The sequence below is a fragment of the Rattus norvegicus genome, chromosome 1 (assembly GCF_036323735.1).
Source record: "Rattus norvegicus strain BN/NHsdMcwi chromosome 1, GRCr8, whole genome shotgun sequence".
NCBI classification, from domain to species: Eukaryota; Metazoa; Chordata; class Mammalia; order Rodentia; family Muridae; genus Rattus; species Rattus norvegicus.
The window spans coordinates 156,318,284-156,462,462 of NC_086019.1; the positions used below are offsets into that span (position 1 = coordinate 156,318,284).

General features: G+C 40.7%; 2 protein-coding genes and 1 pseudogene across 2 annotated transcripts; 1 reads left to right on the plus strand and 2 right to left on the minus strand.

Moving 5' to 3' along the window:
- Positions 1–275: 275 nt before the first annotated feature.
- Positions 276–24,586, minus strand: Ddias (DNA damage-induced apoptosis suppressor). Its single transcript, NM_001126294.1, has 6 exons — positions 24,515–24,586; positions 23,372–23,455; positions 15,552–15,680; positions 5,183–5,344; positions 4,205–4,322; positions 276–3,050 (listed from the first exon to the last, which is right to left on the minus strand). Exons 3-6 carry the CDS (start codon positions 15,662–15,664, stop codon positions 792–794), a joined length of 2,652 nt encoding a protein of 883 aa, NP_001119766.1. The 5' UTR covers positions 15,665–15,680; positions 23,372–23,455; positions 24,515–24,586; the 3' UTR covers positions 276–791.
- LOC120100343 (small nucleolar RNA SNORA70) lies at positions 12,274–12,383 on the minus strand (annotated as a pseudogene).
- A 1,024-nt stretch (positions 24,587–25,610) lies between the features above and the next one.
- Positions 25,611–78,012, plus strand: Prcp (prolylcarboxypeptidase). The gene is given in 9 exon segments (NM_001106281.3): positions 25,611–25,831; positions 58,131–58,271; positions 60,613–60,714; positions 64,316–64,497; positions 65,170–65,327; positions 66,542–66,711; positions 71,359–71,523; positions 72,219–72,406; positions 76,970–78,012. Coding segments are annotated over 9 exon segments (1,482 nt in total). The 5' UTR covers positions 25,611–25,672; the 3' UTR covers positions 77,187–78,012.
- Positions 78,013–144,179: the final 66,167 nt, after the last annotated feature.

Sequence of the window (144,179 nt, forward strand, 5' to 3'; positions counted from 1 at the left end):
ACAACTGAGGGCTTCTGACAGGGGTGTGAGTGGGGAAAACTACGATTTCTTTACATGAAAGACGACTGGGAGTGTCAACATGTTTCAGTGAATATACAGGGAACACAAAATCGACTAGTATTTTTTTTTCTTTTTTTATGGGGGGGTGGGGCAGAGGTGGCAGGATAGGTCACAAAGGTAGCAGGCAGACCTGGAAGGACTGGAAAGTAAGTGTGATCTAGGTGAATGGTGTGAAATTTCCAAATAATCCATACAAACTTACGACAAAAAAGATATTTTAATTTGTAAAGACTTTATTTCTGTATGTCTATATTTTAACAAATACTTTTAAATATACAAAACCAACATATTAATACAGTCAATGTAAGGAAAAGTGCTCAGTTATCTAAATTACAGTATTCTGGAGGAAAAAAAAAGCCATGGTGAAAATCTTGAAAGATCCAACAGCACACAGTACAGTCCATTTTCTATTAATGACTTTCTGTAAGTGTTCAAAATATAGACTGCTCTCTGTATCAGTGAAAGCAAAAATTTCCAAATAGATTTGCCATTGCTTAAAATTTCTGGGAACTGGATTCCTATGACTTTATATGGAAATACTTTGAGTAAACCAAGTACTTTTTTTATCAGACACTGAAGTATTATGAAAAGGGAAGATGACTTCCACTTGACTCCTGAAAGGCCATCCCCAAATGGACTTTTCCTACTTTCAGCCTGATCATTTACAATCACACTTAAGACACTTTTGGTTTTGTAATTATTGGTACAAAATATAGTCTTTAACTTCTTAATTATTTGTTGGTTTTATGTGTGACTTTTATCAGTTTCTTCCTTGGTAACTCTTTTTGGTCAGGGGAATAATGGACAGCAAGGCATTTTCTTAAACACGTGACTCTCAATCCACAAACATCTGAAATAAATACTTTTTTAGTAGTAGGGGGGACCCATTCATCCATATCATTTTCAAGGCACTCAGCAGCAGGGCAGTGGTTGAGCTTCTGCGTAGATGTTTTTACATTCTTTGGGCAGGTTGGGGTGGCTTGACATTTGCCAGTTAGAGGAGAAATGTTTGTGTTTTTATAATTAGCATTAAGATGTGAATAGAAGGAAGGCAGTATTTTGGAAGCACCATTTAAGCCATGAATTCTTTGGTGGAAGCCTGCAACTGGAGTTGACTGTGAACATGGAACAAAGTCTTCTTGGCTTTCTTCAAAATCACATTCTGAGTCTGACTGAGAGCTTGGTCTTTGATACTCTGAGGGTGATATGCTTTGCAAGGAGAGTTTTTGTGAAGGATGGTTGCAGTTCTCATTTATAGGATAATTTTCTGTGCAAGATGCTTCCAGTGGTAACAAAATATCTTGCGGTAGTTTGGTAATTTCTGTTTCAGTGTCCTTATCTTTAGCAAAATCATCAAAAAGATCAGCAGAAGCATTGTAGCTGCCTTCATGATCAGCAGAAGAACTTTGTGTTAAGTTATTATTGCTAGGCCTATAAGGCTTTTCTTTTGATATGCTTTTTGGGCTCCCGCGAAAGGTCTCTAAAGGATATGTGAGTTTCCGGCTAATTGTGAAATTGTCATCTTGCTTTTCCGGCCATCTATAACTCCGCTTATTTTCTAATTTGTGAAGATCAGAAACATCATTGTATTTTTTAGAACAGTTTTGTATTGCCAATTTTTCTTTTGTTCCTGAATGCGATTTTTCTTCACATCCAGTAAAACAGCTGTTACTGAGATCAGAACAGTCACTTATTGAGGTTCTGAGCCTGCACGAAATTTCATTCCTTTGTTGCAGGACCCCACTAGTCCTCTTTTGGCTAATGGAGGCTTCCATGTCATCTGAAGATGTAAACAGAGCTGATGAACAAGTATCTGGTAGAAAATCCTTGGAGATATCGCTCCTATTACTGCCTATAGAGACAGCCGCTGCTGCCTTGTCTGGATGTGATTCTCTTTGGATTTGAGAACTTGAACTAGACTTACTGTTATAAAAGAAGGCCTCTCTCCTTGAGTTTTCTCTCATTGCTTGTGATGACCTTAAGCCGAAAGGCGGCGTATTTAAGGCTCTAGTATCTCTCAGAGGAGTCAATGATAATCTGCTGTAGTTTTTGTGGCATTTATCAGTGCTGTTATCTGTACCCTGCTTTCTATTCTGAGTATCTATCTCAGCTACAGCAATCTCACTTTCAACAACTGCTAGAAACTTGTTCAGGCTTTCAGAGAATGGTATATCATCCCAAATCAAGGAGTCAGACTTCTGGGAAGCACTCGCTGTTTCTTCGGGTTTCAGTGATGACAATGAAAATGCAGAAGATCCCTGTTGAAGAATGGTGGTATTTACTTCACGATGCTGGTAACATGGGATATCATACTGGGAGTAATCATTTTTTTCTGCTTTACTATAGCATTCTAAATTATGTTCCTTAAAGGGTTTTTGCATTTGTGAAGGGAAAAAATTAGAGTCAGTCAGTCTACTTTCATGACAACTGCTGCAAATTGGACTCAGTAAACCTAATTCTTCACCCAACTTTCCTGTTGTATTATTCTTGTCCATACAAGAAACAAAGCTCCATAAACTCTGGAGGGAATCGTGGCAGTTGTTAGAACTAGTGACCTCAGAGAAGGAGACGCAGTGTCCGTTTTGGGTAGGAGTACCACTGGCCACGAGCTGTTCTGAAGGTGGGAAGTCATCATTAGATGTTATGTGTGAATCAGTAGACGTCAGCTCAAGAGATGGCTGCCAGAATCTGAAAAAGTCCTCTCTGCTAGACTCCAAAACCCAGGATGTATTCCCAGAGCCCTGTATGCTGTTGAACTCGCTGTCTGAGTGATCTGAAGTGAGTGACTGGCTGCTATGGTCCTGAGAGTCACAGTGATGTTTCCTGTGTAAAAGCGGATGTAAATAGTCAATGACAGTGAAGCCTGTAACACGCGGGTCAGGCAGGACGATCTGGGAGGCTACGAGTGTCCTGACTTCTCCTCTGTGCTTACAGCAAGGCTGCTGGAAGTTACTGCAATTGGAATGGTGTCCACATACATCTCCAAAGTTCTGTGAAAGAAGTAAATGAATTTAAATGAGAACAAAATAACTTTCTCTTGGTTCAAGGAGGAAACAGGGAGCAGGAATTTAAAGGTTAAAGGAAATAAAATGCTAACTCTAACTCCTTTACTGTTACTGAAAGACTAGCACACATCGAAGACTGTGAACATAGACAGAGACTTATCTTCCAGTCCTGTTTCAGCAGTTACTAGGGATGCTGGGGTCCCAGATATGCTTCCTAACTCCTCTCATTTATGAAACAAAGATTATTTGATTAACAATAATACAATCACACAATACTTAGCAAACAGTATTCTGTTATAAATGATGGTACTATTGTATTTGTGAAAGAAAGAACAGAAAAAGGAAACTAAATTATATAATATTTTAACCAAGTAAAGTTCCTTAGCTCTTGGTTTATCTGTTTTGGGGTTTAGTACCCATTTGGTAGTGCTATATTCTCTCCACTATACCCCATTTAGAGTACAATCAAATTTCCACTAATACTTTTAGTCTAGATCAGTTTGTTACTACTCCTTCAGAGTTGGTACATTTTAAAACTTTTCTACTGTTAAGTATTTAAGAACATACTTCTAAATTTATTCTTTATGAGACCCTGGCTGGCCTGGAACTTGCTATGTGGATCAGGCTGTCCTTGAACTCAGATCTAACTAGCCCTGTCTCTTGAGTGCTAGGAGTAAAGGTGTACATCATCACAACAGGCTTTATCGTTCCAATTTTAGTATATGTGCTGCCGAAGCGAGCACCACAACAGGCTTTAATCTACTCTTAATGTTTTTAATCAATATTCAGATATTTACCTTTAGGGTTGTTTCTCTCCTTTTATAGAAGACATAGATATTTATTATGTAATCGGTACAGAATTTAGAGTAAAATAAAAAGTCTTCTAAAACCAAATATCTAATACATTTTCTAATTCATAATAAATTCTTCCTTTTAAAGCTCTGAAAACATTGAATTGAACTTCTATGGCTTTTGAAATAGGGAGTTGTAACCTATAATATTTAAGCAGATCACATGTAAACTAGTTTTAGTTTTAAGTGCTTCTACAGGCTTTACTATCTATGCACTGTTAAAAACAGTGTGGGAAATTACAATCGTTTCAGTACAGAGGACATTTAAAAGAAAGATGCTCCAATTACCGTTACTCCAAACACAAAGCTTTGTCCAACAAAACACTTTTCTACTGCTGTGGTCAACAGGCTCTGAGTTCTACCACTGTCCAGGGTTTCTGGGATTTTACTAGAATCCTTAAGGTACCTTTGAAAGAAAAAGAAGTGGTAAGCTTTGAAATTTTATGTTGCAGTAAAATCAGAAGACACAATATTTTCAAATATGTCATGAACCCTGTCAGTTCCATACAGAGGAAAAAGAAGTCTGACCATGACAATTTGTCCCTATTGTCTGTTCCTGCTCACAGAAGGAGAGAGATAGATAGTTAAAGCTCCCTCCCAAACCCACTATCAGATGTGAACAAATGCCTGCAAGGTCTGGGAAGGAAGCTTAGTGGACTAGCACAGGTAAGTCTGCGCTTGGTTCAACCTGTAGCTGTGTGTGTATATGTGTGTGTGTGTGTGTGTGTGTGTGTGTGTGTGTGTGTGTGTGTGTGTGTGTGTGTTGGGGGTGAGGTGGGGGGTATGGATGCTCACTTAATCTTCAGAGCCTGCAATTATACTAAGTAAAAGCAAGCGTGGTAGGAACGGTCTTTGAGGTCCTTCTAGTGTCCCTCGCCTTCACTTTGCCTTGAAGTACAATGATGTGAGCACATTTCTCCTGAAAAATGACTAGGTGAAGAGAGAAGAAGGTTGAAAATGAGAAAATATTTCACTTGTATGGATTCTTAAAGTCTCAAGGCTGTGTCTTTTAGGTCAAGCTCAAGGGATGAATCTGTAAAGTGTCTAACCTAGATTAGAGTTTTATAATATTTTAGTTGCAGAATAGTTACTCTGAACTTAAAACACAATTATGTATTTTTGAGAAAATTTCCTTTCTCAGTTGATATCTTGCCTGAGATAAAGGGCTTTTTAGTAAACGACAAATACCCTCAAGACACGTATTTCTAAATACTATTAGCAAGATGAACAAGCAGTCAGGTAAAAAAATGCCTTAAAGATTCTTACCTGTGTAAACCAGTAGCAGTGAGTCCAAAATAAGTATCTAAGCAGCTCCCAAACACAGTAATGACAAATAACGTGTTGGACTCTGCCACTTTCAAGGACAGTCTATATCTGTAGTTGGCACTCTCAGCATCACCGGTACAGCCACACTTGGGACAAGTAAACCTAGAAAAGTGGGAGAGAAAGCATAGAGTTGTCCAAATTTAGAACAGTTTGTATACAAATATTCCTAATAAATTCAATTCTTCAATTCTTTCTGGCTAACAACCTTTCTTTCTCCCTCCTGAAACAGGGTGTTGGGTGAGAGAACTGGCCCCATTGTTATACAGCTAGGGTCACCTGGGAACTCTTGACATCCTTTACCTGTCCCTCCGGGAGGACGGCAGTACATTCATGTACTACTACACCTAGGTCAATAAACTTCTTTATAGATTTTAGTAGTACCAAACTGGAAGACACATATACCAGACTGCTCAGAAACTGATGGAAAACAGTATAACAAAAGAATAACCTTGAATAGTTATACACCAAGAATTTATTTGTATTTTTCTTAAAATCCTGAAAATTAATATATTAGCTTTTAAAAGATTTATTTTTCACTATGTATATGGGTCTGTACCTGTATTAGGCATGTGAATACAGGTGCGCTTGGAAAGCAGAGGTATTGAATGTCCTGGGCCAGAGTTATGACCTCTCTACTCCTCAAAATTACTTTAATCATGATATGTTAAGAATATTAGATTATAAAAATTACACATAAAAGGATACAATGAAACGTTTTCAAGATAATATGCAACTGTAGCCAAAGGATAGTAAAAATATGCACCAAGTGTAAATTTCATGTTCTATACTGCTTGGTCTTGGGACCATTAGTTTAAAATCTTGAGGGCCCTGGGTATAAAATCGAATGCAGAGGAAAGATAAAACTAGACAAGTTAAGTGAACACTATGGTACAGATTTTTATCAAACTAATGTGTTAGTCTCGCTACTATTGCTGTAATTATTATAACTTCTCTTTATTTGTATGCTAGGCAAATTCTTCACCACTGAGCTATAGGCCTAGGTGCTTTTTTCCTACTTTTGTTTGTAATATCTTATAATTGTTATCTTTACTTTTCATGTTCTGGAATACTGATCCTTTAAACACATGGTAATTGGAGCTACGAGGGGTCCCCTGAGCCCCATTATCTGGCCCACAGCTCTGACTACCTTCCTGAGGACTGTCAGGCTGTACTATAGAGCAATAGTAATGAAAACTATATGATATTAGCATAAAAAGACAGATTATCAATGAAATAGAATTGAAGACCCAAAAATAAACCCATATGCCTACTGACACTTGATTTTTGACAATGAAGGGAAAAAACCCATAGAATAGAAAAAAGAAAGCATCTTTAACAAATGGTGCTGGTCTAACTGGATATCTGCATATAGAAAAATGCAAATAGATCCATATTTATTACTTTGCACAAACCTCAAATCCACGTGGATCAAAGACCTCAACATAAAGCCAGACACACAGAAGAGAAAGTGGGGAATAGCCTTGAATGCATTGGTACAGGACATAACTTCCTGAACAGAACACAGGCAGCTCAGGCACTACGATCAACAATTATTTAATGGGACCTCATGAAACTGAATAGCTTCTGTAAGGTAAAGGACACAATCAGTAGGACAAAGTGGCAGCCTACAGAATAGGAAAGATCTTCACCAACTGTACATCTGACAGAGAACTAATATCTAAATTATATAAAGACCTTAAGAAAGTAGACATGAACAAACCCAATAACCCAAGTAAAAAGTGGGCTAAACAGAGAATTCTCATCAGAGGTATCTTTCATGGCTGAGAAGCTCAATATCCTTAGTCATTAGAGAAATGCAAATCAAAACAATTCTGAGATTCCTTCTTACAACCATAAGCATGGCTAAAACCCTTCCGGTCTCCATCTGCACCCAGAGCGAAGGTTGTCCCCACAGCCCTCCTGACCCAAAACCTGCCTGGAGAGAGCTGGTCGCCCAGGAGTGCTCCCACTCCTAAGCCCACAGGTGAGACCCGACTTTTGCTTCACTGACAGCCCAAAGAGGGACCAGAATCATACAGGGCACAGGAACCATGGAGCAGCCTGGGACAGCATCCTTCTGGTCTCCACCTGTGCCCAGGGCTACGGCTGTCCCACAGCCCTCTAGACCCAAAGCCTGGCTGGAGAGAGCAGGTCTCCCAGGAGTGCTCCCACTCCTACGATCACAGGCTCACAGGCGCACAGGAGGGACAAGTTCCAGTCAAAGACAGCAAGACCAACAAACATCAGAGATAACCAGATGGCGAGAGGCAAGCACAAGAAGTTAAGCAACAGAAACCAAGACTACTTGGCATCATCAGAAACCAATTTTCCTACCACAGCAGATACTGAATATCCCAACACATTGGAAATGCAAGATTTGAATTTAAAATCACATCTCATGATGATGATAGAGGACTTTAAGGACATAAATAACTCCCTTAAAGAAATACAGGACAACACAGGTAAACAAGTAGAAGCCATTAAAGAAGAAACACAAAAATCCCTTAAAAAGTTACAGGAAAATACAACTGAACAGGTGAAGGAATTGAACAGAACTGTACAGAATCTAAAAATGGAACTAGAAACAATAAGGAAATCACAAAGAGAGAAAACCCTGGAGATAGAAAACTAGGAAAGAGATCAGGAGTCATAGAGGCAAGCATCACCAACAAAATATAAGAGATTGAAGAGAGAATCTCAGGGGCAGAAGATATCATAGAAAACATTGACACAACAATCAAAAACAAAACACAAAAAGCTCCTAACCTCAAACATCCAGGAAATCCAGGACACAATGAGAAGACCAAACCTAAGGATAATAAATAGGTATAGAAGAGAGCAAAGATTCCCAACTTAAAGGACCAGTAAATATCTTCAACAAAATTATTGTAGAAAACTTCCTAACCTAAAGAGAGGCCCATGAACATAAAAGAAGTCTACAGAACTCCAAATAGATTGAACCAGAAAAGAAATTCTTCCTGTCACATAATAGTCAAAACACCAAATGCACAAAATAAAGAAAGAAGGGAAAAGGTCAAGTAACATATAAAGGCAGAACTACCAGAATTACACCAGACCACCAGATCTCTCACCAGAGACTATGAAAGCTGGAGAAGATCCCGGGTAGATGTCATATAGACACTAAGAGAACACAAGTGCCAGCTCAGGCTACTATACCCAGCCAAACTCACAATTAACATAGATGGAGAAACCAAGATATTCCATGACAAAACCAAATGTACACAATATCTTTACACAAATCTAGCTCTAAAAAGAATAGCAGATGGAAAACTCTAACACAAGGAAGGGAATTACACCCTAGAAAAAAGCAAGAAAGTAATCTTCTTTCAACAAACCCAAAAGAAGATGGCCACACAAACATTATTCCACCTTTAACAACAAAAATAACAGGAAACAACAATCACTATTCCTTAATATCTCTTAATATCAATGGACTCAATTCTCCAATAAAAAGACCTAGACTAACAGACTGGATACGTAACAGGACCCAGCACTTTGCTGCATATGGGAAACATACCTCAGTGACAAAGACAGATACTACCTCAGAGTAAAAGGCTGGAAAAAAATTCCCAAGCAAATGGTCCCAAGAAACAAACTGAAGTAGCCATTCTAATATTGAATAAAATCAAGTTTTAATCAAAAGTTATCAAAAAAAATGATACTTAATACTCATCAAAGGAAAAATCTACCAAGATGAACTCTCAATTCTGAACATCTATGCTTCAAATGCAAGGGCACCCACATTCATAAAAGAAACCTTACTATAAAGCTCAAAGCATACATTGCACCACACACAATAACAGTAGGAGATTTCAATACCCTACTCTTATCAATGGACAGATCATAGAAACAGAAACTAAACAGAGATACAGTAAAACTAACAGAAGTTATGAATCAAATGGATTTAACAGATATCTATAAAACATTTCATCCTAAAACAAAAGGATATACCTTCTTCTCAGCACCTCATGGTATCTTCTCCAAAACTGACCATATAATTGGTCACAAAACAGACCTCAACAGATACAGGAAGATAGAAATAATCCCATGCATCCTATCAGATCACCATGGACTAAGGTTGGTCTTCAAAAACAACAGAAAGCCCATATACAAATGGAAGCCGAACAAGGCTCTACTCAATAACAACTTGGCCAAGGAAGAAATAAAGAAATTAAAGACTTCTTAGAATTTAATGAAAATGAAGGTACAGCATACCCAAACTTATGGGACACAATGAAAGCTGTGCTAAGAGGAAAACTCATAGCTCTGAATGCCTCCAAAAGGAAACAGGAGAGAGCATATACTAACAGTCTGACAATACACCTGAAAGTTCTAGAACAAAAAGAAGCAAATACACCTGAGAGGGGTAGATGGCAGGAAATAATCAAACTCAGAGCAGGAATCAACCAGGCAGAAAGAAAAAGGATTATACAATGAATCAACAAAACTAAGAGCTGATTCTTTGAGAAAATCAACAAGATAAACTCTTAGCCTGACTAACCAGAGGGCACAGAGAATGTATCCAAATTAACAAAATCAGAACTGAAAAGGGAGTCTTGACAACAGAATCTGAGGAAATTAAAAAAATTATCAGATTCTACGACAAATGCCTATACTCAACAAAACTGGAAATTCTGGAGAAATGGACAATTTTCTAGGCAGATACCAGGTACCAAAGTTAAATCAAGATCAGATAAACCATCTAAACAGTCCCAAAACCCATAAAGAAATAGAAGCAGTCATTAAAAAAGTCTTCCAACCAAAAAAAAGTCCAGGAGCAGATGGGTTTGGTGCAGAATTCTATCATACTTTCAAAGAAAACCTAACACCAAAACTCTTCAAAGTAATCCACAAAATAGAAACAGAAGGAACACTACCTAATTTGTTCTTTGAAGTCATAATTACACTTACACCTAAACCTCACAAAGACCCTACAATGAAAGAGAAATTCAGATTAATTTCCCTCATGAATATCGATGCAAAAATACTCAATAAAATTCTCGCAAATGGAATCCAAGAACACATCAAAACGATCATTCAGCATGATCAAGGAGGCTTTATACCAGGGATGCAAGGATGGTTCAATATATGGAAATCCATCAATGTGATCCACTATATAAACAAACTTAAAGAAAAAAGCCGCATGATCATCTCATTAGATGTTGAGAGAGCATTTGACAAAATTCAATAGCCCTTCATGGAAAGTCCTTGCAAAGATCAGGAATTCAAGGCCATACCTAAATATAGTAAAAGCCATATACAGCAAATCAGTATCCAACTTCAAACTAAATCTCCATTCAGAAACTTGAAGCAATCCCACTAAAATCAGGGACTAGACAAGACTGCCCACTCTTTCCCTTCCTATTCAATATAGTACTCGAAGCCCTAGTCCTGGCAATTAGATAACAAAAGGACATACAAGGGACAGACATTGGAAAGGAAGAAGTCAAAATATCAATATCTGCAGATGATATGATAGTATACTTAAATGACCCCAAATTCCACCAGAGAACTCCTAGAACTGATAAACAACTTCAGCAAAATGGCTAGATATAAAATTAACTTGAACAAACCAGTAGCCTTCCTCTACTCAAAGGATAAACAGGCTGAGAAAGATAATAGGGAAACAACACCCTTCACAATTGCCACAAATAATATAAAATACCTTGGTGTGACTTTAACCAAGCAAGTGGAAGATCTATATGACAAGAAGGAAAGATCTCCCATGTTCATGGATTGGCAGAATTAATACAGTAAAAATGGCCACCTTGTCAAAAGCAATCTACAGATTCAATGCAATCCCCATCAAAATTCCAACTCAATTCTTCATAGATTTAGAAAGAGCAATTTGCAAATTCATTTGGAATAACAAAAAAACCCAGGATATCGAAAACTGTTTTGAACAATAATAGAACTTCTGGGGGAATCACCATTTCTGACCTCAAGCAGTATTACAGAGCAATTGTGATTTAAAAAAAAAAAATGCATGGAATTGGTACAGAGAAAGGCAGGTATTTCAGCAGAATAAAATTGAAGACTCAGAAATAAACCCACACAACTGATCTTTGACAAAGCAGCTAAAACCATCCAATGGAAAAAAGAAAGCATTTTCAACAAATGGTGCTGGTTCAACTGGAGGTCAGCATGTAGAAGAATGCAAATTGATCCATTCTTATTGCCCTGTACACAGCTTAAGTCCAAGTGGATCAAGGGCCTTCACATAAAACCAGATACACTGAAACTAATAGAAGAGAAAGTGGGGAAGACCTCAAACACATAGGCACAGGGAATAAGTTCTTAAACAGAACACCAATGGCTTATGCTCTAAGATCAAGAATCGACAAATGAGACCTCATAAAATTGCAAAGCTTCTGTATACCAAAGGACACTGTCAACAGGACAAAATGGCAGCCAACAGATTGGAAAAAGGTCTTTACCAATGTTACATCCCTTAGAAGGCTATTATCTAATATAAACAAAGACCTCAAGTTAGATTCCAGAGAACCAAATAATCCGATTAATGTTTAATATAATTATGTGGAGGCCCTTGATCTACTTGTACTTAAGCTTTGTACAGGGCAATAAGAATGGATCAAATCACAACGACCCTGAGATTCCACCTCACACCAGTCAGAATGGCTAAGATCAAAAACTAAGGTGACAGCAGATGCTGGTGAGGATGTGGAGAAATAGGAACCCTACTTCATTGTTGGTGGGAAGATATGTTTGACCCCACAGCCACCAGGATGAGCTTCTTTTCAGCCTTCAAATTCATCTGCATTAAATTTGGTATATCCCCTCCTTTGTGAAATGTGACTCTTTTGGTAGCCAGGGAATTTGATCTTGAGTCCATGCAGGGCCTCAATCACATGTTCCTTATTCTCCAGCTTGGTGTGGATATACATGAAGACCCAGGCAGTGTGAACCCTAGCCACTGTGCCCCAGGGCTTCCTAAACATACCTGTCAAAAAGCTAGGCTGGGACAGCACTGAGATAAGAAATGTGACTATCAGTGTCTTCAAGGTCCCTTAGGCAAACCCATATAGGCTGCATATACTCCCAAGGTTGCTTCTGTTTACGGTCACACAGCGTTTAAGAGGAACACCTTATTTTGCTTTGAGATAAGACCTTTCACTGAATCTGGAACTAACTGATCAGCAATACTACTTGTCAGCAAGCTACAAGGCATCTTGTCTCTGCTTCCTTGGACTGATACTAAAGGTACACAACTGCTTTTTACAAAGCATGGTGTGGGGTTCTGAACTCTGAACTCTATTCCGATGCTTGTATAACAAATACTTCACTGAGTTGTCTCCTTAGCCTTTAGGATGTACTTGAAATGTCTCTACTCTTTGATCTAGGAGATTAAAAAAGTTGTCTCCACAAAATAACAAAACCCTTATTATGGCTGTCATTGCTAAGGATTTGGGGTTGAAATAGGATCTACAGAGGCTATGGTTGGGGAACTCATCACAAACTTGGTGGCTAATGTAGTGGCATAAATGAAAGCGAAGAATTTCTGTATTCTGTGTTGGCTGATTTCTACTAAGGAAAAGGGAAAGCAGAAGTGAAAATAGAAAAGGTTAAGCATCATACTTGAGTTTTGTGGTATTATCATTGTAAAATAAATAGGCACACGTTACTTTCCAGTGAATTGATTTTCCACAGGTAATGACCAGGTGCAATGGGGTTTAATGCATCTAAGCAGTCCAGTTGGAGCTCCTTTCCTAGGGTTTTTAAGTGGGAATTTGAGTATAAACTGCACTGTTCAGAGGTAATATGGTGAGTATGAACATAGACCATAATCACATTGTTTAGCCTTGAATGTTTCTGTACCTAACTAGACGAGTGTGTGATTTGGGGCAAGCCACTTTTCTAAGCTTCAGTTTTCTACAAATGTGGCTATCAACAATAGCATCCATTTCATAAAAACCTCTTGTATTAAAGAGATGAATGTCTGCCAAGTGTTTGGCATCATGCCTAGCACACAGCAAACAGAAACTTATAAATTGGTAGTGAAAGAATAAAAAATGCAGCTAAGAAGTCAGAAGTTTAAAAATGCTATCTCACCTCCAAGAAGCCCTAAATACCTCAAATTCCAGACCCTGTCCTCTACCTGTAAGTAAGTAAAAGGTCACATTTCTTGAGCCTGCTCTCCCCACAGGAACTAGATAAAAGGATTTAAGATAAGGTTCTTAGATATGCGATTCCAGACCTAGTAAAGATAACAGAAAGCTTCTTCCAGAAACTAGCTGACCATAAAGTTAAGCAATCTTGAGAGACAGGAAGCTTTTCCTTGTGATTTTCCAATGACGCCATCCCTGTCCCCTTGGGTTGTAGCTTCTTCCTTTAAATACCCTTTCTCCCAGCCTCTCGGGGTCGAACTCCTATGCCCCTTCGTGGGATATGAGTCTCGACCCCAGTGCACTGGTTCCTATCGATAAACCTCATGTGATTACAGCAAGGATGGTCTTGTGTGAGTTCTTGGGGGTTGCATCATCCTGAGACTTGAGTGAAGGTCTCCCCGCTCTGGGGGTCTTTCAGTAGCACTAATCCTACAGAGCTAACAATGATACTCCACCCAAGTTTCTGTGAAGGATTATCTTTAAGATCCTACATCCTACAGTGATGTAGGCTTGTGATCCTAGTAATTGGAAAGCAGAAGCAAGAGGACCACAAGTTCAATGCAAGCTGGGCTATATAGTGATATTCTAGTTCACTTGGAAAAGACCACAAAGTTTAAAGAATAGTTTACATCTGTATATTACATCTATGTTACTGATCTATACAAATGTTCTGTGTATGTTATATATATTAACCTACCTGATCCAAATAAAAATTCCAAGAGGTAGATTTTTTTTGTCCAGTTTTAGGCCCAACACTACATAGCTATGATGGAGATGGTTGTGGCTATGATGTCTAATGTTTATATTCTCCCTTCTTGGGATGCTTAGCTAGAAGGACTGCCACAAGTTTGAAGTTAGCTTGGGATGATATACAGTGAGTTTCAGGCCAACCTAGGTCCCACCATTCAAACAAAAGGGGGCAGGGGTAATATCAAACTCAAGCATTCTGGCTCCACAGAATAATGTTAACCGCCATGACTTACTGCAATAGGGAAAGTATACTTGTAAAAGATCTTCAGCAAAAATAAGTGCCGTTTTAGAAGTCCTCGTATTGTGTACTAGATTTCTGTGTTATTTTTATATAGTTATTCCATACTGTAGATATTATTCAATCTTACAAATATATATGTACACTCACAGAATCTACATCTCCTGCCTGGTTTTGTACCATTAGTAGATGTTAGCAACCTATCTGCAATCTTATGCAAAATGAACTTGAAAAATTCCATTGTGTTTTTAAGAAAGGTTCTTGATTTCCCCCCATACCCCATTAATTCTAACTTGACAAGTGACTAGTGAAAATTATTAGTTCATTACTTTTATTTAAATATTACTAGGCATTACTACCATCAAAATCTTATATTTAATATCTAGACATAAAGCTATCAACTTTTTACTTCTACTCTACAAAGATAGGTGGTGTGTGTATATATATACATATATATATATATACACACATACGTTGTATGTATGTATGTATGTATGTATATATTTTGGGCTCTCAACAATATTTGGCTACAATGATTCTGTCATGGTACTCAGATGTAGCCAAACAACATTGTAGTTGTTGAACAATAGATTACTAGAATTTGAACATATCTGACCTGAAATTCTGAACTTGAGAGTACTTGCAAAAGTTTCAGAGCACTGACATGACTTGAGAAGTTGTAGACTTTGAAACCAGGGTTACCATATCAGAGCTGTGAATTCCAGAATAGCCTGAGCTGCAGAGAACTACTCACTAACAAACAAACACATTCATTTTGAAGCATTTGTATTTCAAGTTTAGATCAGGCATACTCCAACAAAGCCTATGCAAATATTCTTATATCTCCAAAGTTCTAGAATCTGAAACAGATCTGTCTCCAAGCATTTTATATATGTATTAGTAAGCATGGTGCCAACTACCAAGTTTATATATATATATATTTTTAAAAATAACCTGAGGACCATTAAAAAAAAAAAAAAACCACAAATACTCTTTAAAGCTTTCCTCTAGAAATTGGATTACTACTCAAATCTATTCTAAAACTAACAGAGGAACCAACTCTGAAATTTTCCATGAGAGTCCGATGTTCTGGTAGGGAAAATCCAGTATGCATTTGCCATGAGTCACAGAAAGTGTCTTCTTGTATTTCCCCTTATACAGTTTTTACTTTTACCTTTTGGACTCAAGGAATATCCTGGAGAAGCACCTTTGACATGATGGATATATAAAACTCGAATTCTGGAGAGCAAGTACTGAGGCAAAAAGGAATTTCCGTCTTCTATTCATGTGCCTCTATCTTGTCCTACAAAAGAAAACAAGCATGAGGTCCAATGCAAATGTTAAATCACACAGGAATACCATTCTCCCGCGCCCCACGGTGGACATCTTCACTGTTTAACAGATCATTGACTTCTCCAAACCTACAGTTGGAATTTCATATTTCTGAATATAATTCTTATCAAAACCAGTCAGTTGATATTATCTTTTGTTTCATTAGAAGTGAAAGCAGTGCCAATATTCTTGTACTGGGGGATTAAATCTGGGGGCGCATACATGGTAATCAAGTACTGAACTATATTCTGAGGCCTGTGATGATATACTGAAAAACTAATTTCTTTTTTGCTTTTTAATTATTAAAAGAATTAAAAGAAACATTGAATGACTACTTCTGAGCAACTAGTCTCCTCTAGTAATTTATTTGAGAAATCACTTAGCCTACTCATATCTATAAAAGATATAGAAGTTGTGGTTACAATTTTAATGGGAAGGATTTTCCACGAACCAACTTCTTTCTTCCTCCTCCCTGTGCTTTTGGGAGTTCTCCCTATTTTGTCCAGGCTGGTCTTGAACTCATGGGCTAAAGTGATTTTGAGAAGCTTATTATTTGGGCCAGTAGCTGAAATGTCTTTAGATTTCCTTGAGTGGAATTTTACAGTTTGAAGAAAAAGGAGGTATTTAGCAATTAAGAATGGTACTGGTCTAAGAGGTCAGGGTGCTCATGTTTGTTTTACAGTCCTTGTTTATACAAGCATGTCAAAGACAGAAAAACACTGCTCTCTTCTTTTATAATTTCATTTTAAATTCTTTAAATTGTACATTGACTTACCATTTCCCCTCTATGATTGACTTATACACGGCATAAAATAAATGCTTTCAATAAAGAAGCCTAGGTTTTTTTTTCAGAGATATATCAATTTGTGTCATGTTTTTGGGTCTGAAATCAGTAAATTCTGACAAAGTAAAATTCAGTTAGACATAGCTTTTCAAGGATCATTAACAGAAATGTGTTAACTGTAAAATATGTCTACAAATCCTGAGTCAAGACATAATGTTTCCATGAGAAGAAGATTTTCTCGCTGCTTTCACAATGATTTCTCACTGGGTATATAAGCTCTATGAAGGGTAGATCTGGGTATATAAGCTCTATGAAGGGTAGATCTGGGTATATAAGCTCTATGAAGGGTAGATCTGGGTATATAAGCTCTATGAAGGGTAGATCTGGGTATATAAGCTCTATGAAGGATAGATCTGGGTATATAGGCTCTATGAAGGGTAGATCCCACATACAGCAGGAGATGGCTAACATAACACGAACTCAAAGACTTTCGTCTCATTTGCTTTGTTTGGGCATTTTTTTCTTCCTGATCTTTTGCTTGTTTGTATATCGTGGTTTCTGAATTTTTATGGTGTTTGTGTGTGTGCGCACAAGTGTGTGCTTTTCTTGTGCATTTTTTTTTAAATTCTTTTTATTTGCTTGTTTCTTTTTTCCAACATTTCCAACTTCTAGTGAAGATAAAGTTTCCTCACATGATGTAATCTTGACTGCAGTTTGCTCCCCTCTGCCCCTCCCAGTTCCTCCCGCCCGCGCCTTCCATCTCGTTTCACTCCCTTTCTGTCTCTCCTTAGAAAACAACACAGGATTCTAATAATAAAATAAAATACAGAAGCTAACACAATGGAATTGAACAAAAAAAAAAAAAGGGAAAAGAGCTGGAGAGAAGGCTCACGAAAGAGAAATCCACTCACTTACACACTCAGGAATCCCATGAAAGCCCTACACTAGAAGCTATAACATATAAACAAAGGGCCTCTGTATCTCCTGTACATGTCTTAGCCTCTGTGACTTCACATGATTGTGTCGATAAGTCCTTCTTCCTCTCTGGCCTCCATTCTTTCTGCTTCCCCTTCCACAGGGTTCCAGAGCCCTGAGGGGAGGGATTTGATGCACACATCCAGATAGGGCTGAGTGTTCCAAGGTTTCACATTCTCTGCATATCTATATATCTATATCTATATCATATCCCAACAGATACAGGAGGAAGCTTCTCTGTGGATAGCTGACCAAGCACTGATAAGATAGTAGCAGAACGTCATTAGGTCATTTCATTGCTAGCTGTTGTATTTAAAACAGTAGTAGTACTTGGTTATCCTAGGCCTCTAGGCTTGTTTGTTTTCTAGAGAGAGAAAGGTGTGGCGTCTGATGGGTTGGAGGAAGAGGGAAAGATCCGAGATGGAGGAGAGGAAACCATGATCAGAATAAATTCTAAGAAAAAAAGTTGTTTTCAATTAAAATAAAATTTCCCATCAAAGCTAAAAAATGAAAATTTGTAGATACAAGTTAAACATATAGACCCACCTATCTATATTCAGAAAGGTAGTGTAGAAACCCTAATCCTTTAACCCTTAGGTATACATGATTAGGTTACAAAGTTTTGTCAAACACATCCAGGTACTCCTAGATTTGCTTGCCACCTTGGAAATCTTTAAAAATGAAGCAGTTTACAATATAATTTACAGGGAAAAACAGAAAGGGGTCCACCAAAAACCCACCATTAGTGCTAACAGCTCAGGTTCCAGTCTTGTTCGGATAGCCATGTTGATGAGACTTCATGGGTGAAACCTGTGATATTTCAGCCATGTGGGTGCTAGGAATTGAACATATGTCCTCAGGAAAAGCAGTCAATGTTCTTAACCATTGAGCTATTTCTCCAGACTCCTTTTCTTATTTTATTTCATTTCCTTGGTATTTATGTTCTAATAATTTCTTAAAGGAACGAAGAAAGGTGTTGTTTCTTGCCTTCTGCCCACTAAGCGGTTCACATTCTTTTGCAACTTTCCGTTCATCCCATACTTCCACTGTGCAGTGCAGACTGTCATCCCAGCACCGCTTTCTGTTCATCCCAGACTCCCACTGTGCAGTGCAGACTGTCATCCCAGCACCGCTTTCTGTTCATCCCAGACTCCCACTGTGCAGTGCAGACTGTCATCCCAGCACCGCTTTCTGTTCATCCCAGACTCCCACTGTATAGTGCAGACTGTCAATCCCAGCATTAGGGCTGCATGCATGCATGCAGTTAGATTTTATATGGGTACTGCGGATCTGCACTGAGGTCCTCAAGCCTGTACAACAAGCAGTGATACCCACTGAGCTATCTCTAGCCCTCTAGGTTTAAACGTTTGATTATGTTGTGGGCCAATCTTTAGGAGATCCAATACAGAATTCCCTATTTTATGTGGACATTCAAAAATATTCTTTATGCACTGTGGGTTATATCATTCCTTGGCAGGTAGGCCTCTGCTGTTTAAGAAAAGTAGCTGAGGGGCTGGAGAGATGGCTCAGTGGTTAAGAGCACTGTCTGCTCTTCCAAAGGTCCTGAGTTCAAATCCCAGCAACCACATGGTGGCTCACAACCATCTGTAATGAGATCTGATCCCCTCTTCTGGCTTATATATAATAAATAAATAAATCTTTAAAAAAAAAAAAAAAAGAAAAGTAGCTGAGTGCCAGGCAGTGGTGGCACACGCCTTTAATCCCAGCGCTTGGGAATCAGAGGCAGGTGGATCTCTTTGAGTTCATCACCAGCCTGGTCTACAGAACAAATTCTATGAAAACAAGGGCTACATAGAGAAATCTCCAAACCAGAGTAAAAAAACACAAAAACACACACACCAAAATAAGGAAAAGAGCAGTATATGAGTCTGAGAGCCAAACAGTAAGCAGAGCTCCTCCATGGACTATGTTTCAGTTCCTGCTTCTAGGTTCCTGCCTTAGCCTCCCTCTGTGATGGACAAGCCAAATAAATCCTTTCCTCCCCTCATCAAAAGATTATTTATAAATTTTATTACACAGGTACTTTAGACGGGTTGACTTATAATTTAACTAAGACACTGTGCTGTATTGTGGGTATACATGTTTTCCCTCAAGTGTAGGGATTGAACCCTGGGCCTCATTCATACTAGGCAAGTATTTTACCACTGATCTACATTTACAAACTCTTTTTGGGACATCTTATAAGTTTCCCAAGGCTGGGCTGGAATTCGTGATCCTCCTGACTTAGCTTCCAAGTAGGTGGGATTACAGATCTATGCCACCAGGCCTGTCTAGATAATACAACTCATCAACACGGGAAAAACTTAATATAAGTATGGCATTTTGGAACTGATTTTCAAATTATGCAATAATGAATTGCTATATTTTAAGGTTGGCTGTTGCCTTTTATTTAAGGATTTATTGCCCTCTAGTGGATCAAATTCGTATGTTAAAAAACAAAACCCTGTAACTCATAGGTAAACTTAAGAATTGAAACGAAAGAGGTCAGTTTATTATTTTTAATTGGTGTTTTACCTGGTAAACCTACATTGTAAAAAGACACTTCATTCACTGAATGAAGGACACAGAAATCATTCTTCTCTGTCCAATCATAATGTTTCCTTCATGTAAATGCAATCTATAATAATGAATAATGAATATATGATAAACAAATATATATTCATATTCTTTTAGCTCTATCAGTTAAAACATGTACCAACTTAATAAGCTCACTATATGTACATATTTGTAATAAACTGTACGGTTGCTAAATGCCAATTGTTGCAGTATGTAAGTCAGAGACAGAAAGACACAGTTCTTTCCTAGTCACTAGATTTATGTTCTAGTATAAGCGTTCATAGAACGTGATGTAACCGATAATTATATAAGTGAAATGTACATGATACCATGAGAAAAATCCAAGAGGAAGACTAATCAGAGTTTTGCTTGGAGGTGGGGTGGGGTGAGGAGAGAGACTGGGTTAGAATAATATAACTTTCATTTATAAAAAAGTATTTTCTGTCAAAACAGCATTAACAATGTTATATATCTGTTGTGGTAAAAATAAAAAACCTTTTATCCCACGCTAAAGCCGGCACACAGGGCCTCTGGGGGATATTTTCATCTCAGCAAAGTGTCTCACCTGCTAAGCTCCATCCCATTTCACACTTCTGACGGCTACTCTCTGAGCCCAGAAGTAATCTCTCCACCCATGTAGTTCCCAAGGCAGGTCGCTGTCACGCAGGTTTCATACAGAGACTGCCTATCTTGTGGATCTCTTACTGCGGACTCAAGTTGCCACATGAAAGAACACACCTAACCTCTGATCAGATTGATAAAGATATAATTTGCTTACCTAGACAGTACAAAATCCCGTACACACTCATCCCCTAAAAACAGTCATAACAACCTGTACCAATGCGTAGAATAGAATCTTAACATCTGCTGCCATGTTCTCCTAGCTCCTCCTCTCTTGCTTCTAAAACTTCATTCCTGTCCATCCTTTCTCATCCAATGACAGGCCTTGTTCTATCCTGTACCTGCCTTCACCTGCATAATGACATCAACCTACATATATCTAAAATATTTGTATTTTTATTTATTTATATGTATGTTTGTCTCTGTGCATATACTCCTTTGTGCAGGAGCCCATGTCCAGGTGCTGTCCTGGAGCTGGTGTTACACTAGGTAACACTAGTGGATGTGGGTACTGAAAATTGAGCCAGGTCCTCTTTAAGAGCAGCTAGATCTCTTAACAGCTAAGCCATTTCTCCCCTAAATGTATAGCTTTTATAATAAGAAAAAGGCAATGAAAGCAGTAGGTAGGAAACTTAGCAATAACATACAAGGGAAAGTTCAGCTCCTCCTAATCTCATACACATAAAAGTAGAAATGAGACTGGGGGGAGAGTGGGAGAAAAGTCTAAGTGTCATGGCACAGAAAGGAGAGCTAATTTTTTTTCGAGATTGCTTAAGTCAGTGTCCAAGAAGCCTCTGATAGGCTTAGGCTTAAAGCTCTATGGGGGAACTACACCAAAGATGCTTCTAATTTATCATCAAACAGAACTGTATATCAGCCTCTCTCCCCCCACCCTGTATGTGAGAGTGATAACTGAATGTTAAGATAAACTGGAAAGAGAAAGGTACTTAATGAAGGGACATAGGGTGGATCAGTGAATAGGGACATGAGAAGGGAAAAAAGCCCCTCACCTTGGAATCTAGTTTGCCTTATTTTTTTTTTTTTTTACAATGAATCCAGAAACTCCAAAGCAACTGAAGCCAAAGCTGAGTATGTAGATGTATATTCTGAAGACTTTTCAAATAGGTATTAACTTACTCTAGCTAGGAGTTTTGAGTTTTAACAGGATCACACCTTTTTTTTTCACCCCTAAATCTAAGCAGTGCACCTTATAAGACCATCTTACTATTGGAATTATGAAAGCCTCATAAATTACTTCCTTGGGTTAATGAATCAGCCACAGGATCATATATAGAGCAAGACACTGTAAACACATTCTAGCATCTCGTGAAGCACACTGTGTCTTGGAATTGTAGTTCTATCCTTTTCCTAAATGACTCTATCTAAATATTTAATAAACTCATCAACTCTGCTCAGTCTTTTCTGAGGCATAGTCAATGATCAGGTTTACCTGATGGAAATCCCCAAGGAAGAAGGGAACTTCTCAGGCTGAGGATGGATATGCACGGAAGGCAGAGACAAAATTTACAGCAGAAGGTGAAATGATGTTGAAAACTACTGTTGAAACATTAACCAGGAAAGCCTTGATGCATACAACACAGCTTTTCTGTTTAGTATCATTTCTGAGGTATTTTTAACAGAAACTAAGAAGGGAGCATTTGAGGTAGAACAAAACCAAACAAACCAGGACATTGTGTTCAAGAACAGGAATTTGGTTGTGGATCAGGCTAATAATGCGTTCTATTCATCAATGTGTATCAATGCAACCATGCAAAGACTTCCATAATGCCATTCTTACAGGAGAGCCAAGTGTATTTAGGAGTCTCACAAATTCAAAGTTAATAAGTAACAAAAATCGAATTTTGTTAAGTCTTTCTTGTCACAAAATCCTCTCAATTTTAGTAAGTAATACTATTTCTAACTAACCATATGGCCAAATACTTAAGACTCTCTGTCTCTCCCCCAACATGCAATGTCATATCCAACATTTTTAGCTCACCCTCCCCCCCCTTTTTGAGACATCGTCTTTCTATACAGTTCTGACTCTCTTGGAACTCAATGCATAGACCAGGTTGGTCTTGAACTCAAGAGATCCACCTGCCTCTGCTTCCCGCCCGCCCAGCTTATTCCTTTTTAATATTTATTCTTTTAGAATTTCATACGCTATGTCTTATATTTCTCCACCCCCCCCCACCTTCCTACCCACCCAACTTCAGATTCTATCTCAAAAAACAAAGTTGGAAATGGTGGTAAAAGTCTTTAATCCCACACTCAGGAGGCAGAGGCAGGGTGATCTCTGTGGGTCTGAGGCCAGCCAAGGATACAGAGAGACCTGGTCTCAAAAACAAAACAAAACAAAACAAAACAAAACAACAACAACAACAACAAAACCACCAAGCCCATTGTGATTAGAATACTGGGACTCCTCCCTCCCTTCTCCCTTCCCTTTCCAAGCCATGCCATATTCACCCATTTAAAATCAATTCTTTAGAGGGGACTTTCCAGATCCATGGTTATTTCTAGACCCATTTTTTTTAAAACATAAGATTTTCCTCCATAGCCCTTAAGTCTCTTTGTATCTCAGGCTGGCTTCAAACTAGAGATTCTCATGACTCCAGAGTGCTAAGGTTATCAATATAGGTCTCCATACTCAATTTTGCTATTCTGTTTAATTCTATCCAAAAAGGGGGCAGAGGGGTACTTACCCTAGGACAGCAGTCTCTATTGGTAATTGAAGTCATCCAAAACCTGGCCCTTCTTGGCATAATGGGAGGCACTTAAAATTTTATCTGAGGAATGAATAAAAAAAATGACAGAGTGCTCTGTGATCCAGTTTTAAAAGGTCAAAAAATGCTTTAAATTTAAGATGCTTTTAAAAATGCTTTCAAAGTCAGCCTTGGTGGAACGTAACTATAAATCTAGCACTTGGAAGATAGAGGCTGGATGATCAGAAGTTCAAAATCCTGTTCTCTTAACTCACACACATAAAACAAACCAAACCAAACCAGAAAGGCTTTGCAAACTAAGAAATCACTAATGAGTCAGGATAAAAAGAAGTTTTGGAGGTTGAGAGGATGGTGCCTTTGAGGAATATACAAGATAACCTGGGGTTGGGGATAATTCAGTATGTCATGAACAGTGTGTGTGATATCCTGGGTTTTATCTCCTACCCCGAGAGGGTGTGTAAGTGCAGGTTGGAGAGGCAAGCAAGGCCAAAGAGCTTTTTAACCTACCTTAAGGAATTTGGACTTAAAACATCGGGAAAATAGAAGCATCTAAAACAAGATAAATGGTGAGTATCTTGGTCAAAAATTTTCACCTATCTGCCTGGTCTTATGGAGAATGGATAAACAGGGGAAACAGCTGAAGGCTACTGTCACAGCATACAACAGTCACAGGTTAGATTATGGTAGTGGCAGTGTTCAGTGGGGCTTGAATTTTCATCTTAGATGTGGATTCGAGAGATCAAGGAAAATAGAAAAGCTTCAGTTTCTGGATTGCGTGCATTATTCGGTAAAATACTTTTTCTGGGCAATCAGAGTAATCTGAAAAAGCAAAACAAAGCATCTTTGCCAGCAACTGGCAATATTCCGCACAGTAGTCTGATGACATATTTTTATGTCCCAGTTTAAAGTCGAGCCTTTTCCTTTCTGGGGCTCTGCAGCAACCGTAAAGTGTAAACATTCACTAAAGAACGTGAAAAGGATTGACTCTCTCGTTTAACGTCGTATCCGGCTTTTACGGCCAAGAGTCTTGAAATAAATCCAAATGGAGCTCAAGGTTACAGTGCCTCGTCAGCAGTCTCTCTACCTAGAGCCCCCCAAGAATTCCTTTCTTCAGCTTCTCACCTGAAGCAAAGGACCCAGGCAAGCCCGGGCAACCATGAAGGAACTCCGGCCTCCCGGACAGCCGCTCTCCAAACGCTCGCAATCGAATCTCCCGCGTCCTCTTCCGCCGGAAATGTCGTCTTGACGGTCTTTAAGGAGAGCCAATCAGAAAATGCTCCGCAGGGCGTGTCGCTTATAACCCCGGCAAGCGACCCTCCTTGTCAAGCCAGGGGTAGCTGTGGGTTTTGAGAGACGTTCTTCTTCGACTGGTGGAGCGGTAGTTCTCTCAACGAAGTGCGGGGGAAGCCGGGAAGGCTCGAGGCGTGGGAAGGGGTGGCTGCACCCCTCAGACGAACGCCGAGGGCGTTGGAGCCGTGAAAGTTGGCGCCGCGGGCTGGACAGGAGGGGGCGCTGTTGACTACAACAGGGAGTCGCCATCGCGGAGCCTGGATGGATTATCCGGGTTGAGGGAATGTTTGGTCTGCACGAAAGACTCAGCGGCCACAGAAAGGACGGGTCGTGCGAGCAATGCGGCGGATGGGGTGACCCGAGAACTGAATAACATGGGGCTGGTTAGGCGGGAGCAGCGGAGTGGAAGAGCCCGAACAGCCTACAAGGGAACAGGGCGCTCTGTGACCCTCGCTCCATTTCCTGCTACTTGAGGGACCTAGGATCGAGTCCCTCTACTTGTTTCCTCATCTAAGTAGAGAGGCAAACACTGAAAGGTTGCTGTTTTGGTTGAGGGAGGGTCACGTGTGTGCCGTCATGCCTGGTGACAATAGACTCTCTCTTCCTCCCTCCTCCTCCCGCCCGGTGTTGTTACCGTGGGACTGAGGTTGCGGGGACAGTGTGATGGTGACAATAAAGGCAGAGATATGACATAACCTAGAGAGGCGATAGGGCTTGGGGAGCCATAGATAAGGATGAGGCAAAAAACCCTGCGTAGTAAAGGCCGACGTAGAGTGTGACCTCAGTGGAGGTGGGCGGGGAGAAGGAGGATGGCAAGTGGCAAGGGTGGAGGCAACGCCTTTGAGACCAGGGGCCGCCTGGTTTTAGGTTTCCCGAGGGAGGAGCTGGTCTGCAGCGGGCGGAGCTACGAGCTGGGCCTGGCTTAGTAGTGCTTTTCTGCGGGTGGCTCTCTTTCTTTAGCCGCCCACACTGTGGCTGCTGTCCTGAGCCATGGGCTGCTGGGCTCTCCTGCTCCTGCCTTTTCTATCACTCGGGGCCGCCACAACCATCCGGCCTAGGCTAAAGACCCTCGGCAGCCCGCACTTGTCAACTAACACACCCGACCCTGCTGTACCCAGTAGCTACTCAGTTCATTACTTCCAACAGAAGGTAAGCGGAGGCTGGGGAGTAAGGGTTCTAGGTCTCTGGTCCCAATCGCTCGCCGGTACCTTGCTTGGCTGTTACAGCTTGATGAAGCACCGCTGCCCACTCCAAAATTCAAACTCTGATACTTAGGACTTGATTTAGTTTTAGTTCACCTTTTCTGGAGGGTAGCTTTAAGCCTTAGTTATTCGAGTGTTCCCCATCAGAGACCGCGAGAAATCTATTCCTCCAGTTCTGGACGTCCAGGATACATATTTTTACCACTTCATCTCAGAAAATGCCTCAATTTGAACTTTTTTTTTTTTTTTACCTTGGCTAAAACCAAATTATGGAGACTAACCTTTGACCCCATCTCTCTCAACTCAAATTCTAATGTATGGAGGCTAACCTTGACCTTTAAGTCTCTCAACACGAATTCTAGTGTACCCATTACCTAATATAACAGGGTAAAGCGCTAGCCTATTCGCTTCACTAAACAGCTTCTCTCAGCTGAAATACTACCTTTAGAGGCTGAAGGTCTGTATCCTGATCTGAGGTGAGTGCAAGGATCAGGTCTTTTCTGGTCTGTGAACTTGAGTTCACAGTTTTAAGACAGACTTCTCCAATGCCTTTGTATTTTGCTGCAGCATGAGACATTACTCTATAGGTCTGAATGGAAAAGTACCTGTGTCCTCTGAAGTGACAGGATATATAATTCTATAGTTCTAGGAGTCTCTGAGGCCTGAATGGACAAGGCACTGGGATTAGCAAGTGTACAGTAGTCTGATCTTGGCTTTAGAAATCATACCAGGATTCCGGCCTTACCCTGTAATCTTAGAGAGGTTTCAGGGTAGTTTCTGAGCCAAGTTTCTTGGTTTGCTGAAGAGGGTTGCAGTGGTGACTAACTGAAGCTGGCACCTAGCAGAGTAGCTGCCTCAGTGGACAGTTATTGATGCATGGTTACTGATAGGAAGTTTGACTAGGAATTAAGAGGGAAGACATGGGGTTGTAGAACAATTTCATTTTGAAGTTAAAAAAGACCTAGAAACTTGTGTTTGGGTTTCTAAAAAACAGAAAGGAAAAGAAAAGCGTTTTAATTTTAGCTGAGGTAGCAGAAGTCTCTCTGGGACAGCCCCTTGAATCTCTACAGTTTCTTCATTTGTAAGTTGAGAAGTTGGAGTCAGGACCATGGAGTTTTCTGCTTTCCCTAGGAAAACCTTTCTGTGAAGCCAGCTGCTATGGCTGTCTAGCTGAAGTGAAGGTTGCATTTAGAAGGAGGACTTCCTCCTTCCTGAACCTCTGCTCTCCACCCACACTTACTGTAAAACAAAGTTGAACTCGGACTTTTCCCTACGGAACTACCCTTAATCCTTGTACTGAAACTTTTGAATTTTTTTTTACACATATAATTCTTGACAGCATCCAGTTATTAACAATAAAGTTAGAGGGAGAAGCTTTGGAATATCTGATCTCTAAAAATCTCTCTTTGAAAATGCTTTAGGAGAATGCAAAAGTAAAGGGATGGAATGATGCTAATCTCTCTCTTTCTTTCTCTTTCTCTCGTGTGTGTGTGTGTGTGTGTGTGTGTGTGTGTGTGTGTGTGTGTGCGCGCGCGCGGATGTGCACGTGTTGGACAGGAGGCTGATGTGAGTGCCCTATGCTATCACTCTCTGCCTTATTCTCTTGAATGAGAGAATGTTTTCTCATTGAACCTGGAAACCTGGCAGGCAGGCAGTTAGACCCAGTAATCCCCCTGTCATGACATTGGGGTTATAGGCAAGTGTGGAGCCATGGCTGACTTTATGTGGTTGCTAAGGTCTGAACTCAGGTTCTTAAGTTTGCAGGACAGGTGCTCTTACTGAGCCGTCTCCCCATTCCCCTCCCCTCCATTGTTTTTACAAATACAATTTAAGACTTTTTTTTTTTAACATTTCACATTTCAGCAGTTAGCAAGTGTGTCTTAGCTGGGGTTTTATTGCAACTTTTTTTTTTTTTAATTTTTCAAGACAGGGTTTCTCTGTGTAACCCTAGCTGTCCTGGGACTCCCTTTCCAGACCAGGCTGGCCTTGAACTCATAGAGATCCACTTGTTTTTGTCTGCCAAGTGCTGGGATTAAAGGCTTGTGCCACCATGCTCAACTATCAGCGAAACATTTAAAGGAAAACATTTAAATGGGGCTGGCTTACAGTTTCAGAGGTTTAGTCCATTATCATCATGTCAGGGAGCATGGCAGCCTGCAGGAGGTGGTGTTGGAGGAACCAGGGGTTCTACATCTTGATCCAAAGGCAGCAGAAGGCGACTGTGAGTAGTTGGAGCATGTATAACCTCAAAGCCCACCTCCACGGTGACACATTTTTTGGAACAAGGCCACACCTACTCCGACAAGGCCATATCTTCTAGTGTCAGACTCCCTGTGGGCCAAGCATTTGTACGCATGAACCTATGGGGGCCATACCTGTTCAAATCATCACAGCTACTTGATTTTTTATTTTACTCAGCAAAACCTTATACTCTAGCCTTGTACAGAGGTTATCCTTTTAGACACCTTTACTGCATGTCTTATTAATGTGGTGCTGGGGATTAAACCCAGAGCTTTGTGCATTATAGGCAAGCACCAACTGTTATATTGCCATCCCATTTTTACTTTGTGTGTGTGTGTGTATTTATGTGGTATGTGTATATGTTTGTGTGGGTATCTGCGTGTGTATAATTCCAAATGCATATATGTGCATTTGGATGTTTGCAGACAGTTTCTTCCTTAATTGCTTCCCGTCTAACTTTATGAAATAGGATTTCTCACTGAATTCAGGCTAGCTGGCCAATGAGCTCTAGAGATCTTCCTGTCTCTGTGGCTCAGGTCTAGCATTATAGGCAAAAGCCATGCCGAGTTCTTCAGAGAGTGTGTGTATGAGGGAGATTCAGGCCTCAGGCTCTCTACTGACTATCTTCTTAGCCCCACTTATACATTCTTAGTCCGTCTTGCTGCCCAGACCTTGGGCTACATCTCCATTGGTGTGATTATGCCTCTTGGAAACTGCTGGTCATTTGCACCCAGCTATTCCTCTTAGCTTCTGCTCAGTATGTCTGTTAGTCTTTGTCTTGTTCCAGTGTGAGTCTCATGGCTGTCAGTTCCTGCAGGCCTTCCTACACTGCCTCCGTTAGTTGTGGTACAAGCACATCAGTGACCTGGGTATTTTGATATATGTAGATCCCAGTTCTGCTTTCTCTTCCTGTTTGGCGTTCCCCTTCTTAACTTTTGCCCCAGTGACCTATTGTCCACTAAAATGCAGCTGTAAGAAGCTTCTTGGAAGAAGAGACTGATAACACAATCTTTCCCCTCCTCCTTGTTCTCTTCTTTCTCTTCCTCACTGGCTTCTGCTGATGACCTGTCCCTTAGGCCCCAAGTAGGACTAACGTTGTGTGAGTTGTTAACTATTGCTGTGTTTGATGATAGAAAAGCTTCTGGAAGGAGTCTTGGAGATCGTGGAACTGGCCCCTTAGATGTGATGGGCTGACTTTGATCTACGTTATGGAGGGTGGGTGATAATTAAGAACAGAGGTTCTCGAGAGATAAACCGCTTTGAGAATGAACTTTGGTTTTGCACCATCTGAGTAAACGGATGGCTTACTTGGAGGTAGCCCCTATTACAGTTAGCGAAACTGGTAATTAGACTGCACATCTCACAGGCTTGTTAGGAAGTGTGGTGATGTGTTCAGAGTATTTATCTAGCACCGTACATGTCACTGCGCAGCCAGGAAATGCTAAGCAATAATTATTTTTATCTTCCTGTTGCTTAATGCTTTACTTTACTTCTTTTTATTCAGAATAATACATTTAATGATTGCTTATAGCTAAAATTGTTATTCTAGAAAACATGAAAATCTCTTTGAACTTTTCCTGTGATGTTTTATTTGAAAATCTTTGTTTTATGTTAATAGACTTTTAACAGGAATAAATGTTTTTCTTTTGTGAAATGATTTATGTTTTGTTTTGTTTTTCTATACTATCTTGAGCTTTGGCAAAATATAGAAGGAAAATGTGGTAATGGATGTTGTTGGAATGGCCTTTTACTATTAAGACTACTAAAAAATATTTTTTTGTAGTAGCTGAGTGTCTGACATTTTATCAGTTAATACTAAAATGTAACTAAATACGAATTAACTTTAGAGTTTTAACTGTTAGCACATTTTGTGCTTTATGAGATCTAGATACAGACATTTCCATGTATATTCTAGTTTCAACTAATTTGTGTTGCTTTACTTTCTCAACTGTCCTGTACTGACATTTAGAATAAGATTGGCTGTGCTCATCTCTGATGCACCTTGAATTCTCCTGTCACCTGAGCCTCTGGTCTGCAGTGCTGTGCAGGAGGAGCAACAGTGTGGCACACACAGATTTGCGGTTTTACCGTAATGTTAATTGCCCGTGGTGAATTGGTCGTGTGCAGTAGTTCTATCTTGACTTTGAACAAGATATGAGCAAAGTACATTTCAACTCAACAGTTGTCATTTCTACCACTGCATATTAGTGACTTCAGTTTGCTTGGTTCTAGGCAGATTGCAGAGGAGAGAATATGAGTCAGGAAGAGTCCTTGTGGTATGCCTTTATTGTCTTCACTTCTAATGCCTTACACAGTGCTACCACATGGTAGGTAGGTTTTTACTTCCCTTGCACACTCAGATGGAGTCCTGCTGCAGATCATGTACTGGCTTAGAGTTTGAGTCCTCCTCCCTTAGAATTTGAGAGACTGCCCTGCAGAGAGGACTGGAGTTTGGTTCTCAGCATCCATGTCAAGTGGCTTATAACTGCCTATGATGCCAGATCCAGGAAGATCTGATACCTCTGGCTTATCTACACAGACACAGACACAGACACAGACACAGACACAGACACACACACACACACACACACACACACACACACACACACACACAAAATTGCACATAAAGAAAGATAGCTACATTGATAATTTTATTATATATTTAGAAGGTATATGGATGGAGAAGAATTATAAAAGTGTTTTTGTTAGGCTCACAATATTTAAAAGTCCTAGTTGTCATTTGCTAATTGTAAATGAATTAACATTTATTGCTTATGTATTCTGGGCTGGATGCTATGTATCTTTCTTTTTGACAGTGCTTTATCCATGTTAGGCAAGTGCTGTGTCACTGATCTACATGCCTATTCTTTCATATCTAATTGGATATATTACAATTTTTTCATGAAGTGTAGGTTTTAATTGAAGTTATAGAAATTGGCTTGATTAAGCTATAGTAATTGTGCTACTTTTTAATCTGTTGCTTCAATATCTCTGGTCTTTCCTTGACATTATGATGCCTGTATGTTGTAACTAATAATAAAAATCCCTGGTGAACCTGTTTACTTTCCACATTATTATTTAGCCCTTATAACAATCTTGTAAGATTGTTGCCCATTTTAGAAGTGAGACTATTGGAATTTAGAAAAATCAAAGGAATATACATCTTGTTCATTCTATTTGTAAAATAATTATAGTATTTAAAGCTGAAATTGTAACTAATTTGTGGTGTATTTGCTTTTTTTTTAAAGATTTTTTTATTTATTATTATATATGAGTACACTGTAGCTGTCTTCAGATACACCAGAGAAGGGCATCGGATCTCTTTACAGGTGGTTGTGAGCCACCATGTGGTTGCTGGGAATTGAACTCAGGACCTCTGGAAGAGCAGTCAGTACTCTTAACCGCTGAGCCATCTCTCCAGCCCTTGTGGTGTATTTGTAAAGTGGGGTGTTATTACTCTTAAAAATTGTGGTCTTGAAGCACATATGATGGTGTAGGAGAATGTTCATGCATCAATGATAAAGGAAAACAGAAAAGTGAGTGTATCATATTATATTAATTCATTTCCCTCTGCTCCAATAAAGTGTCTGAAGGTGAGGACTTTATAATTAACAGAGCAATGTTGAATATGACAGTTTAGGCAGCAGCATGGCATTGAGTCTGGTGGCACTGGCAGTGGCATGGCATTGAGTCTGGTGGCTGCATCCTATCACTGTAGCGCCTAATACAGGGAGATAATATATGGTGACACAGGAAGCCAGAGAACACAGAGGAGGCAGCAGCCCTATTCTTTTATAATAAGTCTTAGGAAAACTAATTTCCTGGTTAATTTCTTAGAGAGGAGTGGCCCCAAATGACCTACTTAGCTCCCACTAGGCTCCACCTCTTGGATTTCACCACTTTCCAATGTGTTTGCTCATGACCCAACTCTCAGCACATGAGTCCATGGAGGGGACAAACCACTGTACATGTGTCTTTAAGTTCTTCTATTAAGTATTGGTTGCTTGTTTTATTTTACGCACTGTTCTAGTGACGAGGGAGAAAATGTTCTCTACAGTGTTCTAGGCACAAGGGTGATCAGGTACACAAACTCAAGAGATAGGTGTGTGTCTGGTGAGAACTGTTCTAAGGCCAGTGTGGCTAGGGTATATGTCTCAGGAAAGAAGAAGTAGGGGACAAGGTAGTAAGGTAAAAAAAGGGGGACAGACTAATGGGGACCTTGACTATTATAAAGAATTGAGTCTTTATTTAGAATTAGGTTTGAATATTAACAGCAGAAGAGTGACATGTTCTGATGATGTTTTAACAGACATGATATGGTTATTGTATGAAGAATGGACTGTGGAGGGGAACCAGGTGCAGCAGGAAGAGTAGGCTACTGCAAAAATGATGATGATGATGGTGGTGATGGTGGTGGTGGTGGTGGTGGTGATGATGATGATGATGATGATGATAATTCAGATTACAGTGTTGGCTTGAATTAGTAGCATAGTAGTGGAAACATGAAAAATGCTCAAGTTTAGGGATCTTCTTTGAAGATACAGTTTAGAGGTATAGTTGATGAATTAGATGTGGGACAAAAGATAAATGGAAGTTGAGGATGGTTTCATTAGTTCTTGACCTGAGCATATTGGAAGATGAAATTGTCATGTACTAATATGAGGAAGCCTTGGAATATGTTTGGGGATGGGAGGAGAGAAAGATGTGTTGCTTGAGTCAGGAGTTCAGAAGAGAGGGAGAGCAGGAAGTGGAGTTGAAGCTCTTTTAGTATGCCGGTGAGCTATAAAGTCAAGGCTGGAAAAGAACAGCAGATGAGCTAGTGAAGATGCTTCCTTATATTTGGAAGTTCATCTTGGCTGAGGCTGGTGAAGCATGCTTGCATTTTCTGTTACCTGGGAGGTAGAGGCAGGAGGACCACGTGATCCAGGCCAGCCCAGACAGCCAGGTGAGACATGGCCATTGAACAACACTTAAAGGGTGCGACTACAGACATCAGCCACAGGAATTAAGCCATGTAAGCAGGGGAATGAAGCTGAACGGAGAGTTAAGGGCATTAGCGAGGCTGAAGGACATAGGGCTCATGACAGAAGTAGTGAAAAGTGATGGCTGAAGAAAGTGGGAAGCTCGACACTCACTGCAAGGTTGGTATGACTGGGGTGACAAGATGGAGGATTTGAAGAAAGACGTATCACAGGTGAACAGTTTCGCAGGTGTTATGTGGAATGGTAGTAAGCAAGGAGGTGAAATTGCCATGGAGGAGGAGATATGAACTGGGTCACTGGTGGTTGCACAGGACAGCTGGCAGAGTTGTCTAGCTTGATGACATTTTAAGGCAGCGATTGGGGAAGAAGAATGGAGACTTAGAAGCAAGGAGTACTCCAACTAAGGGGGTATTGGGAAGATATTGAGAGAGACAGAATTTGGGGATGTCTGAAAGGAAGTTAAAATCACAGAAATCAGCCCAGGGTAGACATTGGCTCTGACCTTTTAACCTCCCACATGTGTCTGCATTTAGTCCTTTTTGGTGGAAGCAGGAAGACATACACTCAACTTCCATGATTCCCCACATGACTACTTTAAAGCCATTCTCAAATCCTTTCTGGGTGGTCTCTTTGAACCCCTCCCTGTCCATCTCCATTTTCTCCTCCCCAAGTCCATGCCTCTTTCCTCCCATCCCCAAATAATCCCAGTAGTAAATAATAGACATCATTTGAGCTAGAACTATGTGCCAGGCAGTGTTCTAAGCACTTTATACATGTTAACATTGATTCTCAAAGTGACCCTAACTGTGATATCTTGGCACAATACCTCTAACTTATCATGGGGAAACTGAACTGCAGAGTGTTATCCATTTTAATCCCCATCCCAGTCTGCCTCCTCATATTTCTCTGTGACATTTCTTGTAGGTCTTACTCAGAACTAGTCTCAGCTAGTTAGATAATTTAGTCTGACTTTCTCTTCAGACCGATTATTACAAAACATTTGATAATATGTGTATATAAACATCTGTTGTGGTAAAGAATAAACAATGACGCAGGGCAGCAGGCACCATGCCACACTACCTCCTGCTCCTCTCTGTCTCTCCACCTCCATGTCTAGTCTCACATTGGTGCCGGCTACTCTCTAGGCCCTGCGTCAGCCACCCTCTTGTGACTCTCTCCTGTAAACTCTGTCCACAATCCCAGCATCCGCCCCCTGTGGTTGTTGTCACAATTCTCAATATTCTAGTAAAGTCAAAACTCTAGAAGCTTGTAATTTATCAATCAGATTTATATCAGTAAATTCTCACCCCACAAAACATCCATACAATAAACTCAGAGCCAATTAATATTGATATAAACTGCCCACCCAGATAAGACAAATTGTCCTATAATTATCCATCCCTTATATGATTTTCATAGCTACCTGTGGCTCTTTAAAGCCACATGGAGGTGGGTCATCCTCCTCCATCTTCATTTTCCCCCTTCTCTTCCCCCCTCTCAAACTCTGTGCCCACCTTACTTTTTCACTGTCCAATCACAGGCCTTGCCTTATCTTGTGCCTGCCCTCACCTGCATATAGATATCAATCCACAAACATGGATCATAGCTTTGGAGACAGCAGCCTGACTTCTCCTGAGGAGCTTATTTTCTGCTTGGGCAATAAAAATAAAACAAGCAAATAAATGTTAAGATTACGGCTGAGGGACTGGAGCAACGGCTCAGTGGTTAAGAGCCCCAGCACCCACATGGCTGCTCACAACGGTCTAACCTCCAGTCTCAGGCTTCCAGTGCCCTCTCCTAACGTCCAAGGGTACTTACTGCACACATGTGGTGCACAGACATACATGAAGGCAAAAGCACCTATACACACAGAATAATAACAAAAAAGATTACAATTTGTGATAGTTATCTCGAAAGAAAAGGTTGGAGGTGGCTGGGTGTATGTGTGTGTGTGTGTGTGTGTGTGTGTGGATGTGGAGCAGTGGGCAAAGCTAAGTACAACAGTGTTCAGCATGCCTATGTGAGGTCAGCTTCTCTGAGGATAGGCCATTGCACCTGAGCAGAAAAAAAAAAATTTAAAACCTGAGGTGTCAGTTACGTTGCGTTCTTTCTCTTGTACTCTTTGTGCCTGCAATGCTTGAGTTGGTTCCATCTGTAGTCTTTTATTTTCACTTGTGTGTCCCTCCTGTTGCTGTAATTCCATTGGTGTGACACCCTAACTTCTGGTAGAGGAGAGCAGTTGGTTGTCCCTGAAGATCCTTTCCCATTGTTGTTCTGTGAGTCACATTAATTATGTAAATCAAGCTACTTTCCTGCTCAGAATGTGCCTTGGCTCCTTATTGTTTTGTGTATTAAAAACACTATCTGGAGCCTGTATTGGTGACTAATGCCTGTAATCCTAGCTGTTGGGAGACTGAGGCTGGAGGGTTGTGAGTTCAAGTCAGCTTGGACTACAGAGTGAGACTCTGTCTTAGACCAAGGGAGGCATGGGGAGAACAGAATCCTGTAGCACTGACAGGTTTTCACTCTGGGGCTGCAGCCCACTGTTAAGTTTCCAATCTGTTCTCCACACATGTTCATTCCTGGCTCTGTTCCTCAGTCTGCATTGTTCCCTTCAATGACTCTCTGTTAGCCTTTCCTGCCTTTGTCAGTCTCATGCATTCATCCATGTCTTAAGCTCCATCCAAGACACCACCACGGCCAGGAGTCATTTCAAAATCTGGAGAGTATGGCTGGCCAGCTCTTTATACTTTTATGGTGGCAGGTATCTTTTTCCTTCCTTGTGTTCTGGTATTTGGTTTGTATCCTTCTAGTAATGCCCTGCCCCCTACCTTCTTTAGACAGGTTCTTGGTGCATAGCACAGGCTAGCTTCAATCTGAGCCAGTTGTCTACATCCAAAGTGATTGGATTGGATTACAGGTATTTGCTGCCACACTGACTTCTTATTTGTCTAATAACACTGAGTATTAGTGTACTTAGGATGCTGTCTTTACAGATCATCTTAATCTGTTTCATTTGCCTTCCCTCTTGTCCACTTCACTAGACATCGAAGTAAGGGGGATGGTGATAGTTACATAAACTTATGTCTCTTCTTGATGAGCACATGAGAGTAGGTCTGTTTTCATTCTGTTCATTTCAATAGTCTGCAAGCTGTAGCTAGAATTTTATTTTGATCCTTCTTCCAGCTTGCCTACCAAGAGATTCAGAAAGTAACAACTTAATTCCAGATTTTCTTTGGTATATGGATGGTGGCTGTAGAAAGGGTAATAAAATAAAAACATTAGGAAAAATGTGGGCTGAGAAGATACCTCAGTCAGTTAAGTGCTTGCCTTGGAAGCGTGAGGACCACAGTTTGATTCCTGGAACTCATCTTTAGAAAAACAAACCCACAAAACTCTGAGTGTGGCAGCCTGCATTTGTCATTTCCAGCCCTGCGGAGGTGGACATGGGTGGATCCCTTGCACTTGCTGCCTAGCCAGCCTTGCCTGTTTGACTAACCCCAGGCTGGTGAAAGACCTTGTCTCACAACAAGCTGCATAGGTTTTGAGGTGTTACATCTGGCTTCTTTACACGGGTACATATGTACGTATGTACATATACACACAATAAAAGGAAAATGTCTTTTTAAAGGTCCCTGTTGGCAGGGGTGTCATCGTTTTGTTAGTTTTTTTTTTTAAAACATAGGTTCAAAGAATCAAACTCTGGTCCTCAGGTTTCTAAGTCAAGCACCTAATTGACTTGGGGGTGGGGGTCAAGAGCGCGCACGTGCGCGCACACACACACACACACACACACACACACACACACACACACACACTTTTATTTAAAGAAAGTATTTGTATGGTGGTTAATTGTCTCCCAATCAAACTTACAAGAGAGTTAAAGGAAACATAATTTTGTTTCTTCATTTACAAACCAAGTCTAATTATCTATAGATCTTTTTTGCCCTTACTAACTCGGGTTGCCCTGCAGTGCTACCATTGGTGAGAAGTTGTCTCCAGCTGTCCATGCCTCCGCCCAGCCCATGACATTTTCCTTCCTGATCACATTTTATAGGTTGGTACATCATCTAGGAAAAAAAAAACCAGGCTGTTAATGCCAGATTCTCTGGAGGCTTTCTCTGAACCGTACTGCAGTCTGGAGATGAGAAGAAAAACTTTCCTTTTGTTCCCTGTGGGTCCTCTGCAATAAATTGGAACACAGACCGAATAGGAGAAAATACACACATACACGTCTATGACCATGCACAGGGGAATATCACAGGGATATGGCCTCTAATGATTCAATGTGATTCAGGTACTTAATTCTGAAAGGGGTATGAGAGAGTGTAGACAATTTTGAGGACTCCTAATTCTGGAGACAGAAATTAGTTTGTAAAATTGTTTATTCTCTTTGGAATTGGAAGGAACCTACGGGACAGACATCATGTGGCAAATTCATTCCTCAGCCCTCCTTTTGTTACAAGTAATGAGATCTGAGCTGCGCTTTAAGTGCGAAGTGGTGCAGATTTTGTCCAGGCACAAGGTCTTTCATGTCTGCCTTTTAGCTCCTCCTCCCGCTATATTATAGAGCATTTGTGGTTTTGAGAGGGAGAAAGTGTTGTTCAAAGTTATCACTACAGTTTAATTAGTACCGTTATTATTGATTCATATTCCCTCCCCTGCGGTGTGTGTGTGTGTGTGTGTGTGTGTGTGTGTGTGTGTGTGTGTGTGATCCTTGATTCAAGTGTCACTTTAGGGAAGTTTTTCATAGGAGTCCACATATGATAAAAAAACATGCTTTATTTTCTACATCCTACAAGTTTGGGCAACGACACTGTGATTTAATAACCCGATTTAGATAAGGAACTACAAGCCCGATAATGGTTCTGACTCACCAGACAGGAAGGTAAGGAAGTGCTAGTTATTCTTTGTCAACTTTTATTTCCATGCAGTTTGAAGCAGGGTCATGCTGCAGACACTGTCCTTTTAAGCACTCGGAAACCTCTGCCACTTCCGACACTGGTGGCTTCTTCCCCTGAAGGAGCAGGTCATGGGTCACAACACGGAAAAGCAGGGGTGACAGCTCGCTTATCCTTGGTGCTGATGGGCCTCCTATCCCTTGACCATTGTTTTCCCTGATAATGAGAAGTCCAGGCTGAGGAGACTTCTCTCTGCTGTGCCTGCGCTCTAATCTTTCAGGTGAGGCATGACCACACTTTATAGGGCAGGAGTTTGTGTGTGTGCGTTGAACCTCTTTTCTCAGTTGAGCACACCTACCTCCATCTTGACTGTCCGTGGCCCTGGAAGGTCTGCTCTAGTACCACGGCTCATCGTTCCTCACACACCTCACAAGTGCAGGCAGTTCTAGAGAGCTATACACTCTTAGGGACATAATGACTCAGGCTATCTTGACTTTCTATTAAGATAAATAATTTGAAAATGTGTAGGTTGGTTGCTCAATCTTTTAAAAGATGATGCTATGACCCAGTAAATTGATTTTATAGTTCACTGATGAATCATAGCCTCCATTTTATAAAACACTATCAACTCATACAAAGATTAATGCTTCTCATGATGGAAAGATAAGGCTGGGTACAAGTCTACTACAGGGTGAGCCTAAGGTATTGGGAAAGAGACATGAGAGCCTAGGAATTCAGAGGAGGCAAAATTCTATGGTGAAAACAGCTTCCTTTGCAGGAAGATGGTTCTGTCTGAGGAAGCGACTTCCATATTTACCTTTGAAACAAGATCTTTGAAACAAAGAAAATCGAGGGGGCCTCAGAAGTGAAAAGAGCCCCTCACTCTAGAGTCTGGATGAACATTCTTACCAGCTGAGAGAATTTTGTTACAACTAACAAAGTTCACCGTAAACATTACCCTCCTAGTTACAATAGTTTTATAAAGAGATTTTAAATAACAATGCTGAGGTTTAAGCGGGAAGATGGTGGCAGAGAGGGGAGGAGAAGATAGGGTTGAGGGAGGCTTAGGCAAAGCTAAGATGCACCAGAAGCCTGCTAGACTTAGTCTGAATGGAGGTGTCCTGAGCACGTGGACAATGGTACTGTCAGATGCCACATTTCCCATGTGAAAATCCCAGTGTCCAGAGCAGATTGTCTCCCTATGAGTTGGTCAGCATGGCCCTTAAACCTTCAAAATACTGTAGGTAAACGTTGGTGGCACACCACAACTGGATTATACCATCCTGTAGCTGAAGAAGCCACATGTTCTGGTTACAGGTCATAGAGAAAGCAAACTGGAAGTAAATGGAGGCTCCTTCCTGCTAGCTACCCTTCATTGTGTCGGGCACCGTAGAGGCTGCTGGGGTGGCTGGTCATCAGCAGGCTTTCTGAGCTGCGGACCCAGTTGGTCAGACCCACTAGTCTAGTAATAGTTTGCTATGAGAGAAATCAACCTTTTTGATGTGGTTTGTTCCAAAGGAGAGAATCCACATCAGATTCTATAAAGTCCATGGAAAGCCCTTGGCTCGGGAGGTCATATTCCCTAGCAGGGAAACTACCAATGCTGTTTTTCTAAATGGACACGATGCACCTGTCAAATCACATCCTAAATACTATGTTCACGCTTATAGAAAATGCTGCCATCAGCCTTGCTCAGAGAAACTTCTTTCTGCAATGGACAGCAGTAACTGCAGAGTCTCATGACTCATCAAAGGGCTGAGAGTAAGTGTCTGTTGAGTGCTTAGCCATAAATGAGATATCTATATTGCCCTCTCCTAGGCTCAGGGAGAAGGTGGGGCAAAAAGAATGTAAGCCTGAGGAAAGATTGGAGTCTTTTGGGCATGACACAGCAATTGGATTTCTGAACTCACAGAAACTGTGATTACCTGCACAAGATGGCGGTCTGTTTATCGCCTTTCATGGAAGAGCTTGGAGCTCGTGAAACCCCATCCTCCTGAGGAGCTATAAGTAGTGATGGCCTGTGGAGGAAGGAGAAGCGTAGTCTTTAGTGGTGTAGTTGCAGGTACGGTGCCCATGTTCCTGTAAGCAGCCCTAGGGGAAAACTGGATCAAAGAAAATGGGTAAAGCACTTGTCACGCAAACCTGAGTACTTCAGTTTGAATCCCTCAGACTTACACGCAGCTAACTATGGTAATGACTCTGTAGTCCCAGCGCTTCTATGGAGGCATAGGAGGTAGGAGGAGGAAAATCCCTGTGAAATTCATGGATCAGAAGCCAAGTCCATACAATGTTGAAAAACAAAGAGGCTTTATCTCAGGGTGGAATGTGAGGATTACCACCCACAGTTGGGGGTTGATTCCCAGGTGAGCGCGGTGCGAGCACGCCCCTCTCCAGAGACGGGAGGTCAAAGTGGAAGGGGATCCTATTTGGAAATAGAAAGGGATCACTGGGAGTAAGACTGCAATGAGAGAGATAACAGGTGAATATGATGTAAGGCATCATGTATTACATGAAAATCATGCATGGCTACTGGGAAGAATGCAAGACGCCTTGAAACCCTGCTTGCCTTTTCTCCTTTAAGGTAAATTTTGGATAAAACTTTTTTTAAAAAAATAAACAACTCTACTTCACACTGACTCTTCCAGAATTACTTTCTATGGCAAAGTCATGAATCCTAGCATCGCACATGTAGAAGTGGAGTATCTAAAAGACCTGTTCAGTATGCTGAGTGGCACACAGTGTTGTGTCTCCTACTCTGTGCTCTCACTGACTATCAGAGTTTACAGATTTTCTTCCTTGACAATTAATGCCTCTTGTTTTTAACAAGGGCGGGTGGGTATAATACACAATTGCATCTATCTTTCCTTGGGCTTTAGATCTATCCTCCCTTGCTTTCCCTCAGTGTTTACGTGCTTCTGTACCTGTGGAGCTTGTTGAGGTTGTCTAACTCGCACTGCCATTTCATTGGCAAGAGGAAGCGGGAGCTCATCTATTCCGAAGATGACTAAAAGGCATCATTCCCAAATGGTGAGCTCTATGAGATCAGAGGCCATGGGAGGAAAATGTCACTTGCAAATGGTAGTATTACCTTGGCCCCACTGTAGTTTTGAAGGGAGAGGTCCCTTTAGTAAGTATAAATTGTAGAGTAATTATTGTACCTCAGAGTGCGACACTGTTTTTTTCTATCTTGGAGTTTATAGTAGCTTAACTGTAAGACATGTTTATTTTATTTTGTTAGGGAGCCGAGGATAAAACCAAGGGCTCTGTACATGCTAGGCTATTCCTTGTTTGACTGACTTCTGTGATTATCTGTCAGAATAAAACTGTTTTGTTGTCACCAGGCTGTAAGCTCACACCGATCATGTGTATCTTGTTGATCTGCACATCTCTGCGAATTGCCTCACAGCGCTTAGCCGAGGAATGCTTGTCTGGTGAATGTGTCTAGCTCGTGATGGCCATGTGTTTGTACATCCTATTAACTCTGGGCAGCTGTCATCAAAGATGTTGAGGTAGTGCCAAGGCACCTGAAAGCAATCGAGGAAGCCACAGAGTCCCTTTTGAACTTGCCGCTATTGTTCTGAGTTTGGGTTTTAGCTGAGGATGTCCTTTTTCCCTTCCTTATCTTTTTCACAGTGCTCCAAACAATGAGTGGTCTGCACTGTGTGTTTTTGAGATGATGATAAGAGATCCCTGGAGGTTGTTGATAGTGAATCAGTGTTGAATTTGGTGTTGGAGTTCCCCAGAAGGAAAAGAGCACAGGATTGCTTTCTTTAGTTGCTTCCTTTGGCAAGTCCTGTTCCTGTGGGGACTTTGTACATTTCATTCTCCCCTCACGTCCGCTAAAAATCGTGCATTTGTTCAGCCTGACAAAATATGTTTTAGCACAGCCCTCTATAAGGAGAGTGTTGTTATGTTGTGTTTTCTCAATTAGTGCTTGTCACAAGTGTGATTTTCAGAGGGTTCTCTCCGCATGAGGATGAATCATATTTTAGTGTCAAGGACTAATAATGCTCTTGCACGTCCTTTTCTTAACGCACGCAGTGTCTTGGTTGAGGATAAAGGTCAGTGGCAGAACAATTTTCTGGCAAGCGCTGTGCTTGCTGCCCATCCCCCATCTTTGTTTTGTTAGTTACCATACTGAAATAAAGTTTATCACTCTCCTAGTCCCCTTCCTGTCCCCATAGTGTTTCTCCTCTGTTCTTATGTCACATACAATCATCCATCTATATAGACATTTGACTCTAGATTCTGCATTCAAGAGAAAACAGGCAATATTTGTCTTTCTTTTTGTCCATATCGCCTTCTCTTGTTCTCCAGTCTTTGTAGATCTCCTCCATCCTCCCAAACTTTCCTTCTTTCATTTTATATGTACACACACACACACACACACACACACACACACACACACACACACACACGAAATCTAGGTTGTGCCTATGATAGAAAACCAGTAACAATTATCGGAGTCTGATGTATTTCACTTAACTAAATGATCCCTGTCATTCATTTCTCTGCAAATAAGTCTATTCTTTATGGCTGAATAAAATTTCCTGTGAATGTATACCACATTTTTATTATTCATCTGTTGATGGACATCTTACTTGATTCCATGTCTTAGCTATTGCAACTAGAGACACTGTTTTTAAAAGAAGAAACATGAATGACCAGTAAATATGTGAAAATATGTTCAACTTCCTTAGCTATTATGGAAATGCAGATCAAAATAACATGCAGACTGCATCTCAGAATGGCTGTCACCCAACAAACTGCTGGCAAAGGTGGTAACATTTTGCACTACTGATGGTTATGAAAATTGACCTTTGGAGCAAAGAACTGTAAGCCTGGAAGGGCAAACCGTCTTTCACGTCCAGAGGCTACAAGTCCAAACAAGATGTGGGCAGGATTAGGTCCTTGTTGGGGGCTATCTTAGTTACTTTTCATTCATTTTTGTGATGAGACACCAAGACAACTTCTTATGAAAGAAAGGGTTTTATTTGGGCTTATGGATTCAGGGGCTATAGAGTCCTTGGTGGTGGAGCAAAAGCATAGTGACAGGAACAGCTGAGAACACACATTGGTAATGGCTCCAGACTTTTGAAACCTCACAACCCACCCTGGTGACACATCTCCTCCAAGGCCACACCTTCCAATCTTCCCAAATAGTTCTACCAACTAGGGGCCAAGTATTCAAACAAAGGAGCCTATAGGGACCATTCTCACTCAAACCACCACAGCGGGTCAAAGGGGGAGGATTTTTGTTTTTGTTTTGTTTTTTGTTTTTTTGTTTTTTTTTATGCCTCTCTTCTGGCTGCCGGGGCTCATTGGTAATCCTCGGTATTTCACGGTTTGCAGCTGTTTGGCTGTGTTTCTATTGCCTCGCAGCCATCTCCTTTTGTCTACGTCTGCACACTGCATTCATTGTGTGCTTGTTTCCATTTCTTCTCTGTAAGAATTACCTCATGGAGACCTCAGTTCAGCTACTTATATCTGCAGTGATCCAGTTTCCAAACAAGGCCCCACAGAAGTCAAGAAAGATATGCAATATTTGTCAGGGGATATTACTCAATCCAGTCCAGCTTCCCTGATTCTCTTAAGTCAGTCTGGGTTATGTCTATAAGTACTTCCCTAGTTCTGTAATTTCAGTGAACAGTGAGCAAATGATTTGTCAAACCATATGCTGTGTGTGGAATTCAGACTTGGGTACTATATTTAAAAGGGGGATATTAATTGAAATAGGATGTGATCAGTGTTTTGAGGACTTTAGAAATAGGGTTATATGAGAACTAGACTGGCTTGTTTGGATAGGGATGATTTGGGAAGTGAATATAGCCTCTGGGCTGAAGGGATAGAATGCAAGAGTGGATTGTAAGTTACATGCATCATGTGTGTATGAAAAATGTGTGGTTGGCTTTCATCTTTTAGGAGTTGGGGGTTGTCTTCATTTGTTTTCACTACAGTAGATTCTAGCCTCCATTTCTGGAATGTGGCATATAATTATAATGATGGTATCAGGAGAATATATAGGAACATTTAGAACAAGAGATTATAAAGGAAGGACTGGTTTGATGGCTCATAGGTTAAGAATGCTGGATGTTCTTCCAGAGATCCCCAGTTCAATTCCCAGCATCCCAGCATGGTGGCTCATGACCATCTATAAGGGAATCTGATCCCCTTTTGTGGCATGTAGGTATACATGCAGATAGAGCACAGTTATAAAGGAAGAAAAACGGTGTTGTGTCATATTTAATAAAACAGGAAATGTAAACTTAAATTCTTGCTTGGCCTCATGTACTGGTTTTGTCTGCCTTTGAAATGCTGGTATGTGTGTTTGTCCTGGCAAGAAGTTGTCTTCTTCGTCCTCTTCGGAATGGAATACCTTCTAATACAGGTTAAGATGCTGTGCAATACTGCAGGAATTCACCTTCTACCCACTCCTTAATCCTCTGTCTCTCCTTCCCAGCAATTGGTTGTTGGCATTTTTATTTACCAATCAGAATCAACTGGGGCAGGGTCCTAGAAACTAAGTGCACACACCCGTGTAAGCAGTTTTGGGGACCCAGGTTAATATTAGAATACAAGCAGCATGAGACCAAACCTACTACACATCCCTTCATAAAACCATATCCCTTTTACCACCAACAGCTTCTGACTTGAAGCTTGCTCTATGTGGTTCATAGTTTTTGCACACGTTCTTGTTCTGGTGCTTGAGTTCCTCATTAGTACCAGAGAGCATTCTGGTTAGGCTTCAAGCTTCCACATACATGTTACCCCTACACTGTTTCTCATGACTCATGGGATATTATCTCTGCTTCTGAATTCTAGCACTCCGTCCACAGGACTCAACCATCACTTTTGCCAAGTTCTGAACTTGAGATGTCAAATAGGGTCTTACTAAGTTCTTTCCCTCTTATCTTTGTTTAATGAATCTTGATTCCTTGTACCACTTTCTAAAATGTTTTAAGTGAAGGAAAGATTTGATGCTGTATGGTTCAGCGCAACATAATCTACCTATGATTGTATGGCGCTTATGGAGGTTGGAAGACTGTGTCTCATACACTGGAAATAGAGTTATAAAAGGCTGTGAGCCACCACATAGGTACTGGGAATTGAACTTGGGTCCTTTGCAAGAGCAACCTGTGCTCTTAACCACCCAGCTACCACTCTAGTCCTCAACTTTGAATGTTTTAAAATCTATGAATTTATTTTATTTACCATGGAAACATGCCTTAGTCTAAGTCTGGAACTCCCTAATTCTCTTTTGAGTCACTAGCCCCTTGCAATGATACCCACCATCCTGACTTCCAACATACATTTGCCCTCTGATATTCAAAAGAAGGGAAATGGAGCCAGTGACCATGGTACACCTTGTAATCCCAACACTCACAAAGACTGCTGAGTTCAGGGCCAGCCTGGGCTACATATTAAGTAGCAGGGAAGTATAAGCCACAGAGCAAACAAACATGAGAAACAAAATTAAAAGGAACCAATCACTAGATTTCAGTGATCTGAATAAATATTTAAGAAAGGCAAGAAAAATTTAGTTTGGGCATACTGGTACATGCCTATAATCTCAGCACCCAGGAGACTGGGGCAAGGGGCTCTCAAACTTTAGGACAGTCTGTATTACAGAGTGGGAGAAACTTTTATTTTTAAAGGCAGAAGCAACAGAAAGAGGAGAAGGAGTAAGACAAGAGATTGAAAATTGTCATCTCTACAGCATGAAGTTTTTTACCTAAGAGCTTGGCCTTGAGATCGAGGTTTCCATCTGTCCTACTTGTATGATCTAATTTAAAATGTAATGGACTCTCCTACTTTACTTTGGTTCAATCAGTGCAGACATTTTAATTTGAGAGCTGTAGTGGTACAAAGCATCCTTAAACCCTGAGGGTTACCAACCATCAATCATATTGTGCTCCTCTAGAGCTATCTACCCAAATGAGATGCCAGAATCCTTGAATAAAACCATCACCATTGTGTAATTATGTGTGTGCACAGGCACACACAGGCACACAGGCACACAGGCACACAAACACACACGCAAGTAAAAATATTAAAAATAAAATAATGCCCTCAGCATTTAAGAAATAAATAAAAGGAAGGTTCATAGTTTAATTTTTATTAAACAAAACTGTATGGTTAGTAAAAGAACCACATACTTAGAAACACACCGAGCTATTGCTTTAGACATACATCTTATTATTATAAAGGTACTGCCTTATACAAAGGTATTGTGGTAGCTACTGCCATTTTGAATTGCCAAAATGGCACAAAGGCAAAATATTCTCTTGCTCTTCTCTTTCAAGCTAACAGGTGAGTACAAGAACTGAATCACTTTGTAAAAGGACTGTTCCTGTAATGGATCACTACTTTTGTTTTCCTTTTCCTTGCCATTTTTGTCTCATCATAATATTTCCTTTATGAATCTTGATTTAAAGAATAAATAGACTATTTTTATAAAACCCAGTATAGAAGGAAGGGACTGCTGTGTCTCTCCTGCTTATCATAGACAAAATTGTGTCAAGAATAAGGCGTTATGGCTTTGCAGAGGTGACTCAGTGGTTAAGAACACTAACTGTTCTTCCAGAGGTCCCAGGTTCAAATCTCAGCACTCACATGGTTACTCACAACTCCATGGTCTAGAAACACCAGTTCTGAGGATCTGATGCCTTCTGCATCCCTGGACACTGCGCTCACATTGTATACAGACATACATTCAGACAAACATGCATACAATTAAGATGAAAATCTCAAAAAAAAATCCCTTGAAGATGAATAGGGTGTCATTGCATAGAAAAGTGTTATATTTGAAGACTAGTTAAGGAAATGCCCATCATCTATTCTTGTGGACTCTAGGATGTGCTTTTGTTCTTTTTTTTTTCCGTTTGTTTTTGTTCTGTAGTCTGGGCTAAGCAAGCATAAAGTCTTAGACTCAACCCTGACACCAAGCAAAGGATGCAAGCAAGACCTTGGTGATTGGCAGTGAAGTGGAAGGAAGAATAATTTCTGTGTGTAAAATTCATCTTCCTCTAATAATCATTTCTCTGCTGAAACTACATTGTCCTCCAGGAAAATCATTGCCCCTAATTCTTTCAGCTAAATTCAGTCTTCAGTGCTCCCTGTCTTCCTATAATGGAGACAAATACATGTTGAATGTTTAAGCAGGTTTTGAAGCACTTTGACACATCAAGTGGAAATAAATAGGAAGTCACTCCCAATGATTTGATCCCTAAGACAGGCCATTACCCTCTGTTCTTGTTCTTGCTCTAGGAACACCAGAGCCTGTGGTCTAGAAGGACCGACTCCAGATACACAGGCTTCTCCCCTATGGCCACAGGGTCCGGCTTCATGGTCATTTTCAATTTTAGCTCTTTCTTTGAGAGCTTGTGTCCTTTCTATTGGGAGATGTCCTTTTCCTCAGGAATCAAGTGTGCTTGGGAACATTGTCACATCCTATTTGAAAAGCTAACAGAATGCAATGCCATAATCTCTAAGTAGAGGAAGAAGGTGTTCATGTCCTCATCTCTGGATTAGGGTTATACATGAGAGAGCCTCCTTAAGGCATATTGACTCATTGGAAGTGAGTCTGTTTTCTTCCTTCCTTCCTTCCTTCCTTCCTTCCTTCCTTCCTTCCTTCCTTCTTTCCCTCCCTCCCTCCCTCCCTCCCTCCCTTCCTCCCTCCCTCCCTTCCTTCTCCCTCCTCCTCCTCCTCCTTCTCCTCCTCCTCCTTCTTCTGTCATGTTTATCTCCAAGGATACCTTTTATATCTTTAATACAATTTCTGCCTTCAATTACTTTATAACTGAGTGCCTAAGACTACCATATGGTGAGCTTCTAAAATGAAAAGCTGTTGAGAGAGTGTGATTTTGTTTTAACCCATTGACTTAATTGAGCTAACTGTAACACTGTAGTGATGACCATCATCAAGGTCAGCACAAGGACCAGCATGCCCTGTGTTTTGGAATATGACTGAGTAAACAGCTTATGACTGTACCCACAGATTTTTAGAGGAAAATTCTTGAGTGGTCCCTGGTGAGGGGGAAAGCTTGTCACCCTATCCATAACTAACTGTATGTTATGAAAATAGCATGTAGATCTAGTGTATGTCAGAAGCAGGGGTGGGAAGCGGTGTTTATCACAGCATGTGTTTGATTTTTATCTGTTAGTCACGTTATTTGGGAAATTATGTAACTTCTCTGAGGGTCATCATTCTATCATAAGACATTATGAAAATATTTGCAGATGACTGGAGATGACCAGGTGGTCGATAGCACGGAGCAGGTACTCCGTTCTTTCCCCTTCTCACTGCCCCAAATTGTCACCCACTGTGCTTAATTGATTTGTATTACTTCTGAACTATGCTTCTTTCTTGAGCAGTTACAAAATGCAAGCATGTATCTTTGCCTCTGTAGATTTTATTTAGAGGATGTCCTCTTGCTGTCTTTCACTCCTTGCTTACAGGTCCTTTTCATATTTCTTTTTTTTTTTATTAACTTGAGTATTTCTTATATACATTTTGAGTGTTATTCCCTTTCGCGGTTTCCGGGCAAACATCCCGCTCCCCCCTCCCCTTCCTTATGGGTGATCCCCTCCCAACCCTCCCCCCATTGCCGCCCTCCCCCCCACAGTCTAGTTCACTGGGGGTTCAGTCTTAGCAGGACCCAGGGCTTCCCCTTTCACTGGTGCTCTTACTAGGATATTCATTGCTACCTATGAGGTCAGAGTCCAGGGTCAGTCCATGTATAGTCTTTAGGTAGTGGCTTAGTCCCTGGAAGCTCTGGTTGCTTGGCATTGTTGTACATATGGGGTCTCGAGCCCCTTCAAGCTCTTCCAGTTCTTTCTCTGATTCCTTCAACGGGGGTCCTATTCTCAGTTCAGTGGTTTGCTGCTGGCATTCGCCTCTGTATTTGCTGTATTCTGGCTGTGTCTCTCAGGAGCGATCTACATCCGGCTCCTGTCGGCCTGCACTTCTTCGCTTCATCCATCTTGTCTAATTGGGTGGCTGTATATGTATGGGCCCCATGTGGGGCAGGCTCTGAATGGGTGTTCCTTCAGTCTCTGTGTTAATCTTTGCCTCTCCCTTCCCTGCCAAGGGTATTCTTTTTCCTCATTTAAAGAAGGAGTGAAGCATTCACATTTTGATCATCTGTCTTGAGTTTCGTTTGTTCTAGGGATCTTGGATAATTCAAGCATTTGGGCTAATAGCCACTTATCAATGAGTGCATACCATGTATGTCTTTCTGTGATTGGGTTAGCTCACTCAGGATGATATTTTCCAGTTCCAACCATTTGCCTGCGAATTTCATAAACTCGTTGTTTTTGATAGCTGAGTAATATTCCATTGTGTAGATGTACCACATTTTCTGTATCCATTCCTCTGTTGAAGGGCATCTGGGTTCTTTCCAGTTTCTGGCTATTATAAATAAGGCTGCGATGAACATAGTGGAGCACGTGTCTCTTTTATATGTTGAGGCATCTTTTGGGTATATGCCCAAGAGAGGTATAGCTGGATCCTCAGGCAGTTCAATGTCCAATTTTCTGAGGATCCTCCAGACTGATTTCCAGAATGGTTTTACCAGTCTGCAATCCCACCAACAATGGAGGAGTGTTCCTCTTTCTCCACATCCTCGCCAGCATCTGCTGTCACCTGAGTTTTTGATCTTAGCCATTCTCACTGGTGTGAGGTGAAATCTCAGGGTTGTTTTGATTTGCATTTCCCTTATGACTAAAGATGTTGAACATTTCTTTAGGTGTTTCTCAGCCATTTGGCATTCCTCAGCTGTGAAATCTTTGTTTAGCTCTGAACCCCATTTTTTAATAGGGTTATTTGTTTCCCTGCGGTCTAACTTCTTGAGTTCTTTGTATATTTTGGATATAAGGCCTCTATCTGTTGTAGGATTGGTAAAGATCTTTTCCCAATCTGTTGGTTGCCGTTTTGTCCTAACCACAGTGTCCTTTGCCTTACAGAAGCTTTGCAGTTTTATGAGATCCCATTTGTCGATTCTTGATCTTAGAGCGTAAGCCATTGGTGTTTTGTTCAGGAAATTTTTTCCAGTGCCCATGTGTTCCAGATGCTTCCCTAGTTTTTCTTCTATTAGATTGAGTGTGTCTGGTTTAATGTGGAGGTCCTTGATCCACTTGGACTTAAGCTTTGTACAGGGTGATAAGCATGGATCGATCTGCATTCTTCTACATGTTGACCTCCAGTTGAACCAGCACCATTTGCTGAAAATGCTATCTTTTTTTCATTGGATGGTTTTGGCTCCTTTGTCAAAAATCAAGTGACCATAGGTGTGTGGGTTCATTTCTGGGTCTTCAATTCTATTCCATTGGTCTATCTGTCTGTCTCTGTACCAATACCATGCAGTTTTTATCACTATTGCTCTGTAATACTGCTTGAGTTCAGGGATAGTGATTCCCCCTGAAGTCCTTTTATTGTTGAGGATAGCTTTAGCTATCCTGGGTTTTTTGTTATTCCAGATGAATTTGCAAATTGTTCTGTCTAACTCTTTGAAGAATTGGATTGGTATTTTGATGGGGATTGCATTGAATCTGTAGATTGCTTTTGGTAAAATGGCCATTTTTACTATATTAATCCTGCCAATCCATGAGCATGGGAGATCTTTCCATCTTCTGAGGTCTTCTTCAATTTCTTTCCTCAGTGTCTTGAAGTTCTTATTGTACAGATCTTTTACTTGCTTGGTTAAAGTCACACCGAGGTACTTTATATTATTTAGGTCTATTATGAAGGGTGTCGTTTCCCTAATTTCTTTCTCGGCTTGTTTCTCTTTTGTATAGTGGAAGGCAACTGATTTATTTGAGTTAATTTTATACCCAGCCACTTTGCTGAAGTTGTTTATCAGCTTTAGTAGTTCTCTGGTGGAACTTTTGGGATCACTTAAATATACTATCATATCATCTGCAAATAGTGATATTTTGACCTCTTCTTTTCCGATCTGTATCCCCTTGATCTCCTTTTGTTGTCTGATTGCTCTGGCTAGAACTTCAAGAACTATATTGAATAAGTAGGGAGAGAGTGGGCAGCCTTGTCTAGTCCCTGATTTTAGTGGGATTGCTTCAAGTTTCTCTCCATTTAGTTTAATGTTAGCAACTGGTTTGCTGTATATGGCTTTTACTATGTTTAGGTATGGGCCTTGAATTCCTATTCTTTCCAGGACTTTTATCATGAAGGGGTGTTGAATTTTGTCAAATGCTTTCTCAGCATCTAATGAAATGATCATGTCGTTCTGTTCTTTCAGTTTGTTTATATAATGGATCACATTGATGGTTTTCCGTATATTAAACCATCCCTGCATGCCTGGGATGAAGCCTACTTGATCATGGTGGATGATTGTTTTGATGTGCTCTTGAATTCGGTTTGCCAGAATTTTATTGAGTATTTTTGCATCGATATTCATAAGGGAAATTGGTCTGAAGTTCTCTTTCTTTGTTGTGTCTTTGTGTGGTTTAGGTATAAGAGTAATTGTGGCTTCGTAGAAGGTATTCGGTAGTGATCCATCTGTTTCAATTTTGTGGAATAGTTTGGATAATATTGGTATGAGGTCTTCTATGAAGGTTTGATAGAATTCTGCACTAAACCTGTCTGGACCTGGGCTCTTTTTGGTTGGGAGACCTTTAATGACTGCTTCTATTTCCTTAGGAGTTATGGGGTTGTTTAACTGGTTTATCTGTTCCTGATTTAACTTCGGTACCTGGTATCTGTCCAGGAAATTGTCCATTTCCTGAAGATTTTCAAGTTTTGTTGAATATAGGTTTTTATAGTAAGATCTGATGATTTTTTGAATTTCCTCTGAATCTGTAGTTATGTCTCCCTTTTCATTTCTGATTTTGTTAATTTGGACGCACTCTCTGTGTCGTCTCGTTAGTCTGGCTAAGGGTTTGTCTATCTTGTTGATTTTCTCAAAGAACCAACTTTTGGTTCTGTTGATTCTTTCTATGGTCCTTTTTGTTTCTACTTGGTTGATTTCAGCTCTGAGTTTGATTATTTCCTGGATTCTACTCCTCCTAGGTGTATTTGCTTCTTTTTGTTCTATAGCTTTTAGGTGTGCTGTCAAGCTGCTGACATGTGCTCTTTCCTGTTTCTTTCTGCAGGCACTCAGCGCTATGAGTTTTCCTCTTAGCACAGCTTTCATTGTGTCCCATAAGTTTGGGTATGTTGTATCTTCATTTTCATTAAATTCTAAAAAGTTTTTAATTTCTTTCTTTATTTCTTCCTTGACCAGGTTATCATTGAGTAGAGCATTGTTCAATTTCCACGTATATGTGGGCATTCTTCCTTGATTGTTATTGAAGACCAGTTTTAGGCCGTGGTGGTCCGATAGCACGCATGGGATTATTTCTATCTTTCTGTACCTGTTGAGGCCTGTTCTTTGACCAATTATATGGTCAATTTTGGAGAAAGTACCATGAGGAGCTGAGAAGAAGGTATATCCTTTTGCTTTAGGATAGAATGTTCTATAAATATCCGTTAAGTCTATTTGGCTCATGACTTCTCTTAGTCTATCTACATCTCTGTTTAATTTCTGTTTCCATGATCTGTCCATTGATGAGAGTGGGGTGTTGAAATCTCCCACTATTATTGTGTGAGGTGCAATGTGTGTTTTGAGCTTTAGTAAGGTTTCTTTTACGTGTGTAGGTGCCCTTGTATTTGGGGCATAGATATTTAGGATTGAGAGTTCATCTTGGTGGATTTTTCCTTTGATGAATATGAAGTGTCCTTCCTTATCTTTTTTGATGACTTTTATTTGAAAATTGATTTTATTTGATATTAGAATGGCTACTCCAGCTTGCTTCTTCTGACCATTTGCTTGGAAAGTTGTTTTCCAGCCTTTCACTCTGAGGTAGTGTCTGTCTTTGTCTCTGAGGTGTGTTTCCTGTAGGCAGCAGAATGCAGGGTCCTCGTTGCGTATCCAGTTTGTTAATCTATTTCTTTTTATTGGGGAGTTGAGGCCATTGATGTTGAGAGATATTAAGGAATAGTGATTATTGCTTCCCGTTATATTCATATTTGGATGTGAGGTTATGTTTGTGTGCTTTCATTCTCTTTGTTTTGTTGCCAAGACGATTAGTTTCTTGCTTCTTCTGGGGTATAGCTTGCCTCCTTATGTTGGGCTTTACCATTTATTATCCTTTGTAGTGCTGGATTTGTAGAAAGATATTGTGTAAATTTGTTTTTGTCATGGAATATCTTGGTTTCTCCATCTATGTTAATTGAGAGTTTTGCAGGAGACAGTAACCTGGGCTGGCATTTGTGTTCTCTTAGGGTCTGTATGACATCAGTCCAGGATCTTCTGGCCTTCATATTTTCTGGCGAGTAGTCTGGTGTGATTCTGATAGGTCTGCCTTTATATGTTGCTTGACCTTTTTCCCTTACTGCTTTTAATATTCTTTCTTTATTTTGTGCGTTTGGTGTTTTGACAATTATGTGATGGGAGGTGTTTCTTTTCTGGTCCAATCTATTTGGAGTTCTGTAGGCTTCTTGTATGCCTATGGGTATCTCTTTTTTTAGGTTAGGGAAGTTTTCTTCTATGATTTTGTTGAAGATATTTACTGGTCCTTTGAGCTGGGAGTCTTCACTCTCTTCTATACCTATTATCCTTAGGTTTGATCTTCTCATTGAGTCCTGGATTTCCTGTATGTTTTGGACCAGTAGCTTTTTCCTCTTTACATTATCTTTGACAGTTGAGTCAATGATTTCTATGGAATCTTCTGCTCCTGAGATTCTCTCTTCCATCTCCTGTATTCTGTTGGTGAAGCTTGTATCTACAGCTCCTTGTCTCTTCTTTTGGTTTTCTATATCCAGGGTTGTTTCCATGTGTTCTTTCTTGATTGCTTCTATTTCCATTTTTAATTCCTTCAACTGTTTGATTGTGTTTTCCTGGAATTCTTTCAGGGATTTTTGTGACTCCTGTCTATGGGCTTCTACTTGTTTATTTATGTTTTCCTGGAATTCTTTCAGGGATTTTTGTGTCTCCTCTCTATGGGCTTCTACTTGTTTATTTATGTTTTCCTGGGATTCTTTCAGGGATTTTTGCGATTCCTCTCTGTAGGCTTCTACTTGTTGTCTAAGGGAGTTCTTCATGTCTTTCTTGAAGTCCTCCAGCATCATGATCAAAAATGATTTTGAAACTAGATCTTGCTTTTCTGGTGTTTTTGGATATTCCATGTTTGTTTTGATGGGAGAATTGGGCTCCGATGGTGCCATGTAGTCTTGGTTTCTGTTGCTTGGGTTCCTGTGCTTGCCTCTCGCCATCAGATTATCTCTAGTGTTACTTTGTTCTGCTATTACTGACAGTGGCTAGACTGTCCTATAAGCCTGTGTGTCAGGAGTGCTGTAGACCTGTTTTCCTGTTTTCTTTCAGCCAGTTATGGGGACAGAGTGTTCTGCTTTCGGGCGTGTAGTTTTTCCTCTCTACAGGTCTTCAGCTGTTCCTGTGGGCCTGTGTCTTGAGTTCACCAGGCAGGTCACTTGCAGCAGAAAAGTTGGTCTTACCTGTGGTCCTGAGGCTCAAGTTCGCTCGCGGGGTGCTGCCCACAGGCTCTCTGTGGCGGCAGCAACCAGGAAGATATGCACCGCCCCTTCCAGTAGCTTCAGTGCACCAGGGTTCCAGATGGCCTTTGGTGTTTTCTCTGGCGTCCCGAGATGTGTGTGCAGAGAGCAGTCTCTTCTGGTTTCCCAGGCTTGTCCTTTTCATATTTCTACATGATGAATCGAAGCAGGAAGCATCTTTCAAATCTTCCTTCCTTCCTTCCTTCTTTCTTTCCTTCCTTCCCTCCCTCCCTCCCTCCCTCCCTTCCTTCCTTCCTTCCTTCCTTCCTTCCTTCCTTCCTTCCGTTCTCTTTTTCTTTCACTCTATTTTAGAAAGAACTGCTGTGCTTGACCAGAAATGTGCTTCCTTTTTCAGATCATGCCTGCAAGGCTTTTGGGGCCCTAGGACCCACCTACTTTGCCCTTTGCACTCAGCTTGCTTAGAGCAAGCAGATAAGATTGGCTTCTGCAGTCTTTTCTTTCATGCTGTGATTATACTAAAGTCTCCACTGGAGGCCTTGGAAATGTGTGTCTCCGTCTGGACAGCAGAGGACATGTGTGTGACCACTGGGTACTGAACACTCAGTTCTGTAGCTACAATTGGTGTTCTTGATGACCAGACAGAGTCAGGAGAGTGCTGGAAATTCATGTTTTGCAAAGGACATTTATTTCACAACACATTTCTGCCTCAATGGTTAGGGAAGCCCTCGGTGGGGGTTGGTGGTTGGCAGAAGCTGTTGACACTGTAAGGATAATTCTTGTAAACCGGGCAGTGGTGGTACACACCTTTAATTCCCTCACTTGGGAGGCAGAGGCAAGAATAATTCTTGTAATTCACTGAAAAGCTTCATTTCCCTCTTAAGATCTAGTGTGCGTCAGATCAGGCATGACACTCTTAATACTGTCCCTTCGGATCATGGCGCTATCAGTCTCCACCATTCTAAAGGCTCTAGGTAGTTCTTTCCTGTAGTTATATGCAAATGTTACCATTGTAAGAGGTTTGATGGTTATATTTAAGTGGTAGTTCATAATTTCAAAATGTAAGAAAAAAAAGCCTTAAAAGTATAACCAAAGTTCCTCATATTTAAATTATTCTTTTTTAACTTGGTCATGGTTTGGCTATTTCGTGAAGTTCGAGTACCTTTTGTATGTTTTTTTTTTTTCAGTGTAGTTCAAACTTCAAACCATATAAATTCATTTTGTTTAGTCATGTTAGAGTAATTCCAAGATGATAGCTTTATTGTCTTATCTCTTAAACCTTTCGGGTTACACTCGTAAAAAAAAAAAATAAGAGCATTTTTCTCATGTAGCCAGAATGATATGGTTACGTCTAGAAAGTATTTAGTATCATTAGATTTCTTGTCCACATTAAAATTAACTCAGTCATCCCAGGTTATCACTTGCATGTTATTTATTCAAACTAGGGTCAATGCTGGATTGCACTGTCTCTGTTATTGGGTTCCTTAGAACTTACTTATGCTAAAGCAGGTCCTCTGGCCATGCATTGCCTTGAAATGTGTCCCATCCTCAGGTTTGCCCAGTTGACTTTTGTAGAGTTCAGATTACTCTGCTACCCTCTGTATACCTTCCTTTGGGGTAAACTATAGTCAGGATTAAAATAAAAATGGAACGTTTTGTGTGTGCGTGTGTGCGTGTGTGTGTTGGCAAGAATGAATCATAGACCGTTGCAGGTCCACTTAAATCCAACAGAATGCAGACACTAGGTCAAGGCAGATGACAAAAATTTATTGTAATCAGGCTGCTACTGATGGATCAGCGCCACAGAACAGACCAGGGAGCTAAACTGCTACTTGAAGGAATGTTGTACAGCGTATTTAAAGGATGAAATCGTAGAGAAATGGGGAGCCAGGTGGACTGTAGCATTGCTCCCATCATATTTGGACATAAGGGTTTTTGATCAAGGGAATTTCCATCAGTCAGGATAGGAGCTAGTTCCCGAGCCTGGGAGCATGAATTTAGCTTAATCCTGCCAGCAAGATGGAGAAGTTGTCTTTGAGATGGCCGGACTCTGACAACTGTTAACAACAGAAGCTGTTCAGCTATAGGGAAGTACTCAGCTTCCCTAGGACCTGAGAGCTTGAATTTTGTTTCTCTCTATGATTAAATGGAGTCTGAAAACGAAATGGTAGTACTTAATAAGTTTCTTTTTCTTGTTCCCAACAAGACGATATTGTTTTCTTTTCTTTTTTTCTAACATTGTATGCATGAGGGCATATGTGCCCTCCTACCCAACTATCTGTGATGTTAATTAAGGTGCTGATAGCCAGTGCTTTCTGTAAAGCATTACACTAGAGACAAGAGTGTAGTTTGTGATATTAAGATGTGTTTTAGATTGGTTTTTCCTGGTGTTTTAAAATGCCATTAGTAACTCTTGTTTGAATCAGGGTCTTTGTGAACTATCATTTCTCTAACTTAATCATCTCCCTTCAGTAACTGACTTCTAGCTAATAGCTCTTCCTCATCTAGGGACAATTTGGTATTCTGGAAGACAGTACTATCAGAAAGGCAGCTTTACTATGGAATTTTTAACCATAATTCCCAGTTTCAAATTAAGGAATTAACTTTTGGTGGCTCAGGTGTGCTGATATTTTAAATGGTGGCAATTGAACTTTTCCCTTGTTTGAAATTTTTCCTTATATATTAATGGCTTGCAAGAATCGAGTATTTCAGCCAATCAAACTATCTATTTCTATGGTCAGTTTGTTTTACGCAAAGCTTATTAAAATGCGACCCTATAACAGATAGTTCCTTTGTTGCTGACTCCTTCCTTGTTTGGCTGATGCAACTCTGTTGTTTTTAAACATGTCTTTGCTCCCTTGTGTGGCAGATGTATTGGCCTATCCTGTAATTTCTTTGTCCCAAATGCCTTTCAGTGACTTTGGTAACAGCCTTAGTTCCTCTGTTGGCTCTTTTTCTTAGAAATGGTTAGACATCAAACTCCCGACATTCGAAGTGTTCGTTGGTATTGGAGTCACACGGTGCATAGATCTTTTCAGTGGTCCAATTAGTTCTTGATTTTTATATTAAAAGTTTGAATAATGAAAATTCAGATAGTAAGGCATTTTGAGAACTAATGGGATGTGTTGACATTTGACAAGTACCACATGTTCTCACCACACTAAATATGAGGGGTGATGCTTATGCCCAATTCATCCATTCTGAAATATGTACATATTTCAGCACATCGTATTGTAACACTATAAGTATATACAGTTTTTATTTTTCCATAAAAATTAATCAGATAAAATTAAATCATTTAAAAATTTTAATTTGACATTATGCTTTTAAGTAACTACTTTATTTTATAATTATATCATTTCTTTTTACACCGAAAATCTTGACCACCATAGAAAATACTGCTTCATCTCAGTATTCAAGCAAAATAATTTCAAAATGGCATTAGTATTCATAAGACCAAATGAACTTTAAATTTTCTTTTGATTATTTTTATAGTATAGTTTGATTTCTGTAGAAGAATGTTAATTTCATTTACTTAATATTATTTTTAATTCCTTTTTCTTGAAATATGTCTTGCCTGTTTTGTATTTATCATAGGTTGACCACTTTGGGTTTTCTGACACAAGAACTTTTAAGCAGCGGTACCTAGTAGCTGATAAACACTGGCAGAGAAATGGTGGATCTATACTTTTCTACACTGGAAATGAAGGGGACATTGTCTGGTTTTGTAATAATACGGTATGTACACATTAGTGATTAGTTGAAATAGTACCTTTTACAGTGATAACCAGGAGAAAATGCTTAGCCGTATAGATGACCAAGAATTACTGCTTTAATTATAATGCTCTTCAGAAATTAAAGGAGAGTCAGCAAGATGGCTCGGCTGGCAATGGCTCATGGCCTGACTTCATCCCTGAGCCCCGCTTGATGGAAGGAGAAAACCAACCCCTATACATTCTTCTTTGATGTTCTCAAGGGTGGTGTGGCATGTGCCCTCCCCAGATGAGTACATAAATGTAATGAAAAATAAATAAACTCAATAGTAATAGAAAGATGGCAAAAGTTCACCAGTGAACGAAAAGCGTCAGTGCTAGGAATTCAGAGCCAGCTTGTGCTGCCCTCTAGTTCAAGGTCAGACTGAAACAGACAGACAGACAGACAAGTAGACAAAATCACATTTGGGGGGAAATTTAGTCATAACACCAGTGGGCAATATTATGTATCCTTGGCTTGATTATGGCCTGTAGAAGGTAAATGTAAGGTTAGAAGTTTTTGTATTTAATACTGTACTTTAAACATAAAGTGAAGATTTGTATTATGATCAAGAAATTTGTAGATGATCAATAAATATTTACAAAATTAATAAATAAGACTGAAACAAAACCAGTGCAAACAAAGAAAATTATAAAAGTTGGTCAGTTGGAAGGGTGTAGCCGAATTTTCATGTAGTTTCCTGTTCTACCGTTTTTTAATTTGTTAGCATTAAAATAGTATAATCTATTAGCTTTCTTCACTAACTTAATGTTCTATCACCTTTTAACAATGCATCTATTAACAAGACGGTTTGGAAGGAACACAGACAGTGCTGCAACTAGAGAATGTCAAGTTTCTGCCGGGAAGCCAGGCTGTGAACTCCTGCCCAGTGGGGAGGACTGTTGTCTCAGTGCCAGTGCCCAACTGGGCACCATACTCAGGGGCTCTTGAAAAATGTTTGCTGAGCCAAACTGAGTTGACAGGAAAGACATTGACTCTAAGTTTACAATTTCTGTCTTACTCATTTGTGATTATTTTCTTCAGATGGCCAGGAACCAAATCTCCTGGGCATGGGGAGTGCACTCCTCTTCGTAGCACTCAGGAAGGTGAGGGTAGAAGATGTAAATTTGAATCTTTCCTGCTTCTATAGTGACACCCAGTCTGCAAAGCCAAACAATGAAAAGAAAAGCAAACAAACAAACAAACAAACAATTTAAATGTCAGGCGGTGGTCCCAGCCCTCAGGAGGCAGAGACAGTGTCACAAAGTTCGAGACCAGTCATTTTGAGGTTCCTATGCCTTGCCGTTAGGGACTAGTAACATATTAAACACCTACAGCGTTCACCAGGAATGATATGGCTTTGACCTATATGCTACACTGTCCAATCTCAACAGCCTTCCTAATGCTACAACCCTTTAATACAGTTTCTCAGTTTAATACAGTTGTGGTGACCCGCAGTCATAAAATTATGTCTGTTGCTACCTCATAATTGTAATTTTGCAATTGTTATGAATCATAATGTAAATATCTGATTTTTCCTATGATCTTAGAAGACCCTTGTGAAACGGTTGTTCCATACCTCCCAGTGGTCACAACCCACACATTGAGAACGGCTAATCTAATCAGTTAATGCTGTCTGCCTAGGGTGCTTTCTTAGGAAGGATTCAGAGGGCACCGTCCAGCCAAAGGAAAGAGACAGCAAATGGTTAGTGAGGAGCCAGCATTGTGGAGTAAGGAAGCCTAGTGGCCTTGGTGACTGAGCCTTGGGTCTCAGTGTCCTTGCCTGTAAAACCACAGTGCCCGATTCTTGTTTATTGTGCTAATTAAGTGAATTATTACATGTGCAATTAGAACAGTATCTGACACTTTGCAAGCAGTAATTAATAACAGCTGCTGTTAGCTACTGTTGATTTTCTAATAAATTAGATTAAAATCCCAAGGGGGGTTAATATTGCTTATTTATCCTTTAATTCCTTTATGTTGTCTGTGTATGTCTTTGAGGCTTGCGCATCTTTACCTCCTTCCAAGAATATTAACCACAGTGCAGTTTGAAGACTGACATATAGTAGTGACTCGGGGTCAGAGGGTCAGGATAGGAAGAGATGAGGTGACTATTAGATGAACACAGTGATCTTATTTTGCTCCATTGTAGCACAGTGTGGTACAGCTATTGTGGATATTTTTTTCCTGTGGAGCACACATACATTGCACAGTTTTTAAAGAGTCCTTTCTGGTCTGGTCTAACGTCTATTTCATATGGTTTGCAAAAGTTCAATGCGATGTTGTATGGCCCAATTTGACTTGTGAATTTGGGAACTCTTCCTAGGGGTTCATGTGGGATGTGGCCGAGGAGCTGAAAGCTATGCTGGTGTTTGCTGAGCATCGATACTATGGGAAGTCCCTTCCCTTCGGTCGGGACTCCTTCAAGGTAAGCACTCATTTTTCTTTTAAGGTTAAAGCGTTTGGGTACCCTTTCTGGTGGTTATTTAACTTTAGAACATTTTATACTCAAACAGTGTGAGATCACTTTAATTTGAAGTGTCTGAAAACTTAATAATTTTTACTTTATCTTTCATACACACACACACACACACACACACACACACACACACACATATATATATAATTTGCACAAAATGAGAATTTTTCTTTGTTTATTCCTTTTTGTGCCAAGGATCAAACGCAGGCTTCCTGTGTGTAGAGCGAACATTTCCACCAATCTTTGGTCTCAGTCGTACCCCGAGAACTTCAAAGCCACGCATTCTTTCTAATTACTGTCACTTTTAAAAAGAAAATTCAGAATCATTCCCTGTATATAACTGTTCTGCCTGAGTGTGGCTGTGCTCCATGTGGGAGCTGGTGCCTGAGAAGTTCAGTAAGGAGCACTTCCTCCCCTGGAACTGCAGGTATGGATGGCTGTGAGCCCGTGTGTGTGCTGGGAACCAAACCCAGGTCCTTTGCAAGAGCAACAAGTGCTGTGACCTGCTGAGCTAACTCTCCAGCTCCCTGTCAGTGGTTCTTTCTTTCTTTTGTTTTGTTTTTAGTGCTGGGGAACCAAGCAGGGCCTAACACGCTTAACGTAGAGGGCTCTACCCTTAAGCTACACACGTATAGCCCCCATTAAAGTTCAATTGTCCAGCCTGGCTTCAGCCAGGACAGTCTTATTCTGTTGCTACACAGAGTGCAGGGAATTCATTGTTTCAACAGTGTCAGTAGCAATTCTGCTCTGTGAATGATGAACTAAGTCACTGTTCTGACCTCAGGAGTAAACGAGCAGGCACATCTATGAGAAGGGGTTCAGTGACAGAGCCAGTGTATAAGAATACACGAGGGCCTGGTGTTCCCATAACCTTTCCCCAAACCTTCTACTTGGGCATCATTTTCTTTCACGAATGTATTGTTTCCCCTCCAGTGTATTCCAATTACTATACTATAGCTATCGTGACTGCCAGCTGAGTTTGTTCTGATTGTTGAGTTTGTTCCAGTTATTGCTGTAGCAAATACACACAATCTTTTGATAAGGGGAAGGGAGTTAATTTTGACTGGGGATCCTTTTCTCGGTCGTCTATGGGATTTAGTTCATCTTTGGCTAAATCGTGGACAGCTTAAATGTGTCAAGACTTAATGAAATTATCTCAGCTGCATCTTAAGCCTAGCTTCATAAGGGGTTATTTCTATTACTTCTACAACCTCAACACGGCCTTCGGCAAATAATATCTGGTGAAAATGGCATTTGGAAAGGGGAGCGCGGGCAAGATGCATGGCAGGTGTGGGCAGAGAACACTTATCCTGTTGGAGAAGCAAGCTTGCAAGCTGTGTTACAGTGTTTGAGATGCTGACATTTCCAGGATAGGGCCAAGGCGCATTGCCAGGGTGGTGGAAAGTTAGTTGTTAAGCCCCTTCAAGAAAACCAAGGAATGGGTTCCCTTCCCCTGGCTAACTGTCCTGTTAAAGGAGAAGTCCTGGGGTAAAGGGGATGGAGGAGGGGAGGGGTGCACACCTATCAGTGTCCTGAGCATTCTTCGCTCTCTGACTCCCTGTGGCTTCTGTAACTGAGGAGCACCACAGAGCCTGAGTTTTCCTCAGTTATGCTGCCTGCTAACTCACCTCCTGATTACAGACTTATGATTAGCCACTGTTTCAACCACCCCCTCCCCCACCCCTGCCCTCTTTCTTTTTTCTTTCTTTCCTTCCTTCTTTCTTTCTTTCTTTCTTTCTTTCTTTCTTTCTTTCTTTCTTTCTTTCTTTCCTTCCTTCCTTCCTTCCTTCCTTCTTCCTTCCTTCCTTCCTTCCTTCCTTCCTTCCTCTTCCTTCCTTTCTTTCTTCTCTCTCTCTCTCTCTCTCTCTCTCTCTCTCTCTCTCTCTCTCTCCTTTTCTTTTCTTTTCCTTTTTGTAGTTGTGGTCTTTTTTAGTACTAAAGAAATAAAGGCTCTGTCCTGATAGAACTGGTGACCACCAGGCAAGGAGAGTTGTTTTTAGTGTCAGACTTGGCAGCAATTTTTTTCTTTTTCTTTCATTCACTTTACATCCTGATCACTGCGTCCCCCAACCCCCATCTCCCTCCAACAGTCCCTCTGCCCCCTCCTTCTCCTATGATAGGGTGGAGCCTTCCCCTACCTCCTCCCAGCTGCACACTCCCACCCCTGCACATCAAGTTCCTGAAGGACTAAGTGCAGCTTTCCCCACCGAGGCCGGACAAGGCATCCCAGATAGAAGAAAGTATTCTACACACAAGGCAGCAGCTTTAGGGATAGCCTTGGCTCCCATTGTATGGGACCCACATGAAGACCAAGCTGCACATCTGCTACCTTTGTGCAGGGAGGCCTAGGTCCAGCCTGCGTATGCTCTTTGGTTGGTGGCTCAGTCTCTGAAAGCCTCCAAGGGTCCAGATTAGTTCCTATCCCATTCAGGACCCTCAATCATTTCCCCTCTTCCGTAAGAGTCCTCAAGCTCCATCCAGTGTTTGGCTGTGGGTTTCTGCATCTGTCTGAGTCAGCTGTTGGGTGGTGCTATGCTAGCCCCCTCTCTATAAGCATAACAGAGTGTCCTTAGTATCACTAATAATGTCAGGGATTGGTGCTAGCCCATGGGATGGGTTTCTAGTTGGGCTGGTTATTGGTTGGGCATTCCCTCAGTCTCTGCTCCAATCCTCTTCCCTGCATTTTTTGCAGACGGGATAAATTTTGGGTCAAAAGTTTTGTGGGTGGGTCGGTGTCCCTGTTGCTCTAGTGGGGTTCCTGCTTGGCTTCAGTAGGTAGCCTCTTTAAGTTGCATATCCCCAATGTAGTGAGTCACAGCTAAGGTCACCCCTTGATTCTTGGAAGTCTCCCTATCCCAGATCCCTGGCCTGTCCTTCGAAATGCTCCCCACCCGCAGCTTGGCAGCACACCATAGTGACAATAGTGACAACTCTTGTTGCAGTTTCTTTTTATTCACCAACAGAAATGCCTTTCAAACCTCATAAGGTCACTGGCCTCTACCATCAGACATGAGCTAAGGGCTTAAGAAGCCTCCCTGTACAGACTCTGTGTGTCTCCATAACTATGAAGCCTCCCTGTACAGACTCGGTGTGTCTCCATAACTATGAAGCCTCCCTTTACAGACTCCATGTGTCTCCATAACTATGAAGCATGCCTTTAGCTGTTTAAATTTCTCAACAAAAGCCAGAGCTCTGGCAGAAGAATCACACTGGGTAAATGTTCAAGTAGGGAATAGCAAGATCTCTCTTTGTCTGTTAAGGGAAGTATGTTACATGTTCAAATATGTGCTATGTCTTGCATTTGAAAATAAGCTCTAAAGCGAAAAAATTACATTTGATTGGAAAACACATCATGTTCTTTCACAGATTTAAAACTACCTTTCCTAGATGGCTTTGATGTGGATGATGTGGGGTCTTAGCTCAGTTGTCTGGAAATTTATTTCAAGTAATGAAAACTCTGAACCTATGCTGTGCCTCAGCTCCTATTACGGGCACACTTATACCTGTTTTTTTTTTTTCTTTATTCTTAAATAAATACGCACATATATAGGATTCCCAACATTTGAATTTCCTGACATCAGAACAGGCTCTGGCTGATTTTGCAGAGTTAATCAGGCACTTGAAAGAAACAATCCCAGGAACTGAAGGTCAGCCTGTCATCGCCATTGGGGGCTCTTATGGTGGCATGCTCGCAGCCTGGTTCAGGATGAAATATCCTCACATAGTTGTCGGGTAAGTTCATTGATTCTTGACACAGTTCTTAACAATCAAGAGAAAATTAGAGACTTGTTTTGGGTAAAACATGCTCCGAGCTGTGTTATATGAACACTTCTTTCTCATTAACAACAGTTTTGGGCCAGGTATGGTGGCACACACCTTTAACTTCAGTACTTGGAAGGCAGAGACGGGTGGATCTTTGAGTGTTTGACGCCAACCTGCTCTACATAGTGAGTTTCAAGACAGCCGAGGATATGTAGAGAGACTATGTCTCAAACAGCAACAACAAAAAAAATATCAACAATATGAAGAAACCCCAACAATGCTCTGTTTCTAATCATCTTTGTTTCATTTCAATTTTCATACTAAAGCTGAATTTAGTATTTAGTATTTAGTGTTTCAGTTTTAAGAGTACTTACTGCTGTTTCAGAGGGCACCTAGTTTGGTGCCTAGCACCCATGCCAGGTGGCTCACAACTACCTATAGCTCCAGGTCCAGGGGATCTCACCCCTTCTCTACCCCCCACAGGGATTTAGACACACACACACACACACACACACACACACACACTTGAGTGTGTACACACATGCATGCACACACACACATTTAAAAAAGCAAAACAAACTAAAAGCACGAACAGATGAATTTCATTTCTCTTTCGCTCCTCCCATTTCCCTGATCATTTAGAGCTCTGGCAGCTTCCGCCCCTATCTGGCAGCTTGATGGTATGGCCCCCTGTGGAGAGTTTATGAAGATTGTAACTAAAGACTTCAGCCAAAGTGGTCCACATTGTTCAGAAAGTATCCGTAGATCCTGGAGTGTCATTAATCGACTCTCAGATACCGGTAAGCTTCCATTAAGAGTCAGAATTTGCAGTATGATGTTTGTTTGTTAATCTTTAACTTATTAAAAATCAACACTGGCATTTTTTGTAACTTTGTAGATAATTGTGCGTTTGTATGTGTGTATATGTATGATGCATTATATGAATTTGTATTGGTTTTTATGTGTTGGGTAAGTGCCTGTTAGTACGGTATGTGATCATTGTGCGTGCGTGCGTGCGTGCGTGCGTGCGTGCGTGCGTGTGTGCGTGCGTGCGTGTGTGTGTGCGTGTGTGTGTGTGTGTGTGTGTGTAGGTTCGAGGTCAACTTAGGGTTCCTTTCTTCTACCATGCCCCTCTTTTCTTTATGAGACATCGTCTCTCAGTGAGCCTGCAGCTCATCCATAGGATAAGCTAGTCTGCCAGGAACCTTCAGGTATTGGCTTACCTTTCCCCGTCCTTATAGGCACACACCACCACTTCTGGGTTTTTATATGGGTTAGTGGGGATTCAAACTCAGGTCCTTAGGTTTGCACAGCAGGTACTTTACCTACTGAATGATCTCCGAAGCCTAACACTACCACATATTACACACACACACGCACACACACTCATAGATACATATATGTATAGGGAATCATACCAATCAAAATGAATGAATGAATACATTTTTACAAAGTAAGTGCTTAGTATTGGCAATATCCAGATCAAGAAAAGACAAAACCACCACCACCAAAGGAAAAAAAAAAAGACAAAAAGACAAAAAATCTCATAAACCCTCTGCCCTCTGCTGCTGACTACAGAAATGCTTTACACCGACATGGCGACTCTCTGTTAAACCATAGGCTGATTTTCTGATTTTTGCAACTTAGTAATGATAGTTGCATAGTATATGGGATTTTGGTTTTGGTCTGCTGTATTTTGTGCCATATTCTAATTATTAAGTGTATCCATTTGTTTTATTTAGTTGTAGTTTATGCATTTTTTTTTAGTATTCTCACTTATTTCACTAGTATCTTAAACTGGGAAATAATATCAATTTTGCTAAGTTCTATGGGTTTATCTAGTTGCCCTAAAATATTTATTGGCTGTTGGATGTTTCCTGTAATATCAAATGATGAATAGATGATTGGTGGACCTGTAGATTAGCGGTGTCCTTTAATCTGCAGGCAGTGTAATACCAAATGATGAATAGATGATTGGTGGACCTGTAGATTAGCGGTGTCCTTTAATCTGCAGGCAGTGGTCTCCAGTGGCTCAGGGACACTCTTCACCTGTGTAGTCCCTTGACTTCTGAGAAGATGCCAACGTTGAAAGGATGGATAGCTGAAACCTGGGTGAACCTGGCCATGGTGAACTACCCGTATGCATGCAACTTTTTGCAGCCTTTGCCTGCTTGGCCCATCAAGGTAACAAAAATGTTATTGTCTTCCCCCTCCCCCTCCCCCTCCCCCTCCCCCTCCCCCTCCCCCTCCCCCTCCCCCTCCCCCTCCCCCTCCCCTCCCCCTCCCCCTCCCCCTCCCCTCCTCTTCCTCCTCCTCCTCCTCCTCCATATTTTTCTTTTTCTGATATGCATTCTCTGACTTTCAACATCAAAAAATAAAATCCTATGTAATTGGAAATTTACTCTATAAAATTTATGATTATGAGATGGGATCCTGGGCTCTACCGTTTTCCGATCGAATGGCATGTTAGCCATGTCTTTTGACCTCAGCTTTCTCACTCGAGAAGTGAAGACAAATTTCTTCAACTACAGTGTTGTGGGAGTGAGGAGTAAGGCCAGTAGCTGGTTCTGATAGAATCACTGCTACATGCCAAACGCTGGGTGTACTTGGCGGACGTAATATATGCTGCTTGGTGCTATGTGTATCATGCCTAGATCCACGTAACGCATGTGTATCATGCTATGTGTATCATGTTACATGTATCATGCCTAGATCCATGTAACGCATTAACTAAGTGTAATAAATGGCGGCTTTTGTCATCAGACTGCGGTGCAGTGAGCTGTTAAAGGCAATCTAACTGCTACGCTTACCATGGCTGATCTCCATGCCAAGCAGCAGCATGCAAAACTATCATTTCATGTGCTGTGGTGAGAGCGTGGCCTGATTCCACTGCTTACCACTCTGTGCTCCTACACAAGGGGACTTCGTCCCCGCGCTCCCTGTCTTCATCTACACACAAAAGTAAATTATATATTCCACTGAGGACCATGCAAAATGTTAGATTTGAAGACACTTGAGAATCGTACATTTTGATAATTTTATGTTCTTTATCCATAGTGAAAATATATCACACCCATTTTCAGTCTTTCATAATGCTAAAGGATTTTGTTTTGGTTTTCAGTCAAAGTTTCTCAGTGTAGCCTGACTGTCATGGAAATAGCTCTGTATTTTGAGGCTTGCCTTGATCTCAGAGATCCACCTGCCTCTGCCTCCCGAGTGTTGGGACTAAAGGCCTGTGGCACTACTTCCCGACTATGCTAAAGTTCTTTCAATGGTAAAAGGATTTATTACATATGTTCACCTTTAAATGTTTCTTTGTTAAGAATGTCCCTCTTAGTTTTAAAAACAAAGTCTGGCAGAGTTTATGGTTAAGGTTTGAGGATATAATTGAAGGGATTTCTAAAATGGGTTTTGGAAGTGAAACTAGAATTTGTCATGTGAGAGTAGGGTTTCAGGAGTACCAGCCCAGCCTCCAGTGTGGCTGCCATCTTGGTACCCTCTCAGATGCGGAGCTATTCTGGTCCCTGCACTTGTCTTCACAGGTTCCGGCCTTGAAGCCACTCTGTTGTCCAGGCAGGCCTCCCAAAGTTGCTGGGATTGCAAAGCTGTGTCATTAGGTCTGTTTTGCAAGTACTTTAATTTAGCAGTCCCTTTTATTAAAACTTTGAAGCACCTATTTTCTATTGGACTTATTTACTTGGTGTTCAGTGCGTTCATGAAGAAACAGTTAAATTAAGATGTCATTCGATGTATGTCAGCTCAATTATCATCTTTTAATTTGCCTTTTGAGTTTAGTACATTCGTTTACATTGCCTACTGTTAACAGAAACTACATGTCCGTGGAGAAATAATTAGAGAGTTGATATGTAGAACCCAGGAAGACGAGAAAGGGAAAATAGAAAACCCTTCTGGCACTTGACTCATAAAAGCCACCGAGCCTCTTCTCAGCTTTTAAACAACATTGTTGTGGTTTTCTTTCTTAAGTTGTATGTGGGTACTTAAGTGCCCATGTGGGGACTAAGTAAGAGCTGCTGAGCCATTGCTCCAGCCCCTGAAGGTCATGTTAAGTATAATGAGTTAGACTCAGAAAAATGCTGCATGTTTTCTTTCTCATATGGAACACAGATTTAAATTTCTGTTTCTCTGTCACTATCTGTCTCTCTGTGTCTCTCTGTTTCTTCTCTCTCTCTGTCTCTCCCTCTCGTGTGTAAACCAAAAGAGGACCAGGGGAGGAGAGGCCGAGACCTTAACATCAAGGAGTGGAACCAGAGAGAGTCATAGAAACATGTGACACAAAGGCGAAGGTGTCTGTGAGCCAAGAGGCTGCTGCTCAGGGCACCTGTAGCTCTAGTCTCAGGGAATCTGACATTGATGCCAGGTATGGATGTGATACACAGGTATACTAGTAGGCAAAACACCTATATACATAAAATAAAATTTAAAAAATGACTCCTTGTTTCCAGTTTTCTGAAAGGTCATGATTTTGTTTTTCTTTATGGCTGAATAGAATTGCGTATTATTTGTAAATACCACAGTACGTCTACCACCCTCTGTTGGGGGCAGGTAAGCAGATCGGTTGTTTGGACATGATGAACAGTGTAGCAGTTGGCAGGGATTTCCATGTTACATCTATCTTTGAGGCACGCTTGCCCCCTCACTGTTCTGGTTATTTAGCTCAGAGTGGAGGAGCTGCAGTTCTGCTCTGTCTTTTGGGTAGCTTCCTGACTGATTTGCGTGTGTCTATTTTATTATACACTCTTGCCTGTGGTAAATAAGAGGTCCTCTCCCCCTGTCCTCACCAAGGTCGGTTGACATTTGTTATCTTGACCGTGGCCGCTCTGTCTCGAGGAAATGAAATCTCAGAAGAGTTTTATTTTGCATTTTCTTGATGGCTGAGGACTTCAACACTTTTTCAAGTATTTATCGGCCATGTGTCTTCCATTCTTCCTCCCTTTCTCCCTCTAACCCCCTTCTTTCTTCCTCACCCCTTTCATCTTTCTTTGCTTTGCACACACAAATGGGGTTTGTTTTATTTTATTAGCTTAGTTTGAAAGTTTTAAGTCCACAGATCATTGTCAAGAATAGTTTCATAAAAGATGATATGCACTTACCAGGACAGAACCACAACTAATATTTTCCAGTATTTTTAAATTATTATTACTATCTTTCTTTTGAGACTATATCATTTTTCTCTTTCTCTTTTCTCCCTTAACTCCTCCCATGTACCCTCTTTTTCTTTAATTACTTTTGTTGTTTTTGGTGGTGGTGGTGGTGGTGGTGGTGGTGGGGTGTGTGTGTGTGTGTGTGTGTGTGTTTGTGTGTGTGTGTATTCATAAATATATCAATATAGCCTACTCAGCTCTTACAGTGATACTGTGTAAATGTTTCAGGCTGACCATTTGGTATTGGATAAACCAATTGGTGTGTTCTTCCCTGGGGAAGACTGAGTCTCTCACTCTCAGTGTTCTTTGTTTTTCCATCCTCCCTTGTAACCTATATACATGGGTCATTTGCATTTCTTTCTTGAAGCTGTGCTAGTTGCCTCTCTTATCACTGCGACTAAATACCTGACAAGAAGCAACTGAAGAGAGAAAGAGTATATATCTCACCTTATCTTCAAGGGGAACAGTAATAAAATATTTCCCAATAGCAAGAAAGTTAAAAAACAACATTAAGTAAGCACAACAAGAGGACTAAGATTATAAAAATCAGAATATTTTTTAAAAAAACAAGTGAAATTCAGAATATACTGAAAGTTGAGAGTGTGGAAAGAAGGAAACCCAGGGGCAAAAAGAGTAAACAACCTAAGGGAAAGAAATAGTATATTACCCAATTGTGAGGTAACATAGGTGAGAATAAGAAAGGAACAGCAAGACTATAAAAATACAGTGAAGCAATGATTGCACTGAGAACGAACAAGGAAAAGCACAAAGGTAAAAACAACAGGAAAAAGGAAGGAGAGTGAAAATGCAAAAACAAAAATTAGGAAAAAACGATGAAACATTAATGTTATGTGATAAGATCTTGTCTATAAAAACAATAAAGCAGTGTGTGGTGGGATCTTTGCAATCCAAATCCAGGGATATGGAGACAGTGACCCCTGAGTCTTGATGGCTAACCAGCCTGTCCTACTTGGTGAGTCCCCCAGGCAATGAAAGGAGATGGATAACACCTAAGGAATGACTCCTAAGGTTGCTCTCTGGACCACACATACACATGTATACCCACATGCACACACAAATATGTATACAAACAAAATTTAATAAATTTTGCATTCTTCTGAAAATATAGACCTTCACTCAGCAAAGATTTAGTTATTAGAAGCTTTGCTGTGCCCTGCGGGAGATGTTCTGAAATCAGATGCATGCAGGACAGTAGTGCAAGGTACACTCTAAAAATAGGTACACAGGCTGAGAAGAGAGTCGTTTAGTTCCTCCAGCCTGGGAAACACACACAGGGGTAACCTCAGAGAAGGGGGAAAATTTGAGATGTTATAAAGGGTGACTTGCTGAGTCATTTGTGGATTTAATGCATGGGGAAAAGGGGTTTGAGGAAAGAGGGAAAGAGCATGGTGAAGAATGGTTTACTTGGCTACTGGGGAATCAGTAGGACTGCTTTGCATATCATGCAAATGACTGACTTATGTCCCTACCCTACAGAAAAGTTAAAGATTTTTCCTTTGAGAGAGGAAATTATTCTTCAGAAACAGAACTTTTTAAATGCATTAAGATGTTTAGCGACACGTCATGATGAAAGTCGAGATAACCTTTCCTCTTTGTTACTAAACCAGTTTTCTATTCATGTTCGACTCTTCCCATGTTTATCTCTTAGGAGGTGTGCCGATACTTGAGGAATCCCAATGTGTCCGATACAGTGCTGCTGCAGAATATTTTCCAGGCTCTGAATGTGTATTATAATTATTCGGGCCAAACAAAATGCCTGAATATTTCACAAACAACCACAAGCAGTCTGGGCTCTACGGGCTGGAGCTTTCAGGTGAGCGGGCATTATTTCCCTGAGGGCAGCATGCTCTTTCCTCAGACTGTTGTACTGTATAATACGTCGCCCGGCATTTCCCACCTCACCAGCCACATGACCCCCTCCCCCCTCCCTTCTTCCCTTTCTTCCTATATTTAATCATCAGCACATATACAATGAATAGTTTTCATTGGTTATGATCTCTTATGTTTCAGAGATATAAAAATAATTTATATGACTATTATCATAAAATATAGACTGTTGAGGGAGGTAGATAAGCACTTTAATAGACCTTGACAAGTCCTGGAAAAGAAGCATTGTATGGACACATGAAAGAAAGAGAGGCTAATTTGACTCTGAGTCTCTCTTCCATCACCTGAACATTAAGGCTCTCAGGGTTTTCCTGAGGGTCAGTGGTCAATCATAGGAAAGGAGTCCTTGCAAAAGAAAGGAAGCAAGGAAGAAGAAAGAAAACATAGTACAAACATAGCTGTGACTTCTCAGCTGTGTCTTTTTAGGAGAAACAAGGTGTTGAGTGGTGGAGAAGTTGGAGGCAGGGTGAAGTAGGGGGCTGAAGCTCCAGTGCAAGTGCAGTTCCTAGACCCTGACCCTGGCTGAATGACCTTGACCCTGGCTGAATGACCTTCTGTAATTTTAATTGTTCTCTTTTTGCTTCATTTTCCCTTTGTTTTCTTTCCTGCTTTGCTTCTCAGGCCTGCACAGAAATGGTCATGCCCTTTTGTACTAATGGTATTGATGACATGTTTGAACCCTATCTGTGGGACTTGGAGACGTATTCCAATGACTGTTTTAACCAATGGGGAGTGAAACCACGGCCTCATTGGATGACTACCATGTATGGTGGCAAAAACATCAGTTCACACTCCAACATCATTTTCAGGTGAGTTTGCTGTTTGATGGAGACACTTGCAGAATGTTAGAAAACAGAACTAGGAAAGCGGTAGGTTATAAAGTTAACACTGAATACATTAGTGATGCTAGTCCACTTTGCTATTGAGTTCCAGACACAAGGTAGGTGCTCAGTAAACATCAGATGAGGAGCCGACCTTAATAAATAATAAATGGCAATGGGTACAGTCCTACTTTGGTGATTCTTTTCATAGCACAGTAGTTTTCTTGGGAGGATTTGTATTTTCTAAAACCCATAGATTATTTGACCAATGGTGATTCTCAGTTATTTACATAGAGATTCAGAAGGGACCCCCATCCCATGAAGAATTAACATCATTTCTCAGGCAAATTAATTATTGCCAGTGATTAAATGAGGTTGTATGTTTGGGATTTTACTCAGGTATATTCTCTTAGGAAAACAGTATTTTATTTTGTTTTTGGATTTCCCAATGGACGGCATAGCTTTCACATGTGTGAACCAAGAAATTCAAGTCCAGGCACATGCTAAGTCTCTCAGCAAGTGCTTCAGAAGATGTTTTAAATCAGATGCAGTTTTCTCCTTACTTGGTTGCGGGGACTTTTTGTTTTGCAAATAATGGAGGGTTTTCTATCTGAGTTGAGCTTATTAATTGGAATATAATCCATCTTCTGTATGATTTCTGTAAAAATTTATTGTGTAGAGAGAAATTAAGACTTCTATTTGGGGGGGAGGATGGGGAGGGGAACACCTATAAAGAAGGGGAGGGGGAGGGATTAGGGAGATGTTTGCCCGGAAACCAGGAAAGGGAATAACACTCGAAATGTATATAAGAAATACTCAAGTTAATAAAAAAAAAAAAAGACTTCTATTTGGCATGAAAAAAAATACAAACAAAAACCTTCACCCACATGTGAGTACCTTAGGTCTGCATAGCAGTGAAAAGAACTATGAAATAGGTCAGCAAATTCAAGTTTTATGTTCTTACTCCCTGCATATTATAGAAATATATTATTATAAAATATACAATATTATATTAATAAACAGAATAATATATTATAGTATAGAATATATTATATAAAATATAATAGTATATTATAATCAATACAATAAAATAATCCATATTAGTATACTAATTATAGCATATTAATTATATGATACATGCAAAATATGTGATATATATTATACATTATTTTATTATATATTGTGTATATATTATAATATATTTTATATATTATTTATATCTATGTATTTTATATATAGATGTGTTTAACAAAAAAAAGGGTAATGAAGACTCCTAGAGATAGATTACATTGTGCTTTATTAACTTTAAAATTTTTGAATGCTAATGAACAAAAACCAACAGCTTCTGAGAGACATTGGATTATGGAAAAGAAAAAAAAACTACTGAACTAAATCAGCCTGTTTATATTAAAGATGTCCTAACTTCAAAATGGAAGGAAAGGATATGCTATGTTGGGAAAGAATGTATGTTTTGTCTTTGTTTCAACAAGGGAAGAAAAACTGGATTCCTTCAAAATTAATAAAAATCAAATTTGACCGAAGGAGACCTCCTAAAGATCCTAACTACAGAATGCTTCCCAATAAATGTTTGCCTAGCATTTTCCAGTTCTTAGTTCTAGTTCCATGTTACTTGCAGTTTGAGTCTTGCCCTGGTTCACTTTGTCCATGTGTGTCCTGATAGCTGCTCTCTCATGACGACCTCCCTTGGTGACCTGCTCATCACTCCTCCTCCTAGAGCCTCTGTCTCATAGCCACCTCTTCTCTTCCTTCCTAGTGGTCCTCCTCCTATCTCTTTCCCCCTTGGACTCTTGGCTAGGATCCAAAATTCAGCCTTCCTATCTCCTCTTCCCAGTCATTGGCTGATTAGCTCTTTATTGACCAATCAGAAGATGATGGAGAAGAATGTTTACAAAACACTGAGACAGGTGATGCTTTATAAAAATAACAATACCAAAGTCCAGCCTATACTCAACTCTTTGCCTGTATAGAAATCAGCATTTGAATAATACAAAGACAACTGTTACACAGTGCACCGAAGCATTGTTCCTTCAATGACCAATGCCAAGAATGTGTTATTTACTTTGTAGTTGTTGGTTGTAGTTCTCTTGAGCCCTTAAACATTACAGGCTGTTTCCATTGCTCTTGGATACCATCCAGAACACGATCAGAAGATAGCACAACATCAGCACAACTGAGTCATAGAACCTGGCAAAACCAAGCTGTATGGACCTGGAAACTCCATCCCTGCTGGCTAGCTTTCATTGTGCTTGAAGGTGTTGAACAAGCTACTAGAGAAAGAAACAAATCATTACCAGTCATCAATCATACATACCCAGCTATGAAACCTGTGAGCTACAATACTGGTCACTCAAGATATGCCCAATGGTGCACTAGTGGCACAAACATTATGGCAGTTATCAGCCACTTTCTCATTGGATTTAAGACCAGCTCCACAAGGTGAAACCCATACCCAGCATCATTATCAGTGGAGAACATAGTGTAGACATGCCATAGACCCTAGGGAAGAAGAGATTAATGCACCTCTCAACTCTCATTTAAATATTTTCCTTTTAATAAAAAGACTTCATGTTCCTCTATTGGGAAAGACAACACTCATTTTATTGTTTTGTGACAAGGTTTCATGTGGTCCAGGCTGACATTGAACTCATTATGTAGCTAAGGAAGACCCTGAATTACTGACCTTCTTTCCTCCACCTCTCCCATGGTGCATTGCTGGTGTGTGCAACCATGCCCAGCAATGACATTTTAAGGTAGTGTTTTGAAGAAGCTCTTTGAATCTCTCCACCATCTTACCTAACCACTATTTCTAGCAGCCACCAAAAGCCAAAGAGAAAAACACCCATAGTGGTTTTCTGTACACAGGTATTTTTCAGTGACAACCACAATATGAAGGTTTTAAGATTATTTTTAGTACTTCTAGTACTTGGCGGATACATTGTACTTCTCAGTTGTGCAGAATGGAGGTCAGAGAGTATAGCCAAGGGGTGTTTGTACATGCGCGTGTGTGCATGTGTGCGCGCATGCAATGTGCTGGTAGCTTTATTAGGATCATTGTATTGTCCAAATGAATGTTACATGGGAGTTTTAACTGTGGCTTTAAAGCAAATATACATACGTTCTAGGCCACACATTGACAGAGAGGTAGTAACTGGCATAAACCCTTCTGTGAGTCAGTAGGCCAAGAAAGTGATTCTAGCTGTCCCATACATAAGTGGTAATCAGTGAGAAGTTGTAATGACATCTGGATCAGCCACAATGAGGAATGAGGAAGAATGAGACAGAAAAATGTCAAAGATGGCTGAACACACAAGTTACATTTGAAATGATCCCAAGGTGCCATAAAATTGCAAGCATTCACCATAAATGACAGCATTCCTCAAAATCCCTCTATCACAGTCCCCATCAAAACCCAAGATGCCTTTTGTTATTTGTTTGTTTTATTTTGTTTTGGTTTGGTAACAGAATTTTAATAAACTGATGTTAAAATTCCTATAAATATACAAGAGACACAGAATAGCCAGTCTTGAAAAGGAAGAAAAAAATTAAACTTCCTGACTTCAAATGTAGAAAAGCAGCAGTTTCCAGGACATTGTAATTCTGACTTAATATTAGACATGCATGTATCTAACATAATCCCAAATCTAATCAGTGAGAAGAGAACCTCATATATAATGTATTATATATGAAGTTGACCTTTATATATACTAGTCAGTTGGGCTTTTTGTTGTTGTTGGTTTGGTTTGGTTTACTATGGCCGACCCTCATGGAGCTAGTCAACAAGGGAGGGGAGAAGGGGCGCTGCAGAAACAGGAGAGTGGATGGTCAGACACATGAGACAAGAATGGAGACGACTGTTGTGAAGGATGGGAGCGTACAAAGGGATATTGAGAGCTTGGGAAGAAGAGGGGACTGAGAATCAACAAAACCAAATTTTATTGAAAATAATACTCAGTATGCTAATTAAAATTTTTAAATAAAATAATAGAAAAAAATAAAAATTTTATAAGTGTGGCCTTGAATTTCTGGTCCTCTTGCATCAGTTTCTCAGTCCTGAGATTATAGCTGTGCACTACCATGCCTAACGAGGATGAATTATTAAACTTGAAGGCAAAAAGGTACATGAACCAGTTAAAACTAGGTCAGAAGCCAGACAGAGTGGCCTGCACCTGTAGATTCCCACAGGAGGACTGCTATGGATTTGAAGTGAGCATGGCTGCACAGTGAGTTCCAGGCTGGCTCGGGCTAGAATGAGACTCTGTCTCCAAACAAGAAAAAAAAAGTGATCAAAAATTTCAAATAATATATCCAAATAGAATACACACAAAAAGATGATAAATACCAGTTGGGGGTGAGTGTGGAAATCAAGACCACAGTGAAACCTGAAATTCTATTCCTAGGTTTACTCGGAAATTAAGCTGTACGTATGCATGAGACTTTGAAAGTGATAATGTTCAAATGCATAATGCTCATGAGCTCCAAAAGGTGAAAACTAAAAAGGACATCAATTTTTCCTGTTTCCCTCTCTTGCAGCAATGGTGACCTAGACCCGTGGTCAGGAGGTGGAGTCACCAAAGACATCACAGACACCCTGGTGGCTATCAACATCCCTGAGGGGGCCCATCATTTAGATCTTCGAGCCCACAATGCCTTCGATCCTTCCTCTGTGCTGTTATCTCGCTTATTGGAAGTTAAACACATGAAGAAATGGATTGCAGATTTCTATAGCAATTCTACTTGGAAGTCCTGAGCCACTTTTAAAAAATATTTTTTTTTTGTTTTCTTCTTATATGTTCCCTCCACCCACATACCCATCCACTTTTTTTTTTTTTATATGTAACTATGTTCTCTCATTAGTCATTGTGTTTGTTGGGCCAAAGTTGAGACACAAGAGAGCGACATGGGTGGGCACAGACATCCCACCTAGGTGACTCCTCCTGTCTCACGGTCTTTGTGTCATCATGGCAGCTCACAGGCCATCAGAACTGGCGTGGTTCCTCACTGCCTTTCACCAGAGGGAGAACCCTTCTCTCACCAGCGGGGAGGACTCCTTGGCTTTGAGGCTGAAGTCTCTCTGGTCCATTGTAAGCCCCTATTCGTGCCACAAAAGGGAAGGCAGAAGCTTGATTAAAAACGCTGCAGCTGCCCTCTGGTAGGATGTGGGATGCCAGTCCAGGAAACGGGGCAGCTTCCTTTGAGCTCAGAGTGACTCTGAACTGGGCAGCCATAAAGAGCCAGGCAGACCTACCTGTGAGTTGCTCCAGTCTCCCTCCAGCTGTTGGGAGGTCAGTGTGCCTGGGCTGGCTGCTTTTGGAAAGTCCTTTTTCTCTTTCCCACTTGGCAGCTCTCCTTAGTTCTGGGATATTTGCCACCGGTGGTACTGCCAGGAAGGAATCTGGCCTTCTCCTGCTCTCTTTGTTTCCAAGTTCAATTTTTTGCGGTGATCTGGCTAAATTCTGCCAATTTAGGAAAAGTGCTTTTTTTTTTTTTTTTTTTTTTTTTTTTACTTTAAAAACTGGACAAATTCTGTTAATAAAAATCCTTTAAAAATAGACAAATCTTCTATTGAAAAAGTAGAATGTACTTCTGTTTATTTTGTAAGGAAATTTTATGTTCCAGTCATTGTTTCAGGTATTATTAAAGCCTTCAGCGTCAGGAAACCAAGCAGCAGGTGTGTGGGGACTTTCCTGTGTAGCTTCCAGAAGGCCAGCCGATAGTTCGAGCAGGCAGCGTATTTGGCATGAATGAATGGCAGAGTCTTCCCCTTTCCAAGGGCTTGGGACTTTCAATAGCTTACACTGAGACCTTTCTTCTAAGGGACTTTTCTAGATAGGAAATAAGATTGAATCCAAACCTCTAAGGGACACAGACCATCAGTTTCTTCTCAGCAGAAAGACCTCTTCCTCCCAGTATTTTTTATTAAGTTCTTCGTCATGTTCTTACCATGGTTTGGAAACAGATCTTGCTTTTTAGAAACTACCCCTAGACCCCTGACAAGGTTTTATTTTATTATTTCTTCCTTGTTTTTGAGATTATAATATAACTACAACATTTCTATTTTCTCCTTTTCTCCCTTTAAATAGTCCCATATACCCCTCCGTGCTTTGAATGCATGGCCTCCTTTTTTTTTTAAATTGTCACTGCATACATATATGTATATACATATATGTTTTTCTAAATGCAACCTGCACAATCTATAAAGTTACTTTGATGAATGCTCTCAGGGTTGACAGTTCAGTGTTGAATAACGAGTTGATGTGCGCGTCCCCGGGGAAGACTTTCTCTGGCTCTCAGCTTTCCGTAGTTGCCTATAGTTCTTTACATAGGGTGGAGCTTTGTCGACTTCTCCCACCCCTTTGTGTGTGTGTGTGTGTGTGTGTGTGTGTGTGTGTGTGTGTGTGTGTTGATGAATACACTCATGTTTAGGCTTCATAAATATTTAGTGGAGAACATTATTACTTTTATTTTATGATTTTAGGCTGTTTTTCACAAAATCTTTTTAAAATTTTTTTTTAAATTTACTTTACATCACGATTGCTTCCTCCACCCAGTCCTCCCCCAGCCCCTCCTCCACTCCCTCTCCTCTTCTTTTCTGAGAGGGTAGAGAACCCCCCTTCAGACACCCCCTAACCCCCAGCATATCAAGTCTCTTCAGGGGTAGGCATCCTCTCACACTGAAACCTAGTTGGGCGAATGTATTCCACAGACAGGCAACAACTTGAAAGACAGCACCACTCCAGTCGTTGGGGGACTTACATGAAGACCAAGCTGTACATCTGGTACATATGTGGTGGGAGAGGGGCCTACATACAGCTCATGTGTGCTCTTTGGTTGGTGGTTCCATTTCTGAAAGCCCCCAAGGTTCCAGGTTAGTTGACTCTGTTGGTCTTCCTGTGGAGTCCCTATCCCTTTTGGGGCCCTCAATTGTTCCCCCAACTCTTCCATAAGAGTTCCTGAGCTCCATCCAATGTTTGGATGGGTATCTTTCAGTCAGCTGCTGGGTGGAGCCTCTCAGAGGACAATTAAGCTCCTGTCTGCAAGCAATATTATTACTAGTGTCAGGGTTTGGTGCTTGCCCATGGGATGGGTCTCTAGTTGGGCCCGTTGATGGCTGACGATTGCCTTAGTATCTGCTCCATCACTAACTGTACTTTTTCCATAAAAATCTTTTTACTAATTTGGAAGATTTAAGATACTTGGACATTTCATGTTGTGCTAACATTAGGTGAGGTTGCATTTTTCTGAAGTAAACTGCAAAAATGCAAGTGTAATTTGGTTCTGCTTCTGTGCATTTTCTGTGTATTAGCCTTAACATAGATAGTAGCTAACGTAAATATTCTTATGTTTAATTTTAACATGAAAGAGAATCAAAATACGGATTAAGCCCTTTCAAGTCTTTATTCCTGGGCACAGTGGATCCACCTGTAACCCCTAGTACTCAAGAGTTCCAGCTGGAACTCAAATTTTGCTCAAGAATTCAAAACCATTAAGGGCAACCGAGTGAGACCCACAGGTCTGTAGAAACAAACAAAAAATATTTTAAATAACTTCATTATTAATAATGTGGTTACTTTAACACATTAGGTAATGAGAATCATACAGAATTGGAGTGATTTTTTAAAAATTTTTGTTACCTTAACTCTTGAGATTCTATTGGAATAAGTAAATTTAGAGAACTTCCTCCTGGTGTCTACAGAGCAAAAAGATTATAAACCTGGCCTCAGAGCTAGTAAGTGGCAGTTGTGTAATTCTAATGTTGAGCTGTTTTACTTTTTCTTGGTTCCAAACGTAATTTTCCTACAGCAGAGTGGCACTGCTCCTAGGTCTCAATCTCTGGATCGCTCTGTTGCTCCCCTGCTCAGTCAGCCTCTGGGTTGCCCTGTCTCTGCTCACTCCTTACCCTTGTCTCAGTCTCTGGTTTGCCTTCTGCTGTTGTTGGCCTCCATACTGAGGGAGTTTTCAGTCTTCCCAGCTCTGACCAGAGAGGGACTGGCTTCATTTCTACCTTGGTCTCTCTCCTCTCTCCTCTTTTCTCCCTCCCTTCTCCTCCTTCCCTGATTTTCCTCTCTCTGAACAAGAGAAACATCTGAGAATACAAACTTCTTTTGTTTGTGTTGGTGCTTGATAAAATATGCACCCTCTCTGGGTGGCATAAGCGATTTCATTACCTTTTCTAAAAGGAATCTTTTAGTGCTGAAGTTAATGTGATTATCTGAGTGTGAGAGCTGTATTCAAATCAAGGATTAAAGAAAATGCTAGAATAGCCGAATGTATCTGCTTAATCCCTCTCTAATCTGGCTGAACAATGCTCTGGGAAGCTGTCCGTCCTTCTTTCTTCTAGAAAACGCCTGCCTCCAGAGGGAAGGACTATTTGCCCCTTTGATAGCTTTATGCTTCACCTTCTCAGCTGCATGAAAAGACAGGAAAAGCCTAGAGATGCCCAAAGCACCATCAGATACCTGTCTCTTCTGTGCTCTGCTCATGGTACATGGTGGGCTTTTTTTTCCTGGGCTTTCCTGGAAGTTAAGATTGTGGTCACCAGGAGGAATGGCATCTTGGAGAGCACTGTTGTCAGTAGTGGGTGACAGAGCAATTGTAGACTTTTAAATTCTCAATTTTAGTTGGAAGAAAGGCTTACCTACTTGCTGCCCATTAGGGTAGATGAAGAAGAGAGACCTGAGAGGGAACAAGTAATAGAGAGGGAATGTGTCAGGTTGCTCTGTGACGGGGTGTCAGTTCTCCCATTCACAAGCTAGAGATAAAACCTATCACAGGAGTTAATTTTGAGAATTAAAATGGGGGCTGAACACAAGTGTGTGACGGTTAATCTGCTGTGTTCCTGGGTCACATGCATGCTTTTGTCTTCATTTCATTTAAAATTTCAAATTTTTATTCAAGAATATATTTCCTTCCTAGGTGTGTAATTTAATGCAAGAATGCTTTTTTTTTTTTTTTTTGAGTACCTATAAGCTGGACAAAATGCACAGATCTGGGAAACAAACATGAATAACTGAGATTTAATAGGGTCACAGTCTTGTAAGGACATATAAATATGTATCTTAAAGAATGCATATTGCAAGTGAACGGTATACTTCGGGTCATTAACAGCAATAGCTAAGCCTCAGGATACTGCTTATCATTTATCGGGAGTGGAATTGAATGCTTTACTCCAGTTTTCTTATTCAGTCCTCAGCCATGGCTGCTAGTAACTCTTGTCATCCCATTTCAGATGATGATGCTGAAACACAGTCTCTTTCTACTGTCCTGGCTATTAAGTGGTAGGCTAATAGTAGTAGAGTGACAGTCAATGGGATTTGTGACCTCACAGCCTAAACTTGCCGATTGTGCATCCCAAGGTAAGAATTCCTAGAAGAGGTGACCATAGGTGGGTTTTAGGGTAAAGTGGGAAGTGCACTGAGTCCTCAGAAGAAAGTATCCCAGGAAGGAGCAACCAAGTAAAAGTGCCTTGTCAGGGAATTGCTTGTGTGGGAGCAACGTGGAACCGTTTGAGATGGGCTGCTTGGTCATCTGGGGTTAGGGGGTGATGCTTAATAGGCACTGTCAACTTACTGGATTTCCATGGTATCACCATGGAAAAATGACTCCGGGTGTGTTCATGAAGGTTTTCCCAGAAGGTGTTAGCTGAAGAGGCAAAACACGCAAAACATTTTGAATGTGAGTGCCGCCCTCCCATGGGTCCTGGGGCTGCATTAAAAACAAAACTTGAGCTGAGCACAGATGCTTGTCTCTGCTTTCTGTATGTGTAGGCAACGAGACCAACGGCCTCACGCTGCTCTGACTTCCCACCCTGAGAGGCTGTACCTTCAAGCTGAGCCACAGCAAGCCCACCCTCCCTCCTTGTTTCCCTCCCTTCCTCTGTGGCTTTTTTTTTTTTTTTTTTTTTTTTTGGTTCTTTTTTTCGGAGCTGGGGACCGAACCTCTGTGGCTTTTGTAAGGTGTCTTTTCCTAGCAATTAAAAAAGTAACACGCACAGGTTATAATCTGACCTTTGTGGGACAGTAAAGTGTTTGATTAATCATCTGAGTAGTAGCTTATTTTTCAATAAAATATGTGCAGTAAAGTTGGGATGGTTGATGGCACAGAATTGAATAGGCTCTCAATTATAGATTTTAAAGCTTTGTGGATGCGAGCCTCTTAGGATAAGATAGATACATCTTTTCAAAAGTAATTCGTATTGAGTGCTTGTGAATGTCCTCATCAAGGTTATAAATGAAAGAACAAAAGAAAGAACCCCAAATTGGGACTCTCGCTCCAGTCTCGGGATGGCGGCATGCCCCAGGAAGCTCGAGAAGCCATTCATGGTGTAATAACAAGAGGCAGCTTTATTAACGAGATCTCTCGGGCCGACATGCCATGCATCTCACGCAGGAGATAGAGGGCCGACGAACCACAAGCCTCTAAAGGTGGGGGTTTATATAGGGAAAGCCAGGGAATCTCTCGCGGTTACACAGGATTGGCTAATTCAAATGGTGTAGTTACTTTTGGCACGGAGTTACATCAGCAAAGAGTACGTGCTACCTAGCCGCTCAGCAATATGGGGTGGGATGATCCATCACACTCAGCAGGGGGATGACTCACCTCTAGGGAGTGAAGGAAGGGGAGGGGGTGGCTCCAAATGGTCCGGCAAGCCCCATAGTCTCCCTCAGGTACGTCCGGACCTTGTTTATGACTAACTTTTTGAAATTTAACTCTTCATAACCAGTCAACCCAGAAACACTTGTGATTTTAGACACATTAAATGAGAATTATAGGATTATCTTGAGGTGAATTTATAGAAATTATTGAGTTGAAAGAGGGAGAGATGCAATTGGTCATTCCAGGGAATGGGAATAAATCTCTTGCTCAAGCTCTGGGGGCCGCTCACAGCCTGTTTCTTAGTTAGCGGTGCTGGGTGTGTGTCTTAGCTGAAGCCAAACAGGAAATCAGGTTTGCTTAGGAGGTAGAGTTTGGAGATCTTTCCTTGTCGATTTCTTAGCTATATTCTAAGCGGAGGCCTAGAAAGGATGTGGCTGGTTCCCGTTTCTATCAGGCAGACAGTGTGAAGGGCAGGACAGGAAAGAGAGGAGGCAACTGGAACAGTTGGGATTAGCTGGGTACTGAGGAATGGGTTCTGTAGTTGACCAGGAGAGATGAGAACATGGCTGACCTGGCCACGCCTCCAGACCGTGAAATCCAGTTGCTGTCCATACCAAAGACGAGTGCTTTACATTGACTTATTTTGGAGAGGTCTCAAAGTAGCTCAACCAGTTCCTAGGGAGGTGACAGCAGAGGGTGCTTTTTGTTGTTGTTGTTTTGTTTTGTTTTGTTTTGTTTTGTTTTGTTTTTGGTACAAACTGGTCAAACTCCAGGGCGCGGGGGCATGAATTCTGTCTTTTCACCCTTGGTCCTCACTGTCCATTGGAGACTCTCCATGGGGCTCATACCATAGCTGTGCCAAGAGCGGGGAAACTGAAGCTGTTCTGTTTTCCAGATGTGGCTTTTCTCAGAGGGCCCTGACAGGGGCCTTCGCATTCTCTCAGGAGCCTGAGAAACTGGTTTGCTCCCCTCTGCTCCCACCCTTCCCTGCTGGTTACGGCCATTATTAATAACACACAGGAGGGTTCCCATCAGCATGGGGCCGGTGTGGGTAATTAAGCAGGGGTTTAGGACTAACCAGTAAATTACTCCTTGAGGCCTTGGCGGGGGTGGGGGGTGGGGGGTGGGGTGGGGGGTTGTAGAGGTGGGGGTGGGGTGGTAGTGGGGGTGGGGGTGTATGTAGGGGGAGGATGCAACAGGTTACCAGTGTCACTCAGGCCGGCTCACTTTATTGCTCCCCCTTCCTGTTGTCTGTTACATTGATATTCATCTGTCTGCTTTGCATTCAGGTCATTGTTCTCATGGCTGCTTCTTCTTCTTCTTCTTCTTCTTCTTCTTCTTCTTCTTCTTCTTCTTCTTCTTCTTCTTCTTCTTCTTCTTCTTCTTCTTCTTCTTCTTCTCCTTCTCCTTCTCCTCCTCCTCCTCTTCTCTTCTCTTCTCCTTCTCCTTCTCCTTCTCCTTCTCCTCCTCCTCTTCTCTTCTCCTTCTCCTTCTCCTTCTCCTTCTCCTTCTCCTTCTCCTCCTCCTCCTCCTTCTCTTCTCCTTCTCCTTCTCCTTCTCCTTCTCCTTCTCCTTCTTCTTCTTCTTCCTCTTCCTCTTCCCCTTCCTCGTCCTCCTTCCCTTCCTCGTCCTCCTCCTCTTCCTCCTTATCCTCCTCCACTGTCCCTTCTTCTTCTTCCTCATTCTCTTCCTCATTCTCCTCCTCCTTCCTTCCCCTCCCCTCTTCCTCTATTAAAGTCTAAGAGGTCAACAATACCCCTTATGAGGAACCTGCTTGTCAGGTCAATGGGATGACTCTGGTGACATGGGGACAGGAATCTCTTTTAATATATGTTTCCTTGCAATCACTAATGTTCCCAGGCATGCTAACCATGCCTTCCATGGTACTCACCAACACATTTCACAGCTGTCACACACTACTAGCACACCTGTACATATAACCTAGCATAATATGGAAGAAAAAGGCGGAGACCACTCCCTCCTCACCCTCCAGCTATTCCAAATGAGAGTAGCACACATCACTTTCCCAACTCGGATGGTGGTCTCTCTTGTACATCTGAATAAATGGTTCCCTTTACCCAATGCATTCTTTGTCTTCTTCACACATTCTTTCTCATCCTCCATATCTTTCCTTAGATATTACAGACTCTGGGCAGCCTCTTATTCTAAGCAGTGCACACAGCCATATATTTTGTTCCAAAGAAGCTATGGCCAGATATTTGGTTAAATATTTACTTGTGGTCTGTAGCCAGTTGTTGGACTGGTCAAGGACTTTGAAACAGTATGACTGAAAAAGTGTTAAAAAAGACATCTGGGGAGGGGATGCATAGCTAGGTATCTCATAGTGAATGGATTTGAAGACACTTGTTTAATGTTTACTGAAAGTTGATATTAGCAGGAAGAACTTCACTAATCAAATACATAGATGACCTATTTTGTGCTTAGATAGTAGTCAAATTCTTTCCCCAGATTTCTCTGTCATTGTCCAATGGGCCCATAAACAAAATGATCATTGTGGCCAAGGTAGAGTTTTCAAATGGGCTCAACAGCATGGACTTTTGTTCACCAAGGATGACCTGGCTATAGCTGCTGTTAATGTCAGAGAGGAATACTGAGCCTCCTACAAGGCACCATTCCTAAAGGTGACCAGCCAATGACCTGGTGGCATAGACTCCTTTCATCATGGGAAGCACAATGCTTTATCTTGAATGGAATAGATACTTATTCTGGTTATAAAGGTACTTTTTCAATACATAATGCTCTGTCAAAATTACCAGCCATGGAGGTACACACTGCCTTAACCACCATCATGGTTTGGAAAAATATGGACCCCATATGCTTATAGGGAGAGGCAATATTAGGAGGTGTGATCTTGTTGGAGTAAGTGGGTCTTTGTTGGAGGAGGTGTGTCATTAAGGGGTAGGCTTTGAGGTCTCAGAAGCTCAAGGCAGTTCTCTGCCTACTGCCTGTGGATCCAGATGTAAAACCCTCAGCTCCTTCTCCAGCACCATACTGTCTGTATACAACCATACTTTTCTTCCATGAGAATAATGGCCTGAACCTCTGAAACTATAAGCCAGCCCCAATTAAATGTTTTCCTTTATAAGTGTTGCAGTGGTCATAGTGTCTCTTCTCAGCAATAAAACCCAAACTAAGATGTGGTATTCTATGCAACATTGTTTTTGACTAAGGAATTGACATCATAGCCAAAAAACTGTGGGAGTTGTCTCACGCTCATGAAACCCACTGATCTTACCATATTCCTCACAGTTTTGAAACAACTGGCTTGATAGAACAGTTAACTTGTAAACAGTTATAGTGTCAAGTGGATGCCAGTAATCTGGAGGGTGGGGAAGGTTCTCCAGAGGGCAGTGTATTTTTTGAATTGGAATCCAATATACTGTACTGTTCCCCCCATAGTCAGAATTTGTGGGTCTAGAAATCAAAGGGAGGAAATAGGGATGAAGAGGTGAAAATAATTACCAACTAGCTAAACTTTTGTTTCTTGTTGCCGTAACCTTATATTCTCTTGTGTACAGAGGCAGGAGTGCTTCTACTAGGAAGCATAACAAAGATTCCACTGGATGGAAAACCAAGGGTGCTGTGGATACTTTGGGCTCCTGGTGCTCTCATGTCAATAATAAAGGAGTTACATTGTTAATGGGAGTGGCTGATTGAGACTTTAAGGAGGAAATTGATTTGCTTTTCCACTAGCCAAAATAAGGAAGAGTAATTCAGGACATCTTTTACTATATCTTTTGGTGTTATCAGGTCTGATGATTAACCAATAGGTCAATAGGAAACCACAACAGCCCAATCTAGGCAACATGATCTAGACTCTTGACAAGTGAAGGTTTGAGTCTACCCTCGGAAAACCAAAATGGAGTGCTTGATGGGGGTGGAAGAAATATTAAATGAGTAGTAGAAGAAAGCCATAGAGTATTCGATAAGGCTGTGTGACTTGCAATAGGATGAAAAGTGTAATTGCTGTAAGTGGTTCTGTCCTGATGATTTGAAGGGTCCACACAGATGGTTCAGTAGTTAAAAATGTTTGTGAATATATACAGGCAGGCACATTGAGGTGATGTGTGTGTGTGTGTGTGTGTGTGTGTGTGTGTGTGTGTGTGTTTAACATAACTCCAGCCAGTTCTGAGGCTGAAGCAGCTTTACTTCTTCTCTGTCTGCTTTTATATCAATTCAGGTACATTCAAAGAATATAGTCAGTTCTCAGATCAAAGACAAAGTGATCAGGGAAAGTAAAGAATAAAGAGGTCACACCAGGTAGCAATCAAACAAAGCAATAAGGTCCCCAGAGTTGCTGGATCTGGGGGCTTAACAGGATTATCAAGACAAAAGGGAAGTCACACATTCCCTGGCTGTGTTTACCTTGATCCTTGCATTACCCCAAATGTGAATATTCTTATCTGAGCCTACTTCCTTGAGCCCAGTGACAGGTACTTGACAAAATGTCTATGAGCAGCACCAAAAGCTCTCCACATTTCCCCCTTTTTTATTTCATAAACAAGACTGCATCTGTCTTAGGTTGTTCTGACAAAAATGCCTTCCTTACCCGTCATGGAATATGCATTTTCAAAAGTAATGCTATTTTGTCTTAGGTTGGTAAGGCACTGTACAGAAACTTAACAGTTGTGGACTAACAGTCTGTTAAATTAAAAGCTCGGTTCAGGATCTATTTTTAGTTTCAAGCCATGTATTCTGGCTGCCAACATATTGATGTTGTTAAAGGCAAGTTTTATCACAATGGGCAGGAATAGAAGTATTCCCAGGACAAGAAGGGTTAGCATGATCAAACTATATATGCCATTATTGAAGTATGACCAAGATGGAAATACTGACTTTAAGCCATGGATGATTTTATCAGCAATATCTGCATCATCAAAGTTCAGTGGAGCAGCATTCTTCAAATTCATAATCTCGGTATGCAAAGTTAAAACATCCAGAGAGGTGTTAGAATTATGCCAAATACCCTGCACATGTCTCTGAACTTTTTTCCAATCATAGTGACTATCGTTGTAAATTCTAGAAGTAACACAAATCCATTGGTATATAGCATGACACTTGAGATGGCTTCTTATTTTTAAACTCTGTACCTCCTCTCCAATAATTTGAATTGTATCATAAAGAGCATCAATCTGTTGTTCCAAATGCCTATCTAACTCCTCTTGAATATTCGGAGCATTAGTAACATTTTTTTGCTAAATGATTAACAAAAATAGCTGTCTTAACTTCTTATGTCAAAGCAATTGCAGAAGCAGTGGTGCTAGCTATTAAGGTATTAATTAAAGCTGCTATATCAGCAATAATCAAGTCCACTACCCTCTTACTTCTGCTTAAAGCCTGACTCACTTCTTCTAGTATCTGCAAGCCTATTTCAGAAAACCAGGGTCCTGTAATACTCACAGGTAATAAAACAAAAGCTAGTTGATAGATCACCATAACAGACATGTCAGATTTCATTACATTAACACAATTGTGTAGTGTACAATCAACACAACTTACATTAAAAACCATAGAAACAAAAGTAATTTTAACATGACTAATTAATAAAAGATTAGGAGCCTTAACACATGAGCTAACATTTGTTCAAAATCCAGATCCTGTTCCAATTTTATCCACTGCAAACATAACATCATACAAGATAGTTGTCAGTTTTCAAATATGTCTCTGAAAATATCCAAAACAAGTCTTCCAAATGAAGACTGTTATTTGCAATATTGGATTGATTTCTAGACCAGTCCATGATTGAGTCAGAATAACTGGTCCCATTAAAGGAAAGCGAAAAGTCATTGTAACTTCTCTTTTTGAATTTTTGAAGACAGTTTCCAGTCTCCATGTTCTCTTCCCCACAAGGTCTTGAAGCAAGGTACCTTGTCCAATTTGGGATATAGGCAAGCAAAGGCGGGTCAGGAATATATACAGCTTCCCTGTCACCATTGTCAGGCCATTCAGCAAACTCACAGGTCAGCATCATTCTTTGTCTCAGCATCAGCATGTCTCAACAATCACTCTGGAAGCCACCGTGCTCCTTCAGCATCTTGCAGAAAAAACAAAAAACAAAAAAACCACAAACATACCCTCTCCCCATATTAAATACCTGATTAGGATCATGGCTTATGCCAGTAAGTGGATTCTTCCATTACAGCTAGGCATAAGTATGCCTAGTTGTAGGGTGCCATAGAAACTCAGCAGGGAGTTCCTTGGCATCCAGATATTTTTTTTTAAAAAGGTTTATTCATTTATTATATATAAGTACACTGTAGCTGTCTTCAGATACACCAGAAGAGGGCATCGGATCTCTTTACAGATGGTTGTGAGCCACTATGTGGTTGCTGGGAATTGAACTCAGGACCTCTGGAAGAGTGGTCGGGTGCTCTTAACCGCTGAGCCATCTCTCCAGCCCGGCATCCAGATTTTTAAAAATTTTAATAAAAAGAGCGTGGTTTAAATAACTGTGTGGTATACAGGGATATAATTTCCCCTTTTTTATTTTATGAAAATATTGTTTTAAAGTTTCACAATACCTGTTTCACAATACCTTGTCCTTGAGGATTATAAGGAATCCCAGTAATATGGGTAATACTAAATTGTTGACAAAACATCTCAAATGCTTGACTGCAATAGTCTGTTTCAATCTGATTTGAAACACCGAGCAAAGAAAAACAATGTAGGCAATGATTAATTACATGTTTAGTTGTTTCTCCTGTTAAAGCAGTTGCAACCAGAAAGCTTTTAATAGCCACATGTACATATCTTAACTTTCCAAATTCAGTAATGTGAGTAACATCCATTTGCCATAATTGATTAGGTATAAGTCCTGGAGGGTTAACACCATTATTTGGTACAGGAAGAAACTGAGGACAAATCTTTACATGTACACATTCTCTAGAAATATCAAATTGTTGTCTGAAGCTATTGTTGTTTTGATGATGTAAAGAATGGGATTCTTTGGCTAATTGTTCCTGTGTAAGGCCTATAATCTGCCTGGTATGCAAATCTGTTGTGACTTTGTCCTCACCAAAGGATCCGGACAATCCAGTATGAACTCTTAAATGTCCTATAAAGTAGGGAACAGTAAGCTTTCTTAAATTAAGTTGTATTTGCAAAAATAATTGTAAAATTTGAGAATTAGCAGTATCTAAAAAGGGACTGGTTGCAAGCAATTGTAAACCATGAACTATATCAATATTTAAATTAAAGCTTGATTTTTTTTTAACATTTCAAAAAGAGTGGCTACACACATAATTCAATAATTTGTACTGAAGCAGGGGGAAACAAGATAATAAACATGTGATCCAATTACATATGCTGCCTTCTCATTAGATGAGCCATCTATAAATACAGTAAGCACATTTTCTATTGGTTGTATGTGAAAATTTACAATAAATACAAAAGCATAGAGGCAAATAGTAACTAACAACTTGTCTTTTGGATAATGATTATCAATTTTGCCTAAATACAAAAGCATAGAGGCAAATAGTAACAACTTGTCTTTTGGATAATGATTATCAATTTTGCCTAAAAAGTTTGCACATGCAATAGGCCAAATATCAATAGTTTGCAATAACCAATTGGAATAAGGAATAAATATTTCATCAAGTTCTTTCCCAAAATACTTTTGTGATTCTAACCTAAATTCTGTATCAACACTGCAACAGTTTCAGGGCAGGGTGTTAAAACTTTCTTTGGGGATGAAGAAAGATGAGTTCACATTAGTGTCCCTTTTGCCAAAGGACTGCTGTGGGTGCAAACAGCCAACAATTGATCATAGTCTATATAATGTATCTGTTGTTAACTAATAGCTTCCTTTACTTTCTGCAAAGCTATTCATACCTCATCAGTTAATTGTTGAGGGGAATTAGATGTTGCATCCCTCTTGAGACTATCAAAGAGAGGCTTACGTCCTCCAGCAGAGAGCTTAAGGTGAGGTCTTAGCCAATTTACATCTCCTAGAAGCTTTTAAAAATAATTTAAAGTAAACTATCTTTTCTTATTTGAATTTTCTGTGCCACAATTTGTTTAGGATATAACCGATGTCCCAAATATTGAAAAGGATATTGTCTTTGAATCTTTTCTGGAGGAACAACTACTCCCCAAAATTTTAAAGCTCGTTGGATAAGAGCATAGTAAAAGTCCTTCAGAGGGATCAGCTGATAAAATACTATCCATATAATGAACAATATACGCTGAAGAATTCGAAGTTCTACCTTGTATTGAAGCAACAGCAAACTTTTTTATATAATGAAGGGCTATTAACCATTCTCTGAGGTGAAAGTTTCCAATGTGTTTGTTAAAATTACAAGCAGACAAGCTAAATGTAGACCTTTTACAATCATGAAGATGCATGCAAGGAATAGTATAAAAACAACCCTCCAAATTATTATTTTTTTCTTTTTTCTTTTTTTTCGGAGCTGGGGACCGAACCCAGGGCCTTGTGCTTGCTAGGCAAGCGCTCTACCACTGAGCTAAATCCCCAACCCCAATCCTCCAAATTCTTAATAATTCGATATGCATTTCCTGAAATAGCAGTTGGAGTAAGCAAAATAGGCCGTAATGATCTCACAAGTTCCATAGCCTCATCAACCCTTCACAAATCCTGCAACAGTCTCCACCTGCTTGATTTTTTCTTAACTACAAATATGTGTGAGTTAGGATCCTGAGCCTGTGTTCAAACTCAAACTGCAGCCAATGGAACACTGGCAGTTTAACCACAATTTTCAAGTTCCCCTTGCAACACCAGAGCACAACCACAACTTTGGAAAGCAAAACTCAACCTCCAACAATCTAGTCTCTCCAAAATGAACACCAAGTGTGTACCGTCCTCATGCTACAAAGTTTGACTGCCAATTCCTGCATACAAATGCACGACTTCCTGCACACGAACGATGATGTTGCAGCCTCCAACACCTCAAAGAGACACTTGCCTAAATCCTAACCTTTGTGAGCCTGGTTTCTAGGATAAGAATTACATAAAATATTACCCAATTTAGAGGTATCTTTAGAGACCTGTTTCCCTGGGTTGGCTCAAGCCACGTGTTGTTCTGAATGACTCTAACCGAGTTACCAGTTTTAAACCAACTTTCTGTTACCAACGGTACACATTTTTAATCATACCCAATAACTTAAAAGCCAATAATCCATAACCAGGACACGAAGAGCATATTTATACATTTAAAACCAGTCAGAAACAAACATGAAGTAGCTACACACATCTTATATATTTAGACCAAACACAATTCTTAGCTGTAATTTCATGAGGAGCACCTTGTCACCTGCTAAACCCAATAATCAGAGATTTTTCTAAGAGAAACAATCGTCAGATCCCTTACCATAGAAGCTGAGAAGCTGTTGGCCCCTTTAGGATCGGTTTGTGCAGACGCTCAGTCCATGGGGGCTTCTCCAGCTGACCTAGACTCCTAGGTACAGGTGCAGGGCCCCAAAGGCCAATGAGACTTCTTTTTATTTTTTGAACCCAGTTAAAACTAAATAAATGGGTGAACAACCAGCAGATAAAGTTTTAACCATTTTTCTTTTGAACATGAAACACAAAACATTCAAGCAATGAGAAACAAAAAACACAGACATAAACTGACAGACACAGACAGATTGGTGCACCAAGGAGAGACAATAGACAGAGAGGAAAGAGACCTAGATGATATCCTACCAAAGGGACCCAGATATCCTACCTAAGGGACCCAGATATCCTACCTAAGGGACCCAGATATCCTATCTAAGGGACCCAGATATCCTACCTAAGGGACCCAGATATCCTACGTAATGGATCCAGAGCCAGAAATAAGCATTTCTCCAATAGGAGCCATCAAGGAGGCAGGACCTCTCCTGATCTCCTGTTCCTAGGAGAGCTCAAAAAAAAAAACAAACAAACAAAAAAAAAAACCCACTCATTTTCCTTCTCTTTCATCAAAGCATCCCCGGAGAGTTGTGGAGGACTGCTTTTCTCAAACCCACTCTCTCTATGTCTTGGGTATAAACAGTCTCTAGTCAGGTCCAAAGACTGAAAGCCATTTATGAGAATTATCTTCGCTTCTCTAGATTTTAGCATAATTCTAAACAACACATACACAAAAACTCTTTACCACTACCTTGTCCCTTTTTACAAAGTTTATTCACCGTTGGCACAAATCTTTTTTACTTTCCTTTGCACATGCTTTCAGTTCCCACGGTGTCCTTCACTGTATCCTGGTTACTGGAGCTCCAACGTTGAGGCACCATTTGACCAAGCCAGCTCAGTGAGTCAACAGGTTCTCCAGGACAGGAGTGAGGAGTGAAAAGGAAAAAGACAATTAGACAACATTTAACATGACTCCAGCCAGTTCTGAGGCTGAAGCCATCTTTGTGTTTTCTTCCCTCTAGCTCTTTACTTATGTAACAATGATTAAGATGTCAGTAGCTACACTTTAGAAATACTATGGGATACAAAAAAGGTAAATGTTAGGGGACTTCATATATTATTTTGGAGGAAGAATAGTGTGTTTGTAATTGTATGTGGGGAAATTATATCATATAGGTAGAAGTTTGACTTTCTTTTTGACTTCACATATATACATACACACTCACATACACTCACACACACATACACACTAACTAACTCTCTCACATACACACTCACTCAAAATAGTAAAAAGTAAACTAAAAGCAATGTTGAGGCTGCTGAGGTGGTTCAGTAAAGACATTTCTTACATAAGTCTGGTGACACACGTTTGATCCATGGAAACCATGTAAGGGTGGAAGGAGAAAAATCAACTCCACAAATTTGTTTGACCACCACATGCATGCCATGGCATGTAATCCCTCCTCTCTCTCCCTCTCTTTCTCTCTCTCATAAAATACTTTTAGTTTTTTCATTAATTTAAAATATTTCCTAAACATTTAATGTGTGTGTGTGTGTGTGTGTGTGTGTGTGTGTGTGTGTGTGTGTGCAGGTGCATATAGAGGCCAGAGGTTGATAAGTTTCTTCCTTCCTTCTTGGGCAGTATATTTTATTGAACCTGGAGTTATTTTATTTTATTTTATTTTATTTTATTTTATTTTATGTTTGGCTAGAATGGCTGACCTGTGAGCCAATGGGACCAGTTTACTTGTGTCTGATCTCCAGAGCTAGAGCTCTAGGTATGTGCTCTACACCCAAGGATAGGGGTCTGAACTCAAGGTCTTCATGCTTGCACAGGTCCTTAATCCACTGAGTCACTTTGCCAGTTTCCAGGATACAAAAGAATGGAAGTCAATAAAAAGAAATTCTGAAAAATCAAATTGAAATTTGGAAATGAATACCTCAACAAATGAAATAAAAATTTATTGTAAAGTGTCACCAGTAGAATAGATGAACTAGAAGATATAATAACAGAACTCGAAGCAAAGGAGAATTAATTATGGCATTCAGATGATGACTAAATTAACATAGCAAACTGTGCACAGGATATTTGAGGTCTATGAGAAACCATTAAAAGACCAAATTTATGGGCAACAGACACAGAATAGAGAGAGAACACATTTTAAGTAACACAAAAACATATTCAACAAAATCATCGCAAAATCCCCAAATGCCTGCTCAGAGAGAGGCACGGATTCCTTCCAGTTTGCACAGGTTGGCAGAGCAAATCCAGGGCTCTGGCTGAACACCAACTACTTCAACACCATGAGAAAGCTTGACTCCAAGGATCTCTGACTCACTCAGAATCTCAGGATGACAGGAACCCAGAATCATAGGTTCACAGAGACACCTGACTATGTGGAGTTCTGTCACAACCAGGATTACAGGAAGAACAGGCTATAGTCAGAGACAGAAAGGCCAGGGAGCACTATAGATAACAAAAGGGCAAGAAGCAAGCACAAGAACATAAGCAACACAAAGCAAAGCTATTTGGCATTTTTTAGAACCCATTTCTCCAGTTCCAGGACATACTGGATACCGCATCATACGGGACAAACAAAATTCAGATTTAAAATCAGATCTCAAGATAATGATAGAGAACTTTTGGTTTTCTATCATTCTTTTGGTTAAAGAAATACATGATAACACAGAACAACAGGTAGGATTTCTTAAAGAGGAAACACAAAAACATTTTTTAAGAATTACATAAAAATACAATGAAGGAGGTGAATAATTGTACAAAACCATCTAGGACTTTAAAATGGAAATAGAAACAATAAAGAAGAAAAGGAGAAAATCCTGGAGACAGAAAACCAAGGAGAGATCAGGAGTCGAAGATGCAAGCATCGCTAACAGAATACAGGATATTGTCTAATAGCTTTCTCTACTTTCTACAAAGCTAGTTGTCATGACCAGTTAATTGCCTAGGAGATTTAGGATTTCAATCCATTTAAAGAACATCAGGCAGAAGCTTAAAATCTTTGTGTTGAGTTTAAGGTGAGTTATTACAAATTAACATCTCCTAGCAGCATTTGAAAATAATGTAAAGTAAGTAACTGTCTTCTCTTACTTGAATTTTCTGTGCCACAATTTGTATAGGATGTAACTGTAGTTCGAATTATTGAAAAGGATATTGTCTTTGAATCTCTTCTGTAGAAACAACTACTTCGCCAAAATTTTAAACCTTGTTGTATAAAAGCAGCAACTAGTAATAAAATACCCCATGAGTTCAGCTAGAATAAATACAAATTACGAATAATATACACTGAAGGATTCAAAGTTCCAACTTCTTGTTTTGAAGCAGAAATACATTTTTTATATACTATAGTGCTATTAGCCATTGCCTGAGACTAAGCTTTCCAATGACATCAATGCATGAGTTCTTTAAAACTACCAGCAGACGAGCTAAATGCAAATGTTTTACATTTGTGACAATGAAAAGGAATAGTATAAAAACAGTCTTGTAAATTTAAAATAATTTTATAGGATCGGGTGTGGAGATCTCCCACTATTAATGTGTTAATTTCTGTATCAGTAGAAGCTTTAGTAATGTTCCTTTTATGGCTGTGAGTGTGTTAGAATTTGGAGCATGAATGTTGACAATCAAGAAGAAAATCTAGGCGTGGTTTAACTTTGATGGGTATAAAATCTTCCTCACCATCTCTTTTGACTCAATGTGGTAGAAATTGCATTTACTCGATATTTGAATGGCCACTCTAGCTTTTTTGATGGGTCAGTTTTCTTGGAAATTTTATTTCCTTGCTTTATTCAGAAGCTGCATCTGTCTTTGTTGCTGAGGTGTGTTTCTTGTGTGTAAAAGATATAGAATTTCTTTTGAATTCATTGATCCATTGTTTGCCTTTTTTGGTTTGGAATTGAGTACATTGATGTTGAGAGATATAAATAACTAAGGATGATTAATTTCAGTTACTTTGTGGATGTGGAGATGATGGTGGTGGTGGTAGTGATGGCAGAAGTCTGCGTGTGTGTGGGTGTATGTGTGTGAGTTTGTGTGTGTGTGTGTGTGTGTGTGTGTGTGTGTATGTGTGTGTTTGTAGGGGGTGATTGTTTTACCTCTTTTCTTTGTGAGGAGGTGAAAACATTTCCTCTGTCTCCTTGAATATAGTAATCCTCCACCAGTTGGAGTTTTCTTTCTAATATCTGTGGAGCTGTGTATGGGGATAAGTTTAAATTAGAATTTGTCAAGAAAATCTTCTTTCCTTCCTTAATGGTGATAGAAAGTTTTTCTGGGAAAATTAGTGTAAGTTAGCATTTGTATAGTATAATTGTGGTAAAACATCTGTCCAGCAACTTCTGTCTTTTAGGGTCTCTGTTGAGAAGTCAGGTGTAATTCTAATTGATCATGAGTGAAGTAAAACAGAATAAAATATCTTACATGGTATCTATTCACCATTAATGTATATTACCTGTAAAATACAAGATAAACTAAATATGATCCAAAGACACACAACACAGAGAAAAGATGGAGAACTATTGAACCCTTCTCAGAAGGAGAAATGAAATAGGGGTTGAGGGTAGATGGAGAGAGGGTACTGAGTGGGTGGTCAGTAAGGCATGTAAATGGATCAAGGGGATAAAGAGAAATGTACTTGTAATGGGGACATCTCTGGACTGAGAGAAAACTGAAACACAGGGGAAGACACAGTGTGCTCTATGGGCAAGAACAAATAAAACTCCTAACAATGGAGTATTTGACCCTGAAGAGGCCACTTCCCGCAACTTGGCATTATGTTCAATTATTTTGTCTTCTTCCATTCACTAGCTCATTTTTCCTTCTACCTGCCTAGCACATTTTTTTTAATCAGCAAGTCCCTACAAAACGCTCTTGGGAAAACCATGTCCTCTCACATTTTCATTTCTGCGTAGTGCTTTCTCCTCCTAAGTAGCCAGTCACTTCTCTCTGTTCACCTAAGATTCAGGGAAATCCTCTTCAGTCATATCTTTCCGTGATTTATCACACAGTCTGCTTCTCAAATATAATAATCCCTTTCAAACACTGGTAATCCTTCTAACCTAGCTGTATACAAAGTGCATATCTATGTTCCATGCAGAGGATTTACAAGAGTGTACTAGAACTGAGAATCACCTCAACTGCAAAGAGTTCTTTTCTGTAAACACACAATTTGGGGGTACACAGTGCAATCACATATCCTGGAACAGTGCTGGGCAGTGGTAGTCAGGGTCCTGAGTGTCTAAGGCTTGCTTGTACCACGTGTGCTGAGGTCAAGTGTGTGGGCAAATTCAATTACTATCACCTGTGGCAGGGTAGCAATCAAATAGAACTCTTCCTTTTTTGTCTAGTATTTAGATGTCTAGCATTGATTTGTTGGGATTGTACATGATTTCTGTGGGTCTTGGGCATACAGTCACTTTGACCAACAAAGCATGCAACAAGTCAGGATAAACAAATGGCTGCCAACCCCTCTGCCCCAATTGCGGAGGTAAATCGATCCAGCAATGTGGCTGCTCTGATCACATCAAGGGAATTGCAAGGTCAGTGTGATCCTTCTGGACACACCCTTCATACACACCTTTAATCCTAAACAAGTTAAGCCTACTGAAAGGCAGACAAATTGTTCAATCAGAGTACAGAGGGTGTGTCAGAGATTGGATACACCCACCTCTCCCATATAAGCACAGCAAAAGAAGGGAGAGTTTTTTCCGTGAGCAGAGTTGTCTGCAGTTGGGAGTGCATTAGCTGAGCTCATTGGAGTGCTCCGTTGTGACTGTGTACATAGACCATTCAACGCAGAGAAGAAGAAGGAGTCTTTTAGGAGATTAGAACAATAGACAGAATTATTTTGAGCGAAGCCTGTGAAGGCTGGAGAGGCCGGTTTGTATCAGTCATCTTGGAGAGGTGTTGGAATTGAACCAGTCTACCAGAATTCAGAAAGAACAAGAACTTATTCAAAATTAAGCCTGCGAGACTACAATTTCTTCTGGCGATTAAAAGGTACATCTGGTTTATTTGGTTGATTTACATCGGGGGCAAACCCAAATTGATTATCCACCAAGACAACCCACCGGTCCTCTGAGAGAAAGCTCCAGAAGAGAAATTCACCAAGGTTGTATACAGAGGAAGAATCATTTCCTCTAGTTGTGCAGGGACCCAGAGACATCCTGGAACTCTGGAATCACAGGAGACTCAAGGCCAGAGCAAGGCCCAAATCAGAGGACTCTGAGAAGGTAAGCGTTAACCAGTCAACAGAAAAGACACTTTTCCTTGTATAGGCAGACTTTGACTGCATTATCAATGGAAAATTCCAGTGCTGATCCCTCACACACAAGTGTAGAGATTGGAGACTACCAGAAAATAGTTGAGAAAGCCTTGACTTTACTGATTGCATTTGTGATTTCGGGTGTAAGCGTCTACCAATTTTCAGTTGCAATCTTGATATATTTCCTCTTAGAAGAACTGAAACATAGACATCTACAACTAGGAATTCTCTCAAAAATGGTTGAAAAGCTAGCTGTGAAACAACAAGAAATAGGTGTGCTATGGGCAAAAGTAGTCATGATATTACAAAGGCCTGAAAGACCAACGACAGAGGAAGCAAGAGAACGGGAGGTGCTTAATTGTGAACCTGTGGTGCCTGATAATATCGAGGCCGAAGACAGACAGCACACTGAACATACAGCACACCCTCTTGGGGACACTGAGGCAGGTCCACCATCTGTGCTCTCTTTCCCAGCGGCCCAGGAACAAAGGCCTGAAAATGGTTTGCAAGAGCAAACAGGAATTTCAGGTCCGAATAGTAAGAAGCTGGACTGTGCAGAGCCTCCTCGCTGTTGCAGCTCTCCGCATCTCAAGCCAAAGGCTCCCCAAACGGACCCAGCGCTGCTGCCCCAGCACGTAACTTCACAAGCTGATGCAAGATTGGCCCGACCCTGTGATCACATCTATTCCTCCGTTACCCAGGATCAAAGATTTCAAGATATTCTGAAAATACCATACCAGCTGGACTTAAGAAATGAACCAGCTAGAGAAGATCTGAAGCATATTGTTATAGATGGCAGTAATGTTGCAATGGCCCATGGTCTGAACAGGTTCTTTAGTTGCCGTGGCATAGCCATTGCAGTTGAATATTTTTGGAAGCTCGGCCACAGAAACATCACTGTGTTTGTCCCACAGTGGAGAACCAGGAGGCATCCTGATACCACAGAACAGCACTTCTTAAGCCAGCTCCGGGAGCTTGGGATATTAGCTTTCACTCCTTCCCGGACGAACCTTGGGCAGAGAATTGCTTCTCATGACGACAGGTTCCTGCTCCACTTAGCGGAAAAGACTGGTGGCATCATTGTAACCAACGATGACTTGAGAGAGTTTGTGACTGAGTCCGTGTCCTGGAGAGAAATTATTACAAGAAGGCTGCTTCAGTACACTTTTGTGGGGGACATATTTATGGTTCCTGACGACCCTCTGGGAAGACATGAACCTCGGCTCGAAGAATTTCTTCAAAGTGAGGCCTTTCTTTCTTCTGGGCCTCCAAAACTCGATGCCCAGCCAAATGTGCGCACATTTGGCCACGCCATCCAGAGCCGCAATACCCAGGGAGCCCAAGCAAGCCCTGGTGCTCCATCCAGGATCAGGATTCTGCAGAGAAAAGTGCTCTGAGGGTGGTCTTTGTGAATCATCTTCCCGGACTCTGAGCAAAACCTGATATTCGACCACATTCTGGCAGCTCATCCCTACTTGAGAGATCTGAGTGCCCTCTCTGCCCTGGTGTTTTACTGCAAGCTGGCCTGAGGGCCCAGTGACAACAGGAGCCCTGGGTGGGAGGTTGGAACAGCCAACTGTGGGAAGGGCCATAATGTGAAGAAACCCAGTGTAACGTTCGTTGGGATAGAAAACAAAAGGGAAGGGGATATGTGCTGTATACAACATGAGATGCTCGATCCACAGAAAGGGGAAATGAGTACTCCCCGAAAGAGACTGAAGAATGCTGACTAACTGAAATAGAACCTTACGGGTTTTTGGAATGTCCTTCGGATGGCCTCGGTGGAAGAGAGAGGTGAAGGAAAGGTACAGCTGAAGCAAACATTGGAGGGAGAATGTTCAGGGAAAACCAGCAACAAAAGAGACGAGTGATGTTGATGAAAGAATCCAGGCAAACGAAATGCATGGACTCCTCTGTCTTCCTGGCATTGCTTCGTTGAGCTACATTTTCCTGAACTCCACGGAGACCGGTCCAACAAAACCTTGTGGGAGTGGGCTTGCAGCTTCTGTGGGCTTGGGCTGATTGGCAGAATGATGTCAGCTGACAGATGCGCTGAGGTTAGACCTGTTGAGCACAGGTGATCTATGGAGGGATATAAATAGAACTTGAGGGTCTTGTGTGTTCTTCAGTGTTCTTCCATTCCCTGAGAGAAGCACAGCTGAGAACCTCTCCTGGTCTTCCTCCTGCCGAGGCATGCTTAGCCTGAGGTCTGGCTGTCACTGCTGGTTTCTGCCACAGCTGCTGGTCCTTGACTGCTATCCTGACTCTACCAAATTGGACTGCTGCTGTATCCCTGAAGTGTTTGCTAGTGGACTGAGCTGTGGTGCTACCCTGTGAACTGAGCTGCCACTTTCCGGACAAACAGAGTGTGGCTGTTCCAAGGAAACTATTGGTGTGCTTACAGAGAGGAGACTTGCCTGGCTGCATTCTGAGAGGCCCAACCAGCAGCTTAAGAATTCATTTGTAGATACTTTCACACAACCATTGGACAGAAGCCAGAGACAAATGTGGTTGAACTAAGGAAAAGCTGGAGTATCGGAGAAGCATGGAGGCCCCACGGGAAGACCAAAAACTCTCAACTAACCTGGATCCTCAAGATCTTAGAGAACAAGCAACTAACCAGACAGCATATATCTTCTGAGAGGAGGACACCAATACACATACACAAGAGGATTGGCTTTTCAGGTCCCATAGAATAGATGCAACTAAGCCGAGGGAGACTTGAGGCCTCAGGGAGTGGGGAGGTCTGGTGGGTGGGGAGTTGTATTGGGGAATAGCTCCTTGGACAGTGGGTGGTAGGACGTCTTCTGGGATGAGGTTTGAACGGCAGTGAGATGATGACTGGACTGTATATGTAAGACTAAAGTATAATAAAAGGAAAAAAATGAACCTTTCTACACTGGTCCATGTTCACATTATCCTTTCTTGTTCTCTTTCTCTGATGTGTGGTGGGCCATAAGGGAGGATGAAGAGTTTAAGAAACATTATGAAGAAGCTTTTTGGGTTATCTCACTCATGATGATGTTTTCTAGTACTATCCATTTGCCTATGAATTTCATAAAGTCCTTCTTTTAAATAGTTGAGTAGTACTTCCTTGAGTAAACGTACCATATATTCTCCACACATTCCTCTGTTGAAAGATAAGTCTGTCTACTTTCCAGCTTCTGGCTAGCATGAATAAGGCTGCTATGAGCATGGAGGAGGAAGTGTCCTTGTTGTAGTTTGGAGCAAGTTTTGGGAATATGCCCAGGCATAGTATTGCTGGGTCGTAAGGTAGTATTGTGTCCACATTTCTGAGGAACTTCCAGACTGATTTCCAGAGTGGTTCTACCAGCTTGCGGTCCCACCGAGATTGGAGGATGGTTCCTTTGTCTCCACATCCTTGCCAGCATCTGTTTTCACCTGAGTTTTGAACTTAGCCACTCTGACTGTTGGGAGATGAAATCTCAGGATTGTTTTATTTGCATTTTCTTGATTAGTGAGGATGTTTAACATTCTTTTAAGTGCTTCGGGACCATCCAGTATTCCCCAGTTAAGATTCTTTCTTAATGGGGTTGGGGATTTAGCTCAGTGGTAGAGCGCTTGCCTAGCAAACGAAAGGCCCTGGGTTCGGTCCCCAGCTCCAAAAAAAAAAAAAAAAAAAAAATTCTTTCTTAATTTCCCCATTTTTATTTGGCTTATTTTGTTTTCTGCATTCTAACTTTTTGAGATCTTTGTAGAGTATAGATATTAACCTTCTATTGGATGGAGGGTTGGTAAGATCTTTCCCCATTCAGTTGGTCTCTGTTTTGTCCTATTTACAGTGCCATTTTACTTTCAGAATCTTGGCACATTTACGTGGTCCCATTTGTTGCTTCGTTCTTTTTGTCAGTTTGTTATTTGTTTGTTTTAATTTTTTGTCTTTTTGGTTATTTTTTTGATTTGTTTTTTTTTCTTTATTTACTTGAGTATTTCTTATTTACATTTCGATTGTTATTCCCTTTCCCAGTTTCTGGTCCAATACTCTCCTAACTTCTCCCCCTCTCCTTCTATGTGGGTGTGCCGCTCCCCATCCTCCTCCCTTACCCCCCTCCCCCAACAATCACATTCACTGGGGGTTCAGTCTTGGCAGGAACAAGGGCTTCGCCTTCCACTGGTGCTCTTACTAGGCTATTCATTGCTACCTATGAGGTTGGAGTCCAGGGTCAGTGTATGTACAGTCTTTGGGTAGTGGCTTAGTCCCTGGAAGCTCTGGTTGGTTGGCATTGTTGTTCATATGGGGTCTCAAGCCCCTTCAAGCTCTTCCAGTTCTTTCTCTGATTCCTTCAACGGGGGTCCTATTCTCAGTTCAGTGGTTTGCTGCTGGCATTCGCCTATGTATTTGCTGTATTCTGACTGTGTCTCTCAGGAGATATCTACATCCGGTTCCTGTCTGCCTGCACTTCTTTGCTTCATCCATCTTGTCTAATTAGGTGGCTGTATATGTATGGGCCACATGTGGGGTAGGTTCTGAATGGGTGTTCCTTCTGCTTCTGTTTTTATCTTTGCCTTCCTATTCCCTGCCAAAGTTGTCTTGTTCCCCTTTTAGAGAAGGAGTGAAGCATTCACATTTTGATCATCTGTCTTTTTTTTTTTTTTAATAGTTTATTCCTTGTTTTCTTTTTTCTCTTTCTGTACAATGGCTTGCAAGAAGATAGTAGCATTTTAACACTTTGCCCTGAAATGGCCACATATGTGTAACTTCTTTGTTCTACTTCTCATATCACTATAGAGAAAAATTTAGGTTTGCCGCATTCTGGAACCACGTTATATTAGCTCTTTATTTAAAAAAGATTCCCATTTTAAAAATATTTTTATTATGTTAAAATATAAACAACATACATTAGCCACTTAACCATTTTAAGTACAGAATTCACTGACATTAATTAGACTCACATTATTGTGCAAAAATCACAACTCCTCATTTCTAAAACTTCGTCGTTACCACTACACAATATTATCCCATACCATTGTTCTCCAGGTCCCTGGAAATGGTGTTGACTATTAATTTACATATTCTGTGCATCTCATATAACTGGAAAGCCTTAATTCCCATCCCTTTTCTGATTTGTTTGCTTTACTTAGCATAATGTTTTTAAGCTCCATTAGTACTACAGGTTATAGCAGAACTACATTTCTTTCTGGATGCATGGTGGTATTTACTTGTCTGACTATATCGTTTGCTTATCCAGTTTCCAATCAGTGGACACAGGTCATCTCTTTCCCTTTTCCTATTTAAACAATGCTAGAATGAACACTGGCTTGTTGAATTTCCTGTTCCAATTATTGTGAGTAAATCACTGGGAGAGGAAGTGCTGATTGCGTGTTCTGCTTTAGAGAGATGCTAGACTACTGCCCACTGTGGCTTCACCATGGTCTGTTCCCACCAGAAAGCACAGACTTCCAGCTTCCCTACATTCCTGCCAGTATTGATTATTGCTGGTTTGGGTTTATAGCCATTCTACTGGATGTGAAGAATTGGTTTCTCCCTGTGCTTTAGATTTGAATTCTATTAGCATCTGCATGATGCTGAGCACCCTGTCCTGTGCTTACTGTCTATCTCATTGGAAGCTGTCTCTATTCCCCTTCTTAGTTGGCTTTCTAACTGAGTCGTCTTTTCTTTTTCTTTTTTTTTTTTTTTTTTTTTTTTTTTTTATTAACTTGAGTATTTCTTATATACATTTCGAGTGTTATTCCCTTTCCCGGTTTCCGGGCAAACATCCCCCTTCCCCCTCCCCTTCCTTATGGGTGTTCCCCTCCCCACCCTCCCCCCATTGCCGCCCTCCCCCCATAGACTAGTTCACTGTGGGTTCAGTCTTAGCAGGACCCAGGGCTTCCCCTTCCACTGGTGCTCTTACTAGGATATTCATTGCTACCTATGGGGTCAGAGTCCAGGGTCAGTCCATGTATAGTCTTTAGGTAGTGGCTTAGTCCCTGGAAGCTCTGGTTGCTTGGCATTGTTGTACTTTTGGGGTCTCGAGCCCCTTCAAGCTCTTCCAGTTCTTTCTCTGATTCCTTCAATAGGGGACCTATTCTCAGTTCAGTGGTTTGCTGCTGGCATTCGCCTCTATATTTGCTGTATTCTGGCTGTGTCTCTCAGGAGCGATCTACATCCGGCTCCTGTCGGTCTGCACTTCTTTGCTTCATCCATCTTGTCTAATTGGGTGGCTGTATATGTATGGGCCACATGTGGGGCAGGCTCTGAATGGGTGTTCCTTCAGTCTCTGTTTTAATCTTTGCCTCTCCCTTCCCTGCCAAGGGTATTCTTTTTCCTCATTTAAAGAAGGAGTGAAGCATTCACATTTTGATCATCCGTCTTGAGTTTCGTTGTTCTAGGGATCTAGGGTAATTCAAGCATTTGGGCTAATAGCCACTTATCAATGAGTGCATACCATGTATGTCTTTCTGTGATTGGGTTAGCTCACTCAGGATGATATTTTCCAGTTCCAACCATTTGCCTACGAATTTCATAAACTCGTTGTTTTTGATAGCTGAGTAATATTCCATTGTGTAGATGTACCACATTTTCTGTATCCATTCCTCTGTTGAAGGGCATCTGGGTTCTTTCCAGCTTCTGGCTATTATAAATAAGGCTGCGATGAACATAGTGGAGCACGTGTCTCTTTTATATGTTGAGGCATCTTTTGGGTATATGCCCAAGAGAGGTATAGCTGGATCCTCAGGCAGTTCAATGTCCAATTTTCTGAGGAACCTCCAGACTGATTTCCAGAATGGTTTTACCAGTCTGCAATCCCACCAACAATGGAGGAGTGTTCCTCTTTCTCCACATCCTCGCCAGCATCTGCTGTCACCTGAGTTTTTGATCTTAGCCAATCGCACTGGTGTGAGGTGAAATCTCAGGGTTGTTTTGATTTGCATTTCCCTTATGACTAAAGATGTTGAACATTTCTTTAGGTGTTTCTCAGCCATTCGGCATTCCTCAGCTGTGAATTCTTTGTTTAGCTCTGAACCCCATTTTTTAATAGGGTTATTTGTTTCCCTGCGGTCTAACTTCTTGAGTTCTTTGTATATTTTGGAAATAAGGCCTCTATCTGTTGTAGGATTGGTAAAGATCTTTTCCCAATCTGTTGGTTGCCGTTTTGTCCTAACCACAGTGTCCTTTGCCTTACAGAAGCTTTGCAGTTTTATGAGATCCCATTTGTCGATTCTTGATCTTAGAGCATAAGCCATTGGTGTTTTGTTCAGGAAATTTTTTCCAGTGCCCATGTGTTCCAGATGCTTCCCTAGTTTTTCTTCTATTAGTTTGAGTGTGTCTGGTTTGATGTGGAGGTCCTTGATCCACTTGGACTTAAGCTTTGTACAGGGTGATAAGGATGGATCGATCTGCATTCTTCTACATGTTGCCCTCCAGTTGAACCAGCACCATTTGCTGAAAATACTATCTTTTTTCCATTGGATGGTTTTGGCTCCTTTGTCAAAAATCAAGTGACCATAGGTGTGTGGGTTCATTTCTGGGTCTTCAATTCTATTCCATTGGTCTATCTGTCTGTCTCTGTACCAATACCATGCAGTTTTTATCACTATTGCTCTGTAATACTGCTTGAGTTCAGGGATAGTGATTCCCCCTGAAGTCCTTTTATTGTTAAGGATAGCTTTAGCTATCCTGGGTTTTTTGTTATTCCAGATGAATTTGCAAATTGTTCTGTCTAACTCTTTGAAGAATTGGATTGGTATTTTGATGGGGATTGCATTGAATCTGTAGATTGCTTTTGGTAAAATGGCCATTTTTACCATATTAATCCTGCCAATCCATGAGCATGGGAGATCTTTCCATCTTCTGAGGTCTTCTTCAATTTCTTTCCTCAGTGTCTTGAAGTTCTTATTGTACAGATCTTTTACTTGCTTGGTTAAAGTCACACCGAGGTACTTTATATTATTTGGGTCTATTATGAAGGGTGTCGTTTCCCTAATTTCTTTCTCGGCTTGTTTCTCTTTTGTATAGAGGAAGGCAACTGATTTATTTGAGTTAATTTTATACCCAGCCACTTTGCTGAAGTTGTTTATCAGCTTTAGTAGTTCTCTGGTGGAACTTTTCGGATCACTTAAATATACTATCATGTCATCTGCAAATAGTGATATTTTGACCTCTTCTTTTCCGATCTGTATCCCTTTGATCTCCTTTTGTTGTCTGATTGCTCTGGCTAGAACTTCAAGAACTATATTGAATAAGTAGGGAGAGAGTGGGCAGCCTTGTCTAGTCCCTGATTTTAGTGGGATTGCTTCAAGTTTCTCTCCATTTAGTTTAATGTTAGCAACTGGTTTGCTGTATATGGCTTTTACTATGTTTAGGTATGGGCCTTGAATTCCTATTCTTTCCAGGACTTTTATCATGAAGGGGTGTTGAATTTTGTCAAATGCTTTCTCAGCATCTAATGAAATGATCATGTGGTTCTGTTCTTTCAGTTTGTTTATATAATGGATCACGTTGATGGTTTTCCGTATATTAAACCATCCCTGCATGCCTGGGATGAAGCCTACTTGATCATGGTGGATGATTGTTTTGATGTGCTCTTGGATTCGGTTTGCCAGAATTTTATTGAGTATTTTTGCGTCGATATTCATAAGGGAAATTGGTCTGAAGTTCTCTTTCTTTGTTGTGTCTTTGTGTGGTTTAGGTATAAGAGTAATTGTGGCTTCGTAGAAGGAATTCGGTAGGGCTCCATCTGTTTCAATTTTGTGGAATAGTTTGGATAATATTGGTATGAGGTCTTCTATGAAGGTTTGATAGAATTCTGCACTAAACCCGTCTGGACCTGGGCTCTTTTTGGTTGGGAGACCTTTAATGACTGCTTCTATTTCCTTAGGAGTTATGGGGTTGTTTAACTGGTTTATCTGTTCCTGATTTAACTTCGATACCTGGTATCTGTCTAGGAAATTGTCCATTTCCTGAAGATTTTCAAATTTTGTTGAATATAGGTTTTTATAGTAAGATCTGATGATTTTTTGAATTTCCTCCGAATCTGTAGTTATGTCTCCCTTTTCATTTCTGATTTTGTTAATTTGGACACACTCTCTGTGTCCTCTCGTTAGTCTGGCTAAGGGTTTATCTATCTTGTTGATTTTCTCAAAGAACCAACTTTTGGTTCTGTTGATTCTTTCTATGGTCCTTTTTGTTTCTACTTGGTTGATTTCAGCTCTGAGTTTGATTATTTCCTGCCTTCTACTCCTCCTGGGTGTATTTGCTTCTTTTTGTTCTAGAGCTTTTAGGTGTGCTGTCAAGCTGCTGACATATGCTCTTTCCTGTTTCTTTCTGCAGGCACTCAGCGCTATGAGTTTTCCTCTTAGCACAGCTTTCATTGTGTCCCATAAGTTTGAGTATGTTGTATCTTCATTTTCATTAAATTCTAAAAAGTTTTTAATTTCTTTCTTTATTTCTTCCTTGACCAGGTTATCATTGAGTAGAGCATTGTTCAATTTCCACGTATATGTGGGCATTCTTCCTTGATTGTTATTGAAGACCAGTTTTAGGCCGTGGTGGTCCGATAGCACGCATGGGATTATTTCTATCTTTCTGTACCTGTTGAGGCCCGTTTTTTGACCAATTATATGGTCAATTTTGGAGAAAGTACCATGAGGAGCTGAGAAGAAGGTATATCCTTTTGCTTTAGGATAGAATGTTCTATAAATATCCGTTAAGTCCATTTGGCTCATGACTTCTCTTAGTCTGTCTACATCACTGTTTAATTTCTGTTTCCATGATCTGTCCATTGATGAGAGTGGGGTGTTGAAATCTCCTACTATTATTGTGTGAGGTGCAATGTGTGTTTTGAGCTTTAGTAAGGTTTCTTTTACATATGTAGGTGCCCTTGTATTTGGGGCATAGATATTTAGGATTGAGAGTTCATCTTGGTTGATTTTTCCTTTGATGAATATGAAGTGTCCTTCCTTATCTTTTTTGATGACTTTTAGTTGGAAATTGATTTTATTTGATATTAGAATGGCTACTCCAGCTTGCTTCTTCTGACCATTTGCTTGGAAAGTTGTTTTCCAGCCTTTCACTCTGAGGTAGTGTCTGTCTTTGTCTCTGAGGTGTGTTTCCTGTAGGCAGCAGAATGCAGGGTCCTCGTTGCGTATCCAGTTTGTTAATCTATGTCTTTTTATTGGGGAGTTGAGGCCATTGATATTGAGAGATATTAAGGAATAGTGATTATTGCTTCCCGTTATATTCATATTTGATGTGAGGTTATGTTTGTGTGCTTTCATTCTCTTTGTTTTGTTGCCAAGACGATTAGTTTCTTGCTTCTTCTAGGGTATAGCTTGCCTCCTTATGTTGGGCTTTACCATTTATTATCCTTTGTAGTGCTGGATTTGTAGAAAGATATTGTGTAAATTTGGTTTTGTCATGGAATATCTTGGTTTCTCCATCAATGTTAATTGAGAGTTTTGCTGGATACAGTAGTCTGGGCTGGCATTTGTGTTCTCTTCGGGTCTGTATAACATCAGTCCAGGATCTTCTGGCCTTCATAGTTTCTGGCGAGAAGTCTGGTGTGATTCTGATAGGTCTCCCTTTATATGTTACTTGACCTTTTTCCCTTACTGCTTTTAATATTCTTTCTTTATTTTGTGCGTTTGGTGTTTTGACAATTATGTGACGGGAGGTGTTTCTTTTCTGGTCCAATCTATTTGGAGTTCTGTAGGCTTCCTGTATGTCTATGGGTATCTCTTTTTTTAGGTTAGGGAAGTTTTCTTCTATGATTTTGTTGAAGATATTTACTGGTCCTTTGAGCTGGGAGTCTTCACTCTCTTCTATACCTATTATCCTTAGGTTTGATCTTCTCATTGAGTCCTGGATTTCCTGTATGTTTTGGACCAGTAGCTTTTTCCGCTTTACATTATCTTTGACAGTTGAGTCAATGATTTCTATGGAATCTTCTGCTCCTGAGATTCTCTCTTCCATCTCTTGTATTCTGTTGGTGAAGCTTGTATCTACAGCTCCTTGTCTCTTCTTTTGGTTTTCTATATCCAGGGTTGTTTCCATGTGTTCTTTCTTGATTGCTTCTATTTCCATTTTTAATTCCTTCAACTGTTTGATTGTGTTTTCCTGGAATTCTTTCAGGGATTTTTGCGATTCCTCTCTGTAGGCTTTTACTTGTTTATTAATGTTTTCCTGTGCTTCCCTAAGTGTGTTCAGGTCTTTCCTGAAGTCCTCCAGCATCATGATCAAATATGATTTTGAAACTAGATCTTGCTTTTCTGGTGTGTTTGGATATTCCATGTTTGTTTTGGTGGGAGAATTGGGCTCCGATGATGGCATGTAGTCTTGGTTTCTGTTGCTTGGGTTCCTGTGCTTGCCTCTCGCCATCAGATTATCTCTAGTGTTACTTTGTTCTGCTATTTCTGACAGTGGCTCGACTGTCCTATAAGCCTGTGTGTCAGGAGTGCTGTATACCTGTTTTCCTCTCTTTCAGTCAGTTATGGGGACAGAGTGTTCTGCTTTCGGGCGTGTAGTTTTTCCTCTCTACAGGTCTTCAGCTGTTCCTGTGGGCCTGTGTCTTGAGTTCACCAGGCAGCTTTCTTGCAGCAGAAAATTTGGTCTTACCTGTGGTCCCGAGGCTCAGGTTTGCTCGTGGGGTGCTGTCCAGGGGCTCTCTGCAGAGGCAGCAACCAGGAAGACCTGTGCCGCCCCTTCCGGGAGCTTCAGTGCACCAGGGTTCCAGATGATCTTTGGCTTTTTCCTCTGGCGTCCGAGATGTGTGTGCAGGGAGCAGTCTCTTCTGGTTTCCCAGGCCTGTCTGCCTCTCTGAAGGTTTAGCTCTCCCTCCCACGGGATTTGGGTGCAGAGAACTGTTTATCCGGTCTGTTTCCTTCAGGGTCCGGCGGTGTCTCCGGCAGGGGTCCTGCCGCTCCTGGGCCCTCCCCCACGGGAGCCCAGAGGCCTTATACAGTTTCCTCTTGGGCCAGGGATGTGGGCGGGGGTGAGCAGTGTTGGTGGTCTCTTCCGCTCTGCAGCCTCAGGAGTGCCCACCTGACCAGGCGGTTGGGTCTCTCTCTCACCGGGTCTGGGAGCAGAGAGCTGCTGCGGGCCGGGATCCGCGGGTGTGGGACTTCCGGTAAACACAGAACGTGCCCGGTCCTAGAGAAATTCTGCTTCCGTGTGTCCCAAGCTCACCAGGCAGCTTTCTTGCAGCAGAAAATTTGGTCTTACCTGTGGTCCCGAGGCTCAAGTTCGCTCGTGGGGTGCTGCCCAGGGGCTCTCTGCAGCGGCAGCAACCAGGAAGAGATCATCTGTCTTGAGTTTCATGTGTTCTGTGCATCTAGGGTAATTCAAGCATTTGGGCTAATAGCCACTTATCAATGAGCGCATACCATGTGTGTTCTTCTGTGATTGGTTTACCGCACTCAGGATGATATTTTCCAGTTCTAACCATTTGCCTATGAATTTCATAAAGTCATTGTTTTTGATAGCTGAGTAATATTCCATTGTGTAGATGTACCACATTTTCTGTATCCATTCCTCTGTTGAAGGGCATCTGGGTTCTTTCCAGCATCTGGCTATTATAAACAAAGCTGCTATGAACATAGTGGAGCACGTGTCTTTTTTATATGTTGGGGCATCTTTTGGGTATATGCCCAAGAGAGGTATAGCTGGGTCCTTAGGTAGTTCAATGTCCAATTTTCTAAGGAACCTGAAGACTGATTTCCAAAATGGTTGTACCAGTCTGCAATCCCACCATCAATGGAAGAGTGTTCCTCTTTCTCCACATCCTCGCCAGCATTTGCTGAAACCTGTGTTTTTGATCTTAGCCATTCTCACTGGCATGAGGTGAAATCTCAGAGTTGTTTTGATTTGCATTTCCCTTATGACTAAAGATGTTGAACATTTCTTTAGGTGTTTCTCCGCCATTCGGCATTCCTCAGCTGTGAATTGTTTGTTTAGCTCTGAACCCCATTTTTAATAGGGTTATTTGTCTCCCTGCAGTCTAACTTCTTGAGTTCTTTGTATATTTTGGATATAAGGTCTCTATCTGTTGTAGGATTGGTAAAGATCTTTTCCCAATCTGTTGGTTGCCATTTTGTCCTAACCACAGTGTCCTTTGCCTTACAGAAGCTTTGCAGTTTTATGAGATTCCACACTCAATTCCACTTTTGTTGATTCTTGATCTTAGAGCACAGGAAATTTTCTCCAGTGCCAATGTGTTCGAGATGCTTCCCCACTTTTTCTTCTATTACTTTGAGTGTATCTGGTTTGATATGGATGTCCTCGATCCACTTGGACATAAGCTTTGTACTGGGTGATAAGCATGGATTGATATGCATTCTTCTACATGCTGACCTCCAGTTGAACCAGCACCATTTGCTTTTTTCCATTGGATGGTTTTGGCACCTTTGTCAAAAATCAAGTGACCATAGGTGTGTGCGTTCATTTCTGGGTCTTCAATTCTATTCCATTGGCCTATCTGTTTGTCTCTGTACCAATACCATGCAGTTTTTTTTATCACTATTGCTCTGTAATACTGCTTGAGTTCAGGGATAGTGATTCCCCCTGAAGTCCTTTTATTGTTGAGGATAATTTTAGCTATCCTGGTTTTTTGTTATTCCAGATGAATTTGCAAATTTTTCTGTCTAACTCTTTGAAGAATTGGATTGGTATTTTGATGAGGACTGCATTGAATCTGTAGATCACTTTTGGTAAAATGGCCATTTTTACTATATTAATACTGCCAATCCATGAGCATGGGAGATCCTTCCATCTTCTGAGGTCTTCTTCAATTTCTTTCTTCAGAGGTTTGAAGTTCTTATTGTACAGATCTTTTACTTGTTTGTTTATATTCACACTGAAGCATTTTATATTATTTGGGACTATTATGAAGGGTGTCGTTTCCCTAATTTCTTTCTCGGCTTGTTTCTCTTTTGGGTAGAGGAAGGCTACTGATTTATTTGAGTTAATTTTATACCCAGGCACTTTGCTGAAGTTGTTTATCAGGTTCAGTAGTTCTCTGGTGGAACTTTTGGGATCACTTAACTATACTATCATATCATCTGCAAATAGTGATATTTTGACTTCTTTTTTTCCAATCTTTATCCCCTTGATCTCCTTTTATTGTCTGATTCCTCTGGCTGGAACTTCAAGAACTATATTGAATAGGTAGGGAGAGAGTGGGCAGCCTTGTCTAGTCCCTGATTTTAGAGGGATTGCTTCAAGTTTCTCTCCATTTAGTTTACTGTTAGCGACTGGTTTGCTGTATGTGGCTTTTACTATGTTTAGGTATGGGCCTTGAATTCCTATTCTTTCCAGGACTTTTATCACGAAGGGGTGTTGAATTTTGTCAAATGCTTTCTCAGCATCTAATGAAATGATCATGTGTTTTGTTCTTTCAGTTTGTTTATATAATGGATCACGTTGATGGTTTTCCGTATATTAAACCATCCCTGCATGTCTGGGATGAAGCCTACTTGATCATGGAGGATGATTATTTTGATGTGCTCGTGGATTCGGTTAGCCAGAATTTTATTGAGTATTTTTGCATCGATATTCATAAGGGAAATTGGTCTGAAGCTTTCTGTCTTTTTTGGGTTTTTGTGTGGTTAGGTATAAGAGCAATTGTGGCTTCATAGAAGGAATTCGGTAGTGCTCCATCTGTTTCAATTTTGTGGAATAGTTTGGATAATATTGGTATGAGGTCTTCTATGAAGGTTTGATAGAATTCTGCACTAAACCATCTGGACCTGGGCTCTTCTTGGTTGGGAGACCTTTAATGACTGCTTCTATTTCGTTAGGAGTTATGGGGTTGTTTAAATGGTTTATCTGTTCCTGATTCAGCTTCGGTACCTGGTATCTGTCTAGGAAATTGTCCATTTCCTGCAGATTTTCAAGTTTTGCTGAATATAGGCTTTTGTAGTAGGATCTGGTGATTTTTTTGAATTTCCTCTGATTCTGTAGTTATGTCTCTCTTTTCATTTCTAATTTTGTTAATTTGGACAGAGTCCCTGTGTCCTCTCATTAGTCTGGCTAAGTGTTCATCTTGTTGATTTTCTCAAAGAACCAACTTTTGGTTCTGTGGATTCTTTCTATGGTCCTTTTTGTTTCTACTTGGTTGATTTCAGTTCTGAGTTTGATTATTTCCTGCCTTCTACTCCTCCTGGGTGTATTTGCTTCTTTTTGTTCTAGAGCATTTATGTGTGCTGTCAAGCTGCTGAGATATTCTTCCTCCTGTTTCTTTGTGCAGGCACTCAGAGCTCTGAGTTTTCTTCTTAGCACAGCTTCCATTGTGTCCCATAAGTTTGGGTATGTTGTACCTTCATTTTCATAAAGTTCTAAGAAGTCTTTAATTTCTTTCTTTATTTCTTCCTTGACCTGGTTTTCATTGAGTAGAGCATTGTTCAACTTCCATGTATATGTGGGCGTTCTTCCCTTATTGTTATTGAAGACCAGTTTTAGGCCGTGGTGGTCCGATAGCACGCATGGGATTACTTCTATATTTCTGTATCTGTTGAGGCCTGTTTTTTGACCAATTATATGGTCAATTTTGGAGAAACTATCATGAGGTGCTGAGAAGAATGTATATCCTTTTGCTTTAGTGTAGAATGTTCTATTAATATCTGTTAAGTCCATTTGGTTCATGACTTCTCTTAGTCTGTCTACGTCTCTTTTTAATTTCTGTTTCCATGACCTGTCCATTGAAAAGAGTGGGGTGTTGACATCTTCTACTATTATTGTGTAAGGTGCAAAGTGTGCTTTGAGGTTTAGTAAGGTTTCTTTTATGTATGTAGGTTCCCTTGTATTTGGAGCATACATATTTAGGATTGAGATTTCATCTGGGTAGATTTTTCCTTTGATGAATATGAAGTGTCCTTCCTTATCTTTTTTGATGACTTTTAGTTGAAAATTAATTTTATTCGCTATTAGAATGGCTACTCCAGCTTGCTTCTTCTGACCGTTTGTTTGGAAAATTGTTTTCCAGCCTTTCACTCTGAGGTAGTGTCTGTCTTTGTCTCTGAGGTGTGTTTCCTGTAGGCATCAGAATGCAGGGTCCTCATTGCATATCCAGGTTGTTAATCTATGTCTTTTTATTGGCGAGTTGAGGCCATTGATGTTGAGAGATATTAAGGATTAGTGATTATTGCTTCCTGTTATATTTATATTTCAATGTGAGGTTATGTTTGTTTGCTTTTCTTCTCTTTCTTTTGTTGCCAAAACGATTAGTTTCTTGCTTCTTCTGGGGTATAGCTTGCCTCCTTATATTGGGCTTTACCATTTATTATCCTTTGTAGAGCTGGATTTGTAGAACGATATTGTGTAAATTTGGTTTTGTCATGGAATGTCTTGGTTTCTTCATCTATGTTAATTGAGAGTTTTGCAGGATACAGTAAACTGGACTGGCATTTGTGTTCTCTTAGGGTCTGTATGTCATCTGTTCAGGATCTTCTGGCTTTCATAGTCTCTGGCAAGAAGTCTGGTGTGATTCTGATAGGTCTGCCTTTATATGTTACTTGACCTTTTATTTCCCTTACTATTATATTTCACTTAATATTTCCCTTAATATTCTTTCTTTTATTTGTGCATTTGGTGTTTTGACTAGTATGTGATGGGAGGAGTTTCTTTTCTGGTCCAATCTATTGGAGTTCTGTAGGCTTCTTGTATGTTTATGTGCATCTCTTTCTTTAGGGTAGGGAAGTTTTCTTCTATGATTTTGTTGAAGATATTTACTGATCCTTTGAGTTGGGAGTCTTCACTCTCTTCTATACCTATTATCCTTAGGTTTGATCTTCTCATTGAGTCCTAGATTTCATGTATGTTTTGGATCAGTAACTTTTTCCATTTTACATTATCTTTGACAGTTGTGTCGATGATTTCTATGGAATCTTCTGCTCCTGAGATTCTCTCTTCTATCTCTTGTATTCTGTTGGTGATACTTGTATCTATGGCTCCTATCTCTTCCTTTGGTTTTCTATATCCAGGGTTGTTTCCGTGTGTTCTTTCTTGATTGCTTCTATTTCCATTTTTAATTCCTTCAACCGTTTGATTGTGTTTTCCTGGAATTCCTTCAGGGATTTTTGTGATTCCTCTCTATAGGCTTCTACTTGTTTATTTATGTTTTCCTGCATTTCTCTAAGGGAGTTCTTCATGTCTTTCTCGAAGTCCTCCAGCATCATGATTTTAAATCTAGACCTTGCTTTTCTGGTGTGTTTGGATATTCAGTGTTTGCTTCAGTGGGAGAATTGGGCTCCGATGATGCCATGTAGTCTTGGTTTCTGTTGCTTGGGTTCCTGCGCTTGCCTCCCGCCATCAGATTATCTCTGGTGTTACTTTGTTCTGCTATTTCTGACAGTGGCTAGACTGTCCTATAGGCCTGTGTGTCAGGAGTGCTGTAGACCTGTTTTCCTGTTTTCTTTCAGCCTGTTATGGGAACAGAGTGTTCTGCTTTCGTTCATATAGTTTTTCCTGTCTACTGGTCTTCAGCTGTTCCTGTGGGCCTGTGTCCTGAGTTCACCAGGCAGGTTGCTTGGAGCTTCAAAGTTGGTCTTACCTCTGGTCCCAAGGCTCAAGTTTGCTCGTGGGGTGTTGTTTTTGAGCTCTCCATGAGGGCAGCAACCAGGAGGGCCTTCACTGCCTTTTGTGGGAACCCCCGTCACTGGGGTCCCAGATGGCATTAGGTGTTGTCCTCTGGAGTCAGGTTTGCTCTCTCCTACCATCTGACATGGGGACAGAATACAGGTTTTCAGATTTTGTGGCTAGTGCCTTTATCAAATGAGCATCTTCCAGCATTGACGCTATTTTTGTAATACTTCCAAGATGATGATATTTATTTATACGTGAGTTGTTCTGGCGCACACACAGTTTAATTTCAAGTGCTAGTAACTTCATCCCTTCCCACTTTGACCAAAATTTTCATTCAAGAATGTCTTTGATGAGACATGTTCATCTTATTACTCTTGAGAAAAGTGTTTATAATCTATGCCGCATAAACGAGCACTGCCATGCACTCATCTTTTATTCTACGTGGAGTGGCCTTTGCACATTGCTTATGCTCTGCTTCCAATGTCTGATTACCCTTGAATAAGAAGTGAGTTCTGTTGTTGTAAATGTATATAAAATAGAAAAGTACGGTTGGTCTTTTACCCCACTAGGTCCGCGCCGCAGTGTCCCAAGATCTCTGCTAGATATCTTGGTGGAAACATATCCCAGCTGCACTTTCCTACACTCAAACCCCCACATAAAAGAACACACAACACAATAATCTTAGATCCAATTGGTAAGATATAATTGCCCACTTAAACATACAGAGCCCGGTACCATCCATCCCTTGAGAACATTAATAACAACCTGTAAATACACAGAGCAGAATCTTAACATCACCTGCCATGGCTTCTCTCCTTCTCCTCCGCCCTGTCTCTTCCTCTCTCCCCTAGTCTCCTCCTCTTCCTTCAAACTTCTATCCTGCCCATCCTTCCTTCTCCTCCAATGACAGGCCTCCTTCTATCCTGTACCTGCCTCACCTGTGACATCATCCTACACAGTTTCAGCTCACTATTCCCAGGTATTTTATGTTCTTTGGTAGCCTGGACAATGGCCCTATCTTTATAATTTTCAGGACAAGTACTTTATTTTTTTTTCAGTATGTTTTACTCATTCTTTGAGAATTTTATATACACAGACTCTGTATTTTGGTTATATTCCCTCCAACTTCCTCCTTTCAACTCCTTCCAGATCCTGCAATGTCCCTCTCCCAACTTGATGCCATCCTTAAAAATTTTTTTTATAACTTACCAAGTCCATTTAGCACTACCCTTATACATTTATTGACATGGGGTCACCCAATGGAGAATGAAAAACCTACTAAAAGCAACACCACAAAAGAAAACTGACTCCCTCTTAGCAGTCATCAACTGTTAATAGGCCCCAGTTAGTGGTAGGGGCTCATGTACCTCTTACTGCTCCATGCTGCATTGTTGACTGGCTTGATTTTGTGCAGGTTTCTTATAGACAACCGCAGTTACTGTAAGGTCATTAGTACATGGTCCTGTCATGGACTAGTGATGTTGTTTTGACCCAGTTCTCCTCAACCTCTGCTTTTACAATCTTTTTCACCCCTGAATGTCTTGGCCAGCATTCTATTGCTGTAAAGAAATACCACTTCTTATAAAAGTGTTTAATTAGGGCCGGCTCACAGTTTCAGAGATTTAGTCCACTATCATCATGGTGAGAAGCATGACAGACATGGTGCTGAAACTGTAGCTGAGAAACCACATCCTGATCCATAGTTATGAGAGAGAGAGAGGGAGAGAGGGAGAGGGAGAGGGAGAGGGAGAGGGAGAGGGAGAGGGAGAGGGAGAGGGAGAGGGAGAGGGAGAGGGAGAGGGAGGAGAGACCACGCTGGACTTGGCATTATCTTTTGGACCCTCAAAGTCCATTTCCAGTGGCATTCCTCCAACAAAACCACAGCTCCTATCCTTTCAAATAGTGCCATTTTCTGGTGACCAAATCTATGAGCCCATGGAGCCATTCTAGCTCAAACCACCACTGAGACTTGTGGGACAAGGGTGTAATATAAATGTGTCATTTATGGATGAGAACTCCCTCCACTGATAATTATTCTCTGTACTTGACCAATTGTGACTCTACTGTTCTTTTAAATAAAGTGTTATACTTTAAAAAGATATTAGACTGAAAAATTAAGCTAATTTTCTTTGCCACTTTTGTGAGAGTCCTGTCTGTGTAGATCATAATATAATCATATTATTTTGTTAGCTAAGAGGAAATAGTATTTTGAGATAAAGATTTCTAACCTTTAGCATACGAAGTGATGAACACATACCATAGATTATTCAGAAAATTATTCATGAATAAAATTCAATTTTTAAATTTTTTATTCACTTTATATCTCCTCTTCTCTTCCCAGTCCCCATACAAAACTCTCTCTCTCAATTGCCTCCACCCCTTCTCTTCAGAGATGAGGAGTCCCCCTTGGGTACCACCCCAATCTGGGGGATCTAGTCCCAGCTGGTCTAGGCACATCCTTTTCCACTGAAGCCCAACCAGTCAGTCCTAGTAGGGATAAGGGGATTCAATGGCAGGGAACAGAGACCAAGATAGTGCCCACTCCACTTGTTTGGTGACCCACATGAAGACCAAGCTGCACATTTGCTACAGATGAATAGGGGGTCTAGGTCCAGCTCCTGCATACTCCATGGTAGGTGGCCCAGACTCTGTGAGACCCCATGGTCTCAGGTTAGTTGACCATGTGAGTCTTCTTGTGATGTCCTTGACTCCTCTGAGCTGCTCACTTCTATGCCTCACTCTTTCACAAGACTCCCTGGGCTCCACCTGATGTTTGGCTGTGGGACTGCATCTGGCTCCATCCATTACTGGATGAAATATCTCAAGAGATAGTTATGCTAAGTTCCTGTCTGTAAGCATAGCAGAGTATGATTGAATAGTGTCAGGGGTTGGCTCTCTCTCTGGGTTGTTTCTCAAGTTGGGGTGGTCTCTGCTCCATCTTTACCCCTGAACATCTTGAAGGCAAGGCAAATTTTGGGTTGAAAATTCTGTGAAATTGATGTCCCCTTCCCTTCTTTGTTTCAAGAGGTCCCATTTATTAATTGTTGATCTTAGAGCCTGAGCCATTGGTATTCTGTTCAGGAAGTTGTCTCCTGTAACAATGAAATCAAGGATATTCCCCATTTTTTCTTCTATTAGATTTAGTGTATCTGGTTATATGTGAGGTCTTTGATCCACATGGATTTGAGCTTTGTGCAGGGTGATAAATATTTTCTATTTTCGTTCTTCTACATGCAGAATTCCAGTTATACCAGCACCACTTGTTAAAGATGCTCTCCCCTCCTCATTGTATGGTTTTTCATTCATTGTCAAAAATCAAGTGTATGTGGGTATATGGGTTCATTTCAGGATCTTCAATTCTATTCCATTGGTCAATCTGTCTGTTTCTATGCCACTATCACATATCTTTTATAACTATTGCTCCGTAGTACAGCTTGAGATCAGGGATGGTTATCCTTCCAGAAGTTCTTTTATTGTTCAGGATTGTTTTAGCTATCCTCAGTTTTTTGGTTTTCTATATGAAGTTGAAGATTGTTTCAAAGCCTATAAAGCATTCTATTGGAATTTTGATGGGAATTGCACTGAATCTGTAGATTGCTTTTGGTAAGATGGCCATCTTCACTGTTAATCTTATGGATCCATGAGCATAGGAGATCTTTCCATCTTCTGATATCCTCCATAGTTTCTTTCTTCAGAGACTTGAAGTTCTTATGCAAGTCTTTCACTTGCTTGGTTAGATTAACACCAATATATTTTATATTATTTGTGGCTTTAGCAATGTCTCTTTTACAAATGTGGGTGCTCTTGCATTTGGGGCATAGATGTTTAGAATTGAGAAGTCATCTTGGTAGACTACCTTTGATGAGTATGTCTTTTTAAATTAATTTTGGCTGAAAGATTGTTTTACTAGATATTAGAATGGCTATTTCAGCTTGGTTCTTGGGTCTGATTGCTTGGAATACCCTTTTCTAGTACTTCACTCTGAGGTAATGTCTATCTTTATTGCTGAGGTATTTCTTATAGTAGGATAATGCATACAAGATCCTGTTTTGCATCCCTTCTGTTAGACTAAGTCTTTTTATTGGGGGAATTGAGTCCATTGATGTTGAGAGATATTAATGACCAATGTTTGTTAATTCCTGCAATTTTGCTGCTGCTGCTGCTGCTGCTGCTGCTGCTGCTGTTGCTGCTGGTGGTGGTGGTGGTGGCAGTGGCAGTGGTGGTGATGTGTGTGTGTGTGTATGAGTGTGCTTCCTTTGTTTTATTTTTGCTGGTATAGAAATACTTATTCCTGTGTTTTCTTTGGTGTAGTTATCCTCCTTCAGTTGGAGTATTCTAGTATTTTCTGTAGGGCAGGATTTGTGGATAGATGTTGCTTAAAGTTAGTTTTGCCTTGAAATACTTCTTTTTCTCCATCTTTGATGATTGAAAGTTTTGCTGGGTATAGTAATCTAGGTTGACTTCTGTAGATTTTTAGAGGCTGCAAGATATCTGTCCAGGCCCTTCTGGTTTTTTAGAGTCTCTGTTGAGCGTATTTCTAACAGGTCTGCCTTTGTTTGTTACCTGCCCCTTTTCCCTTGTAGCATTAATATTCTTTTTTTTCTCTGTAAATTTAGTGTTTTGATTATTATGTTGTAAGAGGATTTTCTTTTCTGGTCTAATCTCATTGGTGTTCTGTAAGCTTCTTGTGTTTATACATAATTCTTTCTTTATATTGGGAAGGTTGTCTCTTACGATTTTATTGAAAATGTTTTCTGGTCCTTGGACCTGAGATTCACTTTCTTATATTCTTATTATTCTTAGGTTAGTTATTTTCATTTCTTAGGATAGGTCACTTCCTGGATGTTTTGTGTCAGGAATAATTTAGATTCAACATTTTCTTTGACTGATGTATCAATTTCTTCCATTGTATTTTCTATGCCTGAGATTCTCTCTTCCATCTCTTGTATTCTGTTCCTTGTATTTGTGTCTCTTGTTCTTGTTCTCTTCCCTAGGTTTTCCATCTCCAGGACTGTCTCAGTTTGTGTTTTCTTTATTGCTTCTATTTCCATCTTCAGGCCCTGAATAGTTTCATTTATTTCATTCACCTGTTTAATTGTATTTCCTGTATATCTTTAAGGGATTTATTTGTTTCCTTTTTAAAGGCCTTTTTATGGTTTGAATATGTTTGGTCCATAGGGAGTGGTATCATTAGGAAGTGTGGCCTTGTTGGAGGAAGTGTGTCACTGTGTGGGGTGGGCTTTAGAGGCCTCCTTCTATGCTCAGGCCATTGCTCATTGTCCAAGAGTGATTTCTCCTAACTGCCTAAAGATGCCAGTCTTTCCTAGTTGTCTTTGGATCAAGATTCAGAGCTCTCAGATCCTTCTCTAGCATCATGTCTGCCTGTATAGTGTCATGCTTTTTGCTCTGATGATAATTGACTAAACCTCTGAAAATGTAAGCCAGCCCTAATTAAATGTTTGCCTGTATAAGAGCTGCCAAGGAAGCCCTAACTAAAAAGTTGGTACTAGAGTGGGTTATTGCTGTGATAGTCCTGCCCGTGTTTTTGTTTGGAGGAATGTAGATTTGGGGACTTTGGATTTGGAAAGTGGGATTTCATGGGTCATTCTAATAGGAATATGAAAACATTGGTGTTGAGGATGATTTGAACTCTGGAGATTGTTCTTATGATGTTTTGTTGAAGAATGTGGCTCATTTTTACCCTTGTCTGAAGAGTCTACCTGAAGATGCCAGTCTTCTGCTTGCCTTTGGAAGAAGATGTAGACCTCTCAGCTCCTCCAGCGCCGTGCCTGCAGGCTGCCATGCTTCCCATCATGATGTCAATGGACTGAACTTCTGAACCTGTAAGGCAGCCCCAATTAAATGCTGTTCTTTATAAGACTTCCCTTGGTCACGGTGTCTCTTCATAGCAATGGAAACCTTGAGACAGGCCTCTACCTGTTTGATCGTATTTTTCTGTATTTTTTAAGGGATTTATTTATATCCTTTTTAAAGGCCTCTATCATCTTTATAAGATTGAATTTAAGGTCATTTTCTTGTGCTTTGGTTGTGTTAAGATATCCGAGGCATGCTGTAGTAGGATGGCTATGTTCTGAAGGTGTCATATAGCCTTGGCTTTTGTTGATAGCGTTCTTACCTGGCCTTTAGCCATCTAGTTGTCCCTGAATGTTCCTGCTGTAGCAGGTATTGGTAGGGAGCCTAACCTCAAAGAACTTGGTGTGGCAGACCTCTAGTGGGTATCCTTGGGCTGTACAATGCAACTGAGGAGGCAGTGCAGGTCTCCCAGCAGTTGAGTGTGCCCTGGGGACACATCTGGAAGGGGATCAGGTGGGGAAGACAAGCAGAGAGGTGGGGGTATAACGGAGCTCTGGGGGACATTGCATGGCTCTGGGGAGCTGGTCATGCCTCAGAGGACTTGGTGGGCAGGGAAATGGGTACATTGAGGGAATTTAACCTATATGGTTCTGGATCAGCAGGTCTGCTGAAGGTAGGCAGAGAGGTGATCAGACGATGGAGGTTGGGGATTGGGGGAGGGGAGGACAGCAGGCCATTCCATAACATTCATCCTAATTCTGAGGTTTATACCACTACTCAAAGACCTATAATTTATACAATGAGAATCATGTCATAGGTTATATTTTACATGTCAGCACTGATCACTAGACTGAAAGTCAAGAAAAAGCAGATCACATACTAAGCTATGTCATTGTGTGTAAGAGGCTCTCACTTGCCACCAAGATACTATCTTATCAATGGAAGTCACTTCCCAAATAGCTGCATTTAATTTTTAATTCATTTTGAAGGTTCATGTTTTTAAAGTGAACAGTCAGCACTAAAGAAATGTTCAACATCTTTAGTCATAAAGGAAGTGCAAATCAAAACAACCCTGAGATTCCACTTCACACCAGTCAGAATGGCTAATTTCTTACTCTTAAGTTAGAAATTGGACACTAGGGGGTTGGGGATTTGGCTCAGTGGTAGAGCGCTTGCCTAGGAAATGCAAGGTCCTGGGTTCGATCCCCAGCCTCGGAAAAAAAAAAAGAAAAAAAAAAAAGAAAAAAAAAAGAAATTGGACACTAATGATCTCTCTGTGTGTTTGTGTACATGCTTGCCAATTGTTTCAGACCTAGAAAGTCATGACCCTAATACTTTACAAAATATGGTACTAGTTCATGAAGATCCTCCTTCCTACAAACTCTTGCTAAGCCTCTGCACACATACACTATTGATTTAGCCACCACAAGACCCCTCATTAATCATTTACAAGACCCCTACTCATCACATATGTGTTATTTTTTTATCATGCACATGAGAAAACAAGCCTAAAGACACGAAGTAACCAGTTCAAATTCAAATAGCAAGTACATGGTGGAGTGGACAAGTAGGATCAGGTTGGTCTTCTAACTCTTTTCTCTTTCCACTATATCACAAAATATTTGTGATCTTGACAATCAAAAATTTAAAAGATTATAACATTAAGTTTTAGTTAGGGAGAAATAATAAAAAGATTGGTACACCATGCCATACTAGCACCGGCTACTCACACTCCCCGGCAGACTCGGCAGACTCTGTGGCCCAGAACTCTCCAAATGTTTCTACCTGACTCACTAAGTTCCCTTGGTGGTCCCTACCATGCCAGCCCCACACATCCAAATTTCCCATGCTCTGTACCTTTCTTTTGAACTAGTTGAATGGCCTCATCAAGAAAAAACAGCACACAAGCTTAATTTAGAATCAACAGATAACTTAATCGCTGGGCACAACTGTTAACACCCTAATTAGTAAGCCATACTAAGTTAAATCCTCTTGTAGTGGATCCTGGTGGATCTGCCAGCAAATCGGGATGGGGATGGGGTGGGGGCTCTAGTTCGTTATACCGTTTACCCCATGCTTTCTCTCCACCCCAAAAGCCTCAAGTCCCTTTTCTCCTCCTTTCTTCCCCTGTCTGACTTGGAAGCCCCTCCTACTCCTCATCCAAAGACTGGTCCTCTGAAATCTTTATTCAACATGGGAAGGACATTGCCACAAAGTATCACTTAAACTGATGTCCCCCTCTCCCTCTCCCTCTCCTGCCCCTACTCTGTGTGTGTGTGTGTGTGTGTGTGTGCGCGCGCGCGCCTTGATTCAAGGGTCACTTTTTCATAGGAGTTCACATATGATAAAAGGCATACTGTATTTGTCTATACCCTGTAAGTTTGGCCAACTACATTGTGATTTAATAATCCAATTTAAAACTGGATCTACAAGCCAGACAATTGTTCTGACTCATCAGACAGGAAAGTAAGGAAGTACTTGTTATTCTTTGGCAATTTTTTTCCTATGCAGTTTGAAGCAGGGTCTTGCTGCAGACACTGTCCTTTTAAACACTCGGAAACCTCTGCCACTTCCTGAGGTTGGTGGCTTCTTCCTGTGAGGGAGCAGGTCCTAGGATACAATATGCAAAAGTAGGAGTGACAGCTCTCTTGTCCTTGGTGCCAATGGACTTCCTTTCCCCTTGAGTCATTGACCTTAAACAATACCAGGCTGTGCAGATATGCAACAGAGGCCAAGAATATTTGTGTGTGTGTGTGTGTGTGTGTGTGTGTGTGTGTGTGTGTGTGTGTGACATGTACAAGACTCCAGGTGCCTAGACAGTTATTTGCCAACTGGTAAAATATTGGAGCCTTTAATATTTTGAGACCTTGATGAAGAATGGTTTTGGCTTTTGGTAGTCAGCACTTTAAAGGTAGGATATTGCTTATGTCCCTACATGTTGCTTATGTTCTTTAATGTTCCTTCTACATAGAAGCCTTCATTAGTTTTTACTGTCAATTTGACACAACTTAGAGTCACCTGCAAAAATGGAAACTCAATTCAAGGGATGCCCAGATTAATTTGGCCTGTCCCTGCCTTGAAGAATTGTCTTGATTGCTGATTGATGTAGGTGCTCCTGGCCCATTGTGGGTGGCACCATCCCTAGGCAGTCATTATGGGGATCTATAAGAAAGCTTAGTAAACACAAATCAAATAGTGAGACAGAGAGTGAACCAGGAAGCAGCATTTCTCCGTGGTTTCTGCCTCAAGATCTTATCTTTAACTTCCTGCCTTCAAGTCCTGCCCCATTTATTTTTTTCTCCTCTAATTGCTTTTGGTTATTGTGTTCATTGCAGTAACAGAAAAGGAAACCAAAAATGATAAGAAATACTAATGTTATCACATAACGTTTCTTTTTTCTTTCTTTCTTTTTAAAAAACATTTTCTTTAATCTTCTTTTGCAGTTCACTCGTATGCCCCTTTCAGTCCGCCCTTCGACAGTTCCTCATTCCATTCCTCTCTTCCCCCAACTCCCCACCCCTGTCTCCAAGAGATTGTTCCCTCCCCTACCCCCACCAGGCCTCAAGTCTCTCAAGGGTTAGGTGTGTCTTCTTTCACTGAGGCTAGACCAGGCAGTCGTCTGCTGTATATTTGTTGGGGACCTCATACCAGTTAATGTATGCTGCCTGGTTGGTGGCTCAGTGTCAGCGATACCAGGGGTCCAGGTTAGTTGAGACCGCTGGTCTACCTATGGGGTCACCCTCTTCCTTAACTTCATCCATCCTTTCCTTCATTCAACCATAGGGGTTCCGACTTCAGTCCATTGGTTGGGTGTAAATATCTACATCGCTCTCAGTCACCTGCTTGTTGGGCCTCTCAGAGGGCAGCCATGCTAGGCTTCTGTCATGCATGTCCTATACGGTCTGAGTTACTTCGCTCAGAACAATATTTTCTAGTTCCATTCATTTGCCTGCAAAACTCACGATGTCCTCATTCTTCATAGCTGAATAATATTCCATTGTGTAAATGTACCACATTTTCTGTATCCATTCTTCCATTGTGGGATATCTGGGTTGTTTCCAGCTTCTGGCTATCACAAATGAGGCTATTCTGAACATAGTGGGACACGTGCCCTTGTGGCATGGTGATGCACTTTTTGGGTATATGCCCAAGAGTGGTATAGATGGTCTTCAGGTAGAGCTATTTCCAATTTTCTGAGGAACCTCCATATTGATTCCCAGAGTGGTTGTATTAGTTTGCAATCCCATCAGCAATGGAGGGGGGTTTGTTTCTCTTCCTCCACATTCTCAACAACATGTGCTGTCACCTGAAACAGTGACATTTCCCAGATTTGCCCCCTTTTACTATATCATTCCAGCTCAACTTATTACAATGTCCTCTTCAGTCTCTGCTCTTTCAGGTTCAGTCTTGGCTCCTTTTGTGCTCTCTTCTAGTCCAGGCTTACTGGTCTCTACTTAAAATGTCCTTTTAATCACAGGGATTTTTGTCAACTGACTTGAAATGCTACAGCTGTTCCTTCCCATCTCTTCTGTAGTGCTTACTGTATATAGCATTCAATGAGCTGTTAACTGCCCTGCTCTGTGAAGCCACCTCAGTGGTAACTATAGCCTGGACTACCATTTGACAGGCTTTCTCCTGGCAGAACCATTACCCTCACAGCAGCAAAATTCCTCAAGCCATTTCGATTTTGTTTTGAGAGAAATAGTTTCAGATTCTTTTTTAGCATGTTCACTCAGTCACATGTAGCTTTGTTTGAAATAAAAATGCTAAGGTTCAGGTGGACATGTAGGGACAGCCATATAGTTAGTAAATTGGGGTGGCTTAGGCAGCATGGTGGCTGGTTTGAAGGCAGCCTGGGTTCTATAATGAGTTCCAGGCTATCCTAAGCTACATAGTGAGGCAATGTCGAGAGAGAGAGAGAGAGAGAGAGAGAGAGAGAGAGAGAGAGAGAGATTTAATTCATTGAATGAACTTTAACTCATGGTTGAATCACAACCTCCATTTTATCAAACACCTAAATCAAACAGGCCTTATAAAGGTGAGTGTGTAGGCAAGAAAGGCCTGGAAGAAGTCTTTATTAAAGGGTGAGTATAGCTTGTTGTGGTGGTAGGATTTGCTGAAGGAGGCAGAGGTAGGAGGCTAGTGAGTTCAAGGCTAGCCTGGGCTACACATTTTCCCCCTTATCTCCACTGCCTTATTAAAAAGAAAAACAAAAGGGGTGGGTGGGGTAATGCCAACATCTGGAAGGAGGTGTATAGCATGAGAGTTAAGAAGAGAAGAAGTTCCATGGTGAGAAGAACTCCCACAGAGGGAAGAAGTGTCCTGGCTATCTTTTAATGGTTTGCAGACTTTCCCCTTGATAGCTAAATTACTCCTTGATAACTAAATTACTCCTTGTGGAGGACTGTTTTTTACCAGGGCATGTGGGGAAAAAATACACATTTATTTCCACTCTAACTTTCCCTGGGCTTTGTTTATTTCCTGTTTTGCTTTTCTGTCATGTGCTGACCTAACTACAGGGCCCATTGAAGTTTTCTCACTAGCAAGGTGTTTCTAAATGTTACATATAGTGAAGCAGGGGCTGGGGAGAGGGCTCAGTGGGGAAAATACCTGCTTGCAAGCATGAGGACCTGGGCTCTGGTTTTAGCACTCACTGACAAAGCTGGGCAGGGCCTGCTATAGTGCCAATGCTTATAAGGGAAGTGGCAGAGACAGGCTGATCTCCAGGCTTGCTGGCCTCTATAGCTCTAGATTCTGTGGGAGACCTTGTCTCAAGAGACTGAGAGAGATACTGAGCAGGTCAATCACAGTCCTTTTCATCCATTTTGTGCATGTTGTGGGTGAGTAAAATCAAACATTCCAAAATGGTGAGCTCTGAGGTCTGAGGTCATAGGAGGAAAACGTCACCACTTGCAAAGGGTAGTAATTATCTTCTCATTGTGGGATGCTAGGACTGTAGTTTTAAGGGGTGGAGAGGCTCTGTAATAAGTAGAAATGGCTGAGTAATTATAGTCCCCAAGTCAGTTTGCCTCAAATGTGCCACTTTGTTTTCCATTGACTTATTATGTAAATGGAGTAGCTTTTATGGTAAAGGTCTTCTTGTTTGTATTATTTAGGTCAATTCTTTTCCCTCGTAGGAGTTCCCTTATTTAATGGCTTCAATGCATCATTTTATTGCTGTAAGGAGAAGGGAATTGTACTGTGGAAAAGCTATCATCAAGCTGCTTTTCAGGTTTCCTGGGGTCACGTGCCAAAAGTAAACAAAGACAGATTAGTTGTAATATGTTTTTGTGTTTATTATTAATAACATAGTATGGGCTTTCTGATGGATATTATCATCATAGTTATATGCTGTAATTTGATAAACTCAGAGCCTTTGCTGTTGTCAGGGACTTGTAAGTACAATGGTTTTAGTTTTTGCAACTCTTTAGGGAAGGTTTTAGTGCTCCTTTATGGATGGGGCAGCCTAGATTCGGAGATGTGCAAAGCTTGCTGAAGTTATTTATTAATAGCAAGAACATGGCACAATTAGCACTTCAACGTGTGTGTGTGTGTGTGTGTGTGTGTGTGTGTGTGTGTGTGTGTGTGTGTGCTTTGCAAGTCTCTGAACCAACCATCCAAACAGTGGCAGGGCTGTGTTCTGAACTCTGTGCTGAGAACTGTGATAGGATCAGGGAAGGAACATGCCTTTGGGTCTGGAATGTCTTAGAAAGTTCTGTGGAGGAGTGAGCATTTGAGGGAGTGCTTGGAGGATGGGGCAGGAGGTTCCTGCAATGACTGACGGAGAAAACCATTCCAGTCATAGGCAGCTTGTGTGCAGAAGCCCAGAGACCTGAGAGATGTGCTGTTGCAGAAGAGTTCTGAAATGTGTAGTGAGAGAGAGGCAAGCTGCAGGAGGTGAGGATGCAAAGGTGTGGGAAGGAAAAAGTTAGGCATTGCCAGTCTCTTCCGAGCTTGCGTTCACTGCAGCCTCTTAGACAGCAGTTGGCAGAACATATCCCCTATTTGCTGATCCTACCCTCATTCATTATGCATTCTCTTTGAACAGAAGTTCCTACACAGGCTTCTCTCCCCCTTCCCTCTCCCACCCCGATCTGCCCCCTCCTTCTTCCTCCTATGATTATTTTGTTCCCTCTTCTAAGTGGGCTTTCCTTCTTGTTTAACTTCTTTTGATCTGTGGGTTGTATCATGGGTATTCTGTACTTTTTGGCTAATCACTTATCAATGAGTACGAAGGAAAGGCCATCCAGTGACCAGCCTAGCATGGCTGTCCTCTATCAGCAGCTGACTGAGACAGAAACAGATACTTACAGCCAACCACTGAGGTTGGGGACGTATGGAAGAGTTAGGGGAAGGATTAAAGGAGCTGAAGGGGATGGCAGCCCAACAGAAGGACCAACATTATCAATTAACCAGGACCCTGTGGGTGTGGCCCTTCCACTTTAATAATTAATTAAGAAAATGCCCTATAGACTTGCCTACAGGCCAATCTTGTGAAGACATTTTTTTTCAATTAAGATTCCCTCTTCCCAGATATGTCTAAGTTTGTCAAATTAACAAAAGCCAACCAGTACAGGGCTCCTGGGTCATCCATGACCAACAACACAGGGGGAAGCATTGAAGTTTTTGCTTTTTGTTTGTTAACCTATGGCTTCTGGGATTAAGATTATTTCCTTTGTAAAGAAACTCCAATTAAACACTCTCTTCTGCCCTCTTACATGCACACACACACACACACACACACACACACACACACCCATGAAATTTATAAAATAGATTTCCAATTATCTTTAGTGTTAGTTCTTCATTTCACCCCCTTCTTTGACCTATGTTCCCATCCCTTTCCCCACCTACACATGACTCATATTCTCTTTCCTCTTTATATTCACTGAGTTCTACTATCCCTGCTCCCTTATGGTCTTTTTCGTCCCTCCCCCCATGAATGGTCCTTTTCTAGATCCCTGTTTCTAGAGGTACTACAAGTTAAACATACAAATCTAAGGATTTAACACTAAGATCGATCTACATATGAGTGAGAACATAGATGCTTACCTTTCTGTGTCTGTGTTACCTCACTGGGTACAATGTTTTTCATCTCTATCCATTTACCTGCAAGTTTTGTTGTTCTTTATAGCTTAATATAATTCCATTATGTAGGCACTATGTTCTCACCATCCGTTCTTCAAGTCATGCACACCTAACTGTTTTCATGTCCTATATACTGTGAACAGAGCAGCTATGAACACGGTCGATCATGTTGTCTCTGTTGTCGGAAATAGAGGCTTTTGGATATATGCCCAGGAGTAGTATAGCTGGGACATATGGCAGATCTGTTTCTAGTTATCCAAGGAACTGCAACACTGATTGACATATTGACTGTACCAATTGCAGCCCCATTAATTACACAAAGACCCCAAAACTCCACAAGGAAACTCCAAGAGCTGGTAAAGTGACAGGATACAAAATTAACATATGAAAATCTGTAGCCTTCCTATGTACTAAAAACAGTCAGACCGAGGGGGTCAGAGGAAGAAACCAGAGAAACAGTCCCATTTACAATAGCCTAAAAAATACGTTTTATTTCAATAAACTTAATCAAGGAAGTGAAAGACCTATACAACAAAAATTTTAAAATTCTGGAGAAAGAAACTGAAGATGATACTACAAGCTGTGGAGACTTCCCATGCACATGGATTGGTAGAGTTAATATTGTCGAAATGGCCATCCTACCAAAGCAATCTGCAGATTCAATGCCTGCAATCTCCATCAAAATGCCAACAAATTCTTCCAGGAAATTATTTAAAAAAATCTTAAAATTCATGTGGAAGCAGAAAATAAGTGTTTCCACACATTTTAAATTTATATAACGGTCTTTCAGTCTCAGATTTCATAACTGTTTAGCTGTTACAAGACTTGTGCTTGTGGGTAACCACAGTACAAGATACATACAAACAGCTCTGCGATGGAGCAGAGATTGACATCGGAGCATGAAGAATGCAGACCTTCTGCACGTAGCAAGTGACCTTGAGTGGAGGGAGGGGAGACTGTGCTCATATGAATTGTGTAAGAAAAGAATAAAAGTTTAGTTTTCCATACAGGAAATCCAGGACTCAATGAGAAGATCAAACCTAAGGGTAACAGGTATAGAAAAGAGTGAAGACTTCCAGCCCAAAGGACCAGTAAATACCTTCAACAAAATCATAGAAGAAAACTTCCCTAACCTAAAGAAAGAGATGCCCATAAGCATACAAGAAGCCTACAGAACTCCAAATAGATTGGACCCGAAAAGAAACTCCTCCCGTCACATAATAGTCAAAACACCAAATGCACAAAATAAAGAAAGAATATTAAAAGCAGTAAGGGAAAAGGTCAAGTAACATATAAAGGCAGACCTATCAGAATCACACCAGACTTCTCGCCAGAGACTATGAAAGCCAGAGGATCCTGGACAGATGGCATACAGACCCTAAGAGAACACAAATGCCAGTCCAGTTTACTGTATCCTGCAAAACTCTCAATTAACATAGATGGAGAAACCAAGATATTCCATGACAAAACCAAATTTACACAATATCTTTCTACAAATCCAGTGCTACAAAGGATAATAAATAGTAAAGCCCAACATAAGGAGGCAAGCTACACCCTAGAAAAAGCAAGAAACTAATCGTTTTGGCAACAAAACAAAGAGAAGAAAAGCACACAAACACAACCTCACATCCAAATATGAATATAACAGGAAGCAATAATCACTATTCATTAGTTAATTAATTAATACCTCTCAACATCAATAGCCTCAACTCTCCAATAAAAAGACATAGATTAACAAACTGGATATGCAATTTCTGTAGGCCTGCATTCTGCTCCCTACAGAAAACACACCTCAGAGACAAACACAGACACTACCTCAGAGTGAAAGGCTGGAAAACAACTTTCCAAGCAAATGGTCAGAAGAAGCAAGCTGAAGTAGCCATTCTAATATCAAATAAAATCAATTTTCAACTAAAAGTCATCAAAAAAGATAAGGAAGGACACTTCATATTCATCAAAGGAAAAATCCACCAAGATGAACTCTCAATCCTAAATATCTATGCCCCAAATACAAGGGCACCAACATACATAAAAGAAACCTTACTAAAGCTCAAAACACACATTGCACCTCACACAATAATAGTAGGAGATTTCAACACCCCACTCTCATCAATGGACAGATCATGGAAACAGAAATTAGACAGAGACGTAGACAGACTAAGAGAAGTCATGAATCAAATGGTCTTAACAGATATTTATAGAACATTCTATCCTAAAGCAAAAGGATATACCTTCTTCTCAGCACCTCATGGTACTTTCTCCAAAATTGACCATATAATTGGTCAAAAAACAGGCCTCAACAGATACAGAAAGATAGAAATAATCCCATGCGTCCTATCAGACCACGACGGGCTAAAGCTGGTCTTCAATAACAATAAGGGAACAATGCTCTCCGCAACGATAACCTGGTCAAGGAAAAAATAAAGAAAGAAATTAAAGACTTCTTAGAATTTAATGAAAATGAAGGTACAACATACCCAAACTTATGGGACACAATGAAAGCTGTGCTAAGAGGAAAACTCATAGCTCTGAGTTCCTGCAGAAAGAAACAGGAGAGAGCATATGTCACCAGTTTGACAACACACCTAAAAGCTCTAGAAAAAAAAGAAGCAAATACACCCAGAAGGAATAGAAGGCAGGAAATAAACTCAGAGCTGAAATCAACCAAGTAGAAACAAAAAGGACCATACAAAGAATCAACAGAATCAAAAGTTGGTTCTTTGAGAAAATCAACAAGATAGATAAACCCTTAGCCAGACTAACCAGAGGATACAGAGAGTCTGTTCAAATGAACAAAATCAGAAATGAAAAGGGAGACATAACTACATAATCAAAGGAAATTAAACAAATCATCAGATCCTACTACAAAAGCCTATATTCAGCAAAACTTGAAAATCTGCAGGAAATGGACAATTTCCTAGACAGATACCAGGTACCGTAGTTAAATCAGGAACAGATAAACCATTTATACAACCCCATAACTCCTAGCGAAATAGAAGCAGTCATTAAAGGTCTCCCAACCAAAAAGAGCCCAGGTCCAGACGGGTTTAGTGCAGAATTCTATCAAACCTTCATAGAAGACCTCATATCAATATTAGCCAAACTATTCCACAAAATTGAAACAGATGGATCACTACCGAATTCCTTCTATGAAGCCACAATTACTCATACCTAAACCACACAAAGACCCAACAAAGAAAGAGAGCTTCAGACCAATTTCCCTTATGAATATCGACGCAAATATACTCAATAAAATTCTGGCAAACCAAATCTAAGAACACATCAAAACAATAATCCACCATGATCAACTAGGCTTCATCCCAGACATGCAGGGATGGTTTAATATACGGAAAACCATCAACGTGATCCATTATATAAACAAACTGAAAGAACAAAACCACATGATCATTTCATTAGATGCTGAGAAAGCATTTGACAAAATTCAACATCCCTTCATGATAAAAGTCCTGGAAAGAATAGGAATCCAAGGCCCATACCTAAACATAGTAAAAGCCATATACAGCAAACCAGTTGCTAACATTAAACTAAATAGAGAGAAACTTGAAGCAATCCCACTAAAATCAGGGACTAGACAAGGCTGCCCACTCTCTCCCTACTTATTCAATATAGTTCTTGAAGTTCTAGCCAGAGCAATCAGACAACAAAAGGAGATCAAGGGGATACAGATTGGAAAAGAAGAAGTCAAAATATCACTATGTGCAGATGATATGATAGTTTATTTAAGTGATCCCAAAAGTTCCACGAGAGAACTACTAAACCTGATAAACAATCTCAGCAAAGGGGCTGGGTATAAAATTAACTCAAATAAATCAGTAGCCTTCCTCTATACAAAAGAGAAACAAGCTGAGAAAGAAATTAGGGAAACGACACCCTTCACAATAATCCCAAATAATATAAAATGCCTCGGTGTGACTTTAACCAAGCAAGGAAAAGATCTGTACAATAAGAACTTCAAGACTCTGAAGAAAGAAATTGAAGAAGATCTCAGAAGATGGAAAGATCTCCCATGCTCATGGATTGGAAAAATTAATATAGTAAAAATGGCCATTTATCGAAAGTGATCTACAGATTCAATGCAATCCCCATCAAAATACCAATCCAATTCTTCAAAGAGTTAGACAGAAAAATTTGCAAATTCATCTGGAATAACAAAAAACCCAGGATAGCCAAAACTATCCTCAACAATAAAAGGACTTCAGGGGGAATCACTATCCCTGAACTCAAGCAGTATTACAGAGCAATAGTGATAGAAACTGCATGGATTGGTACAGAGACAGACAGATAGACCAATGGAATAGAATTGAAGACCCAGAAATGAACCCACATACCTATGGTCACTTGATTTTTGACAAAGGAGCCAAAACCATCAAATGGAAAAAGGATAGCATTTTCAGCAAATGGTGCTGGTTCAACTGGAGGTCAACATGTAGAAGAATGCAGATCGATCCATGCTTATCACCCTGTACAAAGCTTAAGTCCAAGTGGATCAAGGACCTCCACATCAAACCAGATACACTCAAACTAATAGAAGGAAAAGTGGGGAAGAATCTCGAACCCATGGGCACTGGAGAAAATTTCCTGAACAAAACACCAATGGCTTATGCTCTAAGATCAAGAATCGACAAATGGGATCTCATAAAACTGCAAAGCTTCTGTAAGGCAAAGGACACTGTGGTTAGGACAAAACGGCAACCAACAGATTGGGAAAAGATCTTTACCAATCCTACAACAGATAGAGACCTTATATCCAAAATATACAAAGAACTCAAGAAGTTAGACCGCAGGGAAACAAATAACCCTATTAAAAAATGGGGTTCAGAGCTAAGCAAAGAATTCACAGCTGAGGAATGCCGAATGGCTGAGAAACACCTAAAGAAATGTTCAACATCTTTAGTCATAAGGGAAATGCAAATCAAAACAACCCTGAGATTTCACTTCATGCCAGTGAGAATGGCTAAGATCAAAAACTCAGGTGACAGCAGATGCTGGCGAGGATGTGGAGAAAGAGGAGCACTCCTCATTGTTGGTGGGATTGCAGACTGGTACAACCATTCTGGAAATCAGTCTGGAGGTTCCTCAGAAAATTGGACATTGAACTACCTGAGGACCAAGCTATATCTCTCTTGGGATATACCCAAAAGATGCCCCAACATATAAAAAAGACACGTGCTCCACTATGTTCATCGCGGCCTTATTTATAATAGCCAGAAGCTGGAAAGAACCCAGATGCCCTTCAACAGAGGAATGGATACAGAAAATGTGGTACATCTACACAATGGAATATTACTCAGCATTTTTACAACGAGTTTATGAAGTTCATAGGCAAATAGAGGGAACTGGAAAATATCATCCTGAGTGAGCTAACCCAATCACAGAAAAACACACATGGTATGCACTCATTGATAAGTGGCTATTAGGCCAAATGCTTGAATTACCCTAGATGCACAGAACATATGAAACTCAAGACGGATGATCAAAATGTGAGTGCTACACTCCTTCTTTAAAAGGGGAACAAGAATACCCTTGGCAGGGAATAGGGAGACAAAGATAAAAACAGAGGCAGAAGGAACACCCATTCAGAGCCTGCCCCACATGTGGCCCATACATATACAGCCACCCAATTAGACAAGATGGATGAAGCAAAGAAGTGCAGACCGACAGGAGCCGGATGTAGATCTCTCCTGAGAGACACAGCCAGAATACAGCAAATACAGAGGCGAATGCCAGCAGCAAACCACTGAACTGAGAATAGGACCCCCGTTGAAGGAATCAGAGAAAGAACTGGAAGAGCTTGAAGGGGCTCGAGACCCCATATGTACAACAATGCCAAGCAACCAGAGCTTCCAGGGACTAAGCCACTACCTAAAGACTATACATGGACTGACCCTGGACTCTGACCCCATAGGTAGCAATGAATATCCTAGTAAGAGCACCAGTGGAAGGGGAAGCCCTGGGTCCTGCTAAGACTGAACCCCCAGTGAACTAGACTATGGGGGGAGGGCGGCAATGGGGGGAGGGTGGGGAGGGGAACACCCATAGAGAAGGGGAGGGGGAGGAGTTAGGGGGATGTTGGCCGGGAAAACGGGAAAGGGAATAACACTCGAAATGTAAATAAGAAATACTCAAGTTAATAAAGAAAAAACGGAAACAAAATTTTAGTTTTCCGTTGCTTCCTGTAAGAAAAAATCTCTTCTGCAATCATTCTATCAAAATTAGTCCTGCTCCTGTAACGCCCACCAGAATGAAACCCAGACAGTGGTAATTTGGTGAGTTTGTTTCTTTGTTGTCTGTCACTCTATCCTGAGTCCTGCAAAAGCAATGACCATACATATGTAGCTTGCTCGTTCTTGCACCTTTCCCACTGGTCCCGCAGTGCTTACCCATGAAATGTATAGCCAGCGAAGCCATGAGACCACTGACTGTCATTTGTTGGTGCATCCTATTAGCTTCAGGTGGTTCTTATTGAAGACGTTGATGTGGTGCCAAAAGCAGCTAAAAACAATCCCAGGAAACCACTTGGCTGCTTGTTTGAACTTGTTGTTATTGTTCAGCTTTGGTTTCAGCTGAGGCCGTCCTTTCCCTTACTAATGTGTTTAATGTACAGGGCCTCAAACAATGCATGGTCTGTAGATTCTAAGATAATATGAAATCCCTGGGGGCCACTTTGCAGTATACTCAGTATGGAAAATTTGATGCTGGAGATCCCAAGGGGGACAACTTAGGTTTTACTTTCCTCAGTTGCTTCCTTTTGTGGGTTATACTAATATGGACGCTCTGTAAAGTGTACTTTTTACAGGCAGAGTGTTTAAAAATTGTTCTTCGGTGCAATAAAAACCAGTATGTGGTTTTGTATAAAAAATATCTATGTGTATATGTGTGTGCTTGGGTGAGAAGGAAGACATTCATGGAGGTCAGAGGACAGCATGTGCATGTAGGAGCCTACGGAGGCCAGAAAGACACGTTGGATCCCTTGGAAATGGACCTATAGGTGGCTGTGAGCCACCATGTGAGTGCTGGGAAGAGAAGCAGGGTTCTCTGAAAGAGTACGAGGTGCTCCTAACTACGAAGCCATCCCTTTGGAAATCAATGTGCTTTAAAGCGACCTCTGAGACCACCATAGATTTCTATTTCAGAGGTCACAGAAGATCTGCCTTGGGTGAGAAAGACTTGCATTTTAACATTAATGATATAGTGTTGGCTTGTATTTACTACTCTTTAACAATAGTTTTAAAGTAGCATGCACAGCGTGAATTGCCTTCTGGTACTTTTCACACATATTTCATCTTACTTTCCTGATTCATCAACAGCCTCATTGCTCTCCTCTGCCCCACTACTTTCTGTTCCACATCCTCTTCCTGCCTCATCTTTCTGCCTTCATTTCACATGTATTTCACATCAGTTGGTTCTTGTTCTGTCGGTGAAGAAAGCCAATTGCTGGGCAGACGATATAGGCAGGACTTCTGAGTTCTGGGAGGCAGGTAGGGAGGCATAAGGGAGGAGAAGAGGGTTCGCCATGCTTTGGAGAGAGTAGAACTGGGCAACTATGTGAGATATCAAAACAGAGGGGCCACACAGGCTGTTCTTACAGGCAGTTGGTTAAGGAGCAACTGAGGAATAGGGCAGATATGAGAGATGGAGGTAGAACATTGGTAAGGGCACACTTTTCCAGGCGGGAGATAGTAGCGCGAAGCAATTGTGCCAAAGAGGCAAGCTGAAACCGAACAACTGCATGTCTGTGCCTTTTATGAGAGGATTCAAGGGAAGCTGGGAGGGGGCTGGTAGTGAGATCACCTTCCGGAGTAAAGGTGAGTAGAGTATAAAACTAATGCAAAACCCCAGAAAAACCCTGAAAGACATTTAATACTCACAAAAATCACAAGCTAGAAACACAAAAAAAGTGAAGAAAAGCCAATAGGACACTTCCAAATGATCACAATTTCTGAATATTCAAAAGAAAACAAAAGTTTTGTTTTTGTTTGATTTTTTTTGTTTGCTTTTTAATTTGAAACCGTGCTTTTAGAATGGTCCACAACTTTGCAGAGGACTTATGCTGCTGAATGAAATAAGGAAATTCCCCACTGAAGTTAAGTCAAGAATGGATGACAAAGTCAGCAACATTGGCAACATTGGTGAGATATTAAACAGCATGTCAGAAAATTCTTCAAGAGATTGGGATTCTTGAATGAATGAATAAATAAATGAATGAACGAACAAGCAAGGGATTTGAAATAAAAAACACAATGAAATGCATCACCATTAGACCAGGTCAAACATAAGAAAGGGTTATTAGAATGTAAATCAAGGCTGAAAGGAAATAGTACATTCATACTGCAATAAAAACAAACAACCAAGCATCTTAGTCTCCAAGGAAACGTACATGAAGACTGCATTGAGATTCCATCTCATTTCAACAAGACTGCTACCACCAAGAAAACAAACAAATGTCAGCAAGGGCTCACAAGGATTAGGGTGGGGCTCTACAATTCTGCGAGGATGTGAATTAGTACAGGTACTATGGAAAATATATAGAGGTCCCTAGAGTAAGTAAATAAGGAGCTACTGTGTGATGTAGCCATACTATTTCTGGGAACTTATCCAAAGAACCATAAATTGACTTGCTACAGAGATTCCTGTGTAGCCTGTTCATTGTAGCAGTGCTCAAAGTAGCCAAGTTATGCCATCAGTCTACTTGGTTATCAACAGATAAATCTATGAGGAAATGTGTTATACATCCACGATGGAGCTTTTATTCAGGAATAAAGAAGTGCAATACTATGTCATTTTCTGGTAAGTGGCTGGAACTGGAACTCACCATGTTAAGTTAAACAAGCCAGACTGAGAAAGACAAATACCACGAGATTTCCAAATTATGTGGAGCCTAGATATAGACAATATTTACAAGGAGAGTGGGGTTATTTAGGGAAAGGACTAGGAGGAACAGGAGGAGGTGGTGGAAAAGTGTGAATATAGTCAAAATGTCACATGAAATCCACCTGTCTTGGTTTATTTTCCATAACTGTGATAAGGACCATGACCAAAAGAAACTTGAGGGGGATTGGGTTTATTTGATTTGCTATTCCAGATTACTGTCCATTAAGGAAGCCATGGAAGGAACCTGGAGGCAGGAACTGAAGCAGAAACCTTGGAGGAACAATGCTTACTAGCATGCTCTCCATTGTTTGTTCTGCCTGCTTTCTTATACCATCCAGGACTGACTGCCCAGGAGTGGCACTGCCCACAATGTGGCAGGCTCTCTTACATCAATCATTAATCAAAAAAATGGTTGATAGATTTGCCTACAGGCAATCTGATGGAGTATTTTCTCAATCAAATTTTCTCTCCCCGGCTAACTCTCTAGACTGTATCTAGTTCTCTCTCTCTCTCTCTCTCTCTCTCTCTCTCTCTCTCTCTCTCTCTCTCTTTCTCTCTCTCTCTCTCTCTCTCCCCTATCTCTCATACCATCAGTTTGTATAATGTATGTATGCTAATAAAAATTTAAAACATAAAGTATACTGGAAAATTTTATGATTCATAAATTTAAAAAAAGCAAACCAAACTTAATCGGTGTAGTCAGTGTTCTCACTTTACAATTTATACAACAGTGCCCTCTGATGGTATAAAAGTTGCCATTTATGTATTTGCTCATAGCCAAGGTTACTTCAGAGTTGCAATGGTTCAAACTTTTTGAAGTCATGGAATTCATTGATTACCTGAGTTATTTAGCAAACTGAAATGCTAGAATCTTCTGATGAAACTGTTAACTGCTGTGTGACCAAATACACTATTTTTGGCTGCTGCAATGTCTTAGGTGTTGCAAGGGTAGGCAACTCTGTTTAATTAGCAGAACAATTAGAACAATTTTCCTTCACAGAATTCTGTCAACTTAGAATGGAACTCTGGGGTTCCAGTCTTTAGTCATAGGGAAGCTCTGTGCACTTCAATAACATGAGAGTTATAGAAGAGTGTTCAAATCCACTACCCAGCAGTTTTGTCAAGTGTGCTACTATTGAATTCACAACCCCATCTCTAGTTTTCCTGGTCATTAGTTGCTAAATTACAGCATATTTATGAACACAGGAGAAGTTTAATATTAATGAGGACCACATTAATGAAAGGTGAAGGAAACAGCCTGTTGGAATGTGTTCATTTTATGTTTATTAATACAGTATCTGTCTTATGTGGGCATTATGGTAGCTCTTTTTATCCTGCCTTTCAAGCTACTTATTTATTATGTAGGATGATGGATCACCACACTTTTTTCAATAGTAGAGTCTCCTATTCTTATTTTCTAAAAATTTACTTATTCATTGATTATCATTTTATTAATTATTATTGTTGTTGTTGTTGTACAAATGCTCTGCTTTAGTGCATGAATACAGCTGCACACCAGAAGAGGGCATCAGATCTCCTTGTAGTTGGTCTTAAGCCACCATGTGGTTGCTGGGAATTGAACTCAGGACCTCAGCAAGAGCAGCCAGTGCTCCTGACCGCTGAACCATCTCTCCAGCCCTTTTCCTATTCTTACATTTATTTTCTTCCTCATTTTGTCAATTTCTCTTTCACAAGTGTTTCTTTGAGTCTCCTCAGATCAGGGACAGGAGAAAGAGAGTACTAGTCTGTATCCTGATGAATCAGGGAGAAAGGATGTGTGAAAAAATAAGGAATCATGACAGGAAGAGATGATTTCAGTTGGAGGGTAACTGAGAAGTGTCCACCTCCCTTGCCCAAGTAGACAAGGGTGTGCAACTTATCACAGAGTTTAGGATCATCATGTTTGAGGTCCTGAGTTCACGTCTCAAAATGCAAACATAATGAAGGCAGCAAGTAAGCAGAGGAAACTAGATTTCTGGGGTTGCTGGTGAAGAGAAGGGAAGGGTGGTTCCTGCTTCTTGGAGACATTTTCCTTTTGTAGCGTTTTGTTATTTCCCCATCACCACCACATGATCATCTTGGGGGTGGTGATTCCTCTGTGGTTGTTTGATCCCTAAAGCTCTCGCATCCATTTAGTATGGGAGAACAAAGGTAAAGGAAGCAAGTTCTTAAAAGGCTTTATAGTAGAAATAAGTGAGAAGCCACATCTCATTGCTTTCTGGTCCTGTTCTAGCTTTGGGGACACCAAAGTATCAATTCTGACTGGAGATGGCCAGGTGTTGGACAGCACTGAGCCGGTGCTCTGTGTTCTTTCTCATCCTCAATGCCCCAAATTGTCACCCACTGTGCTTAATAGATTTTATATTATTTCTGGATGTATACTTCATTCTTGAGCAGTTACAAAATGCACTTATTTATACAACACCATTGTAGATTTTATTTAGAGGATGGTGAAGCAGGAAGCATCTTTTTAATATCTCCCTCCCTCCCTCCCTTCCTCCCTCCGCCCCTCCTTCCCTCCCTGCTCCTCCCTCTCTCTGTGTTCTTCTGTATTTTAGAAAGAACTGCTGTGCATGACCGGAGCGTGCTTTTCTTTTTATCTTCAGGCCATGCCTGTGAGGCTTTGACGACACTATTACCGACTTTAGTTATTTCACTAAGTCAAATTATAGAAATTATTAGAAGTTCCTCCTCTGTAGACCCTGGCCAAGGCATCTGGGACCTTGTGTTCAGCTTGCTTAGAGTAAGCAGATGGCTTCTGTAGCCCTGTCCTGCTGTGATTTCTACACTTGCCACAGGCCTCGGAAAGTGACTTGTGTGTCTCAGTCTGGACAGCAGAGGGCGCACTGTCCCTTGTGTGTCTGACCACTGGGTACTGCAAACTCAGTTCTGTAGCTGGAGTTGATGCTCCAGATGATGGGGCAGAGACAGGAGGATGATGGGAATTCATGTGGTGCAAAGGATATTTCACGGCGCATCTCTAGCTCATTAATACGCAGGTGCTTTAGAGTGTAGGAGCCTTTGATGCTGTGAGAACAACTCCCAAAATTCTCTGAAGAATTCTGTATGAATGCACATTTGTTGAGCGCTTAACATAATCAGGAACTCGATGTTTTCAGTTCACTTTCTCTGTTCTCCAGTGATTCTTTGCATGCCATGCTGTCATCCTAATTCTACATAGGAAGGAAGACACTGGTCTTAAGGGGTTAAGGGACACAGATGGTCTTACGCCAGCAGACATTCAAGTTCATGGCAGGTACTTCAAGCCTCACTTGCTTTCCTTCTAGCAAAGGCACATTTCTTCCTCTTTCCTCTCAAAGTCTCAACAGTTAAGTGTTAATGGTCAGAAGCTGGAGTACTTGGGTGTGGAGAATTTGTTTGTCTACCTGTGGGATTCTAGGTGGGAGATTTTCCTCTGGCAAGAACTTTCCCTGACTTGTATTTATTGTGGCATATAACCACCCCGGCTTTCACATTCGATGCCAGGTAACAGCATCCCCTGTCTCTGGGTGTCCTGCTTCATCCTCAGTCAGCACCTTGATGATTTGGGAGAAGTGCTGGATGAAATTCTGCACTGGTCCCCATTCACTCTGATAGAGGAGCTAAATGCTCCGTGCTGCAACACGGATTCTCCCTGGGTGTTGCATTAACTTTTTAATAAAAATCTCAGCACTTGGCCTAGACAGTTCAGTGCATGCTTGTTGAATGATTGGTTAGGTAAATTAACACACGCAACAGGAAGGTTATCTGTATAGGCATGCATATCATTATTATTGGCGTAGTTTTTGTAAACCCTTATTCTTCTGAGAAGTAGGTAGTTGTTTTCAGAGTGCATGAAGATTGTGTAGAAACCAGGAAGAACGTATAGAGTTGGATGAGAACTAGATGTGTTTGGAATGACCTAAACTGATCTGACCTAGTTTAGATCCTGGGTGGTTTATGTAGCAATGTCAGCTTTCTGAAGTGCTTGACTTTCAGATATGTGCCATTATGTGGGACTTTAAAGCATTTTCTTATTCAGCCAAAATAGTATATGTGTTTAAGGACATTGAATACTCTGTCCACTTTAACACTACTTCAACCCTCTCTAGTTTGTCACTCAAATCTTATCTGTTTAAATGAGGGGCCAGCCCTAAATCATGAATTGCATGTAATTAACGTGTTCTTTAAAATTCATTTAATCTTAAGTAGTTCTTCCCTCATGATAAACTTTTGTCCTGGCTTTGTAAGATACCCCAATTTCACAGTGCATTCAACTCATCCTATATTCTATGTACTTTCTGGAACCTTGCATTAGTTTTAAAGTCTGGATAAGTTAAAAAAAACAATTTTTGCTTTATTAAACTTTTTCATATATTACATACTGACCACAGTTTTTCCTCTCTCCATGCTTCCCAATCCTTCCCAACTTCCCTTTCCCCCAGATCCACTCTTCCTCCATTTCCCATCAGAAAAGGAGACCTCCCAGGGATGTCAACCAAACATGGCATAACAAGCTACAATAAGACTAGGCACATACCTCATATCAGGGCTAGATAAGGCCACCTAGTGGGAGGAAAAGGGTCCCAATAGTGGGCAAAAGAGCCAGTGACGCTTTATTGGTAATTCCCAATTTCAAAGTAAGGGATTGATTTAATAGGTACTTTAAAAATAATCTTGTGCCTTAATGTATTTTCATTAACTTAATATTTAAATCAACTACAATTTATATTGCCTTTATGTTTTACTTGTTTTATGTTCATATTATTAAAATTTTCATCACTGGTAGTTTCTTGTAATTTATTTTTATATCCATTAATGCAAGTTTACTAATTTTTGAGTAGGATTTGCTTCTTTGACAACAATATTTGTAGGCTAATCTTGTAATTTTTGTCCGAGATGGGACAACTGACTTCACTAACAAGTTTTTGTTTCTCTTATTGAGTCTTCTTTTGAGGGGAATAGTATTCGGCATGAAAATCTTGCCACTTAGAATGTCTGTTTGTGGTACAGAGGCAAGGTAATAAGCTAATAAACCTTTTCAATAGTTTATTAGTTCTTGATTTTGACACTGAAAATTTAGGCCATGAAAATTCAGACAGTAGAGGATATCTTCACTTTGAAAACCACTGGTATTTATTCAGAACTGCAAAGAGAATAGATCCTAAGTGTTCTCACCAGGAAAAG

What these genes read in the sequence shown, in the direction of transcription:
- Ddias (NM_001126294.1), bottom strand. Translation starts at nt 15,664, where the DNA reads ATGAATAGAAGACGGAAATTCCTTTTTGCCTCAGTACTTGCTCTCCAG. An exon ending in ATATTCCTTGAGTCCAAAAG is followed by an intron (nt 5,345 to 15,551) that starts GTAAAAGTAAAA and finishes CCACTTTTCTAG; the next exon opens with GTTTACTTGTCCCAAGTGTG. An exon ending in GCTTTGTGTTTGGAGTAACG is followed by an intron (nt 3,051 to 4,204) that starts GTAATTGGAGCA and finishes CTTCTTTCACAG; the next exon opens with AACTTTGGAGATGTATGTGG.